The sequence below is a fragment of the Vicugna pacos genome, chromosome 1 (genome assembly GCF_048564905.1).
Source record: "Vicugna pacos chromosome 1, VicPac4, whole genome shotgun sequence".
In the NCBI taxonomy this organism is placed as follows: Eukaryota; Metazoa; Chordata; class Mammalia; order Artiodactyla; family Camelidae; genus Vicugna; species Vicugna pacos.
Genome location: NC_132987.1, coordinates 75,664,383 through 75,808,561, shown reverse-complemented (window position 1 = coordinate 75,808,561; position 144,179 = coordinate 75,664,383). Strand labels below are relative to the sequence as shown.

The following is a 144,179-nucleotide window of genomic DNA, read 5'->3' as shown; positions in this document are numbered from 1 at the left end:
TGTGCTCTACATCAGGGGTTGACACAGCATTGTAAACTGACTATAACTTAGTTTTGAAAAGTGCTCAAACCATGAAGTAAAAGATGTATTTTCACAACATAAACATACAGACCTTCTTTCAAGGAACAAGAAAAAGAAAGAAAAAATAACAACAACAACAAAAAGAAGCCTTTATCAGTTGGGAGATCTAAAGAATAAGAGAGATCAAAGTTTGGCCCAGAAAATCAAGATTGTCTCAGCTAGGGTGGCAGTTAAAGCTATGGAGGGAAAATATAGGACCAGGGACTCAAGTAGAATGCAGAAGTTTTGGAACAAATGATCTAAGTAATATGATGGGGAGACATTAAATCATAGAGTCATAAATCTATGGGTTGGAAGAACTTCAAAAATAATTTATTGGTTCATTTATTCAAGGTATGTTTACACACTAAGCACTGTGCTACACTCTGGACTTACAATGGATAATCATGCTAACAAATCTTCTGCTATTATGGAGAGTATTTAAGGTACATAAACCTTCAGGTGTCATTTGTACATTCAGTCAACAAGTATTTACTGAATGTCTTTTATGTGACAGTTAACTATTTAATCATGATATTTTACTGTCTACTATTTGATAGACTTTGCAGCATTTTGGGGATTAAAAAGGAGCATAAGAATCACATCCCATATTTTAGGGATAATTCCTATCTGTTATGAGACATATGAATATGAACAAAGTAAAATGCCATCTGGCAATTGATATTGTACAGACTTGTAAATTATGTTTTGGGAACTTAGAATGAAGATCAACTAAGTCTGCTTTGGTAGAAAGGAAACTACCAATTTTTATTTTAAATAAAAGGAAAAATGTTCCAAGTAGAAAGAAGCATGTGCTAAGATAAAGAACACAAAGGGCTTGAGCTGTCCAAAAAATGATGAGGTGTTTGGTGTGGCTGAAGCACAAGTCTCACGGTGAATGAAGAGATGGGGGTAGAGTGAGATCAAGAGCCCTAAGAAGGGTTGACTGTGAGTAAACTGTGGAAGACTTCATATTTTACCCTGCAGTTCTTAAGGAATTTGCACTGGTTCTGAAGCAGGGAGATAACACAGTCCAGTGTTCTCTGCAGATGCTGGGACTTGGTCGCAGTGTGGATAGGACATAGGAGGAGCAAGCAGGCCTCATGGTAAGAATACCAGAGAGTAGCACATTGAACATACCTAAAACAGAAAGAATGGATGCCAGACTAAGGGAGAATAAACTCTCTTGCAGAGAGAAGCTGGATTTATGAGTCATTGTTGGGACAAGTACAACTAGATTTTAAAACCTAAATTCTTTCAAACTGAAATATTTATTTAAAAAGGAGGAGGAGGAAAGGAGGAAAAAAATAATTCCATTGTGAGTTTTATGATCTGTGATTTAGGTCAGTGTGTTTATGAAGTGAAGCTGAAGAAAGACATGGGAGAATATTATTTAATGAAAAGAAAGAAGCCATATGAGCATGTTGGCTATTCAATTAGTGATTGATTTTATTATTTCCATAAATTTTAAAAAAGTGTTTTTTAAAATTTGACATCTATTCTTTATTAAAATTCAAAATAAAGTAGGAATCCAATGCACACACACACACACACACACACCACCCCCCAAACACCCAGCATCATGCTTAATGATGGGACAGAGGTGAGGGAATAAATAGAAGCATTCTCACCAAAGTTAAGACAAGAGTGACCTTTGTCCCAGCTATTATTTACCATTGCTAAAGTGAATCCAAACAGCAAAATCATGTAGAAGAAAGAAGAAGCATACAATTGAAAATAAGACAAAATGTGGCTTGTACATAACATGTTTGTTGACCTGGAAAATCCCAGAGAGTTAAATAGAGCATTATTTTAAGTGTTGATAAAGTGCACTAGAACTGTAAGATTATTATTAAAAACATTACCCTTCATCTTTACAAACTAAAGAAATAGTTTGAAAATGGAATGAAGGAAGAGACTTTGTGATGATAGCATTATGTAATTAAAATACCTAGTAATAAAATTAAAATAAATTTGCTGGATCTATATGAATAAAATGTTTAAAACACAAAGTGTTGTATGTTTCAAACATACAAAAATAAGCAAAATAATAGGTGAATCTCTGTACACTCAGCATCCAATCACAACATTGTTTCTTCTATACTCCCATCTATATTATGTTGAATGATTCCAGATAGAAAATTATTTCATCCACAATTATTTTTATATTCCTTAACATCATCAAATATTCATTATCCTTTATAATATCCAATTTATTATCCAATATGTAAGTATATACTTATATACTTTAAATATATATTATGTATTTAAAGCTTTTATATATATATATAACAGGTACATTACATATTTGTTATATAGAAATACAAGTGTATTTTTTTAAAGGAACTAGACACTGGGTCATTTGTGCTGTGTAGTTTCATACAATGTAGTTTAACTTATTTCTCTGAAGTCTCTATTTTCTGTAAATTGGATCTACAGTCTTGATCTGGTTTCAGTTCAATTTTTTTTTTTTAGCAAGAATTCTTTATAGGTAATGTAATGTTCTTCCATCAGAAGAGACATAATGTCTGGTTGTCTCTATTTCTGTAATGTTAACAGCTGTTCATGCTCAATGACTAGATTCATTCATTTAATAGGAATTGTAAAATGGTGATGTTCTAGGTCTATCATTAATTCTTAACTTACTAGCTGAGTTACAGTTACTCTAAAAAGAGTAACTTTCCTTTCCTTCAGTGGCAGAATGTGTGTAAGAAAGCAGGATAGACCCTCTGTACTGATACGCTACCAACTAGATGTAAAATGCATTTGTATCATTTCAATTTGTTGAGATGTGTTTCTTTTTAAAATGTAATTTTTGGTGTGATTGTATAAATATTTAGAATTTCTAAAAATCAAATATCTAAAGGAATGCATGTCCTAAGAAATTTAAATTCTATATGTGCCTCCTCTGTTGAGTCACCTCTCTTATAAATATCAGTCTTCAAAGCTTTATGACTTATACTTCTATCATTTTTTAGTATAAATATATATATAAAATATATCCCTGTTTATCAAGTAAATGGCAGTATACATATATATCCTCCTCAGTATTTCTTTTTTAAATTTAGTAATATATCTTGAATCTTATAAGATATAATTATAGAGATATTTCTTATTATTTATTATTATTGCATAGTAAACCACTGTGTGGATATACCATTGTTTATTCGTCCAGTATCTTAGAAATACAGTTTTTAAGTAGGCCACTTAAAAACATGTAGTTACACATTTAATAGAGTAATACATTTCTTTCCTGTCCTGGATACTGAATTTGTGTTAATGTAGTCCAATTGTTTGAGTTTAAAGTTAGTAAGAAATAAAATTATCCTTTAAAAAATATATTAACAGATGTTGCATAATCTTATTTATCTAAGTTTTGATTTTTTGAACCACCATATCTAAAAACTTGCATGTATCTTAGTTATATCTCTGTATATTTTTAAGCTAATTCCAGTCTTTCAGGATGAAACTTTTTAAACCTGAATTTTTGTTCCTATTAGGTTTGTGGAATTTACAAATTTGACAGATGCACTTTCTATTACCATTAAAGTAACTGGTAAAATTGCAGTACATTCCCAAATGAAATACATGATCTGAGAATACCACAGTCGTGTTCCTTCCAGGGGACAGTGACCACTAATCAGTAATGTGAGGGTAATTTTAGTCAGAAATGACTGAACTATTAATATTTCTATGCTGAATAAGTGTTATTTAAAAATAATAATCATATATACATTTTATAGTCACTGCAATATTTTATTAATTATTTACAAGTTTCATGTCATGTACTTAAATGCACAAAGCTACTTTATCTATATGGTGATGTAATTGTTGGAAAGTCAAGGAGAATTCACTTTCTTGGAACTTGTGTGTGTGTGTGTGTGTGTGTGTGTGTGTGTGTGTGTGTGTATTTTATTGCTAATTATGTTGCAGAATGAGTGTTTCAGAATCACTTCCATAGCTGGTTAGACATCACTTTTTTAAGTTTTTTAAAAATTATTTTGAATTTTGCATTACTTTAATTCATAATACTGAAATATATCATATTTTAATGAATTTAGAACAAGGTATACCATTTTACAAAAAATCTTTCATCATTTATTAATGTTAACTCTAAGTGAGGACTGTGTTAGCAGTCTACTATATAAGCATTCTTAAGAAACTTAATGTAACCTTTAGATCATGAAAGAACAGATTCTCAAAATTAGATTTTTTTGAAAGTATCATCTCAATTTGCCAAAGAATAGAGCCTTCTTAAAATTATAAGATACTCAATGACTAAATTCTGTATAACCATTATTGTTATATATTTTTCCTTTTATTTATCCCATTATTGAAAAGGAAAATCATTCTTAAGAAAAACAAAACGTGTTATTGGAGACTTCTTTTGTGAAGGTCTCAATATTGCAAGTGATAATAGTAACTACTTATTTAATATCCATTGATCCTCTAGGTGTTATTTATATAATAACTCAATCCTGGTAACTCTACAAGGTATGTAACTTTATTTTATAGATGAAGAAACTGAGGTTCAGAGCCATGAAGATGAAAATACAAATGTAATTTGTAAATTGATTAAAAAGGGTTTATATGTAAGTTAGATTTTCTTTTTCTTGTTCTAATCAGAGCTTTTGCCTTATTTTTTGGTATAATAGGTGCTGTGTTAGGAGCAGAAAGTAAATTATATCAGATAGATTTAGCACATGGAAGAATAGATAAGCATTTGAGTCTTGATGTCAGAAGTAACTCTCTCCAGAATCTGAAAATGCAATATACACTTTACCTACATTGCCTTCTGAGGGTCACTGTGGGATCTTACAGAGAGATTTTATATTGTCATGAGTCTCACCCTTCAGAGAAGACTAAGGGTATAAAAAATTAAATGGCTATGGAAATAAATGAGATAATAGGGATGAGATAGTCTTAGAATTTTAGTGATGGAAGAATGTCAGAAGCACTGTCAGCATTCAGACTTTCAGGGCTGTTCTGCCTCCCCCACCAGCATTCAGAATGGCCAGATGCCACAGATCTTGTTGGTTATGTCCACAGAAAGACCTTTGATTGATGTGCTTGAATGGAGCAAAGACCTCACCTGTTCACCTGTGATGTAGAGCATTTTGCATGATGCCTGGCATATATAGGAGCCACTAAAGTGTTTCAGCAAGTACATTCCCCAAATGAATATCAGTAGAGGGAACACATAATTACAAAATCATTTAGTGAATATTTTCTCTAATAATCATTGTTACAAAAACAGAACAATGGAGTCCTCTGTACTCCAAAAATCTGTTAACAGCTGAAACTTTTTTGTGTTACAGAATGCTCTTAGGTATATCAGAAGAACTGATGTCTATATACTTTGCAGTGTTATGGCAGCTTAGGTATATTATTTGAGTAATTTGAACACAGGTTTTTCTAAATGAAAGTATTTATTAAAAATGAATTTTTTAGAGTTAACATATTAGGACAGAGAGACCTATTTCTAAAATAAGGATTCTGGACTATAACATATAAACACTACTTAATTTGATGTAGTTACTATATGTAGTAATTATATATCTTTTTTATTATTTTAGAGGGGCTCCAGAACTGTAATAAATATAGAAATAACTAATGGCAAGTCTCACTAGACTTGGATTTAAATTTTTTTGACTTTATAAAGTATGTTAACACATTTTGTCAGATGGAGACTTTCCACTGAGAAACTTACATGTGTAATCTTCAAGTGGAGGTAATCACAATGGATTGGGGCTGGCAGAGCTAAATTTGATGTTGATTCATCTGTCCTTAATCTCGATGATACTGTTGTATCCTTGGAACATGTAACCTACTGAAGAGATTCTTGGAGATTCTCAGAGTAAAGAGGAGCTGGGATTAAGTCCAGGTGGATCCTGGCACCTAAAAATAAATGAAGTTAGAAATATTCGAAGGTCAAATGTTTCTGAATATCTGAGAAGCTATTGGGAGTTTTCAAAGCAAATGGACAGGATGAATTCTCAATGGAAGAGAATGTGATTTTCCAGATTGATATATTAAGATAAGTAATTTATCACTGTTTTTACATTGCTTGTTTTACTTATGTCGTAGAATGGCATTTCTGAAGTTTAACTGAGGTATTTTTTTCCTATTATATTCTTGACTCATTGAACTCTGGTAGGTGTCCATGTTCAATGATAACATAATACAGCAAAAATACACACACACAGAGAGAGAGAGAGAGAGAGAGAGAGTAAAGCACTGTTGCTTTTGAATTTAAAATTCTAAGACCCCAATGAAAAGGGAAGCACTCATGCACATAGACAGTTGTCATCAGAGAATATATGGAAAAAGAGAAAACATTCTCGTGCTGGAGTAGAGAGACATCCTGAATTTGGAGGGATTGGGAGAAAATAAAAGAATGTGACCAGCGATATGATGGTCCCAGTATGAGGGACCAGATGTGAAGTTACCGGAGTACTAGGATGAGTCAGCATTAGAGTGCTCCCAGCCACTAGCAGCCGCTTGAGGAAATCCCACTGTTACTCACATATGAGAGTTTAATTCTCAGCCACACAGAACTCCTAGACTACAGTCATTGGACACCAGACTTCACCTGTGCCAACAATTAAATATACTTTTACTCTCCACTGTCAGAGAAGACTTGCCTAGGCAGCAGCCAGGGTGCTCTCCAGGAACAGTGAAGCTGTTTGCCTCTCCTTATGCTGCACTGACTAACCTCATGGACAAAGCTTCCTTTAATTTGCCAGAACATGAGAAAACTCTGTAATAGAAAGCAGTACCTTGGATATTGTCGAAAATTGTACAGAACAGAATAAAACAGGCAACAAAGATTTTATTCAAGACTGTTGCAAAAGGAGAGAGGGGTTAAATTCAACTTTGAAACAAGAGGGACGGGTGGGAATTTATAAATGCTCATGGGCAAAGTGAAGAAGTGATGGAAAATTACTAAGAACTTGGTTAGGAGGAAGAGGGACTTGATTGGATATTGCGGTTGAGGGAGTGTCTCTAAACTGTATTAGCAGGATTCTTAGTGAAAATTAGGTTCAGCAGACTAGAGATGGAGCCAAGAGCAAAGCCTAGTGGAAAAAAGTGTTCAGAGGACTCTGAACAAAGTTTGGTTAAAGTTGGACCCCTTGTCAACACCCAGAGGAAGAGAGTGTCGCAGAGGAAGAAGCATCCTTGTCCCCTCGCCACCCCTGCTTGCCAGTCGCTGTCACCCCACACCTTCTCAGCCTCCTTGGCTCCATTACATGTATAATCATGCTTTTTGGACCATAGTAATCTGCGGAACAAATTGCCTCAATAATAGATCCATTTTTCGTAAATTATTTGTGCTACCTGATGCCACCATGCCTAGGGCAGAGAACTCCTTGGCACTGGCCTCTACTCTGAAGGAAAATCATCAGGTTAAATGCTATGGGAATCCAAATCTTTCAGCCCACATTTTTGTAGCTTGACAGTCCAGCATTCTGCATGATACTTGAAATAGTCTGTATTTTAAAGTAGCAACCTTTACCCAGTGTTTGGTGACTCTGTATCACTTGTTCTAATCTCATGGAGTTACCTGGCGAACTTTGTAAATTTATAGTACTAGACCAAATGAATCATACTTACTCAGCATGAGTTGAGGACAGAGGCAGCCTTCTGTATTTTTACTAAGTTTCCAGGCAATTGTGAAAACTATATGCATTTTGGAAATGGCAACCTTGACAGCTATCCTCCAGGGCACTACCCACACCCTGGAGCTCATAATGAGTGTGCTGGCTCATTGAAATACTGGAAGAGGAAGGGAATGAATGGATCGCCTTAGTGTTTGCTTTGGAGACTACAAAATAGCCGTAATAATTGTACAATTGTAATTGTAGCTAACAATTATTAAGTGCATTCTATTCACCAAGCTCTAAATAATGAGCATTTGTAGTCTTTACACAGCACCTGTGGTATTACTCTTTATTTTGAAATGAGAAAACTGAGGCTTTAGAGGTCAAGTAATGTGGCTAAAGTCATGCAGTGTGTAAGTGACGGTGCCAGCAATCAGTCAGATCTGCAAAAGTCACTTCCTCATTCTTACCTATTACATAATACAATCTCAATCTTTTATTTACTAGATTGTTTTTTTTTAATAAGCAGTCGCAGTTACCTAATGAGGTTGGAAGCAAAAGGAAGGTAAAATAAAAAATAAAAAATAAAAAATAAAAAATAAAAAATACACTCATTATGCAGTTAGCTACTGTTAATAATTTAAAGTATTCCTCCATCTCTGCATATTTTTTTGACATGTGTAGTCTTTATTTATGATGCGCACATACAGTAATATGCTCAACTTTAAAAACAACTATTGCTAGCAAGCATTTCCTCATATCATTATAACATCCATAAAATCTCTGCCCCCAATAGTTGCCTAATAGTCTATTAGCTTTATGTAACCATTCACCAATTTTTGGACTCATTAATTATTTCCAAATATTTGCTATTATAAATAACATTGAACACCTCAATAAAGTTCTTAAACACCAAATAATATTGTGGTAAACACATGCACATATATGTATGTATGTATCCATATTTGTACAAATACCTATTTCTTCAAGATATAGTCCTAAAAGAGTTATTTTATTTGAGAAGCAAATGATTTAAACATTTTAAATACATGATGCCAAATTTCTTTCTAGAAAGACATATAAACTTACAACTAGCAGTATGTGAGGTGACTTTAATTATATTCATTCCTTCATTGAATAGTAGTATTTTTCCTCTTTGCTATAGTGATAAAGTGGTATCTTAAAATTATTGTTTTTATAGTCTTTTTAACCATTTAAAAATATTTTCTTGGGTAAACAATATGTTTCTGTCCCTTGTTTTTTCTTAGAATTTTCATCTAGAAATAACAACAACAGTGTATGTTCTATGGAGCATTTGCTATATGCCAGACACCATTTAAAAGCTTTACATGAGTTACCTAATATGTTCCTAATGACAGGCTTGAAAATAAACACTCAATATCTCCATTTTATGTGTTAGAAATCTAAAGAGATATGAGGTGAGGAGATCAGGCAGAGGCTACATAGCTAGTAGATTCTCTTTTTATATTATAGTGATCAGTAATTTGCTTATAATTTTTTTTGCAGATAATTTGCCAAGTTAGTTATTTGCCTTTCCATTTTATTCGTGTTTTTATTGTACAGAAATTAGAAATTTGTATGTGGTCAGATTATCAATTTATTTAATGATTTCTTCCTTAACTTCAAAGATTACAAACTCCTTTATTTAAAAAACAAATATTCTCACATAATTCTAGCTCTTAATGTTTTCTTTACTTTTAAAATATACTTGGAATATATTATATAAACTATATGATGTGGGAATATAAATTCAGATTGATTTTTCAACAGATAGATAACTTTAAAATTTATTCAACAAATCTTTATTTTCTGATTGTTTTGTGATAGCTTTTTTATATATGCTAAATTCATATATATGCATTCTACTAAATTACTTTATTCCTCAAAAACTATGTTATTTTATTATTGTATGTTGTAAAAATTTTAGATACATTTTATTTTTCTTTTTAAAAAATTAATTATTTTCATTGAGGTTACATTGATTTATAACATTATATGTTTCATGTATAGCATTATATTTGTACTTCTGTATACACTACAGCATTCTCACTACCAAAAATTTAGTTTCCATTCGTCACCACACAGTTGATCCCCTTTATCCATTTCACCCTCCCCCAACTCCTCTTTCTCTGGTAACCTGTTCTTCTCTGTTCCCTGTATCTTTGCATTTGATTTTGTTTGGTTGGGTTTGTTCATCTATTTTGTTGTTGTTGTTGTTTATTAGTTTTTTATATTCCACATATGAATGAAATCATATGGTATTTGTCTTTTTCTGCCTAATTTATATTACTTTGCATAATAGCCTCAAGTTCCATCCATGTTACCACAAATGGCAATACTTAATTTTATTTTATGGCTGAATAGTATTCCATTGTGTATGTAGATGTTATATACCACACCTTTATCTATTCACCCCTTCATGGGCACTTAGGTTGTTTCCAATCTTGGTTATTGTAAATAATCCTGCGATGAACGTAGGGGTGAACATATCTTTTCAAATTAGTGTTTTTGTATTTGGATAAATACCTAAAAGTGTGAAAGCTGGACCATACAGTAGTTATATTCTTAATTTTTTGAAGAATCTTCATACTGTCTTTTAGAGTGGCTGAACCAATTTACATTTCCACCAACAGTACTGGGGTTCCCTTTTCTCCAAATCCTCACCAGCGCTTGTTATTTATTATCTTTTTGATGATAGCCATTGTGACAGGTGTGAAGTAATATCTCATTGTGGTTTTTATTTGCATTTCTCTGATGATTCGTGATGTTGAGCATCTTTTCATATGTCTGTTAGTCATCTTCTTTGGAAAAATGTATGTCTTCTTTGGAAAAATGTCTGTTCAGATAATCTGCCCATTTTTAAAATGGATTTTGTTGTTGTTGTTGAGTTGTATGAATTCTTTTTATATTTTGGTTATTAACCCCTTATCAGAAATATAATTTGCAAATGTCTTCTCCCATTTGCTAGGCTGTCTTTTTATTTTATTGATGGCTTTCTTTGCTGTGCAGAAGCTTTTTAATTTGATGTAATCCAATTTGTTCATTTTTGGTTTTGTTTTGTATTGAGAACATGTTATGCTGTGTATTAAGAATAAAAAGAAATAAATCATGGCCCCTTGCCTTTGAAAAGCTCTTAGTTTCAAAAGGCTAGAAAAACATGTTAAGCATAATTTTAACACATTCTGATCAACAAATAATGATGGATTAAAAGAGTAGGTACAAAGGAGGAAATGTCCAGTTAAGGGAAAGGTGAAATCTTCTCAGAGGTAGTGATATTAGAGCAAACTAAATACAAATTCACGAATAATATCATTGTGTATTACTGTATTTTATGCATCTGAAAGTAGATTTCAGTACATAATGTCTTTTCAGATATGAATACCTTAATTTAAGACTTTCCTTGGCTGATAAACATTGCTTTTGAACAAAATACACATCAGAAGACATCACAATTGCCTCTTCTAATTTTCTATCACCACAACCTTACTTACTCAGATTTTTCTAGCATTGGAAATTTTGTAGTACTTTAATCTTGGGTGCTGACATGTTCCCACTACAAAAATAATGTACTGCCTCATGACACCCTATTTGTTACATAGGCCTTTGAGTCACACACCAGAAAGTCTGTCAAGTCTTGGAATATTATTATTCTTAGTCAATTATTTTTTTATATGCAGGAATAAAGAGACTGAAAAGATGTATAGATTAAATGTGTTTTGTAACTAAACAATTCAGTTGAAATGCACAAGGACTTGTTGAGTTTTTACTATATTTTCTGACACTGTATCCCAAGCTAAAGTTAAAAAAATCCATAATGCATAGACTTAAGAAAAAATATTTCTCTGCCAGGTGCTTAAGTAGACCAAATGATATTGGTTGTGACGTAATTAAACGCAAATGTCCCCTGTACTGCTACAGGCAAAGCAGATCTTGCTTCAGGAATGTTTCTTCTCAAAGGAAAATTGATATTCATTTGAAACCCTAATCAGGAAATGATCATCTTGTTGAAAAGGTTTTAACTCTAGCATTACTATCCCCTCATAATCACAATATACTTAACCCAGACATACAATAGAGCACCTAGAAATTGACATAAAGGCCATCCAAAGGTACTAATTATAGTAGCTGTCTTACACTTTTATTGCAAAAAAACAAATATTGGTATAAATCAGTTAATAAAGTCAGTAGTGAAACCAAGTTTTGGAATGGTATAAAAATTGAACAAGAGCCCCCCAAGCAAATAATAACTCATCCTAAGGGATAGAGTCTGTGATAAGAATGTATGAGATATAGGAAAAAAAGATGATAAAAAATAGAACCAAGGCAGATCATTAGTGAGAGAGAACTAGAAATCCCTATCAGAACCATTCCACTATAGAGAATCTAGTGTTGGCTGCGTATTTTCAGTAGAAATAAGCAGAGTGTGAGTCATCATAAAGGCAAGAAAAATGTTCTGTTCAGGAGCCATAAGCCAAAGAATTACAGATAAACTGGATGGAAGGAACCTACTATTAAAAGTCAAGATTTTGATACTTTATTGTAGATAAATAAGGGAAGCAGCTCACCTAACCCCCAGACACCATCTTAGTAAGCTTTCTGCTCTAGTAGGCTGCCTATTACACTCCCATGAGAGGATCACTGTTTTTTCTGAGACCCTACTGAAGTTATCTTGACCTGATATATTGATGGTGTCAAATAGATAGTATAGGTATCGATTTAACCCTCAATTTCATGTAACGTTGTTGCAAAAAGGCTCCTGGAAAATTGCAGCAATGGGTTTTAGCTTCCAGAGAAATGATAATGTTGAAATCCTTTGTCAGTCATCTTGTTGCTTCCTTGGGGTAAGGGAGGATTGGGGAAGGAGGGTTCTGATGAGCCACAAAGTAGATCAGTCAGCTCACCTAAAGCCTCAAATTATTCTTAATTGATCCCAGCTTCCACAGAATCCCCTATGAGGCTATACAGATTTCCCTATCAACTATCCAAAAGTAGAGTGTTCCTGTGAAACCTTTCGTAAGCCGATATGGCATAAAGCGAATGGGAAGAAAGACACATCTTGCTAACGCATGCACAAAATAGAACGAGATAAAGCACAGATGCTCACAGACACAATTCAAAGCAATGGCGGCTCAATGCTGAGATGCTGAGTGTAGTTCCTGGGAAAGAAGCTTGTGGCAGGGCCACTCTTGCTGCCTCTGTGCCACTCTTGCTGCCTCTGTAACAGCTCACTGCAAAACATGCAGAACGCTCAGTGTGCTTTTCACTTTTTTTTTTGGTAAAAGTGAAAATCCTCCTCAGATTTCTTTCATTTAGCAAATAACGTAGGGACATTCTGACCCTCTTTTGTCCTTCTGAGAGCAGGATAAATCTCCCATGTGAAAGGCCAGTAGGAGGCATCCTTATCACCAGAGATAGGGAATTTAGAGTGCAGAAAGCTGTGTAGACAAACCCTACTACTTTTTCACTAATTTAATTCCCCAAAGCCCTTTGTCTGGTCAGTTCTTCACAAATGTATTGCTTCCTTGTCTAAAAGGTATAAAAGCTGCCTGCTTTGGTCACTTCTTTAAATCTCATATTTTTTATGGAGCTCCTGTAGTAATATATTAAATTTGCTTTTCTTCTGTTAATCTGTCTTAAGTCAGTGTAATTGTTAGGCCAGCCAAGGAGCCTAGAAGGGAAGAAGGGAGAAGTTTTTCCACTCCTCTACAACCCAGTTTACACCTGTCAACACAGCTTCTCTCTCTCTTCCTCTCTCCCCATCTTTCCCTCCTTCCCTCCTCCCCTCTCTTTCTCCCAGGTTAGTTCTTTCTGCTTTAGTATGAGTATACTGCCTCACATCCAGCTCCCCAGGGCTTCTCAGGTAAAGCAGTCAGTGGAGATTGGTCGAGTTGCTCCAGGTCATTCCACATTCTGTATAGAGGGAATATAATTATTCCCATCTTGGGTAAAGTATCTCTGATTCAGCCAACCCAAGATGATATGAGAGGTTCATGTAAGAATGTTTTTTGTTGTAAAGCAGGAAAAAAAAAAGGATTAACAGATGAACTAATTGATTTCTTTGTGGGCTGCTAATATTGATAGTGTCAGGTCTGAGTAAAACTCCATCAGTAGTCATACAGTAGAAATGGGAGATTGGACCAAGTATCTCTAAGGTTTTTTCCAAGGATATAGTAAAGCCATAAAACCCACAGTGATAAAATACTAATAACAACAATATTTATTAAAGAATTAATACATTATTTATCAGGATATTTTGATAAAATGACAAACTGGACAATTAAGTATTAATTTTTTCCATATAAAAGGCACTTTATTATGTCATTTATTACTTGTAAAGAACTATTTTACATATTATATGATATGCTATGTATATTATGTTGTATTATGTGGTACATATCACATCATAACCATGCTTTAATTATATTGTATAATATTTAAAACTCATATTCTATGAGATAGGTGTAAAATTATCACCAGTAAAGAATCAGAAAACTGGTATTTAGAAAGTTTAACTTGTTTAAGCCTAATGCTGTTAAACTGAATGTTTGTGTCTTCTCGAAATTCGTATGTTGAAAGCTAATCCCCACTGTGATGGTGTTTGGCCATGAGGTCTTTGGGAAGTGATTAGCTCCTTTATGAATGAGATTAGTGCCCTTAATAGGAGAGACCTCCGAGAGCTCCCTTACTCCTTGCAGTCTGCGAGGTTAGAGTGAGATGGCTGTCTGTGAACCAAGAACGGGGCCCTCACAAGACACTGAATCTACTGGCACCTTGATCTTCGACTTGCCAGTCTCCAGAACTGTCAGAAATAAATGGTTGTTGCTTAATCCGTCCATCTATGGTATTTTTTAAAAAAATTATTGAACTATAGTTGAAGTACAATATTATGTTAATTTTACATATAATATATTATGATTTGACCTTCTCATACATTATGAAATGATCACCATGGTAAGTCTAGTAACCATCTGTCCCCTTACAAAGTTATTACATTATTCTTGGCCATATTTCTTATGCTATATATTACATCCCCATAATTTACTCATTTTATAACTAGAGGTTTGTACCTATTAATTTGCTTTGCCTAATTTCACCCACCCCCATACCCTTTACTCTGGCAACCACTTGTTTGTTCTCTGTATCTATAAGACTGTTTTCATTTTGTTTTATTCATTTGTTTGTTTCATTTTTTAGATTCCACATATAATTGAGATCATATAATATTGTCTTTCTCTGACATTTCATTTAGCATATCACTCTCTAGATCTGTCAAAGCTGTTGCAAATGGCAAAGCTGCATTTCTTTATGGCTGAGTAACATTTCATTGTGTGTGTGTGTGTGTGTGTGTATACACATAACCACATCTTTTCCACTTATCTTATCTGTAGATATGTAGGTTGCTTTCATATCCCACCTATTGTAAATAATGCTGCAAAGAACAGATATCTTTTCAAATCAATGCTTTTGTTTTCTTCAGGTAAATGCCACAAGTTAGATTTATGGATCATAAGGTAGTTCTGCTTTTAATATTTTGAGAAAACTCCATACTGTTGCCATAGTGGCTACACCAAATTAAAATCCCACCAACAGTACAAGTGTGTTTCCTTTTCTCCACATCCTCACCATCACTTGTTATTTATTGTCTTTTTGACTACAGCCATTCTGAGAGAGGGCAAGTGATATACCTCATTGTGGTTGTGACTTGCATATCCCTGGTAATTTGTGATGCTGAGCATCTTTTCATGTGCCTGTTGGGCATCTGTATGTTGTCTCTGGAATAATGTCGACTGAGGTTCTCTGCCCATTTTTAAGTAGGTTGTTTGTTTTTTTGATGTTGGGTTGTATGAGTTCTTTGTATATTTTGGCATTGACCCCTTATCAGATATGTTATTTGCAAATATCTTCTCGTGCTCTCTGGATGGTCTTTTCCTTTGTTGATAATGTCCTTTTCTGTAGAAAAGCTTTTTAGTTTAATGTAGCTCAGTTTGTTTATTTTTCTTCTGTTTCCCTTGACTGCGGAGACACATCTAAATAAATATTGCTTAGGCTGAAGTCTAAGAGCAGACAGTCTTTATATTCTTCTAGGAGTTTTATGGTTTCAGGTCTTACATTTAGGTCTTTAATCCATTTTGACTTTGTTTTTATATATGGTGTGAGAAAGTAGTCCATTTTGAGTCTTTTGCATGTAATAGTCCAGTTTTCCCAATGCTGTTTATTGAAGTGGCTGTCTTTTCTCCATTATATATTCTTATCTCCTTTGTCATAGTTTAATTGTCCATACAAGGGTGGGCTTATTTTTGGGCTCTCTTTTCTGTTCCATTGATATATATGTGACTTTTTTGGTGCCAGTTCCATACTGTTCTGATTACTGTAGCATTGTAGTATAGTTTGAAGTTAGGGCGTGTGATACCTCCAGCTTTGTTCCTCTTTTTCAAGATTCTTTTGGATATTCAAACTATTTTGCATTTCCATACAAGTTTAGATTTATTTATTTTAGTTCTTGAAAAATGCCATTAGTACTTTGATAGAGATTACATTGCATCTCTAGATTATCTTGGGCAGTGTAGTCATTTTAACAATTTTGATTCTTCCAACCAATGAACACTGTGTATCTTTGTATTTGTTTGTATTACTTCAATTTCATTTATCAATGGCGTATAGTTTTCAGAGTGCAAGTCTTTTACCTACTCAGATTTATTCCTAGGTATTTTATTCTTTTAAATGCAATTGTAAATGGGATTGTTTTCTTAATTTCTTTTTCTGGTAGTTTATTATTAATGTATAGAAAAGCAACAGATTTCCGGATATTACTTTTGTATCCTACAGCTTTACTGAATTTATTTATTAGTTCTAATGGTTTTTTGGTGGTATCTTTAGCATTTCATTTGTATAGTATCATGTCATCTTCAAACAGTGGCATTTCTATTTCTTTCTTTCCAATCTGAATGCCTTTTATTTCTTTTTGTTTCCTGATTGATGTAGCTAGGACATCTGATACCATACTGAATAGAAGTGGTGAGGCTGGGCATTCTTGTCTTGTTCCTGATCTTAGAGAAAATGTGTTCAGCTTTTCACCATTAAGTATGATGTAGGATATGGGTTTGTCATTACATGGCCTTTATTATATTGAGGTGTGTTCCTTCTATACCCTTTTGTTGAATACTTTTATCATAAATAGATGTTGAATTTCATTTAAAGCTTTTTCTGCATCTATTGAGATAATCACATAATTATCATTTTTTCATTTGTTAATGTGGTATACCATGTTGACTGACTTTCAGTTCTTGATCCATCCTTGCACTCCTGAGGTAAATCCCACTCAGTCATGGTTGTGATCTTTTTAATGTATTGTTGAATTTGATTTGCTAGTATTATGTTGAGGTTCCTTGTATATGTGTTCATCAGGAATATTGTCCTGTAATTTTCTTTTTTTGTTGTCTCTTTGTCTGATTTTGGAATCAGGGTGATGCTGGCCTCATAGGATGGGTTTAGAAGCATTCCTTCCTCTTAAGCTTTTTGGAAGACTTTGAGAAGGATAGGCATTAACTCTTCAAATGTTTGGTAGAATTCACCTGTGAAGCTGTCTGATCCTAGACTTTTGTTGGTTTGGAGAGTGTTTGTTACTGATTCAGTTTTATCACTGGTAATTTGTCTGTTCATATTTTCTATTTCTTTCAGATTCAGTCTTGGGAGAGTGTATGTTTCTAGGAATTCATCCTTCTTTTTTTGAGGTTGTCCATTTTATTGGCATAAAATTGTTTGTAATGGTCTCTTATGAGCCTTCGTATTTCTGTAGTGTTGTTTATAACTTCTCTTTTTTCATTTCTGATTTTATTTATATGACTTCTTTTTTTCTTGATGAGTCTGGCTAAAGTTTTGTCAATTTTACTTATCTTTTCAAAGAATCAGTTCTTAGTTCCATTTATCTTTATTATTGTTTTTAGCCCTATTTTATTTATTTCCATTCTATATTTTTATTATTCTTTTTCCTACTAACTTTTTTGTGTTTATTCTTCTTTGTCTAGTTATTGTAGGTGTAAGGTTAGACCTTCCTTTTCTTGATTCCTTTAGATGTAAGGTGAGATTTTTCTTGTTCATGAGAGCTTGTGTTGCTACAAATTTCCCTCTTATAACTGCTTTTGTTATAGACCATAGATTTTCGATAGTTGTGTTTCCATTTTTATTTGTCTTCAAGTATTTTTATTTCCTTTTTAATTTCTTTAGTGATTGATTGATTTTACCTTTTGCTTATCTATACAACTCTTTATCTCTCCTTCAAATCTGAATGATAACCTTGCCTAGTAGAGTACTCTTGATTGTAAGTTATTTCCTTTAATTACTTTGAATATATATTGCCATTCCCTTCTGGCCTGAAAATTTTTTGCTGAAAAGTCAGCTGGTTGTCTTATATAAGTCCCCTTATATGTAACTGTTGTTTTTCTCTTGCTGTTTTTAAGATTCTCTCTTTATCTGTAATTTTTGTCATTTTAATTAGAATGTGTATTGGTGTGGACCTCTTTGGGTTTGTTTTCTTTGAAACTCTCTGTGCTTCCTAAACCTGGATGCCTCTTTCATTTTCCAAATTAGCGAAGTTTCTAGCTTTTATTTCTTCAAATAAATTCTCTGCCCCTTTCTATCTTCCCCTTCTTGGATCCCTATAATGTGAAAATTAGTATGTTTGATATTGTCCTGGAGGTCTCTTAAAGTATACTCATTTCTTTTCAGTCTTTTTTTTTTGGCTTGGGTGATTCCCACTACTCTGTCTTACAGATCAGTGATTTGTTCTTCTGGCTTTGTGGGTCACAGGGCTGCAGAGCTGATGCCAATCTGCTGGTGGGTGGTTAAGCCCTTGGCACTAATTGACAAGAGAGAGGATTCCAAAATGACACTTGTCATACCAATGTCCACATGGTTAAACAATTCTTAAAATTGGCTGCTGCCAATTGAACAAGCTCTTAAAATTGGCTGTTGCCAATATATCTGTCCCCAGGCAGAATCACAGTTGCCTCTTGACTCTCTGGGAGGCTATCCGATATCAGCAAGTGGGTCTGACCCGGATTCTTTCAAATTACTGCCTCACATTTGGGACTTGGAGTGTGTGAAATTTTGCGCATGTCTTTAAGAGCAAAATCTCTGCTTCCTACAGCACTCTGGCTCTCTCAAACATAAGACCTGCTGATTTCCAAACCAGACTTTCTAGGGGCTCATCTCCCCGGTGTAAGACTCCCCCACTAGGCTGGGGAGCCCACTGTGAGACGCAGACCCCTTGCTTCTTGAGGAGAAACCCTGTAACTGTAATTATCCTCCCATTTGTGGGTTGCTGGTTCTGGGGCTTACTATACCATTGTCTCTGTTTCTCTTTCCCATCTTGCTGTGGCTCCTTCTTTTTATCTTTAGTTGTGGAAAATCTTTTTCTTTCAGTCTTCAGGTTGTTCCCATAGATACTTCCCCTGTAAGTAGTTGTGCTTTTAGTGTGCCTGTGGAAGAAGGTTAAGTTCAGCATATTCCTACTCTTCCATCTTGGCCACACCCCTTAGCCAGTCTATGGTATTTTTGTTATAGCAGCCTGAATGAGCTAAGAAACTGATAGCAAAAGTGGGGACATTGCTGTAACAAATGCTGTGAAAAGAGGTTTTTGGAACTGGGTAAAGGGCAGAGGCTGGAAGAGTTTTGAAGTGAGTGCTAGAAAAAGTCCACATTGCATGGAATCAATCATTAAGGGCAATTTTGGTGAGATCTCAGAAAGAAAAGAGGAACATGTTATTGGAAACTGAGAGAAAGGCCATCCTTGTTACAAAGTGGCAATTGGCTGAATTGTGTTCCCATTCTAATGCTTTTGTAAGATAGAACTTATGAATGACAAAATTGGGTATTTAGCTAAAGCTATTTCTAAGCAAATTGTTGAAAGTGTGTCTTGACTCCACCTGATTGCTTATAGTACGACATGAGCAGAGAAAAATAATTTATAGAGAGAATTGTTAAGCAAAAAAGGAAGCAGAACTTAAGGATTTGGAAAATTCTCAGCCTATCCGTATTATAAAAAATTAGAATGCTGTGAGTGTGGCCAGGTGGCTACTTGATAAGAAGATTAGTGCGGATCAACCATCTCAACAGAAGCCAGGAGCTGATCTCCAATACAATGGAAAAATTCCCCCACAGGTGACTTAGAGATCGTCAGAGCTACCACTCCTGTTACAGACTCAGAGTGCAGGGGCCCAGGAGGGCAGAGCAGTTTCAAAGGAGGGTTTGTGGGCATCTGTGTGACCTAGGTTTGCACTGCCTGGTATCACCTAAGTCATCAGTTTTCCTACACTCCAGTGCTGTGCTCAGCTGCCCCAGGTTTGACTCCGGCTCCAGTGTAGCATGTTTAAAATTTACATGTGTTTGTGTGTATGTATATATATTTTTTAAAAAATATATATATATATGTATATAATACATACACTCCATAGTTCCATAACTAAGTTTTTTTTGGACTTACACATACGTATATCTACACACAATATGTATGTTTATAAATATATGTGTACATACAAAATAAGCATACACACCACACATACCATACAAGCACACATGCACACATGCATGTATAGAAAAGTTTTTAATTTTACCTTCTGTCATTTAAAGGATTTTATACTAGGCACTACTGTGATTTGTAAATATATAAATTATTTTTTATTCTTATAAAAATGTTCATCTAAAGACAGCATTCAAAGCTTTTAACATGAAGAGGCAGCCTATCTCCTGTTTTCTCCTAAGTGAAAATGTGTTTCTGTTTTCCAGTTACTGATTTTGTGAGATGATGGCATGATTGCCAGCTATGACCCAGCAGCTTCTTTGAGTGATGACCGTCTCTTACAATTCTTTTGGTGCTTGTTGAAATAATACGGTATATTGCTATTCTTCTGTGTGTAAGTTTTGCCTTTCAAGCAGATTGTACATTTCTTGATGATGAATCCTCTCATTTCTCACCAAGAGACTTTTATGGGAACTAGCTCATTGTTTCCATTGGGTGATGTTTTTTGGGTAAGAACAGGAAGTCCACAGAACTTGGTAAAATAAGTCGTCGGTTTATTTTAATATTATATCTCACAGAAGCTAAGGACAGGAAATACAGCCAGAACTCATTAGAAAAAAAATTCTTAAACTGTAGAGTCTGTGTAAATGACATTGAATAAGACTTTTTCTGATATTCTGGAATTGCAGTTAAAGCTAATTGTAAATTAAGCTTACACCAGACTCTTGTGCTTTATAGTCTAAAGAGAATTCCAGTAAGCAACCCACAACGGTGGCCAGATTTCTCTTCACAGAGCTTACCAGGGATTACCACTCCCTTCATAGTGAATAGAAAGAGAAACCTGAGGGTAGATGGAAGAGTCAGAGAGAGAGTCTTGGTACCACACTTGGGCAGAGTGTACCAAAAATGGTGAAACTGCTCAGTATCCTCCCCACCCCTGCCTACATCTCTCCCTTCTTCTCAACCAAGGAAGAGAGAAAGAGCTACTTACCACTACAAAATCCAAGCTGGAGTGATGGTCCAAGAGAATCACTAGGGGAGATTGGGAATACCTGTAAGAAATAGAATTGGAAATCTCATTCCCTAAGAGGATGTCAGTCAAATTGCAGAAATTAATGGCCCATTGTTGTGATCATGAGAGAAGAGAGGAATGAGGAAGCTCTTGGCAGACCGTGATTTATATCCTCTGAACTTGGGGTGTTGTGCATTTATTGTCTACAGGTTTTGGCATGCTGAGGGTCATCTGGAGTACCCCATGCTATTAGGACTTGGAGAAAGCGTGATGAAATGTATTTGGAAGAGGATGGAGACATCCTCGGTTTCACCCTTGTTGTCTTTTACCCTCAAATGATCAGAGAGCAAATCTCAGCAGTTACTAGATGTTAGATTGAAGGAAAAGGGAATTAGTGAAGTGGCAGAAGACAGAGCTGACCAGACAGCCCCAAGACAAAACAATGGGATACATATTATTAAGCAAAAGGATCAGAAACTGAACTTTCAGCAAGATCACATAGGGACAAAGCTGCCTGTGACTGAGGAGATGATCAACAGGGGGAGGTTCTAGGATCAAGGTGATGCCCGTCTAAGAAAATCACACTTATCTCCTCAGGGACATTCAGCCTCAGATAGAATCAGACTGAACCAAAATATCTAGGGATATTTATCACTAGAGATAACCTTGCCAAGTTAAGTTGGGGCACATTTTCTCATTTTCATGTCTTTCCTCTCCACCCACAAGCTATTAAAGGAGCAAATGACTATCAAGTGTGAATAGGAGTGGGGCAGGGTGGGAGGGCTTTGAATCACATATGTGACTGCAGTATTAAACTAGACTGAATTAAATTTTAATAACTAATAGTGACCAGGGCATCTTTCTAAGGCAAATTTAAAGGATTTAATAGAATACATTTGAAAGGAATAATTAAAAAATAAAACCAACTAATGTTAATAAAATCTAGTCTTATTAAAGTCAGTGTTTACTTCTCTCGTGAGGTGTTTATTTTTTGCCTCTTTCAGTCACAGATGTGGTACAGACTCTCTCATTCTCTTTCTTGACTTTTACCTCCTCTCTATCTACATGAGTTTGTCCTTCTTGAGCATCACTTCACATGGCCCCAAGGTTGTATCACCCCAGGGCAAATCACCATCTGATAAAGTGTCTTCTAATACGCACTTTCAATGAAGATATTTAGCTTGCGTAACTAATCTAGCATATTGATTTTTCTTACGTGTATCATTGGCCTAATTAGCTATGTCTGTGATGTGGGCATATGGAACAAATGACAACAAAAATGGGGGGTTGTTGTAAATTTTCTTAGAAAGGGGCCATGGCAAGTAGGGAGTCGTTACTCAGAGTGCGTGTTCACTTAACATTTTGTCCACTGTGGTACCTTTTGGATGAGTCAATTTCTTGAACACGTATCTGTAACTTTCTCAAATCACAAGGTGACTTTCTGGTATTATGTCAAGGTGAATCATAATAGATCTGTTTACCTCCCTTTTGCTTGTGAACAAAGAGGAAGTTTTGTTAAGCAGGTTAGATACGACATCTGTTCTTGATCAGGAGGAAGAAATGAAACAAGCAGGATAATCTTCCTTCATATTACTTGCTCTCGATTAAGCAAAGAGCTTCAGGTAAATGAAAAGTGCAATTGCATTAGTAATGTACTTGTTCTTCAAAGTGGAATATAAGAAATTATGTATACAGGTGAATATCACTCGTAGAGAAGCACTGAACTTCCTGGGTTCAGATGGGCTTGCAACTCCTGTATTGCAGTATTCCGAATGGTATCTCACTCACATCATGTCCTTGAAAGCAGCTGAGGCTTTTGCAATTGATATGCAACCGAGGAGACATACATATGAGCTGGACACTGTATTTTCTTGTTCCTTGGCAACAGTTTCTTTTTCCTCTTAGCAACAGTAGAGAGAAGAGCTTTTTGAAAACAAAAAACCACAGAACAGAAAAAGTCAAAAGCCTTTCAAATTTCCTTTGGCTGGAGGGTACATTAGAAGGAACTGGATTCGGCTATGGCTAAATGAAGTATGTTTGTTATCTAGTTATGATTATGTTCCTATTGAAACGTAACCAAAAGTTTTAATATCATAGTCACCTAACTGTTTCACTCCTATACCACAGTTATTATAAAACACAGCCCTTTTAGCCGATTTATATTCATGTCAGTTTCCTTAGTATGTGTGACTCACACTGAAAAGAAACATATCAGGGAAAGCAATCATTTTCACGTAACATCTTATTATTGATTAACCAACCACTGCCTGGATTTTGCATTTGATTAAGTTTTTAGAAAGACTGAAGTTGTGGATGGACAAGAGAAAGAGAGAAAAGCTGATTTGGGTAGAATCTTTGACTTAAAAGAAATTGCTTGTCTTCCTCTCTTTGTCTTGTGGAAATGATGATTATTTTTAAAGCAAGAAAGATACTTTTATTAAACATATTTAGATACTGAGAATCCTGAATTTGTTTTTTTTTTATAGCAGCTTGTTCCATTTCATTAGTATGCTAGTTTACCCTCCAAAAAAGAAATCTTATTAGAAGGAATCTCAGATCTCAGGTGGTCTTGTTTGGGAGGAAACAGTCATTGCCTTTACGAATGAGAGTGGCCACTGGGACTGTGCAGTGTTCCAGCAGTCTTTGCAGACAGTGAGGCTCTGCTGCTAAAATGAAGCCCCAAGTCACTCTTACTGTTTATATTTGTTTTTCATAGGGAAATGTACAGATCTGAGCGTATATTTCCATGGGCTTTGGTCAGTATGTTCCTTGCATAATCGTTATCTCAATTATTATATCAAACATTTCTAATACCCCAAAAGATCCCTCATGCTTCCTAGTCGATCCATACTGCTACTCACACCATCACAGTCATGATATTTACAACCACAAATTAGTTTTTCCTAGTGACATAAATGAAAATGAAATCATACCATTTGGTTCTATTTGTCTGGCTTTCTTCACTCAGCGAGATGTTGTTTTGTTTTGTTTTATTTTCCCATTCATCCATGTTGTTGTATGTACCAATAGCCTTTTTTATTGCTGAATAATATTCCATACCACAGTTTGTTTATTGATTATTCTGTTGATAGACATTGAGATTATTTCCAGTTTGGGAATATTATGAGTAAAATTTCAATGGACATTTATGTACAAATCTTTTTATGGACATAGTTTACAAGATCTTTTGGGCAAATACTTAAAAGTAGAACTGTGATTCATTATAACAAGTGTATGCTTGCTTTTATAAGAAGCTACTGAATAGCTTTCAAAGTGGTCACATCATCTTACATTCCACGAGCAGTGTATGAGAGTTCAGCTGGACCATTGCCAATACTTCATGTTGTCAGCTTAAAAAAATAATGATTCTCATGTGTGTGAAATGGTATCATATTGTGATTTTAATTTTCATTTTGCTGATGACTATGATCTTAAGCATCATATGTCTTCTTTTGTAAAGAGACTTCTCAATGCTTTTGTCCACTTTTTATTGAATCGTCTGTCTTTTAGGTATTGAATTGCAGGAGTCCATTTTATATGTTCTGAGTACATGTGCTTTTTAAGACACAGCCACCTGTTGCCCTGTGCCCCAAACATGTTTTTCTCGTAGTCTGTTTATTTCTTTCATTTTGTTAACAGTGACCACTGATAAGGAAGAGTTTTTCATTTTAATGAAGGCCAGTATAACATTTTTTCTTTTATTTTGGTGTTTTTTGTCCTCTCTGAGAAATCTTTACCAATTTATATTTTCTTCTAGAAATTTTTTTTTAGTTTTTCTTTTATGTTTAGGTCTACGGGCCAACTTGAAATTATTTTTTAGTGTGTGTGATGTGAGGTGGAGTTTGAGATTTCTTTTTATTTTCATGAATTTATCAAGTTGTTCTAGCAAAATTTGGCAAATAGACTTGCTGTGCTGAACTGCCTTGTCTTCTTGGAGCTTTTGTTGAAAATTGGTTGTACATAAACATGTGGATCTATTTCTGCATTCTATTATATTCCTTGTTTCTATTTACATAGTAAAAAGATGACTTTTTAATTACATAATTTGAGTTATGTGCTATTTATACATGTGCTTTATGTATGTGTATGTGTACACACACAAGTACATGTACCTTGACAATGCCCATTTTTTTCAGCTTTTCAAATGGCTTAGTCTCCATCCAGGCCGTTGCATATTCTGTAAAAATCACCATCACCTCTTCTTCTTAAAAGACAATACAGTATGGTAGAAGACTGTGGACTCCAGGGGCAGACTTCTCAGTTCAGATACTAATTCTGCTCCTTACTGGCACTGTGCCTCAATTTCCTCTCTTTTAAAATGGAGATAATACAATAAACCTCCTAGAGGAAAACATAGGCAAAACATTATCTGACATACATTTCAAAAATTTTCTCCTAGAAGAAATAAAAGCAAGAATAAACAAATGGGACCTAATGAAACTTACAAGCTTCTGCCGAGCAAAGGAAACCAGAAATAAGACAAGAAGAAAACCTACGGAATGGGAGAAAATTTTTGCAAGTGAAACCGACAAAGGCTTGATCTCCAAAATATATAAGCAGCTCATATGACTCAATAAGAAAAAAATAAACAACCCAATCCAAAAATGGGCAGAAGACCTAAACAAGCAATTCTCCAAGGAAGACATACAAATGATCAAAAAGCACATGAAAAAATGCTCAATATCACTAATTATCAGAGAAATGCAAATCAAAACTACAATGAGGTATCACCTCACACCAGTCAGAATGGCCGTCATTCAAAAATCCAAAAATGACAAATGCTGGAGAGGCTGTGGAGAAAGGGGAACCCTCCTACACTGCTGGTGGGAATGCAGTTTGGTGCAGCCACTATGGAAAACAGTGTGGAGATTCCTCAAAAGACTAGGAATAGACTTACCATATGACCCAGGAATCCTACTCCTGGGCTTGTACCCAGAAGGAAATCTACTTCAGGATGACACCTGCACCCCAATGTTCATAGCAGCACTATTTACAATAGCCAAAACATGGAAACAACCTAAATGTCCATCAACAGGTGACTGGATAAAGAAGAAGTGGTATATTTATACAATGGAATACTACTCAGCCATAAAAACCGACAACATAACGCCATTTGCAGCAACATGGATGCTCCTAGAGAATGTCATTCTAAGTGAAGTAAGCCAGAAAGAGAAAGAAAAATACCATATGAGATCGCTCATATGTGGAATCTAAAAAACAAAAACAAAGCATAAATATAGGACAGAAATAGACTCATGGACAGAGAATACAGACTTGTGGTTACCGGGGTGGGGGGTAGAGTGTGGGAAGGGATAGACTGGGATTTCAAAATTGTAGAATAGATAAACAAGATTACACTGTATAGCACAGGGAAATATACACAAAATGTTATGATAAATCACAGAGAAAAAAATGTGACAATGAGTGTGTATATGTCCATGAATGACTGAAAAATTGTGCTGAACACTGGAATTTGACACAACACTGTAAAATGATTATGAATCAATAAAAAATGTAAAAAAAATGGAGATAATAATAATATCTTTAGGGTTAGTATAAAGATTGAATGAGTTAAACTATTTAAAACATTTAAAACAAATTGTACCACATTTTGGGCACTATATATACACATATACATATATATTAACTACACCATATTGTATTTCCAGAGTCTGCTCCAGTAGCACCTCCGCTAGGAAGCTTTGTTAGTGCTTCCTATCTGGATAGTTAGGGTAATTAGAGTCACCTCCAAAGTTTGCACATGGTACTCCCTTCCTACCTCTAATATGCTGGAATACATCTACTGCTTCCCCTAATATAAAAGAAATACAATAATACAAAACCCAGAGACATAGCTCAGCAGCACGAGTGAAGCAGATGTACAATTCAGTGTTTGAATCTCAGCAGGAGGTATAGCTTTTGCTTCATCTCTGCCTCCAGCCTCCTCAAACTGGCGTCACCTTTTGTTAGTGTGTACGTGAGAAAAATCTCTGCTCCCTCTCTGCTCCCCCCTTCTATTACTCTCTTTTTTTTTTCCCTCCTCAGGCATACAAAAAGGAACAGTTACTAAGATTATTGATCAGACACAAAAAATTGGGCCACTTTCATTAATGAGCAGGCTCACGTTGCATCCAAGCTCACTGCGTGGGCACCCACTCTTCTACTCTGGGCAGTGGTGAACCCTTATGGTCCTCTAAGGACCCATCATTCATCTTGCTCTCCACTCTTTCTTCCAACTGATTAGAAGCACATTCATGAATATTTTCATTTCCTCTACTATAAATTCAGTCCAAGATTGGCAAAATGCCAAAATTTTAGTTTTGTACATTTAGTTTTGTGTGTTTCTTGGACGTTTATGCTCAGCTATGTTTCCTAACTCAGCTTCTCCAGGTCTCTGCTTTGAGCATCTCAAGCAAAATACTAATAAATATCAAATTGACATTTTCTCCCATTTATACTTATTTCTTGTATGTAGAATGAGTCTTATAGCAGATTTATAAGGAAGGTGCCTTGTCAAGACAGGATTAGTGTATTCTTGGATTTCTTTAGGAAATTGGGATGAGGCTTGATTATAATTACTGATCTATAATTTGTTTTATTCCCAGCTTTTATTATTTATTTATTGCCATTTTCTTTCTGTATCAAAAAACTTTTTCACATGCTATACTAATGTGGCCTATAAAATTGGAGTATAACCAACAGTGAGGGTCAGAAATACTAGTGTTAATTGCCTGCCTCCATTCCTTGACTTCTCTTTTATTAATTTTTATTTTTATAGAGTTTTAAAGGTTACTTTCCATTTACAAGTTTTGTATTCCAACAGTACATTAAAAGGATCATACATCATGATCAAGTCAGATTTATCACAGGGATGCAAGGATTTTCAATATCTGCAAATCAATCAATGTGATACACCACACTAACAAATCGAAGAATAAAAAACCATATGATCATCTCAATAGATGCAGGAAAAGGATTTGATAAAGTTCAACATCCATTTATGGTACAAACTCTCCAGAAAGTGGGCATAGAGGAAACATTCCTCAACATAATAAAGGCCATATAAGACAAACCCACAGCTAACATCATACTCAGTGGTGAAAAACTGAAAGCATTTCCCCTAAGATCAGGAACAAGCCATGCATGACCACTCTTGCTACTAAAATTCAACATAGTTTTGGAAGTTCTGTAATGTGAAGGAATGAAAGGCACCCTGGAATCCTGTCTTATAATTGTCTGTCATTGTGTTAAGTGCTGTAACGACTCGTGTACAAATGTTTTTGATTGAAAGTTTTTACTTCCAGAATTAGATAAAAATCTAAGCAACACTGTTGATAATGCTGAGTTTCAGTTCCATCGTCTAGTCACCTGCACAGTAACATATCTGGTGGGGTATGTGGTGGGTTGCCCTAGTCTCTCAATCTCATGGCTTCTTTTGCATCCTCCCAGAACCACTATCTCCTCTGCACCTGTACCAGTATTCCCATGACTACTATGCTCTGGACTCTCTGAGATGGAACAGTCCTCAGTGATGAATGTGTCCTCTGGACTCAGGGCCCATGGCCTGTTAATCTCATTATACACAGATTCGGCCTCTCAACCACCCTCTAAGAGTCAATGGAATAGTAACCTCAAAGCCAGAGCCACACAGTCAATTTAGAGAGAAAGGGTCCCTTCCAGAGAGGACAGAGTATCCCCATCCACCAGAGCCCCCACATCCTCAAAACTGAGATCCACCTTGGCTGTAACGAACTTGTAATCATTTCCCATTAAACAGGAATAGCCCAGGCTATTTTGGCAGCTTGTCAGGAAACTCTCTGTCCTGGCTAATCCATCAGTCTTTACCCTCATCCAATTTATATCTTTTCTCTGGAAAACTCACTCACCACTTCTGCCAAATTTTTTTCCCCTAACTTATGACCCCAGATTCCATGCTTTGTATTTTACAGTCTCCTTTACATCCTTAATCATCAAAGTGGCTGATGTTCACAAGCTACTTGGTCTCACATTGTTATTCTTTAATTTCATTCTTGAGGACTTTGACACCGGGATCTTCTTCCTCTCATTATTAGCCAATTTTGCTATCATCCTGGGCAATTTTAATGTTTGTGTGAAAGACCTGTCTAAGATCCTAACCTCTCAATTTCTTGACCTCCTTTCTCTCATTACTTTCACTTCACTTGGATTTGTATGCCCACAGCCACTGTCAGATGGAACGGTTCTCAATGACAAAAGCTCCTATACTTCCAGTCTAATTCAGTCATGCTCTTTTTACATATTTAAGATAAATAGGAAGGAGGTGAGAAAAAGATAAGTAAAGAACACGGAGATTAGGAGTTTTAATGAAGTCAGCTTTCATGGTTTAGTATCACTTAGACTGTATCATAGACTTAGGTAAATATATGTTCAAATATATTTTACCAGAGTGTCACACTGCTATAAGACATTTTTGAATCCTCACTCTCTTCTCTCCTTCTCTCTCTCTCTCTCTCTCTATGTATAATACACACACATGTAAATATATAAAGTGTAATAATGTAGTAATATATTAGTTTTAATTTATGTTATTAAGTAATTAAATATATTAAAGAATTACTAAAATTATCTTTAATTAATTGGAACACTGATAAAATTTACAAAATAAAAATAAAGATAAAATGTACAAAATAAAAGTAGAAATTTAAAAATTTTCTTGTGATACCACAGTAAATCAACCCCTACTTTGGAGACAGTGCTCTATTTCTTGGCCCCATTTTCCTTACATAGAAACCTCTGATTTTGAATCAGACCACCTGCTTATCTTCTCTGCACCCATCATCAGGCTGTTGAGCTCTCTCCGAGTAAGAACCACAAATGCAAATCTTGCTCTTCATGATAAATATATGTTCTCCAGTTTAACTGAGTGCTCAGTACCAACAATTAATCTTTTTATGTTCTATTAGCTTTCTCTCATTTCACACAGCTGGCCATTTGGTGCTTTTCTACTCTCTGAGTGCTAACCTTTCTGTCTACCCACCTTTATTCTCATTAAATGACTTTATCTGAGCTTTCAGTCTCACTTGATGACTATATACTTCACAGAGTGTATAGAAAACAAATAAATCTCTCATCTTTCTGCCACCTTATCCACAACATATCTCTGCATGCATGCATTTCTTTCTCTTTATAAAATTTCATTTCATGCAGGTTGTCCTAGAATAATTATTAATAGTGTTTCTTTACATTATTGAAATGTTACCCTAATTATATTGGAAACTCCCTTCCCTTCTACTTCTAACTAAATATCAGGATATTACCAGCTTTGTTTAATCTGTTGATTTGTATCTTCAACATTTGATTATCCTCTGGTTTTCTTCCATCAGTATTAATGTTTTCCCGTAATAAAAATTAAAACTCTTTACTCCATGGTTTTCTTAGTCCTTCTCTTTATCAGCCCACACTTCTTGAAAAATTCTCTGATTAAATATAAACTACTTACAGTTTATAATATGTAAACTATTTGAAAACACTTTCCTGATTCTACACATAGAGTTTGTAAGTCCTTCCTATGTACTTTTCCTGTAATAGTTTTTCCAGAGAAAAAGAGACATTAGGAAATACTTATTTATTCATTCATTTATTCACTTACTTATATAAAATACGGCATTGACTCATGCAGTTATGGAGGCTGAGAAGTTCCAAGATCTGCAGGAGGCAACCTGGACAGTTAGGGAAGATAATGCTACAATTCTAGTGTGAGTCTGAAACCTGGAGGATCAGGAGAGTCAACGGTAGAAGTTCCAATCCAAGTCCAACTCTGAAGGCAGAAGGAGACTGATGTCCCACCTTGAAATAGTCATGCAGAGAGCGTTAATTCTCCCTTAGCATCTTTGCCCTGTTCAGCCTTCCATGGATCAGATGAGGCTTGTTCACAGTGGAGAGGTAATCTGCTTTCCTCAGTCTGCTGATTCAAATATTTGTCTTATCCAGAAAATCCTCATAGACACATTCAGAATAATGTTTAACCAAACATCTGGGCAACCTGTGGCCCAGTAAATTAAACATGTAAGATTAACCATCACAAGTCTATCCCTTGTCAACTTGGCACCCTTATGAATCTCCTTTAATTATACTTAATTTCCAAATAGAGAAAATAACAAGCCCACACTTTCACCTAACATTGATACAACTATGCTACATGCAGCCAAAAATGTACTAACCCCTTCCCCAGAAGAGTGATGTTTACCCTTTTGCTTGGTGTCTCATAACTTAACTACTGTGATGTAAAATTAACAGGACTTAAATACTATGATATAAAGTCAGTACATCTTATGTTATATGTTTTAATTACCTTCTTCCAATACCCATTATGTACCCTTTTGCTTCAGCAGGCACCTTCAGTGTTTGTGGTTCTTTGCCTGGTAGAGTGGGCAGTTAGCAGTCCTGTCTGCGTTGGATTATTATTGTTTTACGCTGACCTTAGTCCCCGGTCATGGTAATACTAAGAGATGCTCTATGAGCTCTCCTATATTCAGTATTCTTTACTTCCATTGTAGAGTAACAGTCCAATTTCCCCTTCGTAGTCAGAACCAATCACTCCAGTCAACGGAGTAACAACCTTCTTTGTCTGTTGATTCAGAGGCATCGGGGTCCAAAGTGTCTAGGTAGCCTTAACTTCTGGTTCAATGGAATCATTGTTTTATTTCCTGGTAGAAATGTTCCTCCTTTTGGAACTAATACCTCCAGGTCAGCAGAGCATAAGGTTACAGTAAGGGGAAGCAAAAATTTTGCTGTAGGGTTATTGGGGTAATAGTGAATGGTGCCAGTGCCATTTTAAAACCTTGATTCCTGGACATGTGAATCCTGGCTATGGGAAAAACAGCATCATGTATTGGCTGCTGATTCAGACATTATGCAGTCTGGAGAAACGTGGCCCAACCTTGCAAGTAATTGCTACCTAGCTGGTACTGAGTCTTTGAAAGGCCATTCTATCATTCTGTCAAACCAACTGCTTCAGGATGGTGGAGAACAGTGTAAGACCAATGAATTCCGTGAGCATATGCCCATTGTACTTACTTAATTTGATGTGAAGTGAGTTCCTTGATCAGAAATAATGCTATGTACAATAGCATGATGGGTGGATAAGGTGCCTGTAATTTCACAGATGATGTTTTGGCAGAAGTATCACATGCAGAGAAGTCCAGTCCATGTCCAGAGTAAGTGTCTATTCCAGTCAGAGCAAAACACTGCCCTTTCCATGATGGAAGTTGTTCAATATAATCAACCTGCCACTAGGTAGTTGGCCAGTCAACCCAGGGAATGGTACCATATTGATGACTAGTAAAATGTCTGCTGCCAGCTGAGTAGGCACTTAGCAGTAGCCATAGCCAAATAGGTTTTGGTGAGTGAAAGTCTATGTTCCTGAGCTCATGCATAACCTCCATCTCTGCCACTATGGTCATTTTGTTAAGGAGCCCATTGGGCAATGACAAGGTTGGCTGGAGAAAGAGGATGATGAGTATACATAGAGCAGGTTATCCTATCCACTTGATAATTAAAATTGTCTTCTACTGAGGTTGCCTTTTGGTGAGCATTCACATCAGATACAAAAATCTTCATGTTTTTCACTCGTTCATGATACTTCTCTAAATTTTATCATCATCAATTTTCCAATCATGTTCCATTCAGTTCTCTTACCATCCAGCCAGACCATTGGCCACAGCCTATGAATCAGTTTGTAATTGCACATCTGGCCATTTCTCCGTCCAAGCAAAGTGAACAGCCAGGTGCACAACTTGAAATTCTGCCCACTGGGAGAATTTCCTTCCACCACTGTCCTTCAAGGGTATCCCAGAAAGGGGCTGTGTAATATTACAGCTGTCCTCCTCCTGGTGGCACATACATACTGTGCGGAACCACCTATAAACCAGGCCCGAGTATTCTCTTCCCTGGTCAGGTGATCACAGGGAACTCCTTTGAGGCCATAGGTACAGACTTGGAGCGAGAACCCAGTATATCAGTGTAGCAGGAGTGGGGACCATGGGCATTTAGGCTACTTTTCCATGTAAATTCCATAAGCCTTCGGGGCCTGCCCAGGCTGAATCACTTATATCCCACTTTAATTTGTTGCTGGCATGCTGCTGTGCAATCCACCGTTTTGGCTTGAAAAGTCGTATCATACTTAGCTCATGATGGGCAGCTCAAATCCCATGGTAAATTAGTGGCCCATGGCTAATCATTCAGTTTTTACTGGGGCCCAACAGGAAGACAACAGCTACTTCTCAAGAGGAGAGGAGTCATCCACAGAGAATGGCAGGGCTTTTCTCCAAAAGCCAAGGGTCTACACTGTGGTTCACCTATAGAGACCTGCCAAAGGCACCGAAGAGTATCCTGGTCTGCCACTGCCACTTCAGACACCACTGGATCAGCTGGAACATATAACTAGGTGGCAGAGCAGTTTGTACAGAAACCTGGACCTGTTTCAGAGTCTTCTCTTGTTCTTGACCCCACTTAAAGCTAGCAGCTTTTTGGATCATTTGGTAAATGGACCAATGTAGCACACCCTAGTGACAAATACGTTGCCTCCAAAATCCAAAGAGGTCTACTGGGTATTGTGTCTCTTTTTTTGGAGAAAGGGCCAGATGCAACAACTTGCCCTTCCCCTTAGAAAGGATATCTCACAATGTTACACATCACTGGACACTACAGATTTGACTGAGATAGGGTTCCCTAAATTTTTGTTGTATTTATTTTCCACCTTCTGACACAGAAATGTGTTACCAGTAAGTATAGAGTAGTTTCTAATTCTTGTTTGTTATTTCCAATCAGCATAATTAATAGAATGGACCAGTGTAATATCTTGTGGAAGGGAAAGATGATCAAGATCCCTGAAAGCTAAATTATGACATAGGGCTGGAGAATTTACACATCCCTGAGGTAAAATAGTGAGTGTATTGTTTGCCTTGCCAGCTGAAATCAGACTGCTTCGGATGGGTCTCATTGGCAAGGATTGGGGAAAAGGCATTTGCCAGACCAATAGCTGCATACCAGGTACCAGGGATTTATTGATTTGCTCAAGCAATGAAACTACGTTTGAAACGGTAGCTGAAATTTCTGCATTTGGAGTCAACACCAGATTATACTTACAATAATACACTGTCATTCACCAAGGTCCATCTGTCTTGTACACGTGCCAAAAAGGAGAGATGAACAGAGACATATGGGGATTCATCACCCTGCATCTTTCAAGTTCTTGATGTAGAACCTGAAATCCCCCCAGGAATGCAGCATCCCCTTTGGTTTACTATATTTCTAGGTAGTGGCAGTCCTAGTGGCTTCTACTTGGCTTTTCCAACCATAACAACCCTCATTTCACAGATCTGGAAACCAGTGTGGGGATTTTGCCAGTTGCTAAGTGTGTCCATTCCAATTATGCATTCTCGAGCTGGGAAAATAACTACAGCTAGGTTTGGGGATCCACTGGGCCCACTGTGTGATGGACCTGAGCTAAAACTCCATTGATTATCTGCCCTGCATAAACCTCTACTCTGACTGGTGGATCAAAGTGACTGCATTATTTTGCATCTCCTGGAATTAGTGTCAGTTAAGAGCCAGTGTTCAGTAGTCCCCCAAATTTCTTATTATTTCCTTCTCCCAGTGCACAGTTACCCTGATAAAAAGCTGTACGTCCTATGAGTGAAGGCTGGGAGAAAGATTAATAGTAAAATTTTTGGTAGTGTGCCTTCCTCTTGGGGACCCAGCCTTTCCTTCCTTCAAGGGGTTCTGGGTCTGTAACGGCTCAAGATGGGGATTGATTGAGGGGATGTAACTCTCTGTTTTTATAATTCAGGTTAGACTATTATTCACTTAACCTAGAAATTTTCTGCTTATAAAGATCAAGTAAGAATTTAAAAGGCTTTTTATTTATTTTACTTCTAGAAACACCATGATCAACTAGTCAGTGCCATAGGTCTGCTCACGTCAGACTATTCTGGTTACTGCTTTGACTCCGACTCTGTGGTTCATTACAATAACATGCTCACCTTGTCACTTGGCCCTTGCCACCCCAGGAACCAACTCCTCCCATTATATTTAGGTTTCTCAGTTCAGTAATTGCAGTTTCCACTATAAGATCTGGCCTACAGAGAGGGTAGATAGCAGAGCTCTTCAAGGATGCTGGTGATCCTCTCCTAAATTTATTTCTCAAAATACTGGTGATAGAAATCTCTTCTGGATGCTCCCAGTGTGGGTAAGTCTTAAATGACAAGTCAAAGCTGCCATTATAGATGACCTAATCCTTTGAATCCCTTCCTCCACATTAAACCAAGAAGTTTGTCATTTCTGGATCTCTTCCTTTGTGCCACCTTTTGCTCCATGGTTCATCCAGCCAACCAAAGGAACTGAATGTTGGCACTTTTAATTCCTTCAACTGCAACACTAAATGCAAAAATCTCTGTTTAGTAGCCAGTATCAATAGATTCAGCCTCATCCAACTTTTATATTCATTCCTTCAACCATTTTCCCACATTCTTACTGTACACTTCCATCCGTGTTCTCTGGAGTCTGTCTGTATAGATTAGAATACTCAGTTCTTTTGGCGTGTGGTACACCTCCTCATAGGTCACACTGTGTACCTCACCATTATGGGCCTACAAAGAATTGAGTCTAATTTTAGTACCAGAAGCAAAGAGGGGATGTGTCCTGAGGAAAATTGGCATTGTCCTGCATGGCAGTTGCCTCAAAGGAGATGTTTACAGTTTTCTTAGGCAATGCGGGGTTAATCCCCTCAGATTGGAGATGTGTGTGGAGAGGCCACCTTCATTGTAGGTGGAGAAGTCACTTCTGCTGGGGGTGGGGAGACTTCTTTTGATAAAGAAGAGTCAACAGAATTTTGGGGTTCATTGTCCCCTTTCCAACTTAGAGGATCCCACTCTTTCCCAACCAGTGCCCTCTCTATAATAGTAGACATCCTGTGAACCTGGAAGTTCTACATGTATTACAACTCAGCCTGTAGCAAGATGAGCATCTGCCTTTGATTTTCAGCCGTCTCAGCTCTGTGGCTAAAGGAGTTAAAGATCTCTCTCAGGGCACCCATAGAAGCTTGTAGATTATTCATGTAGTACTTGAGATGGGAATTTGATTCCCTGTGCTCATCCTTTTCTTTTCCCACTTTGTCTGGCAATAGTAAGAACAAACAGCCAATCTCAATATATCTATACTAGTTTCCCCAAAATATGTGCAAGTATCATATACATAGTTACCCAGATCCTTGCTTCTCATAAGTGGTTAATTAGCAGTATTCAGTGGTAATATTTTGCCTATTTTTATTGCCAGATCATGCCAGGGACTCTCAGTGCTGTTTTTACTACTGAAGATCATTAGCATCTTTAAGCCTTATCATATAAGAGTGACAATTCAAGAAACCCTCAAGCCAATTCGTAAAACTCACACTTAAAATTCTGTTCCTCTATAACCACTCTCAGTACTAAAATCTGTAGTATTCAGGGTTCTTCACAGAAACAAAACCAAGAGGATGTTTTTCTATCTGTCACCCATCATCTATCTATCTAGAGGTTTACTATAAGAAATTGGCTTTCACAATTATAGAGACTAAGAAGAGTCTCAAGATCTGCAGTTGGCAAGCTGAGAATCCAGGAGAGTCAGTGGTGTGTTCCCGTCTGAGCCTGACTGCCTGAGAAAGCAGTGAGACGATGGTATAAATTCCAGTCCACATATGAGTCAGAACTAGGAGAGCGAGGGGTGTAAGGTTCCAGTCTGAGTTAGAGTGTGAAAACAGGAAAAGATTGATGTCCCAACTCAAAGACAGGCAGAGAGAGCAGATTCTTCCTTATACAGTTGTTTATTCTATCCAGGCCTTCAATGGATTGGATGAGGCACACCCTCATTGGGGAGGGCCATCTGCTTTACTCAGTCTACTGATTCCAGTGTTAATCTCAGCCAGAAACATCCTCACAGACCCACTCAGAATGTTTCTGTAATCAAGTATCTCGTCACCCTATGGCCCAAGCAAAGCTGATACATAAAATCAAAGCTCTCAGCATTAAACTGTATTGACGGATAATTTATGCAGTTCACACACATGATGAGAAAACCATACCTGTACCAATATACCTATCTCGACTGAACATTTGATGCCCATTTTGTGTGTTGTCTCTTTGATGTGTGTGTGTGTGTGTGTGTGTGTGTGTTTCTCCTGCACTGCACTGCTGGATGCCACACAAGTCCTATCTATGTGGTTATATATGCATTCCCCATGTTATCTGCCTGATATATCACTGATTCAAGACTGTATGACTGACTGAAGATAGAAGAAACTAAGTAGACTTATATTATAGCCAGAAAGGAACAGCAACAAATTAAAAATTAGTAATAGACATTCCTGAACATCAAGTCTCTCTGTTCACACCTCTAGAGGAACTGATGGAAAGTTCTAGACCCTTCTAATGCCCTTCCTCAATACCATCTCCTTTCTCTTCTTTCTTTATCTTTCTAACTATTCTTTTTTATTTTTTTTCTTTTGCATTTTAAGTATCTCTGGATGCCTAGCCAATCTCAGTCATGATTTGAAGGTTATTTCTCCATAAGGTGCTATGCCTAGCAAAATAGTCTGCTTTTAAAAAAGGAATTCTCATGGAAAAAAAAAAAAAGAAGACGAGAAGAAAGGAATTTTGTTGCCAATATTAGTTTAAACTATTTTTTTTTCTCTAAGCCATTCTGGCCTATATTTTCCACATAAACATAAGCTATTTCAGTCCTGGATCCGTATCCTATTTTGCCATTGTTTCATAAGCAGCTTTCCTAGTGTCTGGTCTGAATATAAAAACCTGAAAGACTTTAATACTAAGGCAATGCTACTAAGCAAAATACCTCATATATACAAACATAGTGTGTTATTTCTTACGTTTGTTTGGATTTTTCTTTGTAACACAACTTAGACCACTTGGCGTTTTCAGGTAGTTGTCTCAGGGAGTCACCTTGAAGGTTAACTGAGAACCGTTGTCAAGCTCTGATAACACAGAAGAGTGGCACATATCTAAGCATGTTCCTTACTGATTAGCCCTAGACTAAGGCTGCGTGAACTTAAATATTTATTTACTCCATTAAGAGTATCAGTGCCTGCTCAAGGCTGAGTACTCTGCAGCCAGTGCTGACTTCCATGACCTATTTCCTGTAGCTGTAATTTCTTCCTGCCTTTGCAATCAGTAGCTTATCTACCTACCAAGCTCAGTGAACCCCCTCTAGTCCAATAACAGGCTCATCAAAAATGTAAACAGCTGCTTATAATTAAACACATGGACAGAGTGTTTGAGTTGGAAATATAAGTGTTCTTACATTTGATCCAAAAGAGTTCTTAGATTATCACTTAAAATTTGAATATCTCAACCATTTCATATAATGGCCTATTTTCCTATTATCTCAGAATGATATAAACTTTTATAATAGTTAGAATTTTAGTTTTTCAGTAACATGTTTTATATTACATTTTTATATTATATATGATTTTTCATATGTTTATTCATTTTATTATGTTTTTATGAATTCTGCATGTTTAAAGCAAAAAACTTTCTTAATATTTTCAAATGTCCCTTTATTTTAATTTTTGGGCTATAATGTAATATTACTTAATGACAGCAACTTCTAAATATTTCCTGAAAAAGAAAATCCTGAAATGCATTTGCAAGCTGCAGTATGGAGTGATTAGTACAATGAAACTTTGCATAATTTGGACATTACGATGATCCCTCTCCAACCAGGAGGAATCTCTCAGTGTTTCAGGGGAGCAATGACTTTTATGATAAAGACATTTCTTTAAAAAGTGATCCCAGTAGTCTTTTGTCGAGCAAACCAATAATGTCTCAGAAATTTGGTCATTTCACCAAAGTTTAGAAATTTATTTAGTGTTTATTTTTATTTACGTTTTTATGTAGTACTGCACAAAACCCTGTTGCAGAGAAAAAAGTTAAGGTTTTAAAAATAAGTGGAATCCAATTAGTTGAAACACCAATATTAAACTTTCTGGCTATAAGAATTTGTATAAAAGTTATACATCTCCATGCATAAATTTTCTCATTTATAAAGTTAGAATACATCACTGTTGTTTTAAAGGTTTGGAAATAATATGTGCAAAACATTTAGCAAGTGTCCAGGACTGAGTATATTATTACTTCCTCTTCAAAACAGAGCTACTTTATTTTTTTCTTCTATAGCATGTTCTTTTGCCTGTGATGGCATCCAGTAACTGTCTGGTTTAACCATAGCTCTGAGATCTGCAGTTCTGAGAGCTGTATGTATAACACTGGCTGTGCAGCCCTCACAACAATTGTCTTGCAGAATTATAACACAGACGCTACTTTGAATACCAAAAGACCTTTTTATTCCAGCAACCATACCGCCTTTTATTCCAGTAACCATAGCCCTATCAGCTGAAACTAATTCAAGTAATATTTCTTCTCTTGCACTTATTTCTTTTATCCATCAGGAACGATCTTACTGGATGCTAAATTAACCTTTAATGTCCTTAAGGTCAAATTTGATATCTTATGTCTGACCTACAATGTCAAGATGAAGTGCTTCATGAAACACTTTAAATTCTGAATGAGGATTCCTAATTTGGTATCCTTGGGCATCTCTTCAGTATCTACAGAAGAATATTTTAAATAGTATTGGAAAATAGTGTGTTTAAGGAAACAGAATTTCTTTTCTGAAGGTCATCATCACTTGTTGTATCAGTGAACATTCTTTGCTCAATTTATTTATTTCATTTTTAATTAAAATTTTATTGAAGTATAATTTCCATACAACAGAGGCACCCATTTAAAACATACAGTTTGGTGAGTTTTTACAGCTGTATAAGCCCTTACAACCAACACCACAATCGAGATAGAGACTATTTCCATCATTCAAGAGTTTGAATAAAACATCTCTAAGAGTTTCCTCATACTTTCTTTTTTTTTAATTGCGTTAAAGTCAGTTAACAACGTTGTGTCAATTTCTGGTTCCTCATACTTCTTTGCAGAGCTTCCCTTTCTCCTCCCTTCCTGTGTCCCAGGCACAGTGATCTGCTTTCTGTCATAGATTAGGCTGCATTTTCTAGAATTTTATGTAAATTAAATCAGAGTATATACTATTGCATATATCTTCTTTGATTCAGCAGAATATTTTTGAGATCCATGTTGTGTTATCAGTAGTTCATGTCCTTTTATTGTATTTCACTGAGTATGAAGGCAATAACTGAATACTAAGGACATACAACAATTAGTGTATCAGTTCACCTGTTGATGGATATTTGAGTAGTTTCCAGATTTTGGCTTTGTGAAATAACTTACTGTGAACATCTGTGTACAAGTCTTCATATGGATGCATGATTTGGGGGTAAATACTTAGGAATATAGTTGCTGGCTTATATGGTAAGTACATGTTTAACTCAGAAACTACTAGTAACTTTAGCTATTCTAGTAATGTACAGTAGTATTTTATTATGCATGTATGTTTTCCTCTATATAATTGTTTGTTTTTATTTTTGAGGTATAATTTGCATACACTACAATTCATCTTTTAATTTAGCATACAGTTTTTTTTAAAAAGAGATAACATTTTTAATAATCAATAAAGTGAATTAGATATGCAGAGTTTTAACTCTTGATCCATCTCATATAACATTGATTATTTTGCTATCAAACTGTATGATTCAATATCATAATTTAATTTGTTTTTGGTTATATGATGGATAAAAAAGTTTCATTTGCCCTCTTAATGATTCATTATTTTTAAAGCACTTTATTGAAATATGAATGACATACAAAAGAGCCATACATATTTAATATATCAAACTCGATGAATTTGGAGATAAGCATATATCCATGAAACAAACCATCACCACAATCTGTGCCATAAACATACCCGTTATCTCCAAAAGTTTTCTTCCACTCTTTTATTATTACTGTTATTAATTTTCCTAAAAAGAACACTTAACATAAGATCTACACTCTTTGCAATTTTTTTAACATTTTTTATTGATTTATAATCATTTTACAATGTTGTGTCAAATTCCAGTGTTCAGCACAGTTTTTCAGTCATTCATGGACATATACACACTCATTGTCACATTTTTTTCTCTGTGATTTATCATAACTCTTTGCAATTTTTAAGTGTATAATGCACCATTGTTAACTGTAGACTCAATGCTCTCCAATAGACTTATAAGACCTATTTATCTTGTATAACTGAAACATTGTGCTCTTTTACTAATAGCTCTCCATTTTTTCCCTATCCTCTGCCCCCGGCAACTACCGTTCTACTCTCTGCTTCTATGAATTTGACTATTGTAGATTCCTCATGTAAGTGATACCATGTAGTGTTTGTCAGTATTGCTTATGTCTTTTACCATAATGTTCTTCAGGTTTATCCATGTTGTCACATATTCGCAGGATTTCCTTCTTTTTTAGTAATATTCTCTTGGTTGTAAACAACACATTTTCTTTATCCATTTGTCTGTCAGTGGACTTTTAGATTGCTTCCTCCATGTCTTGGCTATTGTGAATAATGCTGCAATGAACATGGTTGTACAGATATCTTTTTGAGATCCTAATTTCAATTCCTTTGGGAATTGAGTACGTGAAAGTGGGATTTTTGGATTATACAGTAATTCTATTTTTAATTTTTAAAGGAAACTTCTTCGTACAGTTTTCCATAGCAGCAGCACCAGTTTACATTCCTATGAAGGTACGTAAAAGGGGTCCCTTTTCTCCACATCCTCATCAGCATTTATTATCTTTTTAAAAAATTTTAGTAGTAGTCATCCTGATAAGTGTGAGGTGTAGCTCACTGTAGTTATTTGATTTGCATTTCCCTGGTGATTAGTATTGTTGAGGACCTTTTCATAAAACCTGTTGGCTGTTTGTATGTCTTCTTTGGAGAAATGTTTATTCAAGTCATTTGCCCAATTTTAATTAAATTATTTGGTTTTTGCTATTGAGTTATAGGAGTTCTTTATATATTTGGAATATTCACCCCTTATTATATATATGGTTTGCAGACATTTTCTCCTGTAAGTTTCTTTTTTATTTTAATTGATTTTTTTCTTTACTATGCAGAATCTTTTTAGTTTACTGTAATCCTACTTGTCTAGTTTTGCTTTTGTTGCCTATGCTTTTGGTGTCATGTCCAAGAAGTCATTATCAAGGCCAATGTCAAGAAGTTTTCTCCTGTTTTCTTCTAGAAGTTTTATGGTTTCAGGTCTGATATTTAAGTCTTTACTTTAGGTGATTTTTGTATATGGTGCAAAATAAGAGGGTGATTTCATTCTTTTGCATGTAGGTATTTAGTTTTTCCAACACCATTTACTGAAGGTGTTTATCCTTCCCCACTGTGTATTCTTAGCATCCTGAAGATCAGTTGACTGTGTATGCATGGTTTATTTCTGGGCTCTCTGTTCTGTTCTATGGTTTATATGTCTGTTTTTATGCTAGTCATATACTGTTTTGATACTGGAGCTTTGTAATGTATTGTAATATATTTATGTCATTGCTTTCCTGATTCTGTTTAGTGTCCATGTTCTCTTGTAACTCACTGAGCTTCTTCAAGATGACTATGTGAAGTCTTTGTCAGGTAGTTTGTAGATCTCTGTTTCTTAAGGTTTTGTTATAGGAGCTTTATTTTATTCCTTTGGTGATGTCTTGTTTCCCTAACTCTGTGATTCTTGTGGCCTTTCATTAATGCCTGAGCATTTGAAGAAACAATCCACCTCTTCTAGTCTTTGTAGACAGGCTTCAGCAAGGAAAGCCCTTCACCAGTCAGCCTGGCCAGAGATTCTGAGGTCAGCTGGCATGGTGTGTGGGTGGTTTGGCTACTGGGATATAGATGTGGGCCGGCCCAGTGCCAGGGTCCCAGAATGAATGAGCCTCCTTCCTGAGTTGGGGGACATGGGCCAGCTATTGAAATCCTCACTCTGGTCATTGAGCACACCCATCCCTTTTCTTTGTTCTCAGCTAATTCCAAGTGAACTATACATGCTGATTCCCTCAGTGTCCTGGGTGAAGCTTTGACAGAGCAGGTCCCTGAAAGTCTGGGGAAGTCAGATGCTTATTTTACTCTCTCTTTCCCCATGGGGCTGTGCTGCATTGGCTTAGGGGAAGAGTAAAGCAATACTGTTTTTCTTACCCTTTTCAGTGTATGTTTCCTTATTTCTGTGCTCCTCCAGGGTATTGTAACCTCATCTGGATTCTGGAGCTTTTATGAAGGTATTTTTGTCTTTGGACGTTTGTTAAATAGGTGTTTCTATTGGGGAATAAGGGCTGGAACCTCCTATTCTGCTCTCTTGCTGACATCAATTTATTATATATTAATCAGAGATAACTATTTGATCAGCTGAAACACTTGTAATTAATATCAGTTTAAATACATTCAAGAGTTCAGTATTACAAGTAAAATTATGATGAAGAATCCTTTGGTAAATTAGTTGTCATTTATGCATAAGTAAAAATTTAATTTTCTGATATATAGATTTGTTTTTGAAATTAGATATTATTAAAGTGATCTTACACCTGAATATCAGTTAACTCTACCCATTTCTAAATATTTGTTGTTTCTTGAAGCGTACCACATTTTTTTGCTGTCTGCTCACATTCCTCTTTGAAAATAAACAACTGAAAACTTTGAGCTTACTTATGGGATAGAGTTAATTAACAATATAAATTTATATTTCTCTTTGATTGCATAAAATTCTTATTTTATCTGGTTTACATCAAGGGTAAAATTATTATGTTAATTGTTGACCTTTTCTCTTGATTAAGCCTGTATCTAATTAGAATTGAAGATATATTTCATGTTCATCTAACATGGTATATATCTAGTCTAAATGTGCAAATGAATGTCTTGGAGAGATTTTCAACAAACATCTCTTCATTGTGAGAGCAGTTGCTTTAACATTCTAATTCACTGTGAAATAAAACTGAAAATTTTGAGAAACCGACAAACAAACAAAAATTAATATTGGTCAAGTGTTCTGGCATACTTAATAAAAGGACTGAGTCATCTAATCGTTGGACATCCAATTCTAAGATCCTTTTGGACCAGATTGTGAGAATATAAAATTGTCAGAGTTTAGGGAGGTAATCTTCCCAATATATTTAATATTGTAAAGGCCAAACTGTAAGCATTGTGTTTAATTATGAGCATCGCCCTTAAGAGGGAATATTCATAGGCTGGAGCTTATCTGGATTGTTGGAACCTCAGACAATGTCACATAATTAACAACTGGAATAACTGGGGATATTTAACTTTGAAAAAAGCCAATCAGAAAACAAACAAATAAACAAACTTGATAATGGTCTTCAAATATTTAAAGGATTTTTAAAGATCAACTAGGATTGATTTTTAAGGCTTTTCAGGGCGTGGGAGGTAGGTGAATAGTTTAAGACTATAATTCTCAATTTAACATTAAAAAACTTTCTAATATTCAGAACAACTTTAAAAACTGTAATGCTTTGCTTTAATAAGAAGGGTGTTATCACTGGAAATGGTCAGGGAACCAATGACTAAACTGTCATTGAGTTGTGAGTTTATAGAGTAGATTAGAGGATCTAATGGACACTTGATTAACTCTATAATTTAACTCTATAATTAACTCATCAATGTTCCCTTTAAATTTGATTATTTCTGAATATATGGTATAAAATGATTGTAAAAGCTAATTTGAAAAGAAATGACATACCAAAAAATGAAATATGAAATATTTAGAGAAACATTTATCAAAATAAGTACTAGCCGTATACACTGAAAAATACAAAATAATGCTAAAGAGAAACAAAAGGAAACCTAATAAATGGTGAGGTATGCCACATACGTGTATTGGGAGATTCAGTGTTGTTAGGGTATTAATTTTCCCCAAAGGTATTTATTGACTCAATGTAATCCAAATGAAAATGCCAACAGATATATTTTGATAGAAATTGACTTGCTGATTCTAAAATTTATATGAAAATACAACCAAAATTAGTTAAAGCAGTTTTATAAAATAAGAACAGGGCTGGAGGACTAGCAGTGCCATGATTTTAAAACTTTGCACATATATGTACTTATATATGTATATTATGGAGATATATAGATTGATATTTAAGCTATCACAGAAAAGAAATAAATCAATGCAATGAGAAAATGGACAAAATCAAAATACTGGAATAGACATTTCACAAAAGAAAGTATATGAATGTGAAGTAAATATTGAAAGGATGCTCAGCATCAATAGTTATCAGGAAAACTCACCTTAAAAGCACAGTTAGATACAATTCCCCACCTGATAGGATAGTTAAAATGGAAAAGACAACAATAAATGTTGGCGATGATGCAGAGCAGCTTGAACACTTATACATTATAGGTGACAATGTAAAATGATAGAGCCATTTTGGAAAACTATTTGTCAATGTCTTATAATGTGAAGATATACCTATTACACCACCCAACATCTTCACTGTTATCAAAGAGATGTGTAACATTTGTCCATTAAAAAGACTTGTACAGAAATGTTTATATTAGCTTTAGTCATAAGAGTCAAGAAATAAAAACAACCCAAATATTTATTAGCAAGTAACTTAATAAATGTATTTTCATAAATTCATACAATGGGATACTACTAAACAATAAAGATAAACAAACTGCTGATATAGGCAATAGCATGGATGAGTATAAAAATATTTTATTGTAGGAAATAAGCCAGATGAATATAAGTTCAAACAATATGAATCCATCTATATGAAATGTTAGAAAGTCAAAATACGTTAAATAAGGTTTCTGTAAATAGAAATACATATAAAAAATTATATATCAATCTGTTGATGAAAATGTTGTGACCACAAGCTCATAGGAGCCTAGCCCTGTGTTTCCCCTAGGAGCATTTCAGCATTTGCCAATGCAGTGTTTGCAGTGACTTTGTAGAGCATTACAACCATTAATAATGAGAATTGACTGTACAGGTTAAGGAAGTGTACACTGACTTCTTTTCAATAATCTTTTGTTCAGATTACCTAAAACAGTGACTGTGGAATTGTCAAGGGAGAATCATTTCAGAGACTTTCTAACGATTTCATTATTTTTGTCCTTGTCTGTAACTGGGTGTAATGTTTCCCTGCTCCGTTTTGGCTACAATTAGCACTTGAGGATCCAATGAGTTAATAATGATCTGGACATAGATTCAGACTGGCTTATCAGTATTCTTGCCTCCCATGGCCATGTCTTGTGAATATCTGCTTTAGGAGTTCTAGTCTCTGCCTTTCTACATGTATTTCTACTAGTTCTCTGCTATTTTAGCTGTTTTCTCTTGGACTTCAACTCTGGCTTCATTATTAATGTATCCACCATGGCTGAGTAGCTCTTAGGACCCCTGCTCTGGTCCTTTCCTGGATAACATACACCATGGCTAAAGAAGATATCAGGGTAAGATGTTTTTACATGACTATCTGAGAAAAATACTTCCCTATTTGGTAAAAATATAAGTTAAAAGGAAACAAAGTTATATATGCATGTGTTAATACATGAATAAAAGGAACAGAATGTCTACAATAAAAAGCTAGCCACCTCTAACTCCTTTAACTTCTCAGTCCCTTCCCACTGAAGAAACCATTTTAACTATTTCTATTTTTATTCCTATTGCTGATTATTTCTCAGATGAAGTCATAGGCATATAACATTACTTATTATCTAGACATTATTTATTGACTTTGTTTATAAAACATTTTATTTATTGACTATGAAAAATGAAGACTTTTCATTCACATACTCTCTTCCCTACCTACCATTTTTATACTTATGTGATTATTTTTAATTTATCCCTTCATATCCTTGGTTAATTGAATAATTAATAGTTACTATAACTTTTGGCTTTGTACGGTATCTCCTTTCCTTCTTAAACTTAACAGTTCTATCGGCGGTATTTTATTTTGTTAATACCACCTTTTGCTCCACACCTCTCTGTCTTCTCCAAACTTCCCAAGTTCTGTCAGTTGTTTTGCTGAATTTTCAGAATAGATAATACTTATATTTTGTTTTAAAGTTTTATTCATTTATTTTTAAACCTTTTTTTCCAGTTTTATTGAGATGCAGTTGACACACATCACTGTAAGTTTAAGGTATGCAGCATAATGACCTAACTTACATACATCATGAGATGATGACCACAGTAAGTTTAGTGAGCATCCATCATCTCATCTAGATACAAAATGTAAGAAATAGAAAAATATATTTTTACCTTGTGGTGAGAACTCTTAGTATAGAGTCTCTTAAGAACTTTCATATATTACCTACAGCAGTGTTTATTGTATTTATCATGTTGTACTTTACATCCCTAGAACTTATTTATTTTAAAAGTGGAGGCTGTACCTTTTGATTGCCTTCATCCAATTCCTCCTCTCCCCACTCCCTGCCTTTGGTAACCACAAATCTGGTCTCTTTTTCTATGAGTTTGTTTGTTAAACCCTATTTAAACTTCTTTGTTTGATCTCCAGGTCAATTCTAAATGTTAAAAAGCAAATAACAGGATTTACTTTACAATGAAATATTACCCAGCACAGAGGCAAGCAGAGTGATTGGGTTTTGTTTCTTTCTTATAGATTCATTATAACAATCCTTGTGCCATTGAAAGCAAATGGTCCTGATGTAAAATTTAATCATTTCTTGCATTCTATCAGTGGCTTAAGATTAGGCAAATCAGTTTACATCATATTTGGATCACAACTTTGTTGTAGTTTTTCCCCACTTATTACTATTATACATAATAATATATCATATATACTTATATATTATATATTGAAATTTTAAATTGCTTTCGGTTTCTTAGAAAAGATACAAATGATGTCTCTAACTTGTGGCTGATATATTTTAGGGTTTTATTCTGTTACCTGAATTTGGAGGCTGTTGATTTCTGTTTTATTTAGGATGGTTATTCTTCCTGTCTATCACGAACTGTCATTCTGAACTTTATTTTTATCAAAGTTTTGGAGTAATTCCATTGTTTTCCTCATTTTTAGTCTTCAAACTTGTTTGACTAAGATACATTTCCCAGTGACTTCCTTAGAAAAGGCATATTGACTATGAACTTTGTATCTTAAATTTGCCTGTCTAAAATTACCAATTCAGTTAGGTGTAGAAATCTCGTAGCTTGAAATTATTTTCTCAAAACTTATAAGTTATTGAACTCCATATCACTGCTGCTGAAAAGATAACATGGATCCTGGCTTCAGGCAGGATCTTTCTTCCTTTCTTTCCTTCCTTCCTTCCTTATTTCCTTTTTTCCTTTCTTTGCTGAAATATGTCTGAAGACCCAAGAAGCAGGGGCTCTGATATCTCAGGGCAGGAGGAGAAGGATGTTTCAGCTCAAGAAGAGGGAAGGAAATTTGTGTCCACTTTTTTGTTCTATTAGGGCCCTCAACAGATTGGATGATGCCCATCCACGCTGGTGAGGGTGGATCATCTTTACTCCTTCTACTGATTCAAATACTTGTCTCTTCCAGAAAAACCCTATCAAATACACCCAGAAATCATGTTTTACCAACTATCTGGGCTTCCCTTAGCCTAGTCAACTTGACACATAAAATTAACTGTCACATCTGTGTTTTGTTGTTTTGTATTTTCAGACCATCCTAGATTTCACTCTGTTGACATTATCTTCAGTTCACCTTTTCTGTTGTCTTTCCATGGTAAATCCAGGTAGAAAAAAATTCAACTTTGAATGATTTCAACTGGTCATCTTCAATTCTCAATTCCCAGGTAGCTAAATTTAGTCAAGAAAAATCAACAAACCACCTGGTCTAATGCTAATAAAAATACGACCCACAAATTGAAACAGGGTTTAAATGTTCTTATATTACTTGTACATTTCCCCTATTATATTTTCCCATTCTCCACAGCTATTATTTAAATTTATGTTACATTAGAATATCTCACACTCTCAATCTTCCCTTGACCCGCTCTTGGGAAATGACTCCTCTACCTATTTACAGACACACTAGAAGTCACAAAGACTTCTATATAATTGGCTATATACTTACCTACATTTTTACCCACCCTTGATTATTTTTCTTCTGTACAATAGAAAAAAGGTTCTCTGTATATTCATATAGAACAGAATTTGACAATCACTGCAATAAATCAAGGGTACTCACTAAGATCATTAAGAGGAGCGTAATAGATTTAGAGCAAATCACTCCATTAAGTAGAACAAGTGTAGAAAACATGAAAATTATGTAGAAAGCTACTGTGATAGTTCACATTAAAGATGAGGGTTTTAACTAAGGTAATAGCAGAAGCAGGGAGAGGAGTTAGTATTGTTGAGGATATTTGAAAGTCTTATTAATCTACTGAATACCTGTAACATGACAGACATGGTTCTAGTTATTGAGGATAGAACAGTAAATACAACAGACAAAAATCCCTACCTTCATTTTCATATAGGAAGAGAGATCATTAACACATCACTGAGAAATATTGTTGCTTAAGACAGATGATATATGTTTCAGAGAAAATTAAGTTAGGGAACATGGATGTGAAACCAAGGGTGAAGAGGTTACAGTTTAAAATGGTGTGGTCACTAAAGACTTAATGAGGAGATGACGTTCGAACAAGACTTGAAGTGGATGAGAGAGCTAGCTATGGCAATATAAAGATGCAAGAGAGTTTCTGGCAAAGGAAGAATGAATGAAAAGGCCCTGAGGCAGGAGAGGTGTGTGTCTGAGAAACAGAAATGAGGCTACTGTACCTGGAATATGGTGCAAAATGGAAGCAGTGTCAGAGAGGTAATCAGGGACCAGTGCAGGTCACTACAGACTTGTTGGCATATAATGGAGGGATTTGGATAGAGAAGGGGTTTACCTTTCAGAAGGCTTGCTCTGACTACTGTGTTGAGACTATACAGCAGTGGAAAAGAGGTTCTACCATAGAAACCCACTAGGGGACTATTGTATAGTTAAGGTGGAAAAATTACAGTAGCTCGGTCTAGGGAGATGGCAGTAGAAATTATGAGAAATAGCCAAATTCTTGATGTAAAGGTAAAGTTAGCAGTATTTGCTTAAGGAGTTGATGGAATGTGTGAGAAAAAGATGAGGTAAAGAAAAAGAGGAGATTTTTAACAATTGAAGAATAGAGTTACCAGTTGTCGATCTGGACAAGACTGTGGAAGTGGAAGGATTTGGGGAAAAGATCAAATCAATTTGGTGTGTTAAGTTTCAGTTGTTATTAGACATCCAAGTGGGTATGTTAAGCAGACAACTGTATTTGTAGTCTGAAATTCAAAAGGAAGTCCAGGTGGAGATTTACATTTGCAATCCATAAACATGCAGATTGTATAGAAAGCATAAGACCAAATGAAGCCACCAAGGATATACATGTAAGAAGAAAAGGAAGTTCACCCGAGAACTAAATTCTGGGACATTTTGATCAGGAAGGTTTATTTTGGCTGTGAAGATGAGGAAGAATTATAAAGTGAGACTGAGAATGAAATAGGATGAGTTTACTCTCTCTTGGAAGCCAAGTGAAAGAACTGTTTCTAGGAAAAGAGAGTAATCAAAAAAAAAATAGTGTCAAATTTACAGAGAGATGACTAAGATGAAAATTTAGAATTATCTGTTATATTTAATAGTGTGGATGGAGATTATTTGTGACTTTGTCAAGAGCAGTTTCAGTGGAACAGAGATGAGAAAAGGAATTAGAACGCTTGTATTACCAGGTGATTTTTAAAAGGTACAAAATATTATATAGAAACATTAACATGTTTATATTGTGATAACGATAATGTTGTACAAGAGAAAAATTGTTACTTGCTTGACAAGAGATAGTCTCTGGATCAAATGTCTTTGAGTAAGTTTTTGGCCTTTGTTAGGAGCAAGGGAAGTTCTATGTATGTTATATATCTGTCTATTGATCTCTATCTAATGGTAATAGAAGAGAAGCCAGGGTATATGGACAAGTAGATGGTAGGTATTTTGGAGACTTGTAAGACGTTATTTTAATTACATCTATTTTCTCAGAGAAATGTGAAGCAAGGTCATCATTTAAGAGTGCAAATGGTGGAGGAGGTTTTGATATTTAAGGAGAGAAGACATGAAGTACTTATTTAGGAAAGTGGGAGAGCAATTGACTCTAGAAGAAAATAATTAGTTACATAAAGTTGAGTGTATGTATTTTGTCATTTTCCATAGATCTGTTTTTCAAATCATATTTTATTTCCACAACTACTTATACATGCAAATGAAGTAAGTATTCAAAGCTCTTCCCTTTTCTTCTAGAAACTCTGAGAGCTATTTTTCGCTGATTTGTGTCTCAGTGTAAGTTCTAGATACTTTAAGTTGAATCCTAAAACTAAACTGTGGGCATGATTAATTCAATACCACTCCCACCAAAAAGAAGATAAAGCATGTGGGAAATCATGGCCAAAGTGTGCTGCTGTGATATATGTGCAACTTCTACTTAAGTTCAGTCAACAATTACGGAAGACCATGGGCTTTTAAAAATTTGTTTTGTATTTTTTAACAATCTAATTTTTTCTGCACTATTTCTCACTCATTTCTTTAATATTCTCTTGCTAGCCCAATTAATCACTTCTCTAATTAAGCGAATTATAGCTATAGAAATCAGACCTATGGGACTGAAAGAAAATTTGAAGCATGCAACCATTTAACTTTAATTCTTTTAATAAAAAATAATCTGTGGTTTGTCAAAATCCATAGAACCATATTCAAGAAAATAATTTTATGTCATGTAAATTTCAAAAAAAAAAAAATTCAATCTGATTATGGGGAACCCAAAATGGAATATAACTTATGACAAAAATGTATTACAAATAGCTGACTACAAATGAATGAAAAGGTATTGAATAACTGCCTACAAATGAATGACATAGCAATAATAATAGAGAAGAAAAGGGCTAACTAACAAACTCTGGAAAACAGTATTATGACTCAATACAGGTAAAAGTCAAAAAGCGTGGTACACAAATACTGTGCTCTGATCATGCACGCTGTAGTGGATCATGAAGTATTTGTTGAATGACTACAATAAAATTGAATTTTATCTGTGACACTGTTATATAATGACCTATTATGAATTTTAAGTTCCCTCTATACTGTGAGATTCTTAAAGTCAGTGATCTTCTATCTAAAAATGAGATCTGGGACACAAAGATACATTTTTGCTAAATGTGTAAGTGAATATTGCTGAGTATCTAATTTTAAATAGGACCCTTCCCTGTAAGGATAAAATAGGCTATTAAATATTTCTTGAATTGTGATTATAAGTACATATGAGTGCAAATGTAGTGTGTGCATATAATTTAAGTACATGTATACATGTTTTGTTTTCATCATGTTCTGGCACAGAAAAATGGAGAAGAATGTTCTTTATTAGTATAAATGACATATAATTCTTATAAATAAAATGACAACACAAAAAGAAATGTAATGCATTTTTGATAATATTGTTCTCCCCAATATGATCATCATCAACAATAATTCTTAAGTTTGAAATAGTAAGTAAGAACTTTATTCTCTTGCTGTTTTGATAGATATGTTACATATTACATTCAAGACAGGCTGGGACTTAACACAGACAGTAGTAGCAATTGATAGTGAAACCAGTTTATAATTGGCATTCATGCTTACATGCTTACACATAGGTTGTTACAACAAACAAAAAGTAACAAAACAAAATTTTCATAATGCTTTCACTGAAATACATTGAAATATATAAATTAAGATAAAACTGTATTTGTCAAAATGTATAGTCTTTGAAATAAAACTTTGATTAATAATTTTCACCTAAATAAGAGATTAAAAATAGCATATTTGTGATTATATCAATATCAAGATTTAAATTAATTTTAATCTGAAAAGAACAAAGGTTGTAAAAGAAAAAAATTAACATTTATAAACAAAAACACTGAAGATGGCATTTTCAACTTAACATCATTTTAATGGAAAATTTCCATTTTATTTAAATTTAAAGTGGGGGTTAATATCTTCACTATTTATAATAAAACTATTTTTAAAAAAGAGTAAGAGCATTAAGCAATGGAAATGAAATGATTATTTTAAAAATTAATGAATCAATTCTTTCTAGTTAATGTAAACAATGTAATGTTTTTCTTACAAGCCAAATGCAAAGAATCATTGGTATTAAATAACATTGTGTGTACAAAATCTAATCAAAGCCTCTAAAAATGAGTTATTTACTAACATTGGAGTACTCAAAAACAGAAAATGAGATATATTGAACAGATTTTTTGTTTTTTTCACCAGGCTTCTTTATTTCCTCAAAACACAAACCTAATTTTCTTTCTGTATGCCTCAAAGCCATTGCATGGATAAACTTTTGTTAAATTATAGACAATGAAATAGATTTCTAGATTACTCATAGGTTTTCTTTTCAAAATTTAACAGTATTTCCTGAGCAAGTTCTGAATTAGATTTTGCCTCTAAACAGAATCAACACACATTGGACAAGAAAAATCTATTTTATTAAGAAAGAGTAAGAAGAAGAAACTGGCATAACTTGTGATTTCTAGAGGTAAAAGTACTTTTAGGGTCTCTGGCATATTGGTGACCAAAAAGCAGTAAACAATGGTAAAACATGGTAGGTTAATTACTAGGAAAATTTAAATGGCAGTGGGATGAATGCCCATAGGGTTAGAAAATGAACTAAAATTTGTAATTTAGTATCAGCAAATGTGACACATATCCTAGCATGATGACAGTAGTGCTGATAGAAGCAAATTCAGGTCTGGATCAGTGTGATTGCATGATGATCTCCTCACATAGGTCACTGAAGGCTAACGGACCTGCCTCAAAGGGGTTGAGTTATGTGGTGATGAGAACTTAACTTCAATAGAAATAAAGCTTTAGAAAACAAGCAGAAACCAAGAATGTAATACTATAAATTTTATTCATTGATTTATGCATTCAAATATTCAGTAAACAAATATATTTCCTGTCAATATGATCTAAGTATGATTTTAATTCTAAGATTAAAAAAAAAGTCTCCCCTAATCTTATCCCAAATCTGAAATAAAGGTTTGGGGGACTGTATTGGAGACTATATTCTAATTACATAAAAATATAAATTATATATTATTGATAACAGCCTATTCATAGGAAAATGCATAATTGACTGTAAGGGATATTTTAAGATAAAGGGTTTAAATGAGTAACTTTAACTTTCTTTGACTTTGTTCTCTTTATTCTTTTTTATTGCTACTTTTCCCTTCCTTCCAGCACTAATGCCATTCCCTCCTCCAGCCTCAGTTACTCTAGAAGTAACCACCTGTTAGATCCTTGTTCTCAACACTCACTGCACATGAAAATCACCTGAAGTGTATACCCACTCAAGGCAAATTAAATCAGAATCTCAGGGAGAGTGAGGTCTTGATACTTGCTTTTTAAAGAGCTCCCTTGCTGATCTTAATGTGCAGCCAAGTTTGAAAAACTATCTTCTTAGATAGAACTAGCGAGGTAATTCCAGAACTTTTTACCAATTAAACACTTACAAGTACTCAGCAACCGTCTTAGCATTATGGGCATATGATGGCATAAACACGAGGCTGTGTATCTACATTGCATACAAATTTACTGCAGTGAACAGTCATTTCTAAAATTAAAGTTAGTACCTAACTCCTATAAGTTCTTGCTTTATCAGTTATATGCTGTACATAAGAAAATCACTTAATGAAAATTAAATTCTCTGAGGCTTTGAATAATTTCCCTTTTTCATATTTTAAAACCTTTACAATAGTATTATCTCTCTTGCAGTCTGACATGTTTTCTGATGGGAAGGAAAGAGTTGTAGTTACAGCCAGTAAGGTCTAGAAACTGTGCTCACAAAGTAAAAGTGAACTCTTGGTTAAAAGCATCAGCTATGGAGTCGAGCTGCATACATTCCAATGTCAGCTTTGTGATTTACTAGTTGTGTTTTCTTGGGCCGGTCATTTAATTGATACATACTTTTATTTCCTTATCTGTAAATTGGGGATAATACGATTCCTACTTTATCGAGTTGTTGTGAAGAATGAATGATTTAGAGTCCCTGACGTGTGGCAAGTAATATGGACGTGTTAGCTATGATTCTATTGTTACAGGTTTTCATGTTTTACCATTTTGGAAGGTTGTTAATATTTATTTGTACATTGTAGATATTCTTATGCATGCTATGTCAAAAATGTAACCTTTTGCTTTAGGTTGTTGAAAAATGGGGGATATCAAAATATTGGCTTATCTAGGGAGAGTAGGTTATGAATGCAAATGTCTGTTATTTCTTGGATAAAAATAGGCTGAGAATCACTGGCTCAGACCCAAAGGAATGTGAGAAGGGAGAAGTCGGTACGGACTGGCATACTTCACTGAATACTAATCAAAGAGGCAGAGTTGAGCTAGACGTTGAAAGCACGCAGAATTTGCCTAGTCAAGGAGGAAGTGGAAAGGAGGTTGCTGATAAGCCCCAGAAGTAGGCTTGACTATGAAACATGATATGAATTAGACCAGGTGTCATAGCTGTCCCTGTTACCTTAGCCTAAGATTCTGTTTTTTTATTACCTTGGATGATACAGAAACTATCCATATTACCTATTCATCTACAGTGACAAAGAGTTCTTCAGCATATGCCCCAATCTCTCTTCCCACCCCAGGATAGTGTAGAGGACAAAACATCAACATATTTAGTATCAGTAAACCATACTGTGACGAAATGAACTACTAACAATAGATTTCCTATATTATAACATTCAAAAGTGCATCCTTTATAATAAATATATAAGAGCATCATAATCATTACCATCATTTTTTAGCAAAATGAGAAAAGTATTCTTTGTTTAGCAGCCTGGAAGCTTGAATTTTCTATTATCCTAAAACATATTTTTTTAATGCAGTGAAATTTATTGAGAAGGGTCCGTTTTAGGACGCCCAGTACCAGGGGTTCTAATCTTGACTACTACTTCCCTATCTCCTAAAAAAGATACTTAATTTTGAATAAATAACTAATATCTTAGTTTCTTTATTTGAAGAATGGGGGAAATAAAATTACACAAACAACTCAAGGGGTCGTTGGAAAGGACCACATATATAGTGCTCTGAGATGCTCTGTAAAAACTAATAATAAATGTTTGCATATTTATATAGTTGTTGTTGAGTTTAGAGAGTAATATCTATTATTTTTAGTTTGGGTAATATTTTATATGCAATGAATGCATTCTTTATTATAAACATCATTCTGTGGTCAGCATCTGAAACAGTCTGTGTCTTTTCTCTCTTAATCCCTAGCACCAAGAACAGTGTATAGTATATACCATGCTTGTTTTTTTTAAGTTGCTGTTTGAGTAAGTTTTAAAATATGTGATGTAGTGTGTTAGATTATTCCTGGAGTTGGGAGCAGAAAGGGTAGAGTTAAACCCTAGATTTTCTGCTTATTGGCTCAATGACTTTGAGAAGAATCTTAAACTCTCTGAAATCTTCATTGTCTTCAATCTCTATTTTAAGAACACTGGGGCAAATTTAACAGAAACTATTGATTCTTTTCTCTTAAAATACACACAACTGCATGAAATTTAGATAGGCACATTGATTCAATGAATTAACTTCATTCATTAACTCATTTTGTATAAATACCTCTTTCTTTATTTACATGATAAATATATATCAAGCACTTACTGCGTGGCCAGAACTCTGCTGGACAATGGATTACAGCCACAAAAAGTAAAGACATGCTTTATGCTTTTATGATGCTTATAATTTGTGGAAGGTAAATAACCACTAATGGCTAATGAATAAGAATTGTCATGAGGGATAGGAACATAGATTTCTGAGAGTTCTGAAAAATTAATGATCAGGAAAGATTTCCCTGAGAACATGAAAACTGAACTGAAATTTGAGAAATGAGTAAAAGTTAATAGGCAAGAGTGACAACGAGGAAAAAGTCATCGGGGGAGGGAATAACACATGCAGAGGCTTTGTGGCAATTGAGTGCATGATCTGCAGAGGAAATTTTAAAACTGCTTGTCTGGAGAGCAGAAAGCAAGGAAGAGAAGACCATGTGATGAGGGTGGGGAGGCAAGAATGTCCTTGTTAGATGCATTAGGGTTTTCTGTCTCCATCCTAAGGAGAACTGGAAGAAAATTCCTCAAGTTTTCCCTCATGCCAAATTTACATAATAAATGAGATTTTAAAAAAATTAATGACGCTCTCTGAGACACTCAAAAAAATTATGTGTTTTTCCCTTACAAAATATTTCCTATGCTGTTTTCAACATCTTTCATGATGGTAGTATTTGAAACCAAGTTTATCCAAATGAATATTATTTTATGAGCTTTTTACAAACTCCAAAATAGAAAGAAAACATTTTTCCTTTCTAGAATAGTAATTTTCAAACCAGTCACTAAGGGAAAATAGATTAACAATTTAAAAAATTAATAATACAACTTTGGTACAGAACTTATCTCTTCCGCCAGTTTCTTCTAATTTTTTGTCACTGTGATTTCCTTTTCCATAAATCTACTAGAGAAATGTGTACAAATGTAATCGTAATATAAAAATATTCACTAATTAAACCATCACTTATTTAATTAGTCCCCACTCAAACATCCCTCTTAGTTTAACATAACATTTAGCTTAACCCATTACACCAATTAATTTGTCAACATCTGAATAAATTTCTTGCTAATGTGCATACACACATATCTATCATTATCATCTACCTATCTGCCTTGAAAACCAAAATATTATTTAAAATGCAAGTCAATTGCAAATTTAAACTGTAAAATTTGCAATTGATGCATGATGTCAAGAACTCCAATGAAATGATACTAGGAATATTCTGATGTCTCGGACAAAGTATTATCAAATAAAGATTGTAATAGCAGTTTACACTTAACTGAGCACTTACTATGTGTAAGACACTGTTCCAAGGTATACACTTGTTTAGTCCTCTTAAACTTATGAAGGTTTTTAAATTATCTTCCTTTTTAGATGGGGAAAGAATTCACACAGAGGTCAGTAACTTGTCTCTGCAACTTAGCTGAAAGGTAGTAAGTTAGGCAGGCATCAAATGCAGGCAGTCTGAACCAGAGCACAAAGCACTCCGCTGTCTCTTGGATCGACAACATGAAACCAGAGTAAAGTAAAAGAATAATGATGTGGTTGATATTTCAAACAGGATGATGTGAATATAAAAGGATTAGAGGAAGCTATTGGGAAAACAGGTAAATTAAATCCTTGAATAATTTGCAGACATGACTATTTTTATTATTGTGTTTTAAAAGTTAAAATTTAAAAATATTACACTGGGCTAATATGAAATTTGGCTGGAGTAATCACATATAAACAATTCATGATTTCTAAAAATGAATGTATAACCTACTTTCTGTTAAATATATAGCAAGTATATGATGCTCTTTTTAAAATAAAATGTAATAAGATTTTGAAGTCCTAATTAAAACATTTTTTAACAGTTTGCCAAGAAATGTTGGTCTGCATTTGCTGTGAATACTTCGGTTTGGCTTGACTTTGTATGTCCAGTCATCCACTTTCTTAATTTAGCTCCTCACTGCATGAAGTATTGGTGGAATGCAGTGCACTGCCTCCTTCTGGAGTAATCTATAGAGCAACATTCCTTTTCCTATCACTGGCAGCCCAGACACACATTCAGGCTCAGCTAATCATTCACTCCTTCCTGGGACTTTATATTTTGAGGGAGTCATGTGAAATACAGGTATGGTTGAGAAAATATTTACTTTGATGGGGGTGGCTGCGGAGAGACGGTAGCAGGAATCTGGCAGCCGCACTGGTGGCTGTTACTGATGATGATACAGGGCAAAGCAGTGACAGTGTCTGACCTGGCTGTTCCCATGGGATGAACTTGGTGGTGGTTTTGTGGCTCCGTCCCTTTCCCTTGGTTTTTGTCCATTTTTAAAGCCTTTGTAGCTTCCAAGAAACATCCACCAGGTGGATTAAGATGTGGAAAAGATTTCATAGGAGGAAATGCCTGAAGAGGTTGAAGAAGGGGGAGGAAGCAGCAATAAACCTGAAGCAGGAAAGCCTTCAGACCTTGATGCAGGTCTGACACACATGAAAGGGGAAAAAAAAAGAGAGCCTTCAGACTGCAATGCCTGTCTGGTATCTGTGAAGGAAAAGCAGAAGAAAGAGTTGAAAACTGCAGAATAGATCCAGAGGTTCAGCCAATTGACAAGGAATCCTTAAGTCAGGTTCTTGTTAAAAGAATTCTATGTCTCATAGAAATGGGTCTGCATTAGTACTCCAAACTGTGCTTAGAACTTGGCTAAGATCAAGAAGGGAAAGTAGAAGCCCCAAGAAGCTCATTTTTATGGCTACCATGTTCACCCCTTGCTCTGAACAGAACAGATCTATTTCTTCATGTCAGTTTGGAGAAGAGCTTCTTCATAGTTTCTTTGGGCTTTGATTTCTGAGGGATGATATCAAAGAGAGAGGTTAGTGGGAAGAATTATAGCTCATGTTTCTTAGTTGGTCTCAGGGATTCAGTTGATGCGTAGCTCTCCTTGCTGATCTCCATTCCTCTCACCTTCAGCTGTCACCTGGGCATGTCATGGAGACTTACCTGGTAGTGTGATCCAAACTTTCATTCTTCAGTGGTCTGAGCCCTAGGCAGTCATACCCTTTTCAAGCTGGAGCTGTTACACATACTTATTCACAATCAGCAGTGGGCAAAACACTATCAGGAGATGCTCAAGAGGGTGACCAGGATCTGTATATATTCTTTCATCACTAAATTGTGTGAAAGCATCGCTGCCTCCTCTGACTGATGATGTTTAATTAATTACTCCTGTCCGAATGGTGACTGCTTTTCTTACCTTTTGGTCCATGTACACAAAGAGCCTCAAAAAACCTTGTGGCAGACTTAGTTGGTCCTGCTCCCCATCTTCCATAGCCATTATACCCTAGAATTCCAGACACAAATTCTTTCTCTATCAGGAACAGACCCATGCTTTCAAACCTGAATGCCAAAACACTTGACTCAGTCAGTTCTTTCCCATTTATTAATTGTTTTAGTGGGGTGACTTATTCCTGCAGTTTCATACTTTTTCATCTTTTGTATATCCTATGTGGTCTATGTACCATGTGTCTTTGAAATGGCTTTTTTATGTAATTTGTAAATTCAGCATTCTACAGATGTTAATTAGATCATTGGAGACCAAGACATCCAACCTACCATTGACTATTCAGTCAACTGCTACACTTCGGGGACCAGGACATCCAACTATGCTGACCCTAGAAGTGTGGGGACGAGAAGTCCAAAATCTCCTAGTGGATCATTGGGAGTGATAGCCAGTGGAGTCACTTTTCCTTCTGCTCTTTGGTTCCTAGAACCATTTAATCTTCCCTTTGGAGTCACAGCACCGTATAGAGAGCTTCAATTTAATGAATGCATTTTACCCTAAAGAATGGCAGTCAAATCTTTCAGAGTATTTTCTTCAGACCTTTTTTTTTTTTTAAAGATATGCCCTGAAGATCATTTCGGTGCTCTTTAAGGCCAGATGCCTCTAAATGGTATGATATGTGATATCACTTAGGATAATGATGGGTCCACTGATATACCTTCTTCTTTGTGAAGTATTGTGTGGGATTTCAGACCCATGGATCAAGCATTAGGTAACTCTGTGAAGAGTGGTGTAGACTGTAGACTGAGGTTCTGAGAGCAGGAAAGGCAAATTCATGCCTGGAATAGATATCTATCCCTGTGTCAATGTACTATTAGCCTTTAAAGGGTAGAAATACAATTGACCTGCTACCAAGTGTCTGGTCTGTCTCGGAAATGAATAGGGTTATTCGAAGGGCTTAGTGTCAGCCATTGCTTTCTCCAGGTTTCTAAGAGCCACCCTAATAGCAGCTTTGCCGTATCCTCTGGGTTTCTTGCCAAGGAGTTAAATTTCGTGTCCTGAGAAACCATTTCCAAATCAATGGATGCTTGATAATCCAGTGTTATATTATATTCCAACTCTTTGATCAAGCACCCTCAAAATCAACCCTAGAGGTACTTCTGCTGGTATGTGCTAATTCTTGCATATATTTCCTTACCTATTAGGTTTATTACATCCCCAGCCAGGTTTTGTCAGGATTTATCCCTGTCATCTAGGAGATAAGGAGAGTGCAGCTCCTGGGAAAGTCACTTACTGTTCTGTTGGGGAGAGACCTTTGCCGTGTCTTCTAGAATTGGGAATATGCTAGCTCTTATGAGGGAAGAGTGGACCACATCTGAAAGATCTAACAGTCCTGGGGAGTCTACGGACCAACATCTCAGAATACAACCAGATGTCCTCATTCTAAATTTCAGAGTCCTAAGATTTTTCTCAACTAACATCTTGACCTTAGCATGATAGACTTGCTTTGACCATTTAAATGTCTCTGGATCTTTGAGATTCTATCAGATTCTTAGTCTGCTTTTTAGCTGTGTCAGCACTTACACTGAGGGACATAATGTTATTGGGGAGCAGGTTCTTGTCTCATCACAGAAATAATTTAGAAATAAGACATGGAGGTCAAGATAGCAAAGCAAGAACTTCTTAAGGAATAGATAATATGCTCTCGAGTGAGTAGTGGGCAGACCCAGGTGGGTAGCTGCCCTGAGTTTCTTTGGCAAGCTGGTTACATGGGGTGTAAGAATGAATGAGCAGACTGTTAATTGGTGGGGAGGGATTTGTGTCGTCTTTCCCAGTCTTCATCTCAGTTGCACCTTCTTGAGGGGAGGAGGGAGTTTTTTGTCCTTATTTAGTCTTGATTAGGAAGTTGGATGAGGGCATTGTGAGCAAAAAGTTACATTCAGATGCTGGAGATTCCTCTCTTGTCCCACCTTTCTTTCTCTGCCAGTAGGACACTTGTCAACCCAAAATGTAAGGTTTCTTACCAGTCCAGAGGTTCCTGCTTTTTTTGGTCTGCCCAAGGACTCCTGTTATTCACAAGATGTGTGGTTTCCTGCCATTTGGCCCATGTCCCCCTTTCTCTGCTCATATCTAGTTACTTGCCTGCTCTTTAAAATCTACCGAGAGGCCCTGTGGCTCTCACATTCTGCCTTAACAGTTAGCTCACAGCTATATCATCCCCCTGGGAAACAATACAACTCAGCAGTAACCAGCCAACTCCATTGTCCCTGCAGGATTTTGTGTTTGTTAGTCCATGTCCTCTGAGAAGCAGATAGCAAGATGGGATTAAATGTGCAAGAGTTTTATTAGGAAAATGGGAGAGAAAGTGGAGAAAGAGTCAGGGAAGGGTGGGGTGGTTCTGAGATGACAATAGATGGAGCTAAGAGAGAAGGAAGGTGGGTGAAAATTTCCTGGCAACTATGGATTCTAAGGAGACTTTGGTATGGCCAACAGAGTTCTCCAGTTAAAATTGCCTATTAGAGCATTCCTGTGTCTCCCAGGAGTAGGCCTGCTTTGTAACCCCTACAAGTGCTTAGGCATTGGCTAGGAGCAGCCTTTGGTCAGCATGGCTTTGAGCTAAATGTGTGTACTCAGTACACAGAAGCTGGAGTTCTTGGTCAGTTGAGTTCCTTGTAGTTGAAGGTCTGCAAAGTGTATTTTTAGAGCAACTACAACATCATTCCACTCCTAATTTTCAAATACCTTCAAGGGCATTTCCCTCCAAATAGATACCTTTCATCGATTTCTTTGTCTTCCAAGTAGTAAATGAGACAGTTCCAAACCCCATCTCACTGCCTGTCTTCTGTCTTCTTGGATCATTCCTGACACCACTTGTGTTCATTCAGGTCCTCTGAGAAGCAGACATCAAGATGAGATGATATATACAAGGTTTTTATTGGAGGAACACCTGAAAAAATGTAGAGTACCTATGAAGACTAGGAGGGGCCTTAAAGCCATGCTGCTAGTCTGACACCTGTGAAGGGGAGCAGGAAGAAAGGAAGGTGGTGTAGGAAGATTCATAGACTGCAGCACAATCCTTGGACGTTCCAGCCAGATTGATGGGGTGTACTTGAGGTCACCCATGAAAAGAGTCCTGCATCTCACAGAAATGAGACTGTTTATAGCCATACCATGATCTTTCCTTGGTTGGGAGCAGCCTGTGGGACTGTAATCTCAGAGTAAATATGGGAATGGATTTAGAATAGGAACAGCTGGCCATCAGCTGCTCTAGGCACCATGTTCTCTGCAGCAGTAGGGCCTTTTCACTCTTAACCTTTTTGACCAACTACTTAATACCTGTGTTAGTTTCCTACAGCTGTCACAGCAAAGTACCACAAGCTGGGTGTCTTAAAAACAGCCGAAATGTGTTCGTTCACAGTTTTGGGTGCTAGAAGTCTGAACTAAAGGTATCAGCAGGGTTGATTTCTTCTGGAGGCTCTGAGGGAGAAACCGTCCTGCGCCTTTCTCCTGGTTTCTGGAGGTGCCCAGCCGTCCTTACCATTTCCTGGCCTGTGGACACAGGAATCCAATCTCTGCCTCTGTCTTCGCATGACCTTCTGCCTCTGATTCTTCACATCATTTCCCTTCTGTGTATATATTTGTATTCAGACTTCTTTCTTCTTATAAGGACATCAGATCAAGGCCCAACCCAGAACAGCATCTAAGGTTGATTATATGTGTAGAGACCCTGTTTTCAAGTAAGGTCACATTCAAAGGTTCTCGGTGGACGTGAATTTTGGTGGGACACTATTCAAGCCAGTATATTCCCCCTTCTCCCTTCTGGCCTAACCAGGGCCTGGTCTTTCTTCAGATTGAGGCTAATTGTCACTTCAATGACTGAGTCCATTTTCTCTATTTATTTGGTTCCATGACATCATATCCTCTTTGTAGAAGATCTCAGGACAATATATTTATTTATGTGATTTTCTTTCCCAATGTCCATCTTTCCATGCTCAGCTGTATACATAAAGGGCACAAAGAATTTATCTTATTTTTTACTCACTATTGTATCCTGAGAATCTATCACCACACCTATTATATATAATAGGTACAAAGAATAAAACATGAATAAATAAACAAATAGCTCAGTTTCTGGAGTAAAGAGCAAAAGAGAGATGGCAGGCGCAGGTGGTAATGACACTGTAGAAACACTTCTGTCCTCAAAAGAAAAAGGAGCACTGAGAGAAGTAACCCTTCCTCTGTTCACAGTTCACATTTTTAATCTGCCACTGAATCTGCCACTAAAGAATTTGCCACAGAGTGGTCTTGAACTTCGGTGAAGGAAGTTAGAAGACTGATGATTGGAGATATGAGGGATCCTAAGAGAAGAGAAGAGAAGGAAGAAAAATTGCAAGGAACAACAATGCACTGGCTAAGGTGGTTGGGACTGCTCTTTAGAGGGATGATTAAAGCAGGGGCGACCGTATGTTAGGAGTTAGGTCCTGACTGCATGACAATAAGTATGGTTAATGTCTATCTACAATCAAAAATAGATCACAGGTTTCTTTTTCCAAACAACGTAAAGCTGCACATTGTTGGCCTTATAGAGGTTTCTAAGAATACTGAAGTTCATTTCTTGTTCTGTATAGAAGTCTGTATTTTGTCAGTGTGAAACTAAAAAAAAAAGCGAGATTGGTGAAATTGTATGAAACTGTAATGGGAGAGGAACAAAGTGAATTTTCAGTGGCAGTGTTAGCAACAGAAGGCGCTATCCACAGGTGGCCTCTCCAATTAGAGACTTAAAAATATGATACAACCAAGACAAAAGTGCAAAGAAATAACATCTGAAAAAACGGAGGAAACAGATAACCAAATGGAACCGAGAAGAAAGAAACTGATGATGCACCAAAAAAGATTTGTTTTATAAATCCACCCACCAGCCAAGCTGTGTCTTTTTTGAACTCGTGGGATTTTTGCAGAAGTACAAACTTCTGTGCTTTTCTTGTTTTAGATGTGATGTCACTATCGGGAGTGCAGACAGAAGAGCACTGGGAGGTCACCTATGAGCTCCTACCCTAGCAGACCTTGGTGGGGAGGAGCAGCAGTGGATGCTGGTTCAAATCTGAGTTCTGTGTCCCTCAGAATTTAGAAGCTTTTGCAAACTAGGCAGGGCTTGAAAGTACTAAATAATTTTACTCCAAATTTCTGTTCTCTTGCAAATGTCAAACTTCTGATAAAATTTAATTGAAATCCTGCCACTCTGTGGTTGCTCACATGTTTTCTATTAAGAAAAGCTGATGAAGAAGGAAAACCTTTTGATGGTTGTCATTGTGACCACTAATGATTACCATTCTCTTATTGGCAAATTTTGGTGGTATTTGATGCTGCAGAAAGTGTTGGCATAGCACAGTTCTTGTCCTTAGGAGTTATGAATAGAAATAAATGTTGCACACCTGTGCCCAAATCGCCACTTTGAATATGGTTTGGGGAGTCAGTTGAAGCCTTAAGAAGGCTTAGAAATAGTTGGATAAAACATTCATAGTACAATCAAAGGAGGAAAGCAGTTAATTTTGCCACTCAGACTTTGGAAACACTTCCCTTTAGTTTTGTTTTGACTTGCAATTTTTAATTTATTTTATACCGGCTCAGTGGTTTTTAGATATTGTGATATTTTGTGCCCTCAATTAGAAGACATTTTTCCAAGTCAGAACACCTAGAATGATATTGTTAAATCTTTAATATTAATGTTGGTAAAATATTTCAAGTTGCATATATTTGGATTAATGGTTCATTATCTTTGACTAAATTTCCACATGGTTTGGAATGTGTTATTTTGATTAACTTTTAGTAAAGCATATCAGTGTTATGTATTGGAAACGCATTGGCTTGGACATTAGAAGTGTTGCAAACACCAAGTCTGCGTTTTCACACATGGTATAAACACTGGGTGAGGCACTCTGCATTTCTGAATCTCAGTTACTTTATTCTGAAAGACGTTTTAGTATTATTTAGGCACTATTGAGAATACACTATTAGGAAATAGTGGAACGTAAAATAAGCAATCAATATTTTTTTCCTTTCTCCCTATTTCCAAGTGCTTAGTCTACTGTTCTTCAGACGCTACTGAACAATTATTTGTTGATGATATCACAGAATTTCAGATAAGAGCCGCATTGGCAGTTGAATTCCCACTGCTGCCTGTTTCCACTCCTCCTTTATCAGTTACCCTGCTATTAACATGATCATTGCATTTCCAATTGGCACCTATTTATTGACTTTTGCATGAGGGAAGTAAACAACTATTCTCTGATTTTCGTTGAGAGTTTGTTGAAGGTTTGTACCCTTTTTTCCTGGGGGCAGGGGGTCAGAGTCTAAGAAAAAAGATAAAATCTGAAAGAAATATTTCAGCCATCAAAAATTTTTGAATGAGAAACTCATCTGCCTTAACTGTTAATTTGCTTAGAACTTTCTTTACCCCAAGAAATGAATAGAAGGAATGACTAGTATAGAAATCGAGAATATCCCAACACAGCATCAAGCAGAGGAATTGATCAATTTAACCTACAGGGATAATGATACATTAGCTTCTTAGAAAAGCGCAGACATCTTACTATGCTAGTTACGAAGAACGGAAGTCATTAAAGAGCTAAAGAGCTACAGGGCTTTAATTATGAGGAAGGGCTAACCTAGTGGATCAATAAGCAGCCTTAATGAAAAAGAATCTGAAGGAAGGATTAAGAAAATTGGATGACACTTAAATACTAAGAATAGTCCTAAAACTTAACTTTAATAAAGGAAAAGACAATATATCATGAACGTACACACACACACACACACACACATGCACATACATACTCAACAGATGAAACTGGGGGGAATGAAAAGAGAAAGAAGAAAATGTCTAAGACAGACCACATGAAGCACTGACAAAGCATCTTCGAAAATTGACCTTATAGTCTGTTTTAATAGCAACATCAGCAAATGTTCCCATCCTGTTAGCATCTCTCCTTGACTGAAGCACTGTAACTGCAGTGGACACTGCCTTTTAGAACTGTATATTGAGTGTTGTGCAGGGTTAGCTTCTACTTTTTTTGGTGGGGAGGATTTCATGTGAATGTATTTTTAAAACTGTTATTTTATTCCTTTTTTACTTTCTTATTTAGAAAATTCTTAAACACACAAAAATGAACCTCAATATAGTAATCACTGAGCTTAACCAATTATCAGCATTTTTACCAATTTTGGTTCTTTTATCCCCAACATTATTTTTCTGGAATATTCTGATTGATTGAAATATAATTGATTTACAATGTTGTGTTAATTTCTGGTATCCAGCATAGTGATTCATTTATACATACATATTCATTTTCATATTATTTTTCATTATAGGCCATTACAAGGTATTGGATATATTTTCCTGTGCTATACAGTAGGACATTGCTGTTTATCTATTTTATATATAGTATTTAGTATCTGCAGATCTCGAACTCCCAATTTATCCCTCCCCACCCTCTTTTCCCCTTTTAACCATAAGTTTGTTTTCTATGTCTGTGAGTCTCTGTTTTGTAAATAAGTTCATTTGTGTCTTTTTTTTTTAAGATTCCACATGTAAGTGATATCATATAGTGTTATTCTTTCTCTTTCTGGCTTATTTAACTTAGACTAAGGATATCCAGATCCATTCATGTTGCTGCAAATGGTATCATCTTATTCTTGTTTGTGGCTGTGTAGTATTCCATTATATCTATATCTATATCTGTATCTATGTCTATATATCACATCTTCTTTATCCAGTTGGAGATGCCTGAATGTTTTCAGATTAGAGTTTCCTCCAGATATATGCCCAGGAGTGGGATTGCTGAATCATAGGGAAAGTCTATTTTCAGTTTTGTAAAGAATCTTTGTACTGTTTTCCATAATGGCTGCACCAAACTATATTCCCACCAACAATGTAAGAGGGTTCCCTTTTTTCCCACACCTTCTCCAGCATTTGTTGTTTGTGGACTTCTGAATGATGGCCATTCTGACTGTTGTAAGGTGATACCTCATTGTAGTTTTGATTGGCATTTCTCTGATAATTAGCCATATTGAGCATTTTTTCATATGCCTATTGGCCATTTGTATATCTTCACTGAAGAAATGTTTAAGTTTCTACCCACTTTGGATTGGGTTTTTTGGGCTTTTTGTTGTTATTGAGTTTTATGAACTGTTTGTATATTCTGGAACTAAACCCACACACCTGTGGTCAATGAATCTTCGACAAAGCTGCCAAGAATATACAATTGTTGAAAAGATAGTCTCTTCTACATGTGGTGTTGGGAAAGCTGGACAGCTGCATGTAAATCATTGAAATTAGAACACTCTCTCATATCATACACAAAAATAAACTCAAAATGGCTTAAAGACTTAAACAGAAGACAAGACACCACAGACCTCCTTGAAGAGAATATAGACAAAACATTCTCAGATATAAACCGTAGCAATGTTCTCCTAGGGCAGTCTACCACAGCAATAGAAATAAAAGCAAAAATAAGCAAATGGGACCTAATTAAACTTACAAGCTTTTTCACAGCAAAGGAAACCATAAGTAAAATAAAAAGACAACCTACAGATTGAGAGAAAATATTTGCAAAGGATACAACTGTGACAAGGCTTAGCTTCTTGTAGCCATTAGCCATTTACTCAGGAGCACAGAGACCTTGCTTTTGGTTGTCTCTCTCTCTCTCTCACACACACACACACACACTCACACACACACATACACACACACACTCTCATACAGCATGGATTAACTGTACATATGATGTTTAGACGATCCAGGAAGGAATAACATGAAGAGGTAAGGAATTCCCAAAGACTTAAAGTCAAATGCTGAGCTACTGGTGTATCGTGGATTTTTATACTTTGAGCACAAAAGCGATTAGTAGCCTTGATGTTATCACAAAGGACAGTTGTTCCCAAACCAAGTGGAAATAAAGCCTCAGCAGAAATGGTCTCAGAAATGGCTGCCACTAATTCAAGGTCTTATCTAGCTTATGATGTGCTGATTTTGTTGTGTTAGCAGAAAAAAAAATAGATACAAAACAAGGAGCAAATACTTCCATGGAAGTCCACTGAAATTATAACTAATGAGTAGACCCTGTAGATTATTGCTTAAAGAGATGATGAAATATGTAATTTTTTGGCAAGAGGTTTTTAATCCAAATATTATCTAAGAGGCACACTAATACAGAAAAATAGCTATGGTGAGGTGATCAGAGGCTTAATCAGCTATCTTTCTAACATTCTTTTCTATTCTATTCAAAAGAGGTAAGGGCAATATAATTTTCAATTTTCATACTTAGAATGCTGATGGAAGGATCAATCATACTTTTTTGCTCCTATCCCTAAGTTAACAGAGAAGAAGAATGGAAAATGGTTATAGCATTGTAATTCTTAGTAACCTTGCTAGTAAAAAAACAAATTACTCCTAAAAAGGAAAAAAAATGAGGTAGAAAAGTATAATAAAGATAGCTTTAAATCATAACTCTTCCTTAGGAAGACATAGCTAGTATAAACCCTTTTTCATGTATGTATAGAGAGATAAATATGACATGTGAATGTACCTGGCTTCCATGGAAAAATGTATTTATGAATCCAAGAATGGAGATTGACTAAAATATCTTAACCAGTCTACCCTTTCAGGGAACTATCAATTTCAAAAGCCAGGGACCTCAAGACATAGAGGCTCAGGATTAGAATGGAAAGTACATAAAAATCCCTCATTTTCTTAAGATGCCACACTAACATGACTATCTTGTATATTTTCTGAAGAAATAGGATTGTATAATGTGCTGGCCTCTTAGCAGTTTAACACTCTTCCTAAAATCCTTGAAAAAATTAGAATAATATCAAGAGGAAAACAGAATTCACCCAGAGCTACAGCAGAAGCTTTACTGAAGCTGATAATGTTCAACATGAATAGACTTTAGATGCTGTTTTACCAGACTTCTCACAGCGCATTTTTAAATAACTAAACTGTTCATTCTTTGAAAATTAGTAAGACAAGTGGACTAAATATCACAATCATTGAATTTCATCACCTTCGATCAGTTTTTAGTGGAAGTTCTAGGTGACACCTCTTCCATCTTGTCCAAAAGCCATTGTTAACAAACTTATGCATGTTTCTGTCCAGGATTATGGACCTCTGTAGAGAAATATTATTCTCAAGAAATCATTTCCTGTTTAAGAAAGATGCCTCAAAAAATCACTCTCTTGTCTACCAAATTATGATTATTTCTCTTTTGCCTTTGAGCATATTTGTATGGCCAATCTTTCCAATATTGCTATTTTTTAGTTTTCACTCCCTTGAACTTAAGAATGTTACAAATTATACACAACATCACCTGTCTAGCCTATGGTTTATTTGTGGTTTATTCATACGATGCCCACAAGCTCTAAGGGAATAATGGCTTATTATTTCTCTTGTCTCCTGAGGTGTCCTCAGTTCTTCATCATTGATCACTAACTGCCTGCCAGACACTTGGCTTATTGCCACTTCTGCATCTTGCAAATGTTCATGACTTAACCTGTGGAAATGTTTGGATTACTTCAGTAGTTAAATTATTCTGTACTATTTCATCTTAAGAAATGATGAAGAAAAAATTTTGAGATAGAAATAATTTAATACCTCAAAACAATCACTTATCACCTAAAATGAGGTACAGGACATTTTAGTTTTAAAAATCTTTTTTTAAAATTCCTTGGAAATTGAAACAGGTGTAATCTGAATCAAGCCAATTTAGTTAATTAACTACAGTATTTTCTGACACAAATGCTAGCTATAAACAAGTCTTACGATTCAAGTCACATGTTATAATCTATAGTAAGAAGAAGCATTTATAAAATTAACTGGCTGCATGAAGAATACCTCTGCAGCCTCACAAAGATTTTTAAAATTCCATTTAATTATTAATGAACTTAAAACATTTAAAAAAGTGAAATTTAGTACCTAATTATAGTCACAGGTTCATGGATACATCCTAGAATTTTCGAACAATGACAAAGTGCTTCCTATGTGCTATGAACTGTTATAAGAGCTGATGACTCAGCAGTAGAGAGGATACACATAGTTGTTATTCTCAAGAGCTTACAGTCTAGGAAGGAAACACAGAATACACAAGAAAATAACTGGATAAGGACATTTCAGAGATTGGTAAATATTATTAACTAATTAATTAATTCAACAAAGATGTATTGAGTTTTAAACATGCACTAGGTTCTAGATGCTAGTGATACAGCTGTGAACAAAAAAGTCCAACTCTATTCTCAAGAAGTTTTTGCTTAGTGAGAGATGCAGATGATAATCATGGCTCTGTGTGTTACTATAGATAGTAATGAGTATTTTTAAAATAAAAATAGGAAGTTGTGATTGAGAGACTGAAGAAGAGTAGGAGAGGGTTACTTTAGCTATATGGTGGCCAAAAAGGGTGAAATTTGATGTGAAACATGCTGAGAGTGAGGCAGAGAGCCTTGGGAGTATCTGAAAGAGAAGAATTTTTGTCGAGTACAAAGAAATCTGTATTTCATATGATCTGTTTTTCAACATTAAGAATTCAGATGATTCAACCAGCAGAGGTTATCTTCTCAAATGATTCAACCAGTAGAGGTTATCTTCACCACCAATTTATTGGAAAACTAATTTTGTTGAAAATTTTTGTAACAGAATGTAAAAATAGACATCTTCCTTAACTTTCATTCTGAGGAGTCCATGGTGTGTATGGTATATCAGATATCAAGCTGGGCGTGAAACTAATCTCCGTATGATATTTTATCTAATACAAAAGAGCTAGCTCTATGGCTTTTCAGTCACTTTGAGACGGTGAAAGTTTCTTGAGAGGGGAGAGCATGTGTGAAATCTTTCTGAGAAAAGAAGAGCTGTTATTCTTCCATGGGACCTCTTCAATTTCCTGGGAAAATGTTTTTTGCTTAAAAATCTAATTTGCAATTTTTCAATATATACAAACATTATTAATTTTATTATAGCAGCTTTATATCCTATGGCTTTTGTAAATTTCTTGAAATTTTTTAATGTAGATTATTATATTGTGTAAAATAGGTTTTTATCTTTTACTCTGCATTTTTTAATGTTTTTGGTGTTTTTTTCCCCTTGCCTTATTACATGGACTAGGGCCACCAGAATAATGTGGAATCATTGTTAATGTTGTGTTAAAGACCTTTTGTCTCTTAAGTCCAAAGGAGATATTTGTCTGTAGTTTTTCTCCTCCCCTCCCCCTCCCCTCCCCTCCTCCTCCTCCCCCTCCTCCTCCTCCCTTTTTTTTCTGATTTTGAGTAATGTCTTCCTGCATTTTATTTCAGGGTAGTGCAAACTTAAAAAATAAGTTGGAAAATGTTTTCCCTTTTCTATTTTCTGGTAATATTAGTGTAGAAATTATATTGTTTCTTCCTTGAATATTTTGTAGAATTCAAAGCAATGCCGGTGACTGGGTTTTAAACTTTGTGTAAGGTAATTAACTTCAATATCTATCTCTTTAAAAGATATAGGAATATAAATCATAGTATGTATTTCTTTTCTAATGAATTTTGTCAGTTGGTTCCTTCAAATAATTTGTTTATTTTAATCTATATTATCAAATTTATTGGCATGTTTATTTGTAATATTCCCTTATCATACTTTTACAGTCTGCTAGATCTCTAATGATAGCCCCTCTTTCATTTTTATATATAAAATTATTTTATTTAATGGAGGTACTGAGGATTGAACCCAAGACCTCATGCATGCTAAGCATGGGCTCTACTACTGAGCTGTACTCAGCCCTGCTCTTTCATTTTTAATATTGGTAATTTGTGTTTCTTCCCTTTTTTCTCTTGACCACTATGACTAGGAGTTTATTAATTTTATTAATTTTTCTCCACTGTCATTATGTTTCTGTCATTTTCTGTTTCAAATTCAAATGTCATTGGTTTCTGCTCTTATGTTTGTTTGGTTTTTCTTCTATCTTTGGGTTTTAATTTGCTCTTTTTAAAACAGTTTTTTAATTTTGATAGTATAAAATTAGATCACAGGTTTAGGACCTTTCTTGTTTTCTAGTATAAGCATTTATTGTTATAAATTTCCCAGTAATAACTGCATCTCACAAATTTTCATTGTTCGTATGTTTGGAACTTCAGTATGAATCCTTTATCTCCAAAGTATTTATTTACCATTCAAAGTACTTCCTGTTTTTCTTGTGATTTTTTTTTATTTGACCAATGGATTATTTTGAGGTATATTGTTTAATTGCTAAATAGTTAACAATTTTTCATAAATCTTTTGTTACTGATTTCTAATTTAATTCTGTTATGATCAGAGAACATTTTGATTTCAGTCTTTGAATTTGTTGAGACTTCTTTACAATTCGGAATATATCTACTGTAGTATATGTTCTGTATACACTTGAAAGAATGTGTATTTACTGTTGCTGGATGAGGTACTCTGTAAATGTCAAGTCAATTATGTTGATAGTGGTTTTCAAATCTTCTTTATCCTTTCTGTTTTTTATCCATCTGTTCTATCAGTTCTTGAGAGAGGAATGTTGAAGACTCTAACAATAAATGTGAATTAGTCTATTTCTTTTTTCAGTTGCATTAGTTTTTTTCTTCATTATTAAGTTCCTGTCATTAGCTGCACATTTAGGATTGTTGTAACTTCCTAATTGCTGTGTGTGTTTCTATCTATAACTGTATACTTACATTTTCTTTACCTCTTGTGTTAAATCTTGTTCTGAAGTCTACTTTGTCACATATTAACATAGCTTCTCCTGATATCTTTTGATCAGTATTTGCCTTATATATAATTTTCTAGCATTTTACTTCTTAACCTATGTCTTTACATTTAAAGTATATTTCTTTTGCATAGTATATAGTTTGAGTTTTTATTTGTTATATAGACTGGCAATCCCTGACTTAATTGATTATTTAGAACATTTCATGCAATTTTGATATAGTTGGGTTTAAAGTTACCATCTTTCTTTTTATTTTCAAATTGGAGAATCTGTTCTTTGTTCTTTTTATTTTTTTTCTGATTTCTTTTAAATTATTTGAATTTTATTATCATTTAGTATCAATTATTGGCTTATTAGTTGTAGTTATTTTAATTTTTATTGGTTTCTAGGGTGTATAATACACATCTTTAATTTGTCATTGTCTACCTCCCAGTCATATGTCAGTTCATGTATGTAGTGTGAATATGTTAAACCTTACCTTATATTTTAAATTGTTACTGTTACACACTTTAATTCTACATATATTATAAACTTCACAGTATAATGTTTCTATGCTTACCTTAGAAAGCCAATTACTTTATGAAGAGTTTAAATTTTTAAAAAATTACATTTTACGTTTGCCCACATTTTTACTGTTTCCATTCTTCATCATGTACAATTTTGTATTGTGTGTATGAGTGTGTGTGTGCTTGTGTTTTTGCATGCATACGCAGTATCTAAGTTTCTGTCTGGTATCATATTCCTTCTGTTTGAAGAACTTCTTTAAGTATATATAGTCTTCTCACAGGGAATTCTGTCAGTTTTTTGGCTGAAAAAGGTTTTTATTTTAACTTCATTTTGAAGACTTACCTCCTTTCGCTTTCAGTATCATAAAGATATAATTGTTTATGTTCTGGCTTGCATAGTTTTGATTAGAAGTATGCCATAATTCTTATCTTTGTGCCTCTATCTATGTGGAGATTCCTCAAAAGACTAAAAATAGACTTATATGATCCAGCAATCCCACTCCTGGACATATATCCAGAGGGAACCTTAATTCAAAAAGATACATGCACCCCAGTGTTCATAGAAGCACTATTTACAATAGCCAAGATATGGAAGCAACCTAATGTCCATCGGCAGATGACTGGATAAAGAAGTTGTGGTATATTTATACAGTGGAATACCATAAAAATAGTAACACCATTTGCAGCAACATGGTTGGACCTGAAGACTGTCATTCTAAGTGAAGTAAGCCAGAAAGAGAAAGAAAAATACCTATGATATCACTCATATTGGAATCTAAAAAATAAAGACAAGCGAACTTACTTACAAAGCAGAAACAGACTCATAGACATAGAAAACAAACTTACGGTTACCAGTGGGGAAGGGGATAGGAAGGGATAAATTGGGAGTTAAAGATTTGCTGATACTAACTACTATATATAAAATAGATAAACAACAGGCTCATACTGTATAAAACAAGGAACTATATTCAATATCTTGTAAATAACTTACAGTGAAAAAGAATATGAAAATGAGTATGTGTATATTCATGTATGACTGAAGCATTATGCTGTACACCAGAAATTAACACAACATTGTAAACTGACTATACTTCAAAAATATATATATATATACACACACACACACAAAAACACAAAACAAAATGTAATTGTTCTTATCCGTTTTAATGACTGCCATTGTTTCCTCCTGTGTTCATAGAGATCATTGGTCTTATCTCTCCCCAGAGAGACTTGTAATTTTTAGAATTCAGTTTTCTCGCAACTTCAGGCATTCTCTTGGCTCAAATACAGAAGTAATATTTTGTAAATTATTTGACTCCTTACTGCTAGGTGGGAACACTGTTCTGTTGTGACTTTCTACATCCTAAGGAGAAACCAGACTCTTACTTTTTCAGTCCTGATGGTTTTCTTTGTGGCTTTTTCTCCTTTTTATTTTGCTCTATATTTTGTTTGTTGTCTTTGGCTTCTTTTTCTTTCATTCATGATCTTTTCTTGCCATAGATTTCTCTGTGTTATTTATATTTTCAAGGAACCGGCTTTTGGAGTTGTTAATACTGATTTTATTAGTTTTCTCTATCTCATTGACTTATGCCTTCATCTATATTATTTATTTTCGTATTTTTTGCTTATATTTATTAGAATGCTGCCCTCCTAGGTTTCAGTTTTGGTTTTTCTCTAGTACATGTATTTTAGTAAAGTTCTCTCAAAGGAATGCTTCAGCTGTTTACCACAAATTTTTGACATGCAGTATTTGCACTATTTTCAGCTTCATTTCTAATTGTGTTTTTTTGTCCATGTGAATTCCTCTTTGACTTAAGAATGATGGGCTTATGGTACTTATTTTAACTATTTAAATATTTCTAAATTCTCATTTTATGGCATTTTGTAAAAAATCCCTATACTCTTGAATGTGGGAATATACTGACTCATTGTTTGTCTGTATGGTCCAAGATATAAACAGTCCATATGTTCCCAAAAGAAAATATAATCTCTCTCCAAGGTTTTATAAATTGATGTCACTGACTATGTTACTTAAAACTCATCTAATAAAGTTTTATGACCTGTATTTTATTGATAACAAATACTGAGCTCAGAAATTTTGGGACATTTATAGAATTTTATTGACTGTATATATATATAAAAGCCCAGATAAAACCAAGTCATTCTATTCACTTGTAATTCAAAATTGTTTCTGCTGTATTAATTATTATTTGAAACCAGAGTAGTACACAAGATATAGCACTAAAATATTCTAGAACTTTAAAAGATGAATATGACACCTCAGTCAAATTTAACCTAAATAAAAATTAGTCAGTCCCTTTTACAAACTATTCTTGGTAGGTGTTACAGTTGCTTAATTTCAGGGCTTTAATGGAGGGGACTCAAGCATTATAAAGTAATTAGTCTTATATGACCTCTAAGGGACTTTTGTATTCTGAGACACTATGATTGTAAGAACAGGGATATTTTAATTATAGCTGTATTTTTCTTTTTCTAATTAAAATGATTGGGAAACCAGTACCTAGAGTTGCTACAATATATTGTCTAAAATGTCCAGTTTCCATTGAAAATTTATGGGACATGCAGAGAACCAGAAAAGTATAACTTATCCATTGGAAAAAGGGCAGGCAACAGAAACTGCTTGTGAGAGCAACCAGATGTTGGTGTTAACTAAAACAGACTTCAAAGTAGCCATTATAAAGATGTCCAATAGCTAGAGGAAAACATGATTCAATAATTAAAGAAGATATGACAACAATGTGAAGTCAGATACAGAATGTCAGTAAGATACGGAAAAAGCAACCAAATGGGAATTCTGGGGTTGAAAGTATAATAATTGAAATAGATTCACTGGAGGCATTTAATATTAGATTTGAACTGGTGGAAGAAGGAATTAGTGAAACTAGAGATAGACTGAGAGACTATGCCCTCCAAAGAGCAGAGAGAGGAAAGAATGAAGGAAAATGACAGCATCTCAGAGAAATATGGGGCACTAGTAAGGACAACATACGGATAATGGAAAGGCGGAAGAAACACCAAGAGGGCAAGAAGCAGAAAAATATCGAAAGATATAATGGCTGAACACACTCCAAATTTACTGAAAAACAATAACCTACATGTCCAGGAAGCTCAGTGAACTCCAAGTAAGGTAAATGCAAAGAGATACTCAGGTTATAAACAAAAAAGCACAGTGTTACTCATCAACCAGTTATATAAGGGTTAAGTTGCAGCCCACTGACCGCGCACCCTGAAGGAAATTGAGGATGAAAAAACAAGATGAGGCACTCATGAGGCCCCTAGGTAGTGAGATGCATATCTCAGGAAAAATTTTAATAATCCCAGATTCTTACATCTTCTCATATATAGAAAAGCACTGGTCATTAACTTGAGATGTCTGTTCTTTGTGACTAGCAGTAATACTAATCTTTTCCCAAGGTGTGTGCTTGACTGTATGTATTTCCTAGACAAAAAAAAAAAAAGTCACATATATACTGGCTTATCTCCTACCTCTGTGCAGCAGTTTTCTGAGAGCTTCTGAGTGGTTGTCTTCTAGGCCATAGTCTCAGTAAAACCCTGAATAAAACTTAAACTCACAACTCTCATGTTGTGCATTTTCTTTGACAGTTTTGGCAACCATGAAGGGACCCAGAGCAGACATGTCTGAACTCTACAATAATCCAGAGTCTTGGTATCAGCAAGGTTCCTTTGTGCCCATCCACCTCCTCAGCAAGTCCAGACGACTCGGTAAGTGTCTTCTGACCTCAGATCTTCCATCTTAGTTGACAATCTTGACTTGTATTTGGCGATTAGTAAACTCCTCACTTTGAGAAGCAGGTTTCCGTGAACTTAAGGCAGTTAGGAAGAGGTACTTCAATTATCAGTTGAAAGACACTGGGAAGCTTTGGACTGGATGATTAAGTAGGGGGCTGCCCTGGTGTCTTTCTTTGAATTGGCTACTTTAACAGAGTTTGTCAGAACAAGAGTGAAGGTGCCGTATCAGAGTTTTTAGTTACAAAGGTAAGAGACACTGCTACCCCAGCCTGTTACAGCCTTCTCGGGCAACTGATAAAGTTACAGGAGTGTTAGAGCCAAGTCCTCATACCATGCAGCAGTCCCAAAAGGAAACGTCATTAATTTAAAAAATCACTCTTCTAGGGATACACACATAAGGATTGACCATCCAGTGCTCGGAGTGCTAGCAAGGTTTTAGACTGCCAGAGGGAGGAACTGAGACAGGTAGAAGAGCTGAAGTGACTCAAGGTAACACGTAGAGGAGTTAAGCTTCCTCTGCCTGGTATTATAAACCAGCATATATATGCCCCTCAGGCAAGGTTAATTAAACATGCTAATGGGAACCAGTAGGATTACCTGAGTCCACACTGCATGAGATGAAAACTGAGGACTAATATTCAGAGGGTAGTAGAAACAATAATGGAGACTTCTACCTGTAGCATAAATTGGTCTGGGATTGGGAAAAGGGCCTTTTGCTGAATGCCTTGTGCAAACTTTTGGAAGGCATGATGCATCAAACCCCAAAGTCCTAGAACATAGAAATCTTTTCACAGATAAAAATAAACAAATGTTTGAAATGTAATTGGGCAGATCAGTCCTTTGATACCATTTAGGCAGCACCCCAGTTTTGTGGGGAATTAAAAGCAACTGTCTTTGTCTTGCAAATCTCTGCAAATCATAAACGTAAATACAGCCCATAATAACCTGGTCCTGAGACTAGTTAACTCAAACAGGTGGAACCTGTGAAACCAAAGAAAAAAAGGAAAAGAGGCCCTTTTAAAAGTACAAACTGCTGGAATGTCTCCCTCACCCAAAATCTAATTCACAAAGAGTTCTTTTTAATTAGCTTTAAAGTAAGCAATTATGAATGAAATATTTCTAAATTTATTAAAAATTAACCCAAATGTTTTTTCAAGTTCACAATATATAAGATTAATCTTTAGTAAATAAAAGCAAATTTGAAGTTATTTATTTAAATAGGCATGTCTTTAGTCTTATTAACATTAGATATAAATCTTCTATTCTACCTGGATTTACCAGTCAAATAAGTTCATGTTATCTCTGTTACAAAATTTGTCCACAAGAAAAATCACTTGGGATGATGTTTGACTCTCTCTAATGTTTCATGAAGTTTCCGTGGGCAATCTAAATATAATTCTGGGAACAAGTTAAATAAATGTAAATGGGATGAGAGTTTTTAGTGAACTCTTTAAGAGTGATTATGTTTTTTGGTATATTTACTTAAAAGTAGTTTCTCCAAACATTTTTGACAACTTGAAACTTGAGTTTTACTAAATTAAGTTAAATGATGGGAATTTATTGAATATCTAGATCATTCCCAAATAAAATAAGATACTGAAACATTCATTTTGCCTTGAGAGAATGATCTAAGAAAATATTTCTGCAATTTATGTCAAATAATGTTTCAGCTATGTTCTTTTTGAGGCATAAAATGCCTCCAAAGCCTTGAATTTATGACCAAAATAGGGGAGACTGTGAAGAAAGAACAGTGCTACCCATCAACCAGCTACACAGTGGGTAAATTGCAGCCCACTGCAGTTGCTCACCAGGAGTGCACCCCGTGGGGAATTCAGGATGAAAAGCAGGATGAGGCACTCTGTGCTTTGGGTAAAGGTCCCCTAGACAGTTAGACGCTTATCTCAGGAAGAATTTCGACAATCCCATTTCTTACATTTTCCCATACATAGAAGAGCACTAAAATCAATAACTTGAGATATCTATTCTTTGTGATTAGCAGTCATCTTTTATCAAGACAGGTGCTTGACTACGTGCATTTCCTAGCCAAAAAAAAAATCATATATATGATATTTTTGGCTAGGAAATGCATGTAGTATATGTATATGTATGTGTGTGTGTGTGTGTATATATATATATACATACATACATATATATATACATACATACATATATATATATATATATATACACATACATACATATATATATAAAGATAAAGGTAAAGGTAAAAGCAAGTATATATACATATATACTGGCTTCTCTCCTACCTCTGTGAAGTAGTTTACTCAGAGCTACTGACTGGCTATCTCCCAGGCCATAGTCCTCAGTGTGGCTCTGAATAAAACTTAGCCTCACAATTCTCATGTTGTCATTTTTCTTTATGTTGAAAAGACTTAAGAGTAAAAATGCTGAAGTTGAGAGATAAGGAGAAAGTCTTTTTTATATAAAATGCCCAGGAAAGGCAAGACAGAAAATAGGTTAGTGTTTTCTTAGGGTTGGTAAAGGAGAAGCAGAGATAGGGAGGGGGATGGCTAAAGGGCACAGGGTTTCTTTTTTGAGGTAATGAAAATGTTCTAAATCCCAGTGATGTTTCTTCATATCTGTGAATATATGAAATAATAGTGTACACTTGAAATGGGCACATTTTACCTTTTATAAATTACATCTAAGCAAACTTTTTAAAAGTACTTACATCTATACAAAGACCTGTATGTAAATGTTTATATAAACTTTGTAATTTATAATCTTGAAAAACTGGAAACAACCAAGACGTCCTGTAACAGGTGAAAGAATAGTCTATGTTTCATCCATAAATGGAATTGTGTGCAGCAATCAAAAAGGAAGAGCTATCAATTTACTTAATAACACGGACAAATCTTACAGGTATTTTGCTTAGTGAAGGAAGCCAAACTGCAAAAGCTACATTTTGTACAAAATTCTATTACATGGCATTCTTTCAAAGGAAAAATTATAGGGATGTAAAACAAATTGGTGAAAAGTACATCAGGGATGTTGATCAAGATGGCAGCACAGAAGTCTTCTGAGCTCCCTTCCTTCCACAGACACAAAGAAGGTGCAGCTACACATGGAGCAGTTCCCTCCGAAAAAGATCCACAAACTGGCTGAGATAACTCCTCCTTACCGGACGAATGAGAAAATACCCACATCTAATTGGGTAGGAAAGTCTGTCACCCTAAACTCTGACCTGCACCATACCACCAGTACTAGACAGTCCGGAGGGAACCTCCCAAGACCAGCTTCTCCCTGAGTAGCAAAGGGTGTGGGCCTCATATCTAGCCCCAGCTTTTAAGACTCCTACTGGAGGGAGGGGCTCCCCAAACACCTAGCTTTGAAAGCCAACAGGGCTTGTGTCCACAAGCCCCACAAGACTATAGCAAACAAAGAAGCAGTTCTTAAGGAGTGACGAGCAATACACCCCAGAGCAGTCCTCCCAGGGCTCAGTGCAGAGTCAACAGGCAGAACTGCCCATCTGCTAGTCTTTCCCTGAGTTTATCTGCATACTTTAAACACTGCTGCTTGAGGACCAGGCTTCTAATTTAGCAGGCACTAGGGGTTGGCTGTAATCCTCCCTAGACACCAGTGATACTGGTGGACACCTCTCCCTGAAACCCACTCCAAGTCACCAGTAGCTTCCTGGAAGGAGCTTGTATACACATCTGTGCGCCAGCTTTATGATTGCCACACAACTGATGGATATCTGTCTGGATCTTCTGGCTCTGATAGCCAAAGAGACTTCCACTTTTGAGTCCCATAGGACTATAGCCGACAAAGAAGCAATTTTAAAATGGTTATCCTCATAAAGCTCAGTGTAGAGGGAACAAACAAAATTGCTAATCTCCCAATCCCAGGATGGCTATCATCAAAAAGACAGGAGACAGCAAATGCTGGTGAAGATGTGGAGAAAAGGGAACACTTGTGCACTGTTGGTAGGAATGTATATTGGTATAGCTGCTATGGAAAACAGTATTCAGGGTCCTCAAAAAAGTACAGATAGAACTACCATATTATCCAGGAATCTCACTTCTGGATAAAAGGCCAGAGGGAATGGGAAGAGATATCTGTACTCTGATGTTCGTAGCAGCTTTCTTCACAAGAACTAAGCTATGGAATTATGGAAACAGCTTTAGTGTCCTTTGTTGAACGAACGGATAAATAAAATGTGAGATATCTATATATAGATTTAGAGATAGATAGATAGGTAAGACAGACAGACAGAGGAACACTATTCAGGCTTTAAAAAGAAGGAAATGCTACAGTTTTCAACAATGTGGATGAACCTGGAAGGCGTTATGTTAAGTGAAATAAGCTAGAGAGAGAAAGACAAATCTGCATGGTATTGTTTGTTTATATGTGGGGGGGAAAATGGTTAACTGATGAAAACAGTAGAATGTTGCCAGGGGCAGGGGATGGGAAAATAGGGAGAAGTTGGTAAAAGGGTACAAACTTTCAGTTATAAGATAAATAAGTTCTGAAGATAGTTGATAACACTTATTGTATAATTGAACTTTGCTAAGAGAATAGAATTTAAATGTTCTCACCCCCTTAAAAATTAAGGAAAAAAGTAAGTAAGGTGATGGATACGTTAATTAACTTTCACAGTCTATCAATATATTAATCATCACATTGTATACTTTATTATACAATTTGTCTATCATACCTCAGTAAACCTGAAAGAAAAATAAAACAATTTGATATTGCCAGGTTGGGGGAAAGAGTAATAGTTGATTACAAAGGGAGTACATGAGGGAATTTCTGGGATGGGGAACTGTTCTTTATGATACTGGATTGGTGGATGTATGCCTGTATGAATTTGTCAACATTTTATTGTAAAGTTATCTGTATGCACATTAAAGATAGATAGATGATAGATAGATAATTAGATAGATAGACAGACAGACAGACAGACAGACATTTCAACATATATTAGTGTGTTGGGAAGTTCCTGGATACCTTGCAGGACATACAATCTTGTCCAAAATATCCATGGAGCATGGAAACATTTGGTCTATGCCAAAAGTTCCTTGATATTTGGTTCTGTCCAAAACCATTTGGCATGGACCAAATATACTCATGGGCATTTCAGATAGGACCAAATTTCAAGGATTTCTGAGAGTGGACCAAATGTCTTATGAACCTTTTGGACAGGACTAAATATCTCCTAAATCCTGGATGAAGTGCAGATTGTGGCATATGAATCTAACTTCCCTGAAGGGGATAAGAAAAAAATTAGCTGACTGATTTTCAAAAACTGTTTGGACAGGAGAATGTAAAGCTTAGAACAAAGAGAATTTTGTATAAACACTGTTACAGTAATTGGTAACTTTTTTCTCATAGGCATTACCTGTTAGCAGTTCTGAAATTTTCATGTAACTAGGATGAATAAATAATAAATTGAACAATACTGAATAATAAATTGTGGATAATGGGACCCACATTTCTCACTGTCAGAACTTTTATATGAGATAAATATATGCAAAATTCATCGTCAAGTTTAATTACTGAGGGAGAAATGGGTTAGCAGGCTAAGAATTTTTACATTGTCTTGACACTGATTAATATTTTGAGGAAAAGATCAAGAAGTGAAATGATAACACTTGCTACTCTAAAGTATAAAGTTTTTTCAAAAATCAGAGCTAAAATCTGGAAATAAGATAAGTTTTTAAAACAGAAGTGAAAAAGAAGAGTATCTTCAACTTATTAACTGTTTATTATTTACTACACATTTCCAAATAGTGCTACCATGATATGAAGTTATTCTGCACTCATCAGTAATGATTAAAATACTCTGAAGGAAAAGAAGGTGTATGTTACTGAACAAGGTTAGTTTACGCTGTTCCTGCAAGACTCCCTCCTATCAGAATTAAAATGCCAAGTATTTCAGGATATGACAGGCATTTCCTGATGCATTATAGGACTAGGAGAACTGGACATAGAGGAAACTGTGCTGGTTCACACCAAATTGAGGAAGGCTGTTCCTGCTTGTCAGAGGTCACACTACAGTGAAGTGTATTGTTAATCAAGAGGCCACCTGCACCAATCAGTAAGTCGTCACTGAGGATAGATACATTGGTGGATGGAAACATCTTTATTTTATAAGTACTCATTGAAATTTTTCTGAGACATTTTTTAGCCTCCTGTGAACACAGGGACAGTTTCTCTTGAAGTTGAAGAGCAAAGCAGATACAGTTAATGGAAGAAAAAGAACACTTAAGAACCAATGCTCCACATTCAAGGCACTGTATTTCTGTTCTGCCTTTCAGCTTAATTCTCTTGGAATTATAGGGCTCTTGTAAATATCAATAGGACCATTCACTGTCTTTGAGGAGAAACGTGCTCAGTTGGAGCATTACACTTCGGTGCAAAAGTCAAAGCCTTCTTCTGTTTCAATTTTCCCGTCGAGAAAATAGGAATAACTGAGAAAGTGGTCATCTTCTGGGGTCTTATTGGTAAAGTGTAAGATTCTTTGATCCTTGTAGAAGAAAAGACGCCCATCATGGTGTGAATAAGAGGAGGACAAAATTGGCCGTTTATGCAGCCTACTTGGAACATATGCAACTCCACTAGCTGGAGTTAAACAGAGTGCTCTCAGGAAGTTATCACAGGAGCTACAGAGCAGACGTGCTATGACTTAGGAAAGATCTAAGACATTGAAAGGATATAATTTAATTCCAAAGTACTGGTGAGGTCAGGAAAGGGACTTAATAGATGTTTACCTTAATGAGTATTTTTTTCATTTGTACTTTTCAAATCCTGTTGAACAACAGAGAATTCCCACCATACATTTAGTTGTGTCTTTCTGATTCTCAGACCATAGGTATAAATGTTACTGCAAGTTATTCCTTTAATCCACTGTTCCAGAGGTGGAAACAAAAAAGACAAGGCTGTAGAAAGTTGGCACAGATCTAATAGTAGGTAGTGCTGTTTTGTGTTTCATGCCAAAAGCTAGAGTTGTTACTGCTATTATAAGAAGGGGAAAAATAAGTGGCAAAAAGCTTTCTTTGGAAATAAATACACCACTGGCCTCAGGATGGGATGTGAAATCACCACCATCAACAGACAGTATTGCACAAAGAAAGCATATTGAATTAGCCCACCTTTGTAATAGGAAGTGAGAAGCCATGTGGAAAGGCTTTTCAGCACTGGATTGCAACTATATCTGAAATCAAGAGCTCAAAGTATGAGAGAATGGTATCTATCTAGGGGAGAGAGTTCCTGTTGCATACTTGGGTGCAAGGCCAGGATGTGCTGCGGTGAGTCATCTTCCCAGCTAAAAAAGAGAAAAGTTGGAACAAAATAATGAGACTAAATTTTTTTGTACTTTACATACATTTTTCTTAAAAATAATATTCATCATCTTTTAGAATTCCTTAAGCAAGACTGAAAAGAAGCCCCTGGTTATGGCTAAGGCCTACCAGAAACTGCAGATCTCAAAGAGTAAGCAGTTAAGCAGGATGAAGTCCTGTATCTTGTCTTCCTCTTTCTGTGTGTCTGCTGTGTGGCCTTGTTACCAACAAGAAGCTCAAGTCTACTGGGGGCTTTTGCCTGATTGTATGAAAAAACCGTCAGATGACACCCTAAATAATATAAATGTGAAAGTGGTTGCTGGCCAGGCACAGAGCCTAACACTGGCAGGCTCATTTATAACAGAGTAATAACTAAAATTCAGATCTAAATTTAGAGGATCTAAAGCATAGATTGAGTGGAATGTCATTCTTATTGATCTTTGTCGACTTTTACTCTGTTGCCCCATATATATTTTACATCTCTCATTTCTCTGTTTTTTTTCCACATCTCATTTTATTTTATCCCTTTTATCTGACCCAAATTGAACCTCTGTATTTATTTGCTGTATTGGTTAGGATTGTCTTCAGTTGTCTAAGAGTTTACTTTTGAAATCTGAAGATAAACTGTGGTGGTCTGTGCAGTGATGCCTACGATGTTAAAAATGTCCCAGCCAGTTGCAATTTTTCTTCCACACCGTCCTTAGCACATGGCTTTCATCCTCATGGTTTCAAGATGCCGCTGTACCTATAGGCAACCTATCCACATGCCAAGGAAAAACAGGGGGAAAGAAGGAGAAAAAAACAAAAACAAAAACATGTCAGCTGAATATTTATGCTTTTAAAAATGTTTACATTTGTTTATAGCATACTGACTAGAACAGGTTAACATGGCTACCCTCTATGATGGACTGAGAAAAAAAACTGAAATTCTCTTTAGTAAAGATGGATTTGGAATAGACAACTGGTGTTTACTGCAGTGGCCCTACTGCAGTTAACCCTGTTTTGTGCTGCTATTTTAACAGTAATTGTACAGTTAGATTGCAGTCTCTTTAATTAAATCAATTGATTTGTTATAAAGCCACTTTCTGATAGTAACTCATTAAAAAGGTGATTTTCAACATTCAGTGTGTATTGGCAGAACCTAGAAGGCTTGTTAAAATAGAACAAATTGCAGGGCCCCACCCTCAGAGTGTCTGATCCAGAAGGTCTGATATGGGGCCTAGGAATCTGCGTAATTAAAAATTCCCCGGTGATGCTGATGCAGCCAGTCCAAGGGTCACACTTTGAAGGAGGTAGTTTGGGAATTTTACAGGAAGATTTTACAGAGGTCACAGATTCTCAAAGCCAAGGTTTTGTGAGTCATGCTTTCTACATCTTTACAGGTTATAACATGTTCTTTATCTTTTGAGTTAGACTATGGGAGATCCAAAAATGTTACTTTAAAAAACATTTATTGAGGTATAATTGATTTACATTTCAGGTGTATAGCAAAGTGATTTAGTTATATGTTTTATATATAACAGTGACTCTGTTTCTGTTTTGTACATAAGTTCATTTGTACAAAAATAATACTTTATACTATGTATTATGTTTAATAACATAAACACTAAATACCTATGCTCTTAATGCAGAAATTTCCAACAACAGAGCCAGAGCCCTGCTGACCACTGACTCTGGCCTGATCCCTCAGTCTCTTCAATAGAGCTGACACTTGTTAGTGATTTGATGAGTATTTTTTCATACCTTTTGAATTTGGTTATATTGTAATTGAATTTCTATATATTTACTTAAAATTTATTATATAAGTTTTAAAATATAAATATTATTGTGTTCTATGCATGTTTCATGGGATTGCTGTTGTCTACTTAATAATATCTTAGGTTTTTCACAAAATTTGATTTTTAAAAATTAAAAATACAGCCTTTGTAAAATAATTAGCAGTATTCAGCTACCCATTAAATATGAGCCACATTACTCCTAGAAGTACAGGTAACATAAATTATATATAAAAACATAAAAAATATTCTTAGTTCATATAGAAAATTTCTAAATAACGTTTGTGTTTTAATCGATCTCTTCAGATAGGTATTTTCTGTCTTACACTGGGAAAAATGAGGCAGTTTATCAGTTTTTCCAAAATCATTGACCATGTTTCATCTTGGAAATATACCTTTAATAATTGCTTCAAATAGTTTTATTGCATTTATGTTTTAAAAAGTGATACATATCCACAATAGCAAATTAGAAACAAAAGTATAAAAATTCAGTGAAAATGACAGGTAATCAAACACTGAGAATAACCCGTGTCAATGTTTTACTTCCTTTCCATATTTACCTAAAATTATAGCACCTATGTACAAGAAAATATGTATGAAAATGAATTTTGAATCATACTGTTTATCATTACATTTTGCTTTTTTCACTTACTATTTCATCTGTTATTTAATAATTTCAGAACCATGACTTTTACTATTTCTATAATATTCTGTCATAATGACCCTTAGTTTTCCTCCTTATTTATTAGACATTTACTTTGCTTTAATTTTCCATTTCTGTGTATTGCTATAAACATTTGAATTCTTTGTGATTATTTCCGTACGCTAGATTCTTAGTAATTGTAATGCTAATCCAAAGAGAATATACTTACTTTATGATACATATCACCAAATTGTTGTCTAGTTACTAAGGGTTCTAATATTATTACAGTTTTTGAGCATTAAATATCATTTAAAAACATAAAGGAAAAATGTTATTCTGTTGTTTTTTACTTTACTTATTTTTTATTGCAAATGATGTAGATCATTTCCCTTAATTGGTAATTTGTTTTCTTTTTTATGAAATGTCTTCCTGTTATTTTCTATTGACTGTTTTCTATTATAGTATTAATTAGCAGTTCTGTAATTATAATTATAGATATTAATTTGTCAGCCTTTACAGTTCTGAGTATATTTGTTTATTATTTGTCTTTTACTAAGAAAAGATGTTTTTTATGTTTGGAAAATATGTGGTCAAATTTATAAATATTTTCATTGTAAATTATTTTTTAAACTGCTTTATTGAGGTATGATTGACATATAAAATCCTGTACATATTTAATGTATACAACTTGATGAGTTTGGAGAGAAGTGTACATCCGTAAAACTACCAACACAATCTATGCCATAAACATATCCATCACCTCCAACACTTTTCTACCAGCTGTCTGCTTTCTTTGTTTCTTTCTCTTTAAGAATTTATTTACAGGATTAGAAACATCTAATGTAAAATCTCTCCTCTTGGAAGAATTTTAAATATACAATAAAGTGTTGTTAAGCTTTGTGCTACACAGGGGTTCTGGGACTTACTCATCTTATACAACTGAAACCTCATTTCCTTTCCCCCCAGGCCTTGTCAACCACTGTTCTACCCTCTGTTTCTGTGATTTTTGACTACTTTAGATTCCTCGTATGAGTGGTACCAGGTGGTACTTGTCCTTCTGTGTCTGGCTTTTTTCACTTAGCATAATATTTTCCAGGTCCATCATATACCATGACCAAGTGGGGTTTATCCCTGGGATACAAGGATTGTTCAACATATGTAAATCTACCAGTGTGAGGCACCACACTAACAGAAAGCAGAATAAAGATCATGTGATCATCTCAATAAATGCAAAAAAGGCATTTGACAAGATCCAGTACCCTTTCATGATTAAAAATTAATAAAACCTCAACAAATTACAGAGTATAGAAGGTGCTTACCTCAACACAATAAAGGCCATATTTGAAAAGCCACGGATAACATTGTACTCAATTTTTAGAAACTGGAAGACTTTTCCTTTAAGTGCCCACTCTTGCCACTTCTGTTCAACAGAGTGCTGAAGGTCCTAGCCAGGGAAATTAGGCAAGAAGATAAAGGCATCCAAATAAGAGAGGAAGAAGTACAGTTATCCTTGGGCATCCTTCTTTTGCTTTTCTGCTTTAAACATTCACTTATGGTTTTTTTTTAATTTGTATAGATAACTCTTTAATCTGCTAGGAATTAATTTCAATATAAGGCAATGTTAACATAAGATACAATGTTACGGTGTAAGTTGGGGTTTTTCCAAGTTGTTAACAAATTAACCCAGTATCACTTATTAAGAAATTATTTTATTCGCTATTGATTTACATTGGAACATTTTTATAGACTAAATGTGGCTAATATATTTACCAAATTCCAAGGAAAATGCTATTTAAATCTTCCTGTATCTGCAGTCAAATATATTTTCTCTGTATCTCTAATTAAAATTTTATAATTTCTTATTTATAGATTCCACATAATTATTTACATCTTTTACAGCTGTTTTTAAGGTAGCTTATTTCCAGTACACAATGTTCTTTAGTTAAGCTACGATTTTGGGAGGGGTCACATCCCTGTTCTGTTTTCTCAGTAGTCGTTGATTTGGCCTCCCTTGGTCACATTTGAAGTAGACGTTAGAAAACATGCCTTTTAGATAGTGGGGGGCCAAGGGTTACTTTAAGTTTCTATCAGATATGATCTCTTTTAGCCCAGGCTGATGGGATTTTGGCAGTACAGAACTTTTAAGAATTTACCTTCTTATCTGTTTGTTTATAGTTAGCTCCATGTGTCAAGAGCCACATTCAGAGTAGTTACATTGCATTGATTTTTATCCCCCATGGAGGTTATTAATAATTGATAATTGATTTTTATCTCTCCTCTCCTCCCTTCTTGTTGCCTCTCCTCCCCAACTCCCCTCTTCTCTCTTCTCTCTTTAATCGTAGAGATCTTGGTCTTTGGGGCTTCAGAGGAGAATTACATGGTTAGTCTTTCCTTGAGCCAGTTTATCCAGCTGACATTTTTTTTTTTTTGCAATACCTATCCAGAATTGAACCTTTAATCTATAATATCTTAAAACCATCCAGAAATTTTAATACTGGATGTGATGTCAGTGCCCTTGATTTAAACTTTGTTCGAGGGTCAGATTGCTTTAATTAGCTTTTGTCTGGGACACTTTTCTCAGTTTTTAGCAATGGGATTGAAAAGTAGTTGCTTCTTCTAAACTTGACTCTTTTATTTCAGCTTGAAAAATCAAATAATTCTTTCTGATATCAATTCTTTTCTATAATAATTGCCATATTCTGCCAACAACATCCCAACACATTCTAATTGTTCATTTTTCAAATTTTTCCTAGGGTTACAGGTTTATTAGGTATAAGATATGTCTTCCAAATTATTGTTGGCATGCCTTTACAAAATGTTTTTTTGCGTGCCGTGTATTGTCACCTTTTCAGCTTTTAATAAGCAGTTTCCTTGGGTCACCCACTGCTCAGTCTTTAAACCAGTGGGAGAAACTGAGGTACTTAGAGGTTAAATAGGTGCTCAAGGAATCACAGCTAGAAAGTGATGAAGCTGTCATTTGATACCAGATAGCTTAAATCCAGAGCCCAGCATTAGCTACTGTGCTGTATTTCTATTAAAGTTATATTGTATATGAAAGGGAAAGGAACATGCAACTTAAAATGTTTCATTAATTTTTTTCACTTGCTTTATATATGATCTTTCATAATGTCAGATGTTGCTTATTAAATTGTAGATAAAAAGACACATGGTCAAGAAGTAAAAGTATCTATTCTCTCTGTTTATTATCAAGTAATATTCTGTATAGTGTACCTTGTGCTCTTTAAAGCACACACATACACACACATATACAGGAATCCATTTTTCTTTCTAAAAATAAACTTTATTTTTAGAGCAGTTCTAGATGTACAGAAAAGTTACAGATAGTATAAAATTCTATATACCCTTCACCCAGTTTCCTGTTATTATCTTTCATTAGTATAGTACATTTGTTACAATTAATGAACCAATATATTAACACATTATTAAGGGCCATGCTTTACTGGATTACCTTAGTTTTTACCAAGTGTTCTTTTTCAGTTCCAGAATCTCATTAAGGATACCATGTTACATTTAGTTGTCGTGTTTGCTTTAGCTCCTTTTGGCTTTGACAGTTTCTCAGACATTTTTTGTGACCTGACAGTTTTGAGGGATATTAATCAGGTATTTGTAGAATGCCCCTCTATTGGCATTTAATATTCTCCTCATGATTACCCTGGGGTTTTGGGTTTTGGGAAGAAAGACTACAGAATTAGAGTGCCATTTTCATCACATCACATCACATCATGGCTCTTTACTATTGACAGGACTTACTGATGTGGACCCTAATCATCTGAGTGAGGTAGTGTTTATCAGATTTCTCCACTGTAAAGTTACTCTCGTTTGCCCCTTTCCAATAGAGAGATATCCTACAGATATTTGACCGATACTCCTCAAAATTGTCAAGGTCATTAAAAACAAATAAAATCTGAGAAACTGTCACAGCCAAGAGGAGTTAAAGCAGATACGAAAACTAAACATAACATGAATAGACATTAATATGCACAATCCACACTAAGGAAGTTATGATCCACCTCCTTGAGGGCAGAATATCTATATGAATTATCCAATGTCTATAAATGTCCATGAAACAGTGAATGTTTATTTCCACAACCAATATTCTTCAAGCTAAGTAAAGTGACAGATCTTTGCTTTTTGAAAATGAATTTAATTTCTCGCCAGTGAGAGGATTTATGAGCCATCATGACCTTTACAGAATGAAAAGCACACAGTATGAGGCTCAGAGGAAGAAAAAGAAATGATGAATGAAGATATATACATCACTTAGATTTATAAGTTTATATAAGGGCATATCTTTATGTTTATTTAGCAATATTTGAAGATAAATTATTCTATACATTTGAATAGTAAGACTAAAAGATGGCGACATGCAAATACAAAAATGTCAAAATGAGGAAGTCTGCTAAAGATCACTTCAGAATGCATCCTTCCTTTGCCTGTTTTGTTTTATTTAACAGCTAACAAAAAAAAATCTACTGCGTTCATTTGTGTGTGATGCTCATGCCATCAAAACAATGGTGTTAAAGGAAAAATTTTGAAAATTTTACTTTCTTGCTAATATATCTTTACTAATATTTCTTACTAATATTTATTTACTGATATCTTACTAAGATAAGATACATGCAGAAAAACATTTCATAATTATACAGGTTAATTTTTACAAAGTGAATGTATCCCCAATACCATCATGCAGGTCAAGAAATAGTACATTACCAACACCACAGGGGCCTCCAGCGCCCCTCGTCAGTCACTACCCTCAAAAGCAAACATTAACCTGACTTCTAACACTGTAGTTTTTTTTTCTTTTTTACACACCATATAAATTAAATCATATACTATGTACTTTTTAAATATCTGACCTCTTTTACTCAATATTATAGTCATGAGTTTCAGCTTTTTGCTTTGTACCTTTATAGTTGCTCTATTATAACTGCTATGTGATAACTGTGGAAATATATCACAATTTATTTATTCTATTATTGGATATTTGGGTAGATTCTAGAATTGAGAGGGTATGAGTAGTGCTGCTATAAACATTATTGTATGTTTTTTCTGGTGAATATATATGTATGTATATATATATATATTTGTTGCATTTTTATGAATGAGTTGAATTGTTGAAAAAAAACACCATCCTTTCACAGTTGCACTAAAATGATCTTGCGTATGTTAATTTGATTTGCCTATAGTTATATCAATTTCACACTGTAATAAGTAATACATCTTTATTCTAAGTCAGTATGGTACTGATATTTAGCAGTTTAAGTCTTTCAACATTTTGTGTCTTTAAGATTGCCATTTTCTTTTCATGTAATATCAGGTTATCAGTTTACAAGCACACACACACACACACACACACACACAAAGCTTTTTAGGATTACAGTGAATTTTGAAGATCAATTTGGAAAGAATCACTATATTTGCAGTATTAAAATTTGCAACCCATTCATATCACATATTCCTCCATATATTTAGAAATATGATACATCCTTCATGTATTCAAAGATTTAAAATCTCTAATTCTCTATCTACACACACCTATATGTAATTTCTATACATAAATATAAATAAATATATAATAGAATTGTATTTTATTTTACAAACATAATGTTATATATATGTATCTGTATGTGTGTTACGTAGAAGTTTTACACAACTTTTATTAGATTTATTTATTAGATTAATCCTGATAAATTCATTAGACTTATTGCATATTAGCAGATTTATTCCTAAGCATTTGATATTTTCTGATGCAATTATAAATATTATCTTTTTATAAATTTTATTTTCTATACACTAATACTGATATATAAAAATAAATTGATACATTAAATAAAACCATATAAAACATTTAATATTAATTATTTTTGACCTACAAAAGTATTAACTTTGTATTATTAAACGTAATACATTCACCTTGAATCCACTGATGTGGTTATATTTACATATTAATTTTAGTAGTTGGTCTATTGATTTCTTTGGATTTTCTATTTATAATTGCTTTGTCTATGACAATTCTGTTTTTCTAACTTTTACTATTTGTTTCTATTTTTCTTGCCTTATTGCTTTGACTGGGATCGTAATGTTACTTTTAAGAGTCACTATATTTACCTAGTTACTGCCCATAAGCCATGAGTCTATTTAAGGACTAAGCATTAGAATTTTGACTATATCACAAAAAGAAATAGAGTCAGTGAATGAGTTTTATCTGGAGCCGTCAGAAGATTCTGATTTCTTATACAATAAATAATACTGTGCACTATTCAAAAGGACAACCCTGTAAAATGACTGTAGTATCACCACAAAAACTTTAAATATTTTGTATGACTTTGTATCATACATATGCATATTTAATTTCATTCTTTTTTTTCTAACCTGTACCTGCTCAATAATGGATATTTATTTTAGCACCTCAGTTAGACTAACTCTATTTGTAGGTAGGAAATATCTTACTTTTTTTCATTACCTACAGTTTTAATTGGGTAAAAACAAATCTGACCCTTGTATACATATTAATTGCCTAATTATGTTCTACCAGTTTCAATAACTTAAGCATTCTGTTGTCCTTAGATATGGAAAAAATAATGTATAATGTAAGTACTATTAGAACTTCTAATGGCACTTAACAGCTGGAGAGCACTTAAAATTATTTACAAAGCAAATCTAATATATTATCTTATTTTAAACTTTGCATTTTTAGATAAGATTTTCAATAGCTTTACTACATAAACACATGATATACACATAATATAATTTCAAATGATGGCATATAATTTTAATTTTATTATCATCTGCTGGGACAGACTACTTGACACAGTAATAAAACATGCTATATTGAGCACCTGCTGTGTACTGTACCAGATATTGTGTAAACTACTGTGTGTTAAAGAGATTTCAAGAGCTCACAGTCTAATGATTCAAGGAATTTTGGTGGCTGACTTGAGAATAGAAACTGTAATTCCCACTTTGCAGCAGGGGGAGAATCCCATGGGTTAAAATTTCCTTTAGAGAGATTTCTATCCAGATGGTCTCAACCTAACTTTATGCCTCAGTACACTGGAAGGAAAACAACATATGGCATAACACATAAGGATTATTGTAAGAGCTTCCTAGTTTGGTACTCTGCCCTGGAGCCTCACCCTATAATCTCTCCTGCACAGTGTTCTTATATCAGATTAATGTTTCCTAAACACAAAACACGACATTTTTCTTGAAGCTTCCAGCTTTACCCCATCCCATCCATACCTTTATTATACCCTCTCTCCCTCTTTCTTTTTCTGGATAAAATGAAAATTCTTCAGTGTAGCTATTTGTAGCCACCATTATCAGTTCCTGTCTTACCTACCCAAATACTCCTGTGACACCCACCCTCAGTTTCTCCACACACATCACTAAACATGGGCATGTTTATAATAAATCTGAAACTTCTGCTTAACACTGCCTAATTTCAAAATTGAAGTAACTTTTCAATCATTTCCCACCTATTCCAGTGATTCCTTAGTCCTTCATGGTTATGGACCTTACTAAGATTTTGTCTAAAGCTATGTCTACCCCTAAAACTCATCTATGCACCACTGGTCATAAGAAATCCTGCTGTATTCTAACCCTAATTACCCTTTGCTACCCAAATGCCCAACTCAAATTTTACCTTCTTCTCTTGCTATTAATGAGTATTTTTTACCCAAGACCAATTTACCTTTTTTTACCCTGTGCTGGTCCAAATATTCATAGCCTTATACAGATAAGCATATTCAATCTCATCACATTTATAATTATTTATTTAAAATTGTCACTAGAGAAATTATAGAGTAGTTTTTCATAAACAGAACTATCTTTTCTGTCTTTACCTCAACCTCTGTACCCTTCTTTCCCTCTGTCTTAGTATGAGCCTGCACCACAAAGATATAATTTATAAGGTCATGCAGATTAATTGAAAGCAACATTTGGCAGATAGCTTTGTCATGCATCATTAATGGCTATACATACACACATGAGATTCAGTGGAAGGCAGCACTTCATATGAATACTAAAATGAGTTACATGCAACACTGTTAGTCCTGGCAAGCCAGAAAAGAAAAAAGAAGTCTCACAAGGCTGAATGCTTTAGATTCTTTGTCCATTATAAATAGACCATTGTAATATCTGTTTAGTATCTCTTAAATGTTATCTCCTTGCAGGTGAGGCTTGGCTTATTTTTGTACAAGGGAACTTTCACCTTATGAGATTCCATTGGCTTCATCAGCATCTGTTTTAGATCTGCATTCAGACCAAACCCAAGTGTATTGCTGAACAATTTGGGTATTTTTTGTATTCATTTACTATTGTTAGATTTTACTGATTTACTTAAATTGAACACAGGGCTCTTAGGTACTGGTAGAACATTTCCTTATATAATAAGCAGGAAACTCAATCTTGAAACTTTGGCTGATGTTGGATAGGCTAATGTGCAGATTGGATCTCAGAGCCCCTTCTATTCCCTTATATGAAAACTTCTGACCATTTAATTACTTTGTATTTTCTCATACAAGCATTTTTATTCATGCTTATTTCACCTAGAACTCCCTCTCTTCTACTTAGTATATAAGACCTGACTCAAATTCCAAGTTATCCAAGAAGACGTCTCTTATCACACTTATTCAGCGAACTTTTATTGCTGTTAATTACAATAGTCCTTACCCTTGACAAAACATAGTTAGAAGTCATATACAGATGTTCTCCAATTTACAATGGGGTTACATCCAGGTAAACCCATCGTAAGTGGAAAATACTGCAATCTGAAAATGCATTTAATATGCCTACCCTACTGAGCATCATAGCTTAGCCTGACCTACCTTAAACATATTCAGAACAGTTACATTAGCCTACAGTTGGGCAAAATCATCTACTACAAAGACACTTTTAGAATAAAGTGTTGAATATCTCATGTAATTTATTGAATACTGTACTGAAAGTAAAAAGCACAATGGTTGTGTGGGTAACTGTATCGGTTGTTCACCCTCATGATCAAGTAATGACTGGGACCTGTGGCTCCCTGCCACTGCCCAGCATCACCAGAGAGTATCATACCACATATTTCTAGCCTGGGAAAAAATTCAAAATTCAAAAAATTACAGTTTCTACTGAATGCATATAGCTTTCACACTAATGAAGTAGAACCATCGAAAGAAAGTCCAGGCTATGTGTACTCTGACACTGAACTTATCTTTTCCCTTTTTGCTCACACTGTTTCCATTTCTACTCTTTGAGTACCAGGCTTATAGTTCATATTTCTTTACATTCTTCTTAATATTAAGCACAATATCATTCCCATGAAGGTTAATTAACTCATGTTGGATGATCCACATTTGGTGGCCAATGAAATCAAGCTTAGTTTGTAACTTCTGGATTAAAACTGGCAAATGTTTACATGGTTCCATGCTTGAGAAATATTTCTGCAATTCTAAATGTAAGAAGAGTTCTGATCCCCTTTTCTGTCAAAATCTTGGGTGGTTCATTACCCACAAGCTGTAGCGTAATTATAATATGTTCTAGAACAAAAGTAGGATCCAGTTATGGAAATTAGAATTGACAAGGAATTGTGGTTTTGCAAATAAGTGTTCATAAAACACATTGAAATTTCAACAAAGATTTAGTTAGAGTTTTCTAACTGGCTAACAGTAATTGACACTCCCACTTCCAAAATAGTCTTGAAGTGTTATAAATGTTGGAATTACTTACTATCAAAAAAATTGATGTGTTAATGAATTAAGTCATAGCAAATTATTGTGTTCCAAGCATCAATCAGTCAGTTTCCAGATTTTGTGAATTTGGCACCATCAGTATTTGGCTAAAGCCACCCTAATCATAAAGGCAAAGCAATACGCTGCCAGAATTGTAGTTTAAATTTACTGTCATGCCACTAGTTTATTTTAGAACAAGTTACTTTGTTAGGTCCATAGTTGCTTCGACATACAAAAATAAACTTTGATATTTTAGGGATCATAGCTATGAGGTAAAGATTCATTATATACAAAGTATCATTTTATATCACTTAATAGGTTAGGGGAAAAATGATAGAGGAAAACAGTTTTAGCAGATTAAAGTTAGATCATAGATTAGTTCTCTGGTTTACTAATGTACTTAAACTCTGACAGTGTATATGATTTTGAGTTTAAAAATATCCTAACATCACCAGATTTTATTATTTAAAGTTGGAAGAAGATATCCTTTTCAGTGGTGATAAAAATTATATTGAAACTACAGGAAATAGTGAAAATGATGACTTTGAAAAATAGACAGGTTCTCATCAACTCCATAGTCACTGGCTTTATATGTTTTTAGTGCTTTCTATTAAAGATCTGTATGACTGTTTTCAACATGAAACAGCCTCTTTGGATTCGTGTTAAAACAGTGGGCTTCTTAACTTAAGTCTCCTGCCAACACCAGCCTGAAGCATTTTAAAACTAAGCTTAGTGGGAGTAGCAAAACCTCCAAGGTTCAAATATACATGTATGACATGTGTCTGAGACTGTGATGAAGCCCTACAAAATTTATCTCATCACATTTCCACAGTCTGGAACAGCTGCATTTTAAGATCTAGAATGAAAGGTTCTTTCAATATTATTGTTGTTGGTGAAAATTCAGGCATGATCACTGTACTGAAAAATCACACTTAATAGGTTAACACATCTTCAGAGATGGAAAACATTCTACAGAGCATAAATCCAAAACTTGTATTCTGAAACCAGTTTACATAACCAAGTAGTTTTATGTTTTTAGCATTCATTGTTCTTTAAGGTTAACAGTCTGTATTTTTATTAGCAATAGAATTAGCTTATTTAAAGAAATACAACAAAACCAACCTTGATTTTGGAGACACAAATCACAGATACTTCAAAAGCATATACATTTTTGTGAAAAAGACCAATATTACATGTTGTAATAATGCCATTAAATAATATTTTAAAAACAAATACACAATGAGTTACTGTCTTTCCTTTTGGTCTCTTTATTTTGGTGCTGATTCACAGAAAGTTTAAATGATTTGTTCCAGGACTCACAGATTACCAAACTGATGTTTATAGTAATCAGCAATACTACATCATTGTGAGCAAAGAATATTTTTATAGAAGGAACTGTTGTGCTCAGTTCAATCTTTTGCATAATGAGGGCTCACCATGCCCACAAACATGTTTATTTGGGATGGCAAGCTTAAATTGAACCATTACACACTCTCCAATAGTTTTCCATTTGGAATAGATTCCATAGCCACCCGGAAAGCTTCCATGTAGATCCAGATTGGCATCTGTCTCACCACAACGCAGCAGACTCTGGCAGGGTAAGAACGTCACAGGGCTGCTGCAGTAGGTCAGCAGTGACGCGTGTAATGGAAAAGCAGTGAGAAAACCTACAGTTGCAAAAATAGAGTAATACAATAACTTAGTCCAAGTTAGTCCCTGAAAAGGTTGAGAAATGGGCTTCACATTCAGGCTTTTCAGTTTGATAGCACAACATCCTAGATATGAAAGTGATGCTTTCAAAAAACTGTACCATGGAATATAATGGTTAAGAACTCCGGCTCTGCTGTGAAACAGATTTCACTTTGATTCTTAGCGGTGTCTTTATAATCTCCATGAGTTTGGGCAAATTACTTAAATTTGGTAAGTCTTTTCCTTTGATAAATTGATAGATTTAGTGATGACATCAACCTCACAGAGGGGTTCTAAGGCTTAAGAGGTTAAGTGATGTGAAGTGCTTAGCACTGTCTGAAGAATGGTAAGTGTTCAATAAGTTCTAAATATTTTTAATCTAGTCCATCAAAAGAAGTTCACAATTGACATAGTGGTAGAACCAACCTTAATGATACTCACTAAACTCAGTCTTCCTAATTCAGTAATTGTATGTATGGGTCTGCCTATTATAATAGAAACAAGGTAATTACAGGTTATTTTCGATCATTATCCATGTACATGGATATTTTCCACAGTCCATCAAGTAAAATGTGTGATGATTTAAGCATAAATTCTTTAAAGAAAACCATACTAACCTTATTGTTAGGACTTCCCCAAGATACCAATTTATGTTATGGACCATTTGTATTTAGTAGTTTAACTAATCTTGACTTAGTTTCTCATATGGGGGGGGGGGGAAGATACACATTTAATTTCAACCTGTGAATGTAATACCTGAAATTATATCAAATACTGCTTTGGAGACAAGATTTAGTTTATTAATATTTTAACTGGTTTAGAGTATCTGTTGTTCCACACCAAATCTCTTTTTTCAGATCTTTATGGAACTATGAAACTATACATAGTAAAAATGTAATCTAAGGGGTGTCATGTCAATGAAGAAAATGAATTAGTGAAAATTAAAGAATCAAGTTTGAAGTAAAGTTGTGTCACAAGTTACAGTGCATTTGGTGACTATGATAAAATTGTGATATGAGACTTTAAATTTTATGTGACTTTTTAGAAATATGAATTATACTAAGGCTTGTATAATAAGACGATTTTTGATAATGTTCCATAATGAGAGTCTACGTGCAATTTATTTATTTCTAGGTAGGTATCTTTGGTAGAAAATGATAAGAATGGCTGTAGTTTCCTCTGGAAACAGTTGCTAATTTGGGAAGAGTAGTAGCTAGACTTTATAATTATGTTGTCAGATGATGTTTTGTAATGAAAGTTATTTAAATGGATAAAACATCTAATCTGTATTAATTGACTTAAAACGTTGGAGACGTAAAGCATTGGAGTTGGAACTGACTTTAAAGAAAAGTGTGCAGAAGAACATCAGAGGAGGGGATGTGGGCCACATCAGAGGCATATGCAGGCTCTCACTGAAGTGATGAAGTCTGGGTTTGGAAGCTGCGCTGGTAGAGGAGAGCCTATGCCATGGGTTGGTGGGGTAGGAAATCTTACAGAAAATGTGTCTCCTTGTGATTAACTTGTCTAAATGTCTTATAGTCGTATTTTCTCCAATGAAGTGAATATATGACCTATTTTTTTTATTTCTACATTTTAAATGTATATGCTCAGGGCAAGTACATACTCTCCCTGTTCACCTCATTTTTGGCTACAGTTTTGGGGCATAAGTGCATGTCATTTAATGCCGGTCTAAATAACCAAGATAAAATCCTATTCCTGTGTTTTTTTTTTAACCTCCAGTATCTAGAATGGGATTGTAGATTATTACTAATCCTTGATTCATAGCATATACTCATCACTGGTACATGTATGGACTACTTCTATTTGTTTAGTAAGTTATTTAGTAATTATTCTAAGTTAAGAAAAGGCAAACTCCTCTAGTGTGAGGAAAGTAATTTATCATTGTCCAGTAGCCTGGGAGTCTGGTCATACATACAAAGCGGCCACTAATTACAAAGGAATACATACATTCCATTCCTGGGAATTGCTGTTAGGGATTTTCTAAACTGTTAAGGATTGTGCATCCCCGAAATGGCAGAATTTAACTCTGATAACATGCTACTAACTGCATGTTGTATTCTAAAATTGTGAGAGAGGAATTTAAATGGAAAATGTATATAAGATGCAAATCTTGTATCAGTTTCTACAGGACAGAATTGTAAAATAATTTAATATCAAATACTTGAAGAGATATCATTCTATACCATTCATGCCCTCTTTCTTTTAGAACCAGTTATTCCCCCTAGAGTTTTCGATTTCCTGAATCTCTCTGCAGCATTTCAGTCTAGTGTACATGTTATCCTGTTTTTTTTTCCCCTTCTGTTTACAGTAAACTCCCATCAACAGTGGTGAAAGCTTGTCATCTTCTTTTCCTCATCAGATACTAACTTCTAAACTCTCACTTTCCATATAAGAATACTATGCCAAAGGTTACCAGTAATATACAAATAAAATTCAATCCCCAGAACACTTACCTTCTCCAGCATTCAAGCCCTCATTTCTTTTACCCCTTCTTGTAGCTCTTCACTTCTCCTACCTTGAGTTTGTCCCTCCATGACCAACTATGTTCCTGATTTTGATTCTTTCTCTGGCTTCTTAAATTTAGGAGTGCCTTAAGATTGAGACTTCAGCTTTTTGCTCTTCTTTGTCTAGACTCTGTTTAGTCACTGTCTTAAAGAAATTATCCACTTCAGTGATCATGTCTGAGTTGGTGACTTCTACATCTACATCACCAGCATCTTTCCTGAACTGTAAGCCCTGCAAGTGCAACTGCACGCTGAGCATTTGCACTTGGACAAATCTGTGTTACCTCAACTAAAGTGTGATTGGCACTGAATTATATCCTGGGATAAACAAACTGTCTTTAACCTTTTATCTACTGTTAGATTTAGCATTTCTCTCTCAGCCAGGCTTAAAATAAAAGTTATCTCTGACTCTTAACTAGAAACATTGAGGTTATTTAACCTTTCTAATTCCAACTTCTCTCACCTGAAAATGAGTATGATAAGTTCTATCTCGGAGTGTGTTCTAAAGATTAAGCTGCATAAAGCACTCAAAATACGTAGCACAGTGCCTGCCATGTAAAAAGCCCTTTTTGTTGTTATTATTATATCATGTTTCAAAATGTGATGATTTAGTATTTGCATATATACTTCTTTAAAAATTTATGGTCTTATTGAAATCACAGTCAAAATGTCTATAAAATATTTTTCAGAACTTGACAAAATATATCTAAATAGGCAAGATTAGCAGATTCTGAAATAGAATAATGATAAGGACATATCACATGTGCTATTGTAACTGTTTTTATAATTTAGTTTTATATCTGATAAACACCTCTTTGTATAGTAAGAAAATTACTTAGAAATAAATAATTAATTTAGGAAATCATAAAGGAAAAGTATGTATTGCCTGGACGACAAGAAAATTAAAAATTTTATCCATAAAAAAAGCCAGACCAAATTAAAAAGGCAAATAGTTCCTTAAAAAGAAATTTTCTCACTGGTATTTTAGATACTGTACAAAACTGTATATACTATATACTAATCAGAGCATATAAATACTATATATAAAATAAAGGTGAAATATTTTTCAGTAGTGTTTTAGATACTATATCAACAACATATGAAAGTGCCTCTTTTCTAGCAACATAGCTAGTATATGGCCATTAATAAAAAGAAACAAACTGTAATTTGATGAGCAAACTTAGGATCTCATTGCAGTTTAAATTCCAATTTCTGTTGCATGTAACTTGAAAACTTTTCCTTTCTGTTGACCATTTTTATGTGTTTGTAAAAGTCATTTTTAAAAGCCATTGAGAAAGGGCAGTGGTGATGGAGGATGGTAGTTTGAGCAAATCTATCATCTCCTCCTTAAACATTTTGAGCAGATGGTGTATTTTAAAGGCACATTGTCGATTGAGAAAAGATTGCTCCATGCCCAATTAAGTTCTCATCTGCAGAGATGTCTAAAGAAAGCTGAACAACTTAGAAGCAAACACAGTGTATATTTCTTCTGGAATAGAATAGAGTCATGATGAGAGAGCTGGGTTATCCAACATGGTCAAATTTTAACCACGCTTTGTAAACGAATATGCACAAGAGTAGTATTCTCAATAAACTCTGTTGACTTGGAGAAGCATAGAGGCTCAGTAGAGGGAGACTAGCTCTGAACAGTTTTTCTGTTTATAGAAACCCAAGGGGACTCAGACATGACTTGAAAGTAATAGATGTGAAATAAAATATGACTCTCATGTATCTATTGTTGAGGGATAATTAATATTTTCATACATCTGCACAATTAGGGCTCTCTAAACAAAGATTACCGGCAACCAGGATTAAAGGATGTTTGTCTGGTAAACATGCCATGGACACTGGAGACCTCCAGAGAGATTTACAGCCCTGTCTCCCCTGGAGCCTTTTACTTACATTCCAAAGAGTTGCAAACATCTAGGGATCTTCCTGTCTCCTCCAAGAGAGGATTTGTTTAGATTGGAAACCTAATGGCTTTTCCTCTCTCTAGAGGGAAAGAGGGGCTTCTGTGCAGCAGTTCCTATATAAGCTGCAAAATTTATAATGTCTGGGTTCCTCTTCTGTGATACAGACTCCCTCCAATTTCTCTCATCACATCACCTTAAGGAAGAGGAGTGAGTGTGGAGAATTGTGTGCTTGTCGCTCTAAATGATAATGGTCTCTGACCCAGAAACCTTGAATTTTCTTACCTTGTATTAAAAATGTGTCATCCGTTTTCATTTGTGGATGTTAAAAGCTACACAGATCTAAAGAGGAGTGTCTAATTCTTTCTCTTGTTGCTGGTAATTGTGTTCTAACTTACTGTTGTATTCTTATAGGCACAGAGTGCATAAATAGTACTAGTTATTTGCATAGTACTGTGGGCACTCTGGGCCTCATATGTCCTTAGGGACCATGGAGCTTTGAGAAAGGGGAATTGCTAGCAAACGTGGAGGCAAATGAAACCAAATAAGACAGGAAAAACAGTAACAATACTTATGGGGTTTGAAGTCATGATACTTAGCAACATTTAATGAGCTAGATTTTCAAGGTCCACAGAGGAGTGGTTCCCAAATAGAGCATAAAAACCGTTCAGATATGAAAAGAGAAAGATGAGGGCAAATTCACTGCAGTGAGTTTTTTTCCATAATGAGAAATACTCTGAAGGACTGGCCTTTTTTCTGAGATTTGCTTTCTACCTTTTGAAGTTAAAATATTGAACAATAATGATAATGGCAAATTATATTTCATCTGTTGGTTCATCACACGATGGCAAAATGTCTCTATAATTGTTTAGAAATTGTATTATCAATGAAATTTAGTCTTGGAACCACGACTTTAAATGATTTGTATTTCTTACTATAGTTCTGTCAGCAGCCTTAGATGAAAGTGGATGCCTTGAGTTAGGATGTGATACAATGAACCTCAGGTGTAGATAACTCAAAGATACAAACAACTAAGTCATTGTTAAATCTTAAAGTAGAAAATGTGTTGCCTTATTATCTGCATGTACATTTAAATATATATATTTAATATATTTGCATACAGATTTAATATTCCTCTAAGAAATGAGAAACAGGAAATTTTTTTGTATATTTGTATATGTATGTATATGTATATATAGTCACATATACATACATATAACATTGAGACAAATCACTTTCCTTCCTCTACAAGTCTCTTCTTAAAAGATGTTACTCATTTCCTCCTGAAATAGTAAAACTCTCTTAAATAGTTGGTATTATTGCTGAGCATAGTTTTATGAAAATTCTTCAGAATACCTCAAACTTTACCTTAGTTATAATGCTGAATTTTCCAGGATTGATAAGCATCAATTCCAAACTGAATTGCATAGGAGCGCTAGAAAAATTTAACTAATAACCAAATCTTATCTGTTAAATTTACTATCTTTAAAATGATTCTTCACTTAGTTGGAGGAAAATTTAGTTTAATTTTGATACTAGCTTCCACTTTTACTATTTTACTCATTAGTTAATCTCAATTCTGTGGGTCAGAGACTATGGTTATTCACATTGCGTCATTCTTAAGCATTCCTGCTTTGCTCGGTATATGGGGTCAATAAATATTCTTAGAAGATCTAGGGAATGATCAAAATAGAGAACAAATATCCATCCTATCAATGGTGGTACCCATGTCAAACCATAATTCTCTGGATTTGACACCACATATTTCTGGCTCTCATTGTGGTCCATGTGGATATTGCCTTCTTGGAGTTCACCCCAGTCAATGAATAGAAAGATTATGAGGCAGTAGTAAAATCCAGAGGCCATTTTCAAAAACTCAAGACAGAGATCACAATAAGGATAATGTCATATAGAATGTTTCTATCCTTTAAAATTTTTATTAATTTTAATTCCATTCCTAGCAGCTTCTCTCAATATGGATTCCTGTCCTATAAGAAATCCCTTGTAGCTCTCAAAGAATAGCCCATTAATATAAAGGAAAGGACGTATGTGCTATTCTGATAGTAATGGCAAATGCCAAACTTTTGTGGATGTGTGTAGGAGTGTATGAAAGGTGCCTGGCTGACTGCTATGTATAAAAAATGTATAAATGGTGATTTAATTTTGTAACATTATATATATATATATATATATATATATATATATATATATACACACACACACACACACACACACACACATACACCTATGTATATGCACATGTATATCAAAGCAATACAGTAAACATTGAACAAAATAAGATTCTAGATCATTTTAATTTTGTTCTTTTAATTTTATGAATTTAATCTTATGATATACAAATAAATCTTGAACAATTATGAAACTACATTGTTCTGATTATGTCCAGGGTTAGTTCAATATTATGAACTTGACAAACTTGGATACCAGGAGGAAACAATTGAGATGAATTATGTACAAACTAGGTAATAAGAAGGAAGATCAAGATACAAAGAGAACTGGAGAAATATTGGAGAAGACCATGTGTGTGAGAAAGTATATATAGTGAAATGCTATTTTAAAAAGCTGTCTTCAAATTTCAGAAGGGCTACCATGTTAAAGACATGTGGATATTTGTATATATGCCTGTGAGCCATTTATCCTGAGTAACTTCAGAGGACAAGGACTAAGGTCAGTGTGGGAAGATAGGGGAAAGGAAATCTGTGTGTAATTCAATTTTTAAAATCTAACAATCTAAATCTAACAGTTTAAAATTTGAATATTTGATCTTATGTAGTAAAACCCCTTCCTTTCTCTTTACTCCCTCCAAAATTTTCGAGCAGAGGTTAGAATGTTGGAGTAAATGTAAATGTTCCAAATCCGAAATTCTCGCACTGTAAGAATTAAACACAATTATTTTTCTGATCATGTATGGATCGTAAATTCTTATATAATTTAAAAATACTTTATCAGTAAGTTAGAACCCTGATTTTAATAATTATAAAAGTTGGATTTTTAAAAAACTGTTCAAAGTAGGGGATGCAAATGAAAAACTTATTTCTTCGCAAATTATTCACTAGTCTAGTCTTTGAAGGAATTATCCAAATTCCTAATTTAATGAAACCTAAACTTTTGTTCTATCATTCCTCAGCCTCCACCAAAACTTGAGTGACTTATTTCGTTGCTCTTTAAACCTTACCTCTGACTCTTTCCAGTTTTTTTCACACAGAGAGTCAGTACAATATAAAAGTATATTTAGAAACAAAGGCTAACAACTGGCCTGGCAACTTACTAGCTTTGTGACCTTGAATAAACTCATAACCTTTCTGAGATATTAATGCCTATTCCATTCATTTATTTACTATTGAGTCTGAAATGGTGTAATATGGATATGTAATGTGTACCATGGAGCCTGGCCTAGAATATTACCTACTAATATTTGTATCATTCAAAGGAATTGATTTCCCTGAGAACAAGTATGGTATATATATTCTCTAAGTATTGCTTAACTTTGGGATTTCAAATCTTGAATATTTTCTAAGTTTATAGAGTTTATAGATTAATAAAGACAGACAAAAAAGCAATTGTGATAAATATTAGTATTACTATGATAAAAAGGGTGATCACATAGTTTATTATCCTAATAGGACAGTAAACAAACACACACAGTATATATATACATATATATATAGAGAGAGAGAGTGTGTATTTAAACATATACATCTATTTTTTATATATGTAAATGTTTTGTAGAAGTAACATACAAAAATTATTTATAAACATTATTGAACTTAAGAGAGCATTTCACCTTAGATATTTTCTCAATCCATAAATACGAGAAATACAATCACTGTATCAGGAGGGGGAGGGGTCTATGTAATTTCTTAACTTTAAGAAATTGGCTTCATGAATCTATAATAAAAAACTGTAGTGAAATAAGTAGATAATTCCACATAATACCTAAACAAACATATATCAAAAACCTATCAATTTCCATTATTCATATAACTATGTGAACAATGTTAATCAGAAATACTGTATAATGGTCATTTAAAAATGAATATTGTCCCAAGCTTCTTTTTGCATTTTAAAAGTAAGTAAAACCATAAAGAAAAAAAAAAGTAGGTGGCCTTTCTCAGAACCTCATTAGTCTCTATATAATCCTTAATATCTACCTATCTTTTCTCCATTGTAATTAATGCACTCCAGTCAGACTCAGTTAGCTAATGATGTTTTTATATTTCTGATTTGGTTTAATTTAAGTTTCTTAATATTTAGGAGAAAAGCAGATTGAGTTTATGCAGAAATTCAATGCATTAGTAGCTGTCTCCTCCTCTTCCAGTATTTCTACTTTTATTCCTTGCACTGACTCCAGTGATCTAATTCTTGAAGTTGCATTTATACCATTCTCTGGGGAAACTTTTTACAGCTATGTTCTGGAGCAGGTAGCACATGAAGAAAATAGTTGCTCAGATATGTGTGAAAAGAAATAGAAGATATGCCAAGGTATTGGCAGAGGAAAGATGTGTGAAAGCTGTATTTCTTTAGATAGAATGTGAGTTAGGTCAACTATATTTAGGATTTCACCTGTTTGTGCCTATTTTGTTCAGTTAAACTGAAATCAAAGATTTATTTATCCAAAAGAAGTTTGAGTGAATTAGATTAACTCTTTATAGCCACTAAGGTGATATTCACTCCCAAAAGGTAAAAACAATGTAGACTTGGTATACAAAGACACCGTGTCTAGCACTTAATTTTTGCTCACAAGTTTAGCTGAATGAGAAAAAGAATGTAACCATTCTTATTAGTTGTATGTCAGTGACTCAAACACATTTATGTCCTGTTGTAGAACAGGAATAAATGAGGAAAGAAGGAGATTAAATTGAGAAGTAGCCTGGCTTGGATTCCAGCCTGTTTGTCATTCACTGGGTAGTGAGATGTTGGACTAAGCATCCAAATTCCTGTTTGCTTTATCAAAATACTTAAGAGTCTTTTGGTTGCAAGTGACTGAAAACCAATAAAAGTATTTTGGCAATTAAGATAATACATTGGCTGATATAATCAAACTGAATCAAGAACAGGAATGAAACTTGGGGATGCTCAGAACCAGAGACTCCAGTACTGCCTGGATTTCTTTCTTTGCTTCCCTTTATTTTCCTTTCACTTTGATCAGCTTTCTCTTCATGGCTTTTCCACTAAAAAACACAGACCTGTGTTTCTTGGATCTAATTGGAAACATCCCAGGGTAGAGCTTTTTTTAAACTGGCCTACATCAATTTTCTACATATAAATCCAGGCAGATGGAATAGTGTAATTGACAACAGCCCCTGGAGTGCCATGCCTGAAGTGAGAAAAGGGGCAGGTCCCTAAATAGTGGATCCTAAACAAATAAGGGAGAAGTGATGGGCATAGGAAAAAGTAGATGCCAACTATGTGAATAAGGTTGTTATCAGAATTATAAATAAGTAAACAAACAAGCAAACAAACCAACCCAAATCTGGCACATATTAATTACTTAATACATATAGATTTTCTTTTCCTTTCATTCAATCTCTTAGAAATGTCAGAATGCCTGAAATGACTCTAACATCTTAGTTCTACTGGGTCTTCTGTTTCTATAGTCAAACTGGATTTATTTCTTCAAGAATTACTTTGAAATCCAAGTTTGTTCAATTAAAAAGTTGATCTCCGAGTAAGAAGATAGCATGATGTTGTAAATAAGCAACATTTTTAGTCATGGAGGGTTGGGTTGTAATGCCACTTTTGCCACTTACTAGCTCTGTGTCCTTGGGCAATTAATTTTTCTCTAGCTCAGTTTCCCCATCTATGAAATAGGGAAGAGGTCATTTTAAGAATGTGGTAATATTTATGAATTGCTTAGCAGAGTATTTGGAAGCCAATAAGTAAACAATAGTTATTATTAAGATAGTTCAAGAGCTCCTGTATTTTCCAAGTAATCCATGCATATCAACTTTCCCATCCAGGAGAACTTGATGCCCTGAAGATGACCAGTGGATATTCATTTGAGCATTAACACTTAGTGTTTTGATCTTTAAATATTTTTCTCTATATAGAGATACCGCTTTTTTTTTAAGAAAGACAGCAGCAGTGTAAATCAATGAGAGTAGCAAATGAAAAGTTCATCATTTGTGAATCCTAATTTCAGTTTTTCCTTTCATGTATTTTGTAATTTTGAAGAAGTCATTAGCTTCTTCCTTCGTTCTGTTTGGCTCAATCTTTATCATCTGTAAATCTTAAATGAAACACTACATCTCAGTATCCTAGCTTGCTCGCAAAGAAATAAATGATAAAAGACACTATGAAAAGTCAATGTTCAATATTTAGCTGTAATTAATCTATGGAGTCAGGTTGTTAAAAGGGACATATGGTGTACGGAATGTTTTCATTACTCATGTAAACCAAAGTAGGTCTTAAATATTTTGATGAACCTGAAAGTTTCTGATGTTTATTGAATTTTAAAAATAAAGAAATTACTTTCATTGTGAGGAAATAACCCACTGCCACACCAAGGTATCTCTTAAATATAACCTTTTAACACCTACAGAACCTTTTATTAATACTATGTCTCCTACATTGGATTAGGCATATGCAGGAACGAACAAAGGTATATATTTTACTTGATTGTGTGATGTTTATATTCTGTTGGAAAGAAGATATAGGAGCAAACAGTAGGAGTCAGTGACTGAGGCAGTCATAGGAGTACACCGTTCAGATCTTTGACAAGAGAACTTACTAAAAGAATAGAGTTAATTGACAGCCTGCACTGCAGTGTTCATGCTGAGGCTGCTCTCTCCTCAGGATCCTTCTAGCTAATGACTGTGCCTGGTGGGGGTACTCCAGTCATTCCACCACTGCCCAATCAGTGACTCTTCTAATGGGAGAAGTTTGCTCCGGGGCTCCTGATAAGCCAAAGAAAACCATCAAGGCTTCTTCAGAACTGCACTATATTCTAAGGTTCTTCTTATCCAATCTTTCTTATTATTTTCTTCAACAGGAGTCAACCTGCTCTGAGGTCTGAGGGCTCTTCCAACTCTCTTGCTCTTTCCTCCTTTTTCACAAATACTTCATCCAATAAATCTCTTGAATGACTAATTTCACCTTCATGTCTGCTTTTCCAAGGAAATGTACTGATACAGTATCCAAATGAGCATTAAAACTGATGATTTTAAGATTAGATTACTAGTTGTATAGGGATATTAAAATCATAATGAGGTCATTTAGTTCTTTTCAAAACGGCTAATGAAACCAATAAGTTTAACCTGACTACTTCTGTATAAATTATTATTTACTAGTTACAATTAGTTTCCTAGAAAAAAAATGAAGTAGTCAATGTTTTGTGTTGCCTTCCTATTCACAATCTTGTTTTTAAAATGAACTGTCATCCTCAGCTCCACAACCCCACATTCCAGTCATAGCTGACTGGATCAAAGACCCACCAGTCCTTGGAAAGATAGTCCTTGCCCATTGCTGAGATAATAAAATTTCCCTTAGGAAGAATATATGCAATAAATATAAAGATTGTAGTCTATGCGTGGTGCATCCTAGATCTGGAAGAACATATAGACGTGTTTTGGTAGTTGGTTTGAGTTCTCTACAAAAGGATGACAATCATGAGAGGAAAAGGTAAAAGCAGAGAAGATATCTTAAAGACCCCAAGAGGTGGAGAGAACAACCTTATTTTCATTTTCCAGTTTTGTCTCAGGTCACTAAGTTCTGTCTGTACATCATTCTCTGTCTATGAAGTGTCAAAGAAACTTTTAACTGTTTGAATGTTCAAGTAATTAGGGTACAGGGCATAATTTAGTTGTAGTGGAAGGTAAACTTGAACTAATTAAGTGTAGCAAGTTACTGAGAGTCAGTAAATCTGAGGATGAGATGAAAAGTGTGAAATTTGTATTAGAGACAACATGGAGTCAATGGAATCCAGAAATCCTTTTAGGAAGTAGGTAGAAGTTAAATTATGCTCCTACAAGTCAAGGAATGACATTATTCATTCTTGTTCAGCAGATGCGCTAAGCTTTGTTGGGGATCTAATGTCCTAGTCATTTAGAAGCTTATCATGTAATGAAGGAAAATGCAGTGCACAAACTAACATAAAATAATGTAAGTCAGCTGAGTCAAGAAATGTGATACAAATAGGGAGTTTTATGGAAGAAATTTAAGGAAGGAAGAAATCTCATCACTTGGATGTCTGCCAAGGTGAAAGATGCTGACATTTGAGATAGATGTTTAGTGATAAATACTAATTTTATAGACATTTTGGTGGAAGAGGCTCCATGAGCAAAGTAGTAAGAAATACATGGATGACAGTCAAGCAAAGAGTAATTCATTTTGTTTAAAACATAAGTTCTATATGGTGAATGGCAGAACAGGTTTAGTCTATTGTACACAGAGTCTTGATGTCACTGCTAAAGATAATCCAGCAATAAGAATTAACAACACTGGATGACTGATTGTAATGGTGGCCAGTGACAAGAGAGGATTCTGGCTAGGAAGGATAGAAAAATGATAGTCCCATTGACTGAAACCAGGAAATCAGGTGAAATAATAATTTTAGAGGAATATCCAGTAATACAGATGTGAAATAATAAAACTTTAGGGCAAGAGTGGTAAGCTTGAGAAAGCTACATAGGCTTCCTGAAAATTTTACAGTTAGATTTGTTTCCCAATGTCCAGTCCTCACTTTTAAATGTTCTTTCTCACCCTTTATTGCGGCCTCTGCCATTCAAGAGTCTCTATGCTTCCCACCTTTTATTTCATCTAATATAAGCCTTTTCACTACAGTTTGAGTATATTTGTATAAATATCTAATTTTCTCAAGATTATTTACATTGCAGCCTTATCATTACTCTCTGTAAGGAATGTGAAATATCAGTGATCAAGCTAAGAGGGGTGTGCTTTGGCATGAAGAAAGAGACTTCCCGTCCCTACTAAAATGAAGCTATAAGATACTTGCAAACTCTGCTTATACGCAGGGTTATCCATGGCCTCTTGTAACCCAAAAATATGGAGCAAGAGATAAATTTGGATGTATAGATTAAAGATGTAGATTCAGGAGTCATCAGTCAAGAAAAGAGAGGAAACTAATTTATTTATGTAACAAATATTTATTAAACATTTGCTATAAGCCAGGTACTCTGCCAGGTGATGGGGATATAATAGTGAAAACACAGAATTGTCTTCTGTGAATTTTATTTTCAAGGAGAGAGACAGACAAAAAATGCATTAATAAGCATTTAATGCATACATTCATAAATATGTAAATAATTTTTGAAATTGATAAGTGTAGTGTACAGTAGGGAAAAGTGATAGAAAGTCTATAAAACATGGAAAAGTGTAATTTTAGATAATGAGGAAGGTACCATTGACAAGGTAACATTTGAGCATATTTGAACGGAGTATAGGAGTGAATTATGTGAGCATACAGAAAAAAGTGCATTCTAGCAGGAAAAACACCAGTGTTGCCAGCAGAGTGACAGCTGGAAAGAGAGTTGAAATGCAACAGAATAATCCCTGTTTCTGTAGCTGGTCCTAATATTATAGTGGGGACTTATTATTTTACCTTCTCCACCACACATTCTCTGTTTCTCTCACCTTAGACCAGCACTACAGCTAGTCTGGGTTGCTTGTTTGCTGGCTTTTGGCGTGACCTAGACTATCCCCAGGAGTTTAAATCCTTAATTATCTTGCCTTCTTGGGTCATGCTCACTGCATCTGCCCACTTACTGTTATCACTGGGCACAGACACACCAAGAAATTCTCCGTGAAGCCCCTGTCTTCCAGGCCTAGTCGTCCCTACTCCCATTGCACAGGAGTTGCCCTCACTCTTAAGGACGACTGGAAGTAATTACCCTGTCTTCCTGTTAGTACAGCTGGTGTCAGGGGCATGGAGAGGCCAGAGAGACTAGGGGCTAGTTGCAACTTCAGGTTCAACGGGGCCCTTGCTCTATCTCCTAGCTGAATTGCTTCTGCTGGAAACCAGCACTTCTAACCAACCGGATCCTCAGGTCATGGGAATGAAAAGACAAATTCTGTAATCAGTTCACTGAAAGTGAAAGTTAAAGAGTCCTAGAAGAACATTCCTAAGATTTATGTCAGGGAATGTTTTGCCCATGTTTTCTTCTAGGAGACTTACGTGTCTTGTCTTAAGTCTTTAAGCCTTTTTGAGTTTATTTTTATGTGTGGTGTGAGGGAGTGTTCTAACTTCATTGATTTACATGTGGCTGTCCAATTTCCCCAACACCACTTGCTGAAGTGACTGTCTTTTCTCCATTGTATATTCTTGCTTTCTTCAAGTTACTTCCACCTTTTGGTTCTCAGATCCATGTATTCAATCTACAGAGGGCAAAGTACCATCTATCAACTGGTAATTCAATGTATATACTGTATCCTGAACTCTGGGGAGTGTCATCCCTAATCTGGTACATTACCTGAGCCTTTAACAGATCATTCCACTGTACAGTTTGGTCAACTGCTTCTAAGCAGTGGGTTATAGAGGACTGATATATCCCATGCTGTGCACCCATTATTGCCCCTAGTATTCTTTAAAATGTGTGCAGTGCTCTGCAGCAATAGTGTATGGAATGCCATGTTAATAGATGAGCTATTATTCTGTAAGCCCTTGGTTAGCTGTACTATCAGTGATATTGTGGACAGGAACACAAACTCATATCCATGGTATGATTCAATGCAAACAGAAAAAAATGACCGTTCCCTCTAGGAAATGTTCCAATATCCTTCACCTTCCACACACAGAAAATTGCTGTGTATTTAAGGAATGATGCTAGAGCAATTCTTGGCATCAGTCTCTTGGGTAGCATGCAAGGCATTCTACAGTGTCATTAGCTAATCAAGGATTTGAAGTAAGAGGGAGCTAAAGGCATTGGGTCCATATACATTCTTCATCTGTATCTTCAGAGTTTTTCTCTTCTTTATACCAGAACCAGATGATGATGGAGAAATAAAATGACATCCATTGGATGAGTTATTCTCTCCATCTAAAATATTTCCTTTAGAATTTCTTCTGAGTACACACTCACTAGTAGACATATGCACTGTACCTTTTCTCCTTGTGATAATTAAGTCTGCCCACTGGAAGACTATATTCTCATACCTGTCATTAAGGCAACCCCTAATTAAGTTCATAATGAGATTTACAACAGCTGACATCACAGTGCATCTATATGTTAGCCATTTCTCTGGTTTTCTCCTTTTTGGGGGTCAGTTTTTAACATGAATTTCTTCATAAAGTTATAGTTTATGGAAGAAGCATAGGTACAATAGAAGTAGGTAATATGAGAGTTTGAGTCACCAGTATATATAATTTACTTATGCTTTTTGGAGCTTCTTGGGCCCAGTACAAAATATACCATTTGCAGTATACAGTGGCCACTGTGCCTGTCTGACTACAAGATTCAGTGAATCTGATAATACCAAGCTCATGGTGGATAACTTCAGTTGCATAATCACTTGATGTTTCTGGTAAGACACTGGCAATGTTGAGCTCCATCCAAGCCATCTGCTCCAAGAGAACATGAATGGTTAAGAAATTTTCCCCCCTTATGCGTTCCAGGAAACATCTGATGACCAAAGGTTGTCCTGCTCTTGCATGGTGTAAGACTCAGCTCTCCCTTTCCTGAACGTCTCAGATAAGACCTATATCTAATCTTTGTTGTGATGCTCGTAAGACTCACACATGACTCAGTTGTCTACTTGTGTTTATCTAATCCCAGATCCCTTACATTTCTTCAAGACATTTCTGATTAATTAATATCTCCCTATGTCAGTGACCTGAATAAAACCATCTTATTAATTGTTGCATTTTGTCTTTTAGGACATTCTGGTTTTTATGAGCCCCATGGTATGCCAGAAGCTGTTCTACAAATGGTGAGTAATTTCTGCTGTACTCTAAAAATGTTGTACTGAGCATTTTTTCATGTGCCTTTTGATCATTTGTATGTCTTCCTTGGAGAATTGCTTGTTCAGGTCTTCTGCCCATTTTTGGATTGGGTTGTTTATTTTTTTCTTATTGAGTCGTATGAGCTGCTTATATATTCTGGAGATCAAGCCTTTGTCGGTTTCATTTGCAAAACTTTTCTCCCATTCCGTAGGTTGTCTTTTTGTTTTACTTATGGTTTCCTTTGCTATGCAGGAGCTTGTAAGTTTCATTACGTCCCATTTGTTTATTCTTGCTTTTATTTCTTCTAGGAGAAAATGTTTGAGATGTATGTCAGATAATGTTTTGCCTATGTTTTCCTCTAGGAGGTTTATTGTATCTTGTCTTATGTTTAAGTCTTTGATCCATTTTGAGTTGATTTTTGTGTATGGTGTAAGAGAGTGTTCTAGCTTCATTGTTTTACATGCTGCTGTCCAGTCCAATTTTCCCAACACCATTTGCTGAAGAGACTGTCTTTATTCCATTGTATATTCTTGCCTCCTTTGTCGAAGATGAGTTGACCAAAAGTTTGTGGGTTCTTTTCTGGGCTCTCTGTTCTGTTCCATTGGTCTATATAAGAAAACAGTGTGGAGATTCCTCAAAAGACTAGGAATAGACTTACTGTATGACCCAGGAATCCTACTCCTGGGCTTGTATCCAGAAGGAACCCTACTTCAGGATGATACCTGCACCCCAATGTTCATAGCAGCACTATTTACAATAGCCAAAACATGGAAACAGCCTAAATGTCCATCAACAGGTGACTGGATAAAGAAGGTGTGGTATATTTATACAATGGAATACTACTCAGCCATGAAAACCGACAACGTAACGCCATTTGCAGCAACAAGGGTGCTCCTGGAGAATGTCATTCTAAGTGAAGTAAGCCAGAAAGAGAAAGAAAAATACCATATGAGATCGCTCATATGTGGAATCTAAAAAACAAAAACAAACAAACAAACAAACAAAAACAAAGCATAAATTCAGGACAGAAATAGACTCATAGACATAGAATACAGACTTGTGGTTGCCAGGGGGGTGGAGGGTGGGAAGGGATAGACTGGGATTTCAAAATTGTAGAATAGATAAGCGAGATTACACTGTATAGCACAGGGAAATATACACAAAATCTTATGGTAGCTCACAGAGAAAAAAATGTGACAATGAGTGTGTATATGTCCATGAATGACTGAAAAATTGTGCTGGACACTGGAATTTGACACAACATTGTAAAGTGATTATAAATCAATAAAAAATGTTAAAAAAAACTGATACCAATGGAAAATAAAAAAATAAAGAAAAATGTTGTACTATTATTACTTTAAATTATTTTTAATTTTTAGAGTATTAGTTGGTTTTGATATTAAGAATGATGTCAAACTACATAAACCTTTTCTACATCTATTGAGATCCTGGTTTTCTACTACTAATGTAATATATATATAGTACATGAAATCAATTTCTAATATTAAACCAATAACATGTAAGGATATTTTTTACTTGATGGTATAGATTAGTCTTTCATTATATTATTTAATTTGAATGCTTAGTGTTATGTGCTTGCATTCATTCATCTGTGAGTCTTTTTTTTGGTAAATGTAACAATATTTTATGAGCTAGATGCATTAGGTTCATTTCAGTAGGTTCATGAAGTGAGTTGTAAAGTGTACCATATTTTTCCTGCTCTAAAATATTTTATAATGTGGAAATTATCAATTTCCTAAGATTTTGAAAGAAGTATTCAGTAAAAGTGCATCTTACTTGTTCTTTTTTGTTTGGTAAATATATGTTTAATATCAGTAACACATTTTAATTATGCTACTTGTCTAGCTATTACATTTTGAGTCAATTTTAAAAATTTATTTTATAGGAAACAAGATTTTAATGAAATTTTAAAAATTGTTAGTATGCATTTGCATATTTTATTATAATTAATAACTATATATATTTACATTTTCTTCTCAGTCTTAGGGAATTATGGTTACAAAACAGTGCAAATACTAGGGATCTTACAAAGTAATGGTCATGATATAACTAACACTTTGGGCAGTTCAAAGAGAGAAAGGGAGAAAATACTAAGAAATATTTCATAGTTTTTAAAGATTTTGGATAAAATATTCATATTCTTAGAGTTTATATATTTGGCTTAGACTTTTGGGGTAATTTAAAAACATAAACTCAAATGTTTAATGCTTTACATAAATTTTATTGTTAGAGTTTGAAAGCAAGATAGATCTGGTATTTATCAATCTTTTCAAAGAGAGAAGAAAAGTTTATTTACCCTGATCTGAATCCCATCTTTTGAATCCTCTTACCCACCCATCCCTTTGTGGGAGGGAGAAGGTTGTTAGAATTATCCCAGGATGACTGACAGTGGAGCTGTCCATCGCACTGAAAGGTAAAGGCTACTCTTGTACAGGGCTGCAGCCTGATCTTTTGGCCTCAGCTGAAATCATATGAGTGTGGCAGCTGTGTATTTCCCATAAGTGGGGCAATGAAAGTGCAATCTCAATGGCTCAGTATAAAAGTCGGTTCATGTTTTTCATACTCCCAATCAAGATTCAAATAACATGGGTGTTTGATCTTATTCCAAGGTCATTTTGTCGTAGAAAAATATATACCAGTTTGTTAACAATGATTAAACCTTGATTTGGGGTTTCCAGATTGCTTTGCTAACTTCTGTTTTTATTATTTCTGTCTTCTGTTTTTCTATGATGATTGTATATTACCTGTGTATCAAAATAATGAGGAGAGGTATAAAATGAGCAAAAGACTACTGGTAGTATATCTGCTAAAACAGTTATAGAGATTTAATCAGGAAATTGAATTATTAGTGATTTTTCCTTTCTTCTAAAAATAGTAGTTAGGAAAAAGTTTTATAAAAAGAGCTAAGGGAAAAGCTACCAGAGGCGTAATGAATGTGATAAATTTGTTATGATGAACAGAAAGAGAAGAATATCCCACTCTACTTTTGATATTTACCAGCAACCTCCCAACACTGAAAATTTTTAAGCTTCCTCTCTCCTGGGTTTTTGCTCATGATTTCAAGTGTTAGTGCCCCACTTTATTTTGGCTTTGAATGTTAGTTTTGTTTTTCCTAAACCCCTATCTCTTTTTATTTGTATTCAGTTTTCAGGATCTCAAGCTCCCAAACTCTCTATAACCACTGCTCACATGATGGATGTTCCCCTCTACCAATTTATTCATCACTGTCACTTTACAGTCATTTAAAATGAGGAAGTCTTTCACACTCTCAGAGTAGGATATCTCTGGGGATTACTGTAACTGATCAATTAGCATTTGAGCAATCTTGTTATAAATCATCTCAAATGCATTATAAAATGCAAGCTGTTTGAAATAAATAGTAAAGTTTAACAAATGTTTATTAATAATGCTTCAGAGTAAATAAGTGATGTAAGCACCAGTACAAGACTAGGAAGAGCAAGCTTTGTTAAATTTGTGTTTAAGAAGTAGCTAATCAAGCTGTTTCCACAAATTGAGGAATGTGGGTCATTTAAGACGAATGAACTGTTTTCTAAAATCAATAAATTATAGAATAATGAGAAAAACAGTTTGTGTCCTCCGTGGGTACATGAATGCTTTTCTGGGGACTGCTTTGCTCAATTATTTGAAGAAAAGATTGGAACTCTCCTTTGAAGGGAAACCAAATTAGAACTGTGTCAAAATTCCACAGCAGCCAGTCTCCTGGGGCTCTTGTGAAACAGTCACTCCTTGGATTTTGGTATTGTTCCCTGTGTCGCAGTTAAGTTGATGCCATTTAGGAATTTTTCAGAAATTAAAGATGAGTACTCATGTGTTTCTGCAGTTTTGACTACTGGATTGTATGGATACAGGTATGGATTAGAAGTTGTCACCAGGTTAAGTCTCTCTATTTATATTTTACTTCTTTCCTTTATGTGGATTGGGCAGTATACAATGCAAGTGATTTTCCATATGTGTGTGTGTGTGTATGTATATAAATTATTTGTGTGTGTTATTTATAGATCAAATGAGGATGCCAGACACAAACAAATATGAAATGGATCTGCTCCCGGATTTAGTTATTTCACTCTGACCACTAGAATCATGCATGTAAGAGGTAGAGATAAGGCACCTTGTCCAGGCTCCTAGTTATTGTAACAAGACCAGCCATGTTTTTTGTTTGTTTGTTTTTATACAGGCTTACTGAAAATAGGAAAGGCTTTTTGTAGAAATAGATAAAGCTCATCCTATACTGTTGTACAGTTAACTTTACATAATTATGAGCTACAAAGTGTAAACAGTGGACTGGTTACTTCCTATTTCATCTTAAAGAAGAGATAAACCATCTCCAGTGAGCTCAGGAGAAAGGTTTCTGTTCTGGATTTCTTATTCAGACTTTCAAGCAATCTTCCTATGTGTTCCAGAAATACTAGTTTCTAATTTAAGAGTCCTATTTCTAGACTGAGTGTTTTTATGTTCACTTCTGGACTTGCTTGAAGTACAGTCTGTTCTGAGTATTAATCATTTAATTTCTGTGAAAGCTGTGGTTCTTCTCTTGGAAGCTCTGTAAATAGGTAGCTTTGTCAGTTGGTGCTGGTTGCGAGGTGGTAAAGTTCTAGGTCTTTCTCTACTACCTGAGTGCTAACTGCTACAGTGTGTTCCCTTTGCTTTGATCATTACTTTATAAGAACCATGGTGTTTGGAGGGTTATTGTAAGTTCATATAATGGGGGCACAATATTTTTTTGACATAGAATCGCAGCTGAAAATCTATTTCCTCATTGGGGTGGGGACCTTGATTAAAACATCATTCCTAGTGGCAGCCACTTAGGGTGTTGTTAGTTATTTCACATCTGTGGTTACATGAGCCACCAGTCTCTCTGCTTTCTGCTCAGAGGTTTGACCTAGTGGCCAAAAATGAGATGAGGAAACCAGAAGCCAAGTTCATATGGATTAACAACCAAAGTACCAGCTAGCTCTGAGAAGCATTATTTAATGGTAAAAATAAAATGCCAGTGGGCCAAGAGGCATTTCTAGGACAGCAAGCAATCAGCTACATCTGGATTTTAGGTATGAGGGAGTGTGTTCTGAATGGTGATGGTTATAAGTCAATGGAGAGAATGAATGAATGCATGCATGAGGCAGGGAGGAAGAGAATGCCAATCTTGTTTGCCCAATTTCTGTAAATGCTGACTAAAGCATTGGGATGAACTTGAGTAGGAATTTAGGACATCAGAGAACCAGGATTTAAGGAACTAAAAAAAACAGAAATGAACAAAACCAAGGCTGGCTGACAGATTAATCTATGAAAACTGTTAAAATGTAAGCATTCTTCTGAAGGTCATCTAGTAGGAGATGCTCTTTCAGTTGTGAGAATCAGAAAACTTACTCCAGAAAGAAAATTAAAAGATGGATATTATTTTAAAAATTAATACAGCTTATAGAATCCAAAGACTTGAAGGAGAGTACAATTGGGTTTCTTGTGATTATAATTAACAATGCTGTATTATATACATGAAAGTTTCTAAGACTAAATCCTAAACGTTTTCATCACACAAAAAAAGTAATACTAATTGTTTGACATGATAGAGGTGTTAGCTAATGCTATGGTAATAATCATTTTGTAATATATAGATGTATCAAATCAACGTGTGGTACACTTTACACTTATACAATGTTATGTATGTCAGTTATATCTCAATAAATCTGTATTAAAAAGGACTTAGTTTATGATACTGGTGCGTTGGTGGGAGTATCAAGGAAGAGGAACTAATGGGTGGTGAGACACTGCTTCTTAGGAATGGAATTTCTCATGGTTTCATGCTCACTAGAATCACCTGGTAGAGAAAGCTGTTACACCTGGGAGGTGTCAAAGACTGCCAGTGCTTGCTGGATCAGCTTAACAAAGATCATAATTTAATGAGTATATGGTGGTATCTTTTTAATGATATATTTTTAAAGCTACTTGCAGTTGAGAATCACTGAATTGGAGTTCAGACTTACAAACTTCTTCTAGCATTTGCGCAATCTGATCTGACGCCATTTCCCTGGCACCCACAGGACACCTGTAACGTGACTTACTCTCATCATTTTCTTCCTGTGGCGGATTGTGCATATACAGTAAGTTTTGTGTTTGATATGGTTGGAAGTTTTACAGTGAGATAAGTAAAAAAATGACAACACCATAATCAATTTTTAAAGTATGTTTTTAGGAAACTCAGAATGCTATTTCATTTTTAATTGGACCTACCAACTGTACCATTCCCCCTTTCCCTTGAGAAAAAGAAAATATAATTTACATTAATACAGCAAATTGAATGTTTGAACATTTCTTTCATTTTTGTCTTAACCTCCTATAGTTCTCAGTGATTTGACTGGCAGCTGGTATCTGTTGATAAGTGTGACAATGCTATGAGTCATATTATTCAAGTTATACCATAGTATGCCTTTTTAAGTAAAAGTAATAGTTGTAAAAGTTTTACTTCTTACTAGTTACATATAGATAAGTCCAGGTGGTACAGGATTTATCTCAGAGTCCAGGAGATGGGATTGAATCAATCTACCATTATTTGCACCTGGAATCCTCAGCTATAATCATAAGTCAGTAGTGCTGATTGGTTAAGAAGATAAGCTTTTGTGTTGGGTATGTGTGACCAGCTCTTAGCTCCGTCACGCATTTTCTTTTGTCCCTGAATGTTTTTATTCTCTCTGGGCTTTTCATTCCTCACATATAAAATTAGGATAGTTATAATCATCTCATGCACAGGATTAATAGTGTGCACATGGCACATAGTGGGTCTTCAGCGAGTTGGCTGTTATTTGATTAATATTTTTGATGTTGGCTTCTTATATAGTTAGGTTAGACCTATGCATAATACCCTAACTGCCTAACTGAAAGGCTATCTCCAGTGCCTCTCCTGTATCCCAAAGTCAAGTGGGATCTACCATAAAAATATTGATATACCTGTATACTTAATAATTTATTATGCCCCTTCAATGTGCTGAGTTTCTAATATCATCAGGGACCCTGTACCTATTTTACCTAAATTATCTTAATAGAAAATAAAATAAAAGTTCTAAATAATAATTGCTTTAACTCTCCCATGTGAAATGCCTCCACTGCAATATATTGAAATTTTTTAAAAAGATTCAAGTCAAGAACACATTTTCCTCTGGGAAGATTTATATCAGTGTCCTCAAAATGGTTATCTCTGGGTGAATATTATGGGCATTTAAATTTTCTTCTTCTATCTTGTATTTTCTGATTATTCTAAACTAAGTGATTATTTTTAAGTAAAAGTGATTTTTAATTAGTAACACATTACCTTCACCTTGGTATTGTAACTTTGATTATCATGCCACGAAATTTACTCTATATGGTGATTAAGCCACATAACTTTGAAATGTAGAAAGTACTTAAGTCGATGTTAGACTAACAGAAAATATTATATTCTGTTGAGAAAAGTCTCAAATTCTGTTGAGAAAGTTAAAACTATTGTTGGAGCTTACATTATAGGTGTTCTTGACATTAATTGGATATGCATTGAGTGAACGTAGTGTGCACATGGCACATAGTGGGTGAACATACCTTATGTAAATTTAATGTTCAAAGTTTGAAAGGAACATTTTTCTTGAGTCTGAAAACTTTAAATACTCAACAAAAGACTTAAAAACAATTTTACGCCTTGGGGGAAAATATAACACCTAGAAGCTGTCACTAGGCTCTTTTTAGGGCTTTATTTTATCACGTGAGGTGGACATTTGTTCCAAATTAATTGCTGCTTTTCAGTTTTTATACAGTGCATGTGTATTTTATGTCTCCCTTGCTTTGAGGGTTTTAAAACAAATGAACGTAATAGACTGCTTTGGATAAGATTCAAACTTTTTGGCAGACTCCTGAGTAACAAGAGCCAGTACTTAATCAAATAGTATGTTTGAGTCTCTTAGCTTTTTTTCAAGCTTTGAACCAGTGCTCTTTAACTTAACTGCCCATCCATCTTTCATGTAAACTTTTATTGCTTTTTAAGTGATAATATGTTATAAAGAAAATAGTACCTATCAGTAATTTAAATGCCCTTTTCTTAGAGTGTTTCTATTTTCAACGTTGATTTCTATTCATGTCAATATTTTACATTGTGTCATAGAAAGCAAACATCAGAATGAATTTTTTTCATTTTTATGCACACTGTTGACACTTTCACAAGTTAAAATCTTTGAGATGTTTGTTAATACAAATATTTTCTTACATACAAATACTATTTTGTTGAGTAAGTGAAAACCTGAGGTTAAGAAGGAGCTTGATATATATATGAATATATTTATTGAATATATATAGAATACATATTTACATACATCCAAACACCTGATGATTTCTGTTCTCCATACAGTTAATTAAACCTGATTTGTAAAATCCCAACCATATTTTCTTATTCTAGATAAAGCTGTGGTATAGTAATAGAGACAAGAGTGAGATGGAGCAGAAAAGCCTCACAGATGCTTGTCAGAACTCAAAGTCTTTGGTATAAAAAAATGTCCATTTTGGTATTGCAACTCCAAGGACATGAAGTCCATTGTGACTAGTCATATGACTCTGTCCTGTGGTACCCTGCTGGGATACTGTTGCCATAGCATTGAAAGGCGAATCTAGCAACTAGTAGTGGTCTTCAGATGCTCTCTGCAATGGCAAATGATGTATCATTTTTTTCTAATAAAAATTATGTAAATATGTCCCCCCAGAATTCTTGGGTCCACTTCATATTGATTACCAAGAATTGCTAATTATTTGAAACAATGAAGGAGGGTTATTTTAACATGGACACACTTTGTTCTGTTTATTACATTTATGTTGCCTCCTCAAGAACGAATAATGAATTAAATTGGGAATGAATAAGTTCAGTTTAGAGAGAAAAGTTAAAGCCTGTGAATATAAGCCTATTTCTCAAGTAACTTGTTGAACCCATACATTTCACTTAAGGTTAAAAGTGTGTTTATGTAAGTTATTAGGGTATTCTGAGCATCAATGGTGATGTGTATGTTTATAATTCCTGTCAAACATTCAGGTTGTTAATGTTAGTATATACTGGGCTAGTAGAATACATGTGTAAAAGGATAATACATGTTTTCTAAAAATATATTCTCAATATTACTGCACTATATAAATCAAATCTGACTTACAGTCACCAGAGGAAGCATTGAAACTGATATAAAACTACTTTCTACACTCTAACTGAGAGAATAATGCATCAACTCATGTATCCAGAGAGACTTCAAAACTCTGCTTGCCTAGTAAATTGTTTGTGCCCAAGCTGGGCTAAACTAATTAACTCGAAGTAATCTCTACCAAGAAATACATCAAAGGCCCTCTGAATCTTTGAAAATTTAAGGTTGAAATTGTAATCTTTCATGGATAATGTAACAAATATTTTTACATCCTAAATATACTAAATTGGCCACCACTGAACCAAACATGCAAGACACAAATAACCTCCAAATTTAGATGTAATTAATATATTAAACTACCTATGAATACAAAGCACTTACAGTTCACATATATTTTAAAAATTGGAATCTACCTTCTGTAGAAAACTGAGATCAGTGTATTTTAACTTTTGCTCTCTTAAGTTAAATAAACATAGTATATTCCCTGACCACTTTATTGCTTTAAAATCATTTGGATGCTCTTATGTTTTGTACACTGGTGTATCTTCTGAAAATCCCTATATTTCTATTACAAGACAAAGAATAAATCAAGTACACTTTCCTTCAAATTTGTTAAATGTAAATTGAATTTTAACTCTGTAAAATGCCTTCTGAGTTATTTCGAAATTACTAAAGTAAGAAATGAAAATATTTGCTAACTGTAATTGTGCATTGTAGCAGTCACTGGGTGGTAGGCACTTTCTGTAATCGAATCCTCATAAGGAACAAGTAGTAAACATTTTAATCTGAAGAACTGGTATCATTTCCTTTCTTAAGAGTTTGGTAGAATTTTCCAGTAAAAGGATATGGGCCTATGCTCTACCATTATGGAATGTTACTAATTATTAATTCAATGTATTTAGTAGGTATTGGACTATGCAGATAACCTGTTTTTCCTTATGTGAGTTTTGGTAGTTTGTGTCTTTTAAGGAATTGATCCTTTTCATCTAGGTTATAGTATTTATGGGAATGTAGTTTTTGTTTTGTTTTTTTTACAGTATTCCTTTATTATCCTTTAATGTCTACAGGACCCATAGTGATGACCCTCTTTTTCATTTACAATAGTCTTAACTTGTGTCTTCTCTCTTTTTTATTATTCAGCTTGGCTGCAGTTTTATTAATTTTATTTCAGATAACCAATTTATCAATTCTTTTCAAATAACTAGGTTAAGTTTCATTGATTTTCTCTATTGATTTCCTGCTTTCAATTTCATTGTTTTCTGCTCTGATTTTTATTATTTTTTATGCTTGCTTTAGACCTAAATTGTTCTTCTTTATCTAGTTTCCATAGGTGTAAGCTGAGATTATTGATTCAGAGTTTTCTTTTCTCATATATGCATTTAATACAAATTTCCCTTTAAGCACAATGTGCATTCACTGCTCTCATAAATTTTGATAAACTGTATTTAAATTTTTATTTAGTACAAAGTTTGTTAAATTTATTTTGAGACTTTTTTGACCTAGTATTATGTAAAAGTGTGTCATTTTATCTCCAAATTTAAGAATTTTCCAACTTTCTGTTGCTGATATCTAGTATTTAATTTTGATTTAATTCCATTGTGATCTGAGAGTGTATTCTGTGTGATTTCTATTCTTTCAAATTTGTTGAGATGTGTTTTATGACCTACAGTGTGGTTTTCTGAATTTCCACATGAGTCTGTGAAGGATACGCTGCTGTCGCTACATGAAATACATCATAGGTGTCGTCATAACTAGACTGAGTTGACTGAGAGTGCTCTTCAGGGCAACTTTGTTCTTCCTGATTATCTGCCTGCTTGGTCTGTCAGTCACCGAAAGAGGAGCCTTGAAGCCATTAACTATAATCATGTATTTGTTGACTTATCTTTTCAATTCTAGCAAATTTTGTTACCATACATTCTAATTATCCCTTGTTAGGTGTATACATGTTAAGGATCATTGTCTTACTGAGACCTGATGCCTTTATCAATATGTAATGTTTCTCTATCCCTGATGATTTTCCTTGTTCTTAACTTTCCTTGGCTTTGTGTGAAATTAATATGGCTACTCTATACTTTCCTTTGCCTAGTGTTATCATAGTATATCTTCCCCAGTTCCTTTACTTTTAACCTACTGGAATCCATTTATGTTAAAATAGATTTCTTATAGATAACATATAGTTGTATACAGTTAGGACTTTAAAAATTTATCCACTCTCATAAGTTTTGTATTTCAATTGGTATATTTATACTGCTGACAGTCAGAGTGTTAGTTGGATTAATTCCCACCAAGTTTGAAATTGTTTTCTATTTGTTGCACTTTCTTTGCTTCTTTCCCCCTGCCTTTTCGGTTTTAATAGAGCATTTTTTACAGTTCTATTTTATTTCTTTTCGTAGCACATAAATTGCACTTCTGTCTCAGTCTTTTTAGTGACTGCTCTAGACTTTGCAATACACACTTTAAACTAATCTAAATCCATCTTCTGATAGCTCAGTTACCACTTCACGTGCCGTGCAGATACTTCATAACCGTACTCCCAGTTCCTTCCTTACATCCCTTGTAATACAGACGTCTTTCATTTCATTTATCCATATGCTGTACCACCCAATACTTCAAACAAAAGTTACCTTTTAGATAAATTAACAATAAAAAAGCTGGATTTTATTTTACCTGATTTACTTCTTCGTTTTTCCTGTGCTCTTCCTTTACTTACGTACGTCTGAATCCATGTCCTGTGTCATTTTCCTTCTCCCTTAAGAACTCTTTATCATATCTGGGGGGACAGATGTGCTCCTGATGAACTTCAGTTTTACTTTTCTGAGAAAGTCTTTATTTCTCCTTCATTTTGGCATTCTTTTTTATTCAAGTATAGCCAGTTTACAATGTCATGTCAATTTCTGATGTACAGAATAATGTTTCAGTCGTAATTATACATACATGTATTCACTTTCATATTCTTTTTATTTCTCTTTCAGTTTTGGAAGATAATTTCACTGGATATAGAATTCCAAGTTTATTTGTTTACTTTCTTTCAATATTTTAAATATTTTACTCCACTCTCTTCTTGTTTGCATGGTTTCTGAGAAGGCCACTGTAAATCTTACACTTGGTCTTTTGTTTGGCCTCTTTCAAAATTTTTCCCTTTGTCTTTAATAATGGAGAAAATGACATTTTAGTTACAACCCTCTCCTCTGACAACCCCCCTCCTCCCCACCAACACTGACCAGATAATTGACCAATCCAGGATGTCAGTTGCTGGTTGGGTTCCAGGTAGAATGTCGGGGAGTCCCCTGGGGCTTGTTGTGGCTGGTGGCTCCACGGTAACTGGGCAGAGCCCTGTGGTGGGTCAGTGCAATGGAGGGGCTGCCATCCTCTGTGGAGCTTGGCTTTGGGCTGATCCTTAGGAAGCTGAGTGTGGTCCTAGTTTTGCTGCTGCCCAATGGCCTGTGTTCTCAGTTCGTGTTCCGGAGTCTCCACTGGGAGACAGCGTTGAGTCTGCCTGTCCTCACCTTATTGCTGGGTGTTTTATTTACTTCCAGACTTATTCAGTCTGTTAGAAGTCAACTTAATGGAGGACATGAAAAGCAACTGGCAAAAACACTGGCTGCACAGATTGATGAGAAATGTCACCTCATCGACCAGCTTTGTATGGGCTAAAAAGGAATGTGCCAAGATGGAGACAACTTTAAAGAAGGCCAGGCTAGAGAAGGAGCCAGCAAATATACCCAGCCTCGCTGACACTTACAGAAAGTTGATGATGGTCAAACTGAGTATGGGGAAGGAAATCAATTTTCTCGTCTGAGAACTGAAGAAAGAGAGATCCCTGCAGTCTACACAAGAAGAGATGGCGGAGATGCTAAAAGTGCTCAAGTTCCAGGAGGAGGTCATGAGAATCAGCACATCACAAGGGGCTTTTACAAACAAGCCAGGGGGCCAAGCACCAAGTCCTGACAGTCCCTTTCCCAGGAGTGGGCCCTCTATTAAAGCTGTGCTCAGGCCCCTCAAACTGCTAGGCTGCATTCACTCACTCAGTCAGCTCTCCACCTGAGCTGCACTGAGGCCAGTGGATGGAGGGCAATCCCCTCCTTTGGACCAGAGTTCCTCCAACTTTACAAGTGAGTATGGCAGTGAATTCCTTCACAGTCAACATCTCTCATCTAAAATATATTGGAATTCCCATAACACACCACGAAGCATGGGGCTTTTTTTTATATTCAGCAAATGTTTGGATTATCTCTTATTAGTTGTGAAAGAAATGTTGTAATTGAGACTGATCCTCTACTTAGTTTGAATCTATATTAAGCCTCATTTCTCAAGACAGTTTGGTAACTATTATATATCAGCAATGTAAGTTATTTTTATTCTGTGTCCAATACTGCATTATAATTTGAAAATGTATGCAGTTTGTCAATATAAACTTTTAGATAGCCATAGAATTTATTTCTAGAGTTTAATTCTGAAGTTGTAAGTTTAAGTCAAAGAGCCTTTCTTTACCTGAGTATGTATAGTTTTTAAAAAAACAGATGAACTTTTTTAAGATGAGGTTTAATTGTACTCTTAAAAGAAACTTTTATCATTTAATTTTTATATTCTGCTATAACAATATCCATAATAAAAATTAATTTGATAAATTATTTTTTTCTCTTTGTCTTTAATTTTCTGCCATTTGAATATTATATACCTACATGTTTTTTTTTTAATCCCACTTAGTGTTCAGTGAGCTCCCTGGATCTGTGGTTTTGTGTGTGTCATTAATTTTGGAAAAATTTTGGCCATTATTTTACTCAACTATTTCTTGTGATTCATTCAATCTTTATTCTCCTTCTGGTATTCCAATTACACATGCAATATACCTCTTGAAATTGTTCCACAGTTCACAGATGGGCTGGTCCATTTAGAAAAAATTGTTTCCTTTTCTTTTTACTTTAGTTTGGGAAATTTCAATTGACATGTCTTTAAGCAAACTAATTCTTTCCTTGACTGTGCCCAGTCTACTAATGAGTCCATCAAAGACATACTTCATTTCTTTTACAATGTTCTTTTCTTTTAAAATTTCTGTTGTTTTTCTTTTCTTTTCTTTTTAATAGAGGTACTGGATATTGAACCCAGGACCTCGTGCATGTTAAGCATGTACTCTATCACTTGAGCTATATATACCCTTGTCCCTTACAATGTTCTTAATTTCTAGCATCTCCTTTTGATTCTTTCTTAGAATATCAATCTCTCTGCTTACATTACTAATTCATTCTTCCATGTTGTCTGCTGTTTCTGTTAGAGCTCTTTAACATTTTAATCATAGTTATTTAAAATTCTCTATTTGATAATTTCAATATATATCATATCTTAGTGTGGTTCTGACGCTTACTTTTTCTTTTTAGGCTGTAGAGTGTTGCTGTTTCTTTATTGTTTGTTTGTTTTTGCCTCTTAGCATGGCTTGTAATTTTGGTTAAAAGCCAGGCGTGATGTATTAGATAATAGGAACTGAGGTACAAGGCCTTTAATGTGAGGTTTGTGGCAATCTGGATAGGCGATGGGCTGTGTTTAGTGCTTGCTGTAACTTTAGGTGCCAGTTTTGTTCTAGCTTCAATTTGTGGCACCTTCAGATTTCTCCAGTATGCTTTTATTCCCCTCCCCCTGTTGTCTTTTGACTACCCTAAGAACTCCCCCTTAAACGAGTCTGTCTGACAATTTTTTTCAGCTGTAAGCTATTATTGTTATGCTTTACGTGATGGTAAGATATAGAAAGGGAAAGTGTTCTAGAATCTCATGATTAAATCTCTTTTAGTGCCTATGTCCCTGGGCTGTGTCTTTGACAATAGTTTCTTAACTCTACCCAGCAATGAGACAGGAAGACTGGAAAGGGCTAGAGTTGTACAAAACTCCCTTTCCGGTAGAGTCTTTTCCCCTGATGGGTAGGCATGTGTTATGAAGAACACTTGGGGGCATATTTTAAAATCGGTTATTTTTGGTTTTTCATATAGGTGGTATCACATAGTATTATCCTTCTGTGTCTGGCTTATTTCACTTAGCATTTATGTCCTCCAAATTCAACAATATTGTCACAAATGGAAAGATCTTTTTAAGGCTAATATTCCATTCTCTCTCTCTCTCTCTCTCTCGCTCTCTCTCTCTCTCTCTACACACACACACACACACACACACACACACACACACAGCCCACATATTCTTTATCCATTCATCCATCATCCATCAATGGACATTTAGGTTGCTTCCATGTTTTGGCTACTGTGACTAATGCTTCAATGCAGACATAAATATTTCTTCAAGATGCTGATTTCAGTTCCTTTGAATATATACCCAAAGTAGGATTGCTGAGTCATAGAGTAGTTGTATTTTTGAGTTTTTAAGGAAACTCCATACTGTTTTCATAGTGGCTGCACCAATTTACATTCCTACCAACATGAACAAGAGTTCTCTTTTTTCCATATCCTCACTAATATTTGTTAGCTTTTTTTTTTTTTTGGTAATAACCATCTTAACTTACATAAGGTAATATCTCATTATGATTTTAATCTGCACTTCCCTGGTGGTTAGTGTTTTTGAACACCTTTTCATATACCTATTGACACTTTTGCATGTCTTCCTTAGAGAAATGTCTAGTCAGTTCCTTTGCCTATTTTTAAATCAGATTATTTGTTCTTTTCCTGTTGAGTTGAATGGTGGTTTCCAGAGGCTAGGGAGGAGTGGGAAACGGGGAGGGGTTTGTCAAAGTTTTAACTATAAGATGAATAAATACTAGAAATTGAGTATACAGCATAGAGTCCATAGTTAACAATACTGCATTGTATACTTAAAATTTTTCTAAGAGGTGAGATCTCATTTTATTGTTCTAATAATATATTATTATTATTATTATTATTATTATTATTATTATTATTTTAAAAGGGGGCAGAAAGAACTTTTGAAGGTCTTGGATATGGTTATGGCATAGAATGTAGTAATGGCTTCATGTGTATGTCCTTATCTCTAAATTATCAAGTTGTAAACATTAAATATGTAAAGCTTATATTGAAAAAAAGGGAAAAAAAGAGAAAATTTGTTACTTTTCTCCTCCTTCTGGGAGAGCCATGAGGGTATTTTTCTTTGCTTTGTAGCTAGAGAGTTTGGTGAATTTCTTGGAGGTAAAACCCATTAGAGTGTGGGGTCACTGTCAGGCTGTGACCCCTAATTGATTTTCATCCTCATTTTTTTCCGCACTCAGTCTCCAGCATTTTGTCTCTATTATTATTTAAGTGTTCGTGTCAGTGATGGCTCTAGTAGCATCTGCTCCACACAGATCTCAGCTATGTTTCTCTGTATTTACCTGTCTTTCCAGATTTCAGAGTAGCAGTTTGCCATGTAACCTCAATTCTCTGAAGGATCCAAGAAACGTTGTTGATTTTCAGTTTGTTTAGCTCCTTTCCAGTTGTAAGGAATGGAGTGATACTTCCAAGCTCCTTACATGTTAGAGCCAAAACCAGAACTGTGTTTTTTAGTTTTAAGCATATATGCACTTCATGTTTATTAATCTTGTGCCTGAGTGTTTAATGTTTTTTGATGTTATTATAAAAGGTACTTAAAATTTTTTTGATTTTTAATTATTCATATGCCTTTTGTTGTATGTGTCTTATTGTCTGGCTAGAAAGGTGAATAGGAGTAGTTAGAGCATACTTCCTTTGCCAGTTCTAGGGAGAAATATTCAGTCTTTCATCTTTATGTATGATGTTATTTGTTGGACTTTTTAAAAAAAATTTTCTCCATCACATTAAGAAAGTGTTCATTTATTCTGGTTTACTCAGAGATGTTATAAATGCATGTTGAATTCTGTCAAATGATTTTTAGTTTGTCTATATTCTGAATTACATTGATTGACACTTGAATGTTAAACCGTCCTTGCATTACCAGGATAAACCCCAATTACTCATAATGTATTATTCTTTTATACACACCTCGGTTCTGTATGCTTATAATTTATTGAGTAGCTTGTGTCTATGTTCATGAGAGATACCAGGTTGCAATTTTCATTTCTTTTAAAGCCTGTCTTTAGATATCAGAGTAATTCGGACTTCATATATTCAGTCAGGAAGTATTGTCTATTTCCTCTTCTGTTTTCTGTAGCAGCTTATATAAAATTTATATTCATTTTTTAATGTGTTACAATTCACCTGGGAAACCAAACAGGAGTTGTATTTTCTGTATTGGAAGGATATTAACTAAAATTTTAAAAATTTTAATAAATATATAATAATACAAGTAATCAATTTCCTGTTGAGTGTCTTGGTTCTTTTTGTCTTTCAAGGAATTAGGCCATTTAATTTAAATTGTTGAAGGTATGGCCATACATTTGTTCAAAGTGTTTTTATTATCTTTTTACTATTTCTAGACTCTGTAATGACCTCTTTTATTAATGATACTGATAATTTGTATTTTTCATTTTTATTTTATCTTTGTTAGTCTCACTTCAGTTTTTATCAATTTTATCAATTTCTTCAGAGAACTTGATTTTTCTGTTGTTTTTCTTTTTTTCCAATTTGATTGATTTATGCCTTTTAATATTTCCTTTCTTCTGTTTACTTTGGTTTTCATTTGCTCTCAGATTTCTTAAAGTAAACTTGTTTATTAATTTGAATTTTACCTTTTGAAAAAAATTAAGTATGTGATGCCACAGATTTTCTGATAGGCACAGCTTTAGCTACATAATATACTTTTTCATGTGTTGCATTTTCATTTCATTCAGTTCAAAATGTCTTAAAATTTCCTTGAGACTTCTGATCATTTCCATAAATTATATGGAAGTATATTGTTTAATTTGCAAATAATTTCAGATTTCCCAGGTATATTTTCTTATTGATTTCTAGTGTAAATATGTTATACACAAAGCATATATTTTATATGAGTTTAATTACTTAAATTTCTCAAGATTTTATGGCCCTGATTAAAGTCTGTCTTAGCTCATGTACTATGTCTGCTAGAAATGAATTTGTATTGTGCTCTTACTGGGTGTGGTTTTCTATAAAAGTTAATTGAATCTTAGTAGTTGATTGTGATGCACAATTTTTCTGTATCTTTGCTGATTTTCTGTTTAGCTTTTCTGTCAATTACTGGGAGAAGAGTGCTTAAGTCTCCAACTACAATGGTGGGTTTTGTCTATTTATTATTTTAGTTCTGTCAGATATCTTTTTATATTTTGTAACAATATTTGAAGGAAACCCATCATCATTTCTTCTTTGAATGACCCATTTATCATTATGTGATATCCCTATTTTTCTCCTAGAAATGTTCTTTGTTCTGTAGTCTGCTTTGTCTGAAAATAATATAGTCATTTCAGCATTATCTTGATTATTGCCTGCTTGGTATATTTTTTATTACTTTCAGCCAACTAAGTATTTGAAGTAAAATTTATTTATAGATTTCTAATTAGGGAAATTTTTAAAATCTACTTTGTCAATCTCTGTCTTAACACTGATATTTTTAGAGCATCTGCATTTAATGTGATTATTGACATGTTTAAATTTGACATTGAATTACTTGTTTTCTGTTTGTTCCTCTGTTTTCCAATTCCTTTTTTTCTCATTTCTCTCCTTTGTTTTCTTCCCTCTTATGGGTTACTTTTATTCTGAGTTGCCTACAGTATTTGAGGATAATTTTTATATATTTTTTTAACTTATTGGTTCCCCTAGGAATTACAAGATACATGTATAACTAATCACTGCCTTTTACTATCAACATTTTATTAGTAAAAGAGGAATATAGAAACCTTACTACATTAGAAGTTGTTTTACCGTCCACCATTAATGTTACCTTCATATACATTGAGAGTCACATCAGATAATGTTATAATACTTCTCTCATTAAAAAAAGCCATAAGGGGATAATTATAGCCCATTATACTTGACCTTATATTTACTCTTTTAATGCTCATATTTTTCTTTTTTCCCGATGCTCCATGTTTTCTTCTGTTATTATTTCCTTTCTTGCTATAGAACTTTATTTAGCATTTTGTTTATAGCAGGACTGCTGGTGACAAATCTCTTAGTTTTTTAATGGTCTGAGATTGTTATTATTTCTCCCAGTTAATGAAGGATATTTTATCTAGATATAAAATTTGAGGTTGTCAGTTCTTTTTTTCAGCACTTGTAAAAAGTTGAGCAACTGCTTTCTGTTCTCCATCGTTTCTAATAAAATACTCTGCTGTCATTCAAATTGTTATTTCCCTAGAAGTAACAGCATTACATCTTTCTGACTACTTTCAAGATTTTGTCTGTTTTTCTCAGAGACAAAATATTTAATGTTCATATATCAATGTATATATTTATTTAGATTTAGCTTCTTGGTCGTCATTTCTTCAAGTATTTTTTTAGCCATCTACTCTTTCTCTTCTTCTGAGACTCCAGTGACACAAACATTATATCTTTTATAATTGTCCAAAAATTCAAGTCTCTGTTCACTGTTTTAAAATGTATGTTCTGTTGTGATATTCAAATTAGATCATTTCTATTGATCTGTTGTCAATTTCTAGCTGTCTCCTTTTTTAACTTAAATCCATCTAGTGAGTTTTGTTTTTTTAACTTCTGTTATTTTATTTGCAGCTTAAAATTTTTGATTTAGTTCTTTGTATCTTCTATTTGTTTTTGAGATGTTTTATTTGTTAGCTGTTTCAAAAGAGTCTGTAATTTCTTGTTGGAACTTTTTTTTAATGATAGCTGCTTTAAAATTCTTCCCAGATCATTTAATCATCTGTATCATTTCAATGGTGACACCTATTGATTGCCTTTCTCATTGAGGTTGAGGTGTTCTTGGGTCTTGGCATGACAGATCATTTGGACTGTGTTATGAGCCTTTTATAACTTACTTATATTTTACTTTTTAGCTGACAATATACCTGTTTAGATTCATAATTCATGTCCTGGACTAATTTTGCAGCCCATGATTCAAACAGCAAACTGGTTTCAAAGCTTTTTCAACGCTATTTTAGTATGTACCACTTGTGTGCCACCTTGTCAATTTAAAGTCTGGGCAATGTTATATACAGTGGTCCAGTTTTCAAAACATATATCGTGTTGATTCTGTTTGTTTCATGAGTGTCCCAGACTTTATACATAGATATCTTTGGCCTATATTTTTGACTTTTTCCTGAATACATCTTGATTATTTAGTTAGCAAGAATCCTAGTTCTCAATCTTATATACATTGCCCCGCAGTGCATTTGCAATCATTAAAGCTCAAATCCCATTATGACACTGTAAAAGGGACTCAACCCAGCTTTTTTATGTCCAATGAAGTAAGACCAATAAAAGAGAGGAAAAGCTTTAAGGAGAAAGTAGAATTATTATTTATCTAGGTATGAGGAAGGGAATGAATTTTAAGGACCCTAGGGGGATTCTTAAAATGTAGATGTAGCTGATCCACAGAACAGTGTTTTGAAACACTGAGAGTGAAAGAGAGGAAGAGAGAGATTATCTAACTTAATCTTTACAACCTTGTGAAAATACTATAATTATGTGTATGATTATAATTACAATTATGATCTTCGCATTTTTAGATGATAAGACTATTGCTTAAAATAGTAAGTAATGGCTGGATTGTAACAGAACACAGACATAAACCTGTAGTTCCAAATCTCATAGTTTCTTAGGATTTGTTGGATTTGGAGAGTAGATCAAGCATTCAAGCATTGCAGCTATAACTTTTATTTATAAGAATAATAATAAATATATCTGGAACAGAGGCAAGGCCTGATTCTCTAATGTTTTGAAATTCCAGAATAAGAAATGTGTACTTTATTGAATCCAAACTTGGATCCACTGAAACATTTTAAACACGAGAGTGACTCAAAGCATCTCCTTAGCAAGAGTGATCTGATGACAAGTATGTGATAGATGTGTGGGCACTGACACAAGTCAGACAAGAGTGCAGCTAGTGAAATATTGCAGGCATCATTGGAATGTAGCTTTTGATATGCTATCAGTATGTAGATTCCATTGGGATAGAACACTATTTTAGAAAAGGATTACAGATTTATAAAAAGCAAACTATCTGTAATTATATAAATAGAGATTAAAATGATATGTATGGATCACAAGTTCCCATTCTCCAGGACATATGATCATGTCCAGATGGTATCAGAAATGCCACCCAAGATAATCCAAAGATTAATTAACAGCTTTATGGAAGATTTATTTTTCCTTTCATCCTTGGAAATATCTGGTATTGGTCAAGGTTAGAGAGAGGTCACACAGATAAATATTGATTTGCTACAATAAGTACAACTGGGTATCTCTAATCCTAGCATATGTTGCATTTCTGACTTCCAAATTTCTTAATAATTGGATTTAAATATCTCTTTTAAAGAGGATTAGCAAATATGCTTTAATTATTTTATCATCACCTATCATATAAGGAAGGACATTACCTCATGCAATGATCTGAACACATTAATGGACAAACTACCCCAGAGATCACAGAACAGAAAGTTCTAGTTTATTACAGACAGAATCACCATTTGTTGAATATATTTAAAAGTCAAAGCAAGAAGAAATAGAAAGATGAGATAGGCTGATACAATTAGAACAAGTTAGAACAGGTTGTACATGGGAGAAAGCCCTGCCGCTTTCTGGTTTTTTCAATGTTCAAATGTTCTGTCTCTCCCTTGGCCACCATGTCCTTCCTTCCTGATGATGTGATTTAGAGAATCAGAGATGAAATATGCTCAAGGGGCTCATAGACAAAAGGTGCCAGAGCCAATGGCACACAGTACTCTGTCAGAGAGATGCAGAGGCAAGCAGCTTGCCAGTTACTCTGCTGAGTAATTATGGGTATTATCTACCTTTTTGGAGTAGAGCGTATCTGGGGCCATAATGGAGCTACACTAGGTGTCACCAGTGGGTTGTAGATGTAGGGATGAGACAGCTTTTAGTCCACAAGATGCATTATCAATATATAACCTTTCAATTTCTTTTTGTCTTTATTTCAGCATACATTATGATTTATTTTTCCATCTTTACATGTCCCATAATTATTTTTTTATTTATATTTAGCTCAGCTTATAGATTTTGCCTCTGTCTCGTATGCTACTTGTTTGCTCATTATCTATAGTTAACATATCATGAGTTTAGTCTACAACTCATAATATATGAGCTTACTTGTTATCTCGGCTTATCACCATTTATGAGTTACATTCATGCTATTTGTTTTCTTGTCTTCTACAGAAGAATTGAATATTTTTCAAATGATAGGGAAATTCATATTACAATGTCTTATACTACTACTAATATGGCATGGATTTTAAGAATAGTTTTTTCTTCAGATCATACAACTCCCCACTAAAATAAACAAGCAATGGAACCATTTGTTTACAAGAAGTACCACTTAGCTTTGAAGTTCCATCCAGGTTAAGCATCATTTTGGACAAAAATGATTAGTGAAAAGTAGCAGTTACTGATTTCATGTGTCATCAAGTCTTAAAAAATATAGTGAATATTCTGTGCCACGTGTAACACTTTATCTTTGGATTTGAAAGTTGTACAGTCAATATTTTGTGCATTGGCTAATGCAAAACAAAAGTAACAAGTCTGAAGTCTAAACTTCAAGAGATCTTAATATAAAAAATGAACAAAGACACAAAATAGAGATTGGACTTAATCTGATATACGCGGATATATTTTACATATTGGGTCCACCATCTGCACCACCACAGTTTTTGTATTATCCCTTGTAATGCCTTACTCTCCATATCCTCAAAACAATGAAGGAAGAGATGAAAACAAATAACTGTATGCCCAGGGTACCTATTGTTCAAGAGTAATGGCAAAATGTAGACTTTTTAAAACGATTGAGACTGGGAGACATCACTCCCAATAGACAGCAACAGCTGAAAGATGGAACTCAGGAAAGGAAAAATTATGCCAGAAGTTAGATAGAAGGTATGATAAACAGCAACAACCAAAAATGTGTATTAATCTAAACAATAAGAATGATTATAAATTTGGGAAGATGCAAAATATGGGACAACCATACCAAATAGGTAGGACGATTTGAAAATACTTTGAAAAAATTACATAATAATGAAAATTTAAAATATTAATTGTGTTGAATGCATCCACAGATGTGCATGAATTGAAATACTAGTTTTAAATGCTCTTATAAGGAAAGAAGAAATTTCTAAAATCCAAGCATCTTGAAATGCTAGGAAAAGGAAAGCAAATAAAATAAAATATAAGTTAAAAAAAATAAAATAATGAACCTAAAGAAGAAACCAGTGAAATGGAAGACAGACAAACAATAGAGCAGATAAATAAAGTCAAAAGTTGATTTTTAGAAAATTAAAAGAAAAGAAAAACACTAGATAGGTAGGGAGACATGCAGATTATACATGCAGAAATAAGAGTTATCCAGGAGCATCCATGTTGCTGCAGGATAACTCTTATTTCTGATACTGATAATTTATGTCCTCAATCTGCACATCTCCCTACCTATCTAGTGTTTTTCTTTTCTTTTAATTTTCTAAAAATCAACTTTTGACTTTATTAATCTGCTCTATTGTTTGTCTGTCTTCCATTTCACTGGTTTCTTCTTTAGGTTCATTATTTTATTTTTTTAACTTATATTTTATTTTATTTGCTTTCCTTTTCCTAGCATTTCAAGATGGATGCTCCTGGAGAATGTCATTCTAAGTGAAGTAAGCCAGAAAGAGAAAGAAAAATACCATATGAGATCACTCATATGTGGAATCTAAACAATCAAAAACAAAAACAAACAAACAAACAAACAAAAACAAAGCATAAATACAGGACAGAAATAGACTCATAGACAGAGAATACAAACTTGTGGTTGCCAGGGGGGCAGAGGGTGGGAAGGGATAGACAGGGATTTCAAAATTGTAGAATAGATAAACAAGATTATACTGTATAGCACAGGGAAATATACACAAAATGTTATGGTAGCTCACAGAGAAAAAAATGTGACAATGAGTGTGTATATGTCCATGTATGACTGAAAAATTGTGCTGAACACTGGAATTTGACACAACATTGTAAAATGATTATAAATCAATGAAAAATGTTTAAAAAAAAATAAGAGTTATCCAGACAACCCAATCCAAAAATGGGCAGAAGATATAAAGAAACATTTCTTCAGTGAAGATATACAAATGGCCAATAGGCACATGAAAAAATGCACAGTGTCACAAATTATCAGAGAAATGCAAATCAAAACCACAATGAAGTATCACCTCACACCAGTCAGAACAACCATCATTAAAAAATCCACAATCAATAAATGCTGGAGAGGGTGTGGAGTAAAGGGAACTCTTTTACACTGTTGGTAGTAATGTAGTTTGGTGCAGCCATTATGGAAAACAGTATGGAAATTCCTTAAAAAAAACTAAAAGTAGATTCACCATATGATCCAGCAATCCCACACCTACCTGGGCATATATACAGAGGGAACTCTAATTTAAAAAGATACATACACCCCAATGTTCGTAGCAGCACTATATACAATAGCCAAGACATGGAAACAACCTAATATCCATCAACAGATGACTGGATAAAGAAGCTGTGGTATATTTATGCAATGAAATACTACTTAGCCATAAAAAAGAATAACATAGTATCATTTGCAGCAATATGGATGTACCTGGAGATATACTAAGTAAAGTAAGCCATAAAAAGAAGGAAAAATACCATATGATATCACTTATATGTGGAATCTAAAAATTAAAAAAAAGACACAATGAACTTATTTACGGAAAAGAGACAGACTCACAGACATAGAAAACAAACTTAACAGTTACCAGGGGAAACAGAGTGGGGAGTATAAGTTGGGAGTTTGGAATTTGCAGATATTGAATACTATATATAAAATAGGTAAACAACAAGATCCTACTGTATAGCACAGGGAACTATATTCAGTAGCTTGTAATGGTCTATAATGAAAAAGAATATGAAAAAATATATATATAATATATAAATGAATCACTATGTTGTACTTCATAAATGAACACAATATTGTAATCCAACTATACTTCAATTTAAAATTTGTTAAAGTTTTTAATATAGATCTTACAGATATATTATGAACAAATTTATGCAAAGAAGTATGACAACTCAAATGAACAAATTTATTCAAAAAATACAAGTAATCAAAAGCTGATACAGTATACACCAGAAAATCTGAAGATTGCTGTGTCTATTACAACTTTTCTCCCTCTTTCTCTCTCTCTCTCTCTCTCTCACACACACTTCAGGACCAGATGATGAGGTTTCTAATGAATTTATCAAACATTTAATGAAGAAATATCACCAATCTTTCACCAATTCTTTCAGAATATTGAGGAGTGTTATGAGTCCCGAATAACTCTAGCAACAAAACATCAATGTCATTACAATATTATGAAGACACAGTGGAGTATTGTTGATCCTAACGCTTTTTAAATTTTTGGATAGTAAACATATTGATTAACTTAAGTGTGGGTATGTAAATAATCAAGTCAAAATTTTAAGTTTAACTCTTATAATAATAGAAATTAAAAAGTGAAAACACCACCCAAGCTAGTAAAGAAGGAAAAATAGAATGAGGAAAAAAATTTTAAAAAGAAGAGTTTAATAAAAGCAGACAATGCAGAAGAATTTAAAAGATAGGCATAAAGTAGAAAACAATAGAAAGCATAAATTAACAAATCCAAATACATCAATAATAATACAGTAGACCAGTTTATCAATTAAGAGACTAAAGATTGTCAGATAAATTAAAATACTTAGTAATATGAAGCTTATAAGAAGTACACATAAATTTAAGGTAGAGAAAGTTTGAAAATAAAAGGGTAGAAAAAAATACTGAAATAATGCTAGGCAAAAGAAGGAAAAAAAACAAGATAAAAAAATTTAGAATTTAAGTCAAAAAGCATTGCTAGAAATATAAAATTTTATTATTTATGGATAAAATTATTTCACCTACTAGAAAGAAATTCTAAAGTGCCACATAACTGATAACAAATCTCTAAGATATATAAAGAAAACTAAAATCAACAAATCCCCTAAAACTGTATAACACTGCAGCATACCTCTCTCAGCAATTTACAGATGAAGCACACAAAAAGATAGTAAGGGTCTAGACTATTTTAACAACATAGCTAACAAGAGTTATCTAATCTTTATATGTATAATACCATAATAAAAATTACACCCTCTTTACAAGGCTATAAAACAGATCTTAGTAATATTTTAATAATTTATATCATAGTGTATCATCTGACTACAATGCAGTTAACTTACACATCAATAACAGAATAACAAAACATAGGAAATTGGAAAAATTAGAAAATCAGAAAAATGCAGTTGAAAAATTTAGCAAAATCACCTGTGAAAATGTGAAAAAAGCAAATCATAATGGAAACTTTTAAATGTCAGTATTTAGTGATAACAAAAATATTGTATCTAAATTTTATAAAGCTATAGTTACCTACTTAAAAACAACTCTGTAGTATTAAGTATTTTATACTAGAAAAGAAGAAAAGCTAAAAAATGAGTGCCTGACAACTAAATTCAGCAAAATACAAACAAAATAAACAAAATGAAGTTATAGTTAAGTGAAATATTAAAGATGAGTTAATATTAGTGAAATAAGAAAAGCAGAAGCTATTTTAGAATGATCAACAAAGATTTGTTCTTTTGAAAACAGATTAAATTAGCCACTCTCTGGCAAAATTTATAAGGCAAAAAAAGGAAAGAAAAAAAAGAGAAATAGAAAACATGAATAAATAGCAGTAGGAGTGAAAAATGGAAATGAAACTATAGTAGCATAAAAAGATAACAAGATAAGAAAAATTAAGAATAATGTTACGCCGATCAATTTGAAAATGTGGGAAATGTAACTTTTCTATAAAAATATACTAAAACCAAATAAAGAAAGAAGTCTCTTACTCTTTCTTTTATATATATATTTTAAATTTTATGTAGTAGTTGAACACCCTCTCCAAATGAAAAGATCAAGCTTGAATGAATATTTAGAAAGTTCTGTTAAACATTCATATTGTAGATATTTCTAAATTATACAAATACCTTCAGAGAAGAGAAATATTAGCAATCTGAATGCAGCAATGTATAAATAAGCAATGCACTATGGACAGTTCTGACAATTTTAGCTTATTCTGGGAATAAAATTTTTATATTAAAAAATTTTTTATTGAAGTATAGTCAGTTAGAATGTGTCACTTTCTAATGTACAGCATAATGTCCCAGTCATGCATATACATATATATATTCATTTTCATATTCTTTCATCAAAGGGTATTGCAAGGTATTGAATATAGCTACCTGTGCTATGCAGAAGAAATTTTTTTTAAGCTATTTTTATTTTAAAATATTTTAATGTAATCAAGGTCATGAAATAATTAAAAGACAAACATAATTTAATCGAAAGAGTTACAGAAAATAATATATTGGATAGTAGATGTTACCTTTTCATGAAAAAAATAGTTTGTAAGGAGCCAGATCATAGCATCGTGGCAGAGGGAAACAGGCCTATGGAGTTTTAGCCTGGAGAAAGCCTAGCCATGTGTGCTCATAGTTCTGGCCGTAATGCTTCATAACCTTTACCCTCTTCCTGGCAAGGGTGAAAATACAGCTGTACACCAGAGAAGGGTCTGAAAACTGATGTTCCTAGAGGCCTTAAGGGGGAACAAAAGAAAAAGATGTGAAAGAAAGACAACTGATTCTTGTCAGAAAAAAAAAAACAAAATACAAAATGAAACAACCTGATCATGAAGGAGAAGGCAGCATGTGGGAAGAAATGAAAGCCCTGAAGTAGAAGCATGCAGGAAATTGGGGAGGGAGGTCAGGTAAACTGTTAAAGGCACTGAGTGGCTTAGCCTGCACACACTAGGGGTGGCAGTGTAGATAATACATCGTACTGAAAATGCTGGAGTAGTAATGATGGTGGCTGGAGTCGTGCATCTGAAAGTGTGACCCACAAAAGACTGACATCAGATTTACGGGCAGGCAGCATTCACCACGCATATACCAGTGGCCTCCCCTTCCCTCTAATGTGACTGGCTCAGAACCCTGGGGGGAGAAGGATCTCAGGGGATGTGCTTGTTTAATAGACACCCAGGGTAATGCTGAGATCCATAAAATATTAATAAGCCCTGACCTCAATATTCTCAAGGAAAGCATGTCTCTTCTCTTTATCCATCCCACTTGAGAAGGTAACATGGACAATAAATGCCAGGAACTTGAGAAGGGACAAATGGAGATTATCCAGTCTCCTATGTTATCCACTGACTTAAAGTTAAAATTTTTATTTTCTATTTATTAAATCTCTTAACTTTTTTGTGTCTCTAGAGCTTAAAAGATATACATGGTCTTATATCACACTTTAGCACTTTAGTTTTTTTTAACAATTATT

General features: G+C 34.6%; 1 long non-coding RNA gene across 4 annotated transcripts; it reads right to left on the bottom strand.

The window, feature by feature from the left end:
* Window positions 1-84,185: 84,185 nt before the first annotated feature.
* On the bottom strand, window positions 84,186-128,182 carry LOC140697650 (uncharacterized). 4 transcript variants are annotated; one of them, XR_012074834.1, is made up of 4 exons: window positions 128,000-128,034; window positions 127,446-127,922; window positions 86,011-86,162; window positions 84,186-85,390 (listed from the first exon to the last, which is right to left on the bottom strand). It is a non-coding gene; the product is annotated as an uncharacterized lncRNA (long non-coding RNA). The 4 variants fall into 4 exon arrangements; XR_012074830.1 differs by lacking the exon at window positions 84,186-85,390 and adding an exon at window positions 89,144-89,268 and having other exon boundaries at window positions 85,899-86,162; XR_012074826.1 differs by lacking the exon at window positions 84,186-85,390 and having other exon boundaries at window positions 85,899-86,162; window positions 127,446-127,548; window positions 128,000-128,182.
* Window positions 128,183-144,179: the final 15,997 nt, after the last annotated feature.